Below are 110,380 nucleotides of genomic sequence, written 5' to 3'. Positions count from 1 at the left end.
AAGCTGTAGTCTGGTTGTCAAACTGAACTGGCACATTGTTTCACTTCCATATTTGAATCTCTAAACAAATCACAGATGTAGATGTGATTTATGGTTCTTCTTTTGAGTGCTTGAACCTTAATATGCAGTGTTTTATGAAATAACTTCCATGGTGCTGTTGTTTTTCTTCATTCCTCTTTCATTTCTATGTCTCAAACTCGAACTTGGACATGATAACAAAGTCTGCATGCTCTTACTAACTTGGTGTCTAGTTAGTGACAAGGCTTTGGATCAAGATAAAGTTCTCCTTGCAAAAACAGCTGATTCTTGAAAGGTAAAGGTCATTGCCAATGTTTACGACACAGCACATAAATGTCCATTAGTGATTGTGGCTATAAGCAGGAAGACCTAATACAAACTGTCTTTTTATGACAGTGTAAGAGAAACTCACTGGAATCGCAAAGAGAACTATTTAATTTCTTTAATTAAAAAAAAATTATACTTACACAAACACATTTACATACACATAAAGAAAGCTTTAATTTGCACTTTTTGAGACAAACTCCAAAAAAAAAAATGAATTATGTCTTTTCATTCCCACTTCCCACATACTTTTATGATATAACAATTGATGACTGAGTCAAAAACAACATTACACTCCAAAGTTGACCAGCTGTGTGATTACCAGAGTAAAAAAAAAAAATCCATATCCCTCCAAAAGCAAACAAAACATATTACAAAGGTCAGATTCCTCCTGGGAAAAGCACACACACATTTCATCGTGTTTTACCTTCATTGTTAAAATGACACATACTTTTCCTTAAATTTTAAATTATTTTAAATTAAATCATTATTCTCTTCTCAAGAACCTACTGATACATTTACAATATGTCATGGTGTACGTCTTTTTTAAAATTTAAATATAAAATCTTTTCCCATCATAACGATAGGAAAAGGGCTTTTCCTATGATGCCTTAAACACCAAACATACCATTAAAATGTATGTTGTAAATAGATTAGATAGAAATAGATAGACAAATTTTAAATCCTTTCCTTCCTATGGGGATCATGTGTATTAATTCCTTAATTCCAAAACACTTAATGCAGGTTGTAGTGAATAAAAAAACATCTAAATTGTAGGCTTGTTTATAATGTTGCTTATATCCGTCACAGTAAACAAGATTTGTCTTATATTGCAATTTAAGGAGAGACAGAGAGAAAAAGGGGAATCAGTTTGCATAACTGATACTCTATTTTAAAAAATGCAACTATATCACACTGTAAAACTGTCAAAACACGCAAAATCCCTTTTAAATGTGTTAGTAATGTCACAGTCAAACCATCCTGAGGTATAAAAAATTAGAATGCTCGCACACCATTTTTAATTGAAGACCTTTTAGATATGATGCCTCGTCCTGTATTGTTTACCTACAAATCCCTGTTGCATCTTCATAATATATAGGTTCAACAGCATAGACAAACATGGCAACAAAGGAGATGACTCTGTAACCTGCATTAATAGCTTATGAAACTGAGAACAAGAGTCATTGAGCTACTTTTGGAAAAAGTGTCTTAGAATAAATGACCATAGAAAAAGTGGCTGTGGCTCAGGGGAAGGGCCAGCGTCTTGTTATCGGAAGGTCACTGGTTCGATTCCCCTGGTCTGCATGTCGAATTGTCCTTGGGCAAGATACTGAACCTCAAAACTGCTCCTGATGTGCTGGTCGGCACCTTGCATGGCAGCCACCGCCATCAGTGTATGAATTACTGTAAGTCGCTTTGGACAAAAGCGTCTGCTAAATGTAAAAAGAAATGAACAAAGTGCTGGTGAGGTTTGGCAGTCCCTGACGTGGCTTAAATAAGAAGAGGGCTGTTGTCGTTCTGATCTTCAACAGGTTCCTCTTCTCCTGAGAGGACAGGCTCTGGCCTATCTTCCTCTTTGGCAACATCCACTCCTATCACGCCCACCACCCTGAAACGTGGAAAAACAGGTTAAAGATTCCATCGAAAATAGGGAACCGTCTTTCCCAGTTGTTTTTCGACTTCTCTCTACACACCTGCATCAGCTTGACTCAATGAGAGACATGGCGCATACACAAACACTAAATGGGGTTACAGGTTATTAAAGTGAGAAAATCTAGTTTACTGGTAGCCAGGCTTGACAATAATACACGACACCTGGAAAACATAGGGATTTTTTTGTGGAGCCTGTGCTGGCTCTCTGTTAGACTGAGAGTGCTGAACCAGTGGCTTTGTTATTTTATAACTACACACTGTGTAACAGAAGAAGCAGTGCATGTGACAGAGGTGGATTCACTCTAAGGTTTTATGTTTCACGCTACACCTCCCAGACTGACTCAGCTGCACTACTCTGACAACTCAGTGTAACAAAATAAATGTAAGAACACAGCGTACTCAGTGTCTTTCTATGGCCTTTCTTCCTCGTCTATCTAACAGAGGATCTGTGTTGATGGTAAACACATGAGGAGGGAAACAGTCTGGTGAAGGAAGTTAGAGTGGTGAAAGCAGGAATGAGGAACTGGGTTTTCTTGTTTTCTGAAGTCCCCGATAAAGCAAAGCATTTCTCTCTCTTCTAGTCAGGCTAAGCTGGCATGCAGTGACTCAGCAGAAAGAAGAGGTGTTTGTAATGAAACGCTATCCACAGAGTACAGCCCTATACCTGAAGCATATCTACAAAGGCATAAACTGCTCTGATTTAACTGTATAATGAACTGGTAACTTTACGGAGAATACTCTCTAAACACCTTGTCCATGTCAAATAACAGATTGTGAAAATTACAGACAGCTTACATGAAAAAGTTCTCTCTCTACAAGTGCACAGCACCATGACAAACCATAGGTTTCACTGGATTTTTATGTTTCGGAGAAACGAATGAACCTATCTCGAGACTATTTGAAGCTGCTACACGTTGATATTTGATGACATAAGAAAAATGACTGGCAACACTAGGACATGAGTTTGGAAATTCATGATTGCATCCTGTGATTATGCAAACTATTTGCACTTTGTAGTGTACACTCTGTGATGTCACCTATTGGTTTGTCGACTACTGGTTTAAAGTCTTAAGTTTGTTTTTGTTTTTTTAGGCAAAAGTGAGTATATTTGAACGAGAGTCTGGAGCTAGGGAGGATATACTTAATGGGTCTGACTGAGGGCAAACACATGCTGTGGTAGTGACTTATCAATCACAAGGCAGCCACAGCCTAAATAATACCCTGCTTTATAGTCTATTTTAATCTAAATGGGGCCATAATTTACAAATGAACATCATGCTGTAATGAAGACGACTTGAAATTAGTGATTGAGACCATAAACGCATTAGGAAACTGTTTACTGAGGTTATAAATTAAGTTAGACGCAAGGTCATTTTCTCATACGCTTACATAAATCAGACTTCTTTTTTAAACCTGTGGATTCGCCCTCTGCTGGCCATTACAGATAATGCAGATTTAAGGCACTCCTGCATGGGATTCACTTTTCAGACCCCAATGTTACGTTTATATATCATAATATAAGAATATAATCAGTGAGTAAAACATGCAAGAGCGCTGCATGAACTTACCCTAGGACAACTAGAGGGATGACACAGAGTCCTGCAGACAACAGGAAAATGAAGCCAGGGTACCATGCCACGGTGACAGCATACACACTGTTGAAGACTGCGTTCGCTACATTGTTGGTTAAACTGTCCAAGAAGGAGAGACAGGCAAAGAGGGCTCCTGCAAAAACACACACACACAAAGTAGAAAGAAAAATCTATTTTTTCAGAAGTGATGGGGCCTAAAATCACTTTTTGCTCGACTGAACAGAAACTTGGAGTGCTTTGCTTGCAAGTGCATTGAGAAGTTGCTGGAGCAGGCAGCTCTTCCATGGACTCTGACTCTATAAACACACAGACACGGTTCTATGGCTCCTGTAAATCCCTGAACCCACTCACCCTGTTCAGACTTTGAGATGATCTTTGACATCATGGAGCGCAGCACAGGGAAAGGCATGATAGCGAAGAGCATTGGCACCCTCACTGTGGTAAACAAATAACAGAAGACAGACATTTTATAATACATAATAGACAGTGACTATAATGTAATCAAAGTCATATTTCATGGGTTTTTCAGGTTATGTTTGCTTAACATAGACAAACATAATAAAAAATGTCTGATTTAATTCCTCTGATTAGGGTAATGGCTATATGACAATCATAATTAAAATATTAAATTAAATTAAATTAAATTACATTACATTACATTAAAATAACAATACAGTGATATCATAATTATATTTTCTTATCAGCTTAGAATAACATAATTGAATAAAACATACATGATACTGTAACAGGAGAAACTTTTATATACCTTGTAAAAGTAGTAGGAAATGAAGGCTCTGTTAATCAGTAACCTGCGTAACAAGCCTGTCAAGTTTAATTATGTAATTTTCTTTTGATTACTCTTTAGTGTGCCTATTTGTTTTTTCCCTGCAGCCATAATGCGTCTTATTTATAACATGACATGTCCTGTCTTTTAACAAACATTAATTATTTTAATAAAGCACCTTCACCCTCATGGAAAAGGGCATAATTAACAGAGATATCAACCTGTTATTACATATGTCATGGTTAGCAACACAAACACGGCTTCCAGACCGCAAAACAGGACATCAAAAACTATTATTCATTATTGGTTTGCAGCACAGTTGTTATGAACAAGTCTCTCACCTATAAACATCAGTAAAGTGGTCTTAGTAAATGCCAACAGGAGCATGCCTGACATGACGGACAGGATCCCCATCAGGACAATGAGCAGCTGTGGCACGCCACAGTACGTGAACACAGACACTCCAACAAAACTGGTCAGGAACACAGTTGTGGAAAGAGCTGCGCCGTAGCCAATCAAAATCTCAGTCCAGCATAGTGGTTCTTTAAGCTCATATAGTGTAATCAAGGAGACCCCACCCATATAGGCGAAGGAGAAGCTGGTGAAGATGAGCATCAGGAGGGCCAAGACAGTTTGACACCTGCGGCTGGCTCCTGCAAACATCTGGTAGACCCCATAGATCATCTGTTTCAAGGCTGAACGTTGAGGAGACCCGTTTATGTTAAGGGCATCAGCGGGAGCCTTCTTCACAGTCTCCTCTAGGATGAAAATTGCATAGAGTAGGATCAAACACTGGCACATGGCAGAGGTGAAGAAAGGCCAGTTAAAGCCCGCAGCTCTCAGAAAGTAGCCCGTCGATATAGCGGCCACCCCAGACAACAGGCCGATCATCATGTCCAATCCGGCCATGCGCAGCGTCTTCTGACGATGATCCTCACACAAGTCCGCTATGTAGGCGAAACAGCCACCCAGGAACGTGCCAATGCCGCCAAACAGAGAGCTGAGAAGCGAAGAGCCGATGAGCAAATAGATGTTGAGCTCAAAGTAGGACACTGCCAGGAAGGTCGAGCTGTAGATCAACGTGCCGATGAGAGGCATGATGATCGTGATCTTACGTCCTCCCCGGTCACTGTAGGCCACAAGCATCAGGGTGACGATCAGAGAGGGGATTGTGGAGAAGAGATCTGTGTAAAGGGAGAAGAGAGATGCCTGCCTCTGTACCTCCTGGGAACAGAGAAAGAGAGAGCATGGTCAGGTCTAAAAATCATGTATGGACTGACACGAATAGCAGCTACGGCCAGGTGACAAGTTAAAGGGAAAACCAATATAAAGTGTCTTATCATTCGCCTTGGTATCGATTCTACAATTCTCTGGAACTGTACTGGAGGGACGAAACTCAATTCTTTCAAAAGATATTTCCTCATTTGGTGGTTTTATGATGGCAGCGAGAGCGCTGGACAACTTTGGATTGAGCTGCAGTGACCTTTTCCTCTGAGGGGACAAGCTGACTCAAACCATGCCAGCAAAAAGCCCCAGACAACATAACAAAGCAACCGTTTGTTTCTTCACTCATTTATTCAGATATTTCCTTTAATTTGTCACCAGTCTATATCTATTAACTTTCTGGCAAACAGCACAAGCTGATGTCATGAAATCAAACAAAATGAAAGCATTTTGGAGAGAACAAATCATGTGAGGTTTTCTCATTCAGGGCCTAAAGGAACAAGGCGTTCGTTGTACAGCGCAACAGGTGCAGGAGTGGCTATTTTCAGACAAATGATCTGTGTTTTTGCTCTCACTTCCTTGTCGTGTTTCATGTTTCTTATACAAATGCATGATAAAAATAAAACGTCACCAGAGGAATATTTTTAATTCTTCTTATAACTCATAATGTGGTATATTTTGGTGTACTGCAGGTGCTGTGTAGCCATAAGTGATTATGTGCTCTGAAATTCTGAGTTGTTTGATAAGATAATCACTCTTAAGCAAAATTATTGCTACAACAGCATGTTCAAAACAGTAAACTTTTTTACGGGTCATCCTTGCATATCACCTTATGGTGCAGAAGCTGAATCAGTTCTTTTTACCTAAGTTGTGTTGCAAGAGGGGATCTGAGAGGGCTACAAGAAGATTTATGCTGACTCATGACAGTAAATATTGAACATATTGGACACAGACAGCTGCTGAGATACAAACAGCAGTTGTGGAAGAATACAGTAATAACGCATAAAGCATTATTGTTTGTCTAGCTGAAAGTTCATTAAGGAATCCTGACTCTTTTTACTGCCAGTAAGACATTTCTTTTATTGACACACGAGACACATGAGACACATGAGTCAGCATCACATGCGTCACAAAAATAGCAGGCAGAAAGCACAAAGAAGAGTAGGGATATTTTTATCCTCTCTTAAAAGTTTGTTTATAAAGAAGTTCTCAAATAATATTCACAGTATTAATATAACTGCAAAGTTTCAGTGCTTGTTCTTCTGTAAGACAGATTGATACTAGAAAAGTTAACTATTCACTTGTGGAAGATAATAATCAAACACATGTTACGAATACTTGCTCTCGTACATCCAGTGATTTTGTGACTAACCTCATGGTAGCTCGAGTGGTTGCTGCTGCTGTTGGTGGCTGCACATCTGGAGGTGTTGTCAGAGATGGGATAGGTGGTGTTTGTCAGCTGCTGCCAGAGCCTCCTGTACACATACTGCTGCACGAGAGGATAGATGAGGAAACTGGAGAAGGCGTAAAGAGCGACCACAGGCTCCACGAGGTAAAGACCCTTCATCCTGAGGGGCTGCAAAATTCCCTGGAAAAAGAGATGAAGAGAGTACATTTAGTACATCAACATGAATGCAGAAAATGGGATAACAATTTAACTGATATTAGATGGATCAAAACTAAATATGAAAGTGTATATATAAGACTTTTGTGCCAGATCTACAGTGAAAAATACAACTAACTCAGATTATTCTGTTGCTGCAAGTCTCAGCCTTCAACATGTCACATCAACATGCAGGCACAGTGTGCAGGGTAAACACATGACATCCACTGTATTCCACTTTAAACGACACAAAACAGACTCAAGTCATATGACGTGGAGGTACAGATGATGTCTTGTTTGAACCTTTTGAGGGTCACCGAGGTTACATTCTGCACCACGTTATCGATCCGACATTTCCAGACAAACATAGAGTGAAATACGAGATAATAACCCTGGGATCATTTGTTTGTAAGCTGCAGGGTGAGCAGGGCTAGTCCAATATTTGACGCACATTAGCAACATTAGCTTAGCCTTTACATTATTTCCTTACAGGATGTTGACAATGACAGGCATTATAACACCTACCTTTTAGATAATCGCTTGGCTCATGTTTTAGTCAGTAAAGTGACGCCGGCACAGCATTTCTGTTTACGAGGTCTGTTGGAGGAGTTGTTTTATACACAAGTGGTACGGCGTTATTATGAAACGCCGAGGTCCCGCCCCTCGCCGTCTGCAATTGGACAGCGGTCTGTCATGGCTGCGTTTATTGGACGAAGGAATTGTCAGTCATGAGTAAAGGCGGATGGGATTCATGGGAACAGTTTGTTACTTTCCGCAACAGGCGCTTTATTGCACATTAGCGTGTATTTGAAATACCTTTAAGGAAAGTACATTTAATTTAGGTTGAAACGTATTTTATTTACGTACTCCGTTGTTTCCCTTCCGTTTCCCTTGTACGGAAGCGCACGCAAACACTTGTCTAGGTATTACGGTAACGTGCGGTAGGCGTGCTTTGAGTTGGAATGTACCATTCTGCCGACACACCGGGAAGGATTTTGTTGTGACAGCGGAGTATCAACCCGGCGGGGGGAGACGGTAAGGTGAAATCTGTAGCCCTTCCTCTGTGTAATTTAAATAGAACCTACAATTGTGAGATAAAGCCGAAATGTAAATGTTTCCGCACATTTACATGTTTTACATGGTCGAGTCCCTCGAATTTATATTTTAGTACAACACATTTTATCATCCCGGACTTGCAGGTAGAACCACCATCAAAATATCGCCAGCTAGCGAATCATAGCTATCCCTGTGATTAATTTAGCTAACTTAGCTAACGTTACCAGCTAGCGTTAGATTGGCGAAAGACAGGAAGCTGTTTTAGCTCTATCATTATATCCCTCTGGGTTTCTTAATTTGTTTTCCATCACACAAATCCTAGCGTTAAAGCTAGCAAGCAGGTAAACGTTAGCGTTAGCTTCGGCTGCTGCAGTTGCACTCAAGTCGTGACTGTCCGTGTCAGGATGGATGATATTACAGTCTCTCGGCCTAACGTTATCGCTCACAGTGCTCCTGCTGCTCATAATCTCCAGCCACCTGCGATATTCAGTTTGAAATCAGATTAATTATATGTGTAGGCCTTATCTTTGTCCGTTATTGATTGTGCGTTAGGCTTCTGATTTCGCAATGAAAGTTTCCTCGTCAAGCTGAATCACGGAATGTGTAATGTTATTGGCCAATAACATGACATATCCTTAATGAAGAGGGCATAAAATCAACCTAAATAGTGCTTCACCCGCAGCCAGAGTGGTTTGCGATTATCTACATTTAGTTTTTGTAACATCTTGATATTTCAGCTAGCTGTACAAAATCTAATAGCTCAATTTCTGATCCAGACATCCTGAAAAGCAAGCTCTGTATGGTCAGATCATACGTCACATCTCCATCAATAATAAATAGAGCATCCTACTCCCTTGTTGCCTTCAAATTACAGATGTTGTGTCTGACTGGGAATGTGTCTTGTCTGATCTGCTGTCATCCATTCTTTTTGTTTTTCAGGTCAGAACATAGGTTGTTTTTTATCTTGGATCAACAATGGCCTTCAGCAAGGGATATCGCATCTACCACAAGCTGGATCCACCCCCCTACAGTGTCATAGTGGAAACTAGGACCAGGGAAGAATGCCTCATGTTTGAATCAGGGGCTGTTGCCGTTCTGTGTAAGGCATCTTGTTTAATTATACTGTAATGAGAGATTATTGAAATACTCTTGCCTCAAATAAGAATGCTACAAGGGAAATACAGCTGCATTAAGTAGCTGCAGGGATGGATGTGATTCTGTTTTATGATCAAGTCATAGGCTACATTTATTTTAGGGTTTAAGAAGGCGTACTACAGATACTGTCCTTACATTATGTTGCTTCTGTTTGTATCCAGCGGCAGCAGAGAAGGAGGCCATCAAAAACACATACTCAAAGATTGTTGATGCTTATGGAATCCTGGGCGTCCTCCGCCTCAACCTGGGTAAGCTACAGAAACATCTTCTCCATTCATTGCTCCCTGTTGCAGAAGTTACCAGGGTCCAGTCCAGATTTTGACCCCCCGGGTTCTTGTGTCACTGTGGTTTGTATTCCTGCTGCTGCTTACTCATAAGCTGCTTTCTCCTGTCCTCTATATGACCTTGAAGGCTCTTGTTATCACAACAAGGAAAACGTCGTGTGAAAGATTAAAGCTCAGGCTTATAGATGGCTGAGATTTGACTGTTCGGTGATATCCTATAAAGGAGTGGCACCAAAGCTGAATTAACCATTTCCTACCCAGCCTCTTAATGCTTTATTGTATCTTTTCTTAATGCAGTGCTTTATAACTATTAACACGATGCCTTCTTTTTTCTTTACAATGGACCATATGTTTTCATACCTTACTTCTGCAGGTGACTCCATGCTCCACAGTCTGGTGGTTGTGACAGGATGCAGCTCTGTGGGGAAGGTGCAGGATTCTGAGGTTTTCAGAGTCACGCAGACAGACTTCATATCACTGAAGAATGATCCAGGAGACGAGGACCGGATTTCTGAGGTGCGAAAGGTCCTAAACTCAGGACACTTCTACTTTGCCTGGTCTTCCACTGGAGTCAGCATGGACTTGAGTCTCAATGCACATCGCAGGATACTAGAAGACACTACAGATAACCGTTTCTTTTGGTAAGAGTGTGAAATGATCACTGTTCCAAGGTTATAAGGAGACTAGTGGGCAGGTATTTGGCTTCTCTGAAGTAGTAGATATCAACTAATTACATGTTCTCCAATCTGCACGTTCTTTGTGCTGTGATATTTTCTACTGAATGTGTGATATGGGGGCTGTGTGATTTGCAACTAAGCTGTGAAAATTCACCACTCACACAATTCTTTCTTGTGTGTTTGCTGTTGTGTCTGTCTTGATATCATTAATCAATAGGAACCAGTCTCTGCACCTGCACCTAAAACACTACGGAGTAAACTGTGATGACTGGCTGTTGAGGCTGATGTGTGGTGGTGTGGAGATCAGGACTATCTATGCAGGGCACAAACAGGCTAAGGCCTGCATCTTCTCTCGCCTCAGCTCAGAGCGAGCAGGAACACGATTCAACGTCCGAGGAACAAACGACGATGGACAGGTGGCCAACTTTGTGGAGACTGAACAGGTGACTCAGCTATTTGACAGTTTCTTTCTCGTTTGAGAGGTGTTAAGAGCTGGTGTTTAGAAATCAATTTGCATCAGTTTCAGGTGCCAGTAAGCGCATGGCAAACAGGACACAGAGCAGGAGGCAGTGACAAACTTATTCTACCACGCACTGAAGAGCTTTAGCCTGTTTATAGAATTCTTTATGGGTGCAATATAACAAGAAAAATGACAAAAGACAGAGTTAAACAAGACCGGGCAGAGTTTATGACATCAGTCAAGAACGTAGTTATAGATGGGATGGGAGTGCAGTCCCAGGTAGAAGAAGGCATCAGGAGTGTTTTGTGTGCAGTTAGAGAAGAGTGTACCAACAAGTTTTGCACAGTGAGGTGCACTCTGTGGATTACCTTGTATGAGCTGCGTGTGCGTTTGTTCAGATTGGGGTCCAGAAGTCTGCATTGGTATTGATTGATAGAGCTTGTTGCCAATTAACTGATGATATGGATGTAGTTGCATTTTTCAATCCAAGAGAGAAAGAGGAAGGTTATTCCAGATTTGGGCGATGGAAATGGTAACAGTGTTCAATTTGGGATCTTTTGGAATGTCCATCAAGTTGTCAGAGGCGTTACTATTGTACAAGTTTTGAAACAAAGATGCCTTTTGATGTGTTGGCTAAAGAATGGTAGGTCTGTAATTTAAATGTCATTGCACAAGGTTTGTTTGATGTCTTGTGTGTCAGATGTGTTGTCTGACTGTTTGGGATGGGTTCCTTTTAAATATACACTGTCATATACACAAAAATATGGGAAAATTGCAGCACTTCTACGCCTCCTTGGGATTTGGGATTTGTACAGCTGCTCTGATCGAGTAGAATTTGGAAAATGATTGAATCTAGTGGGAGTGGGCATCCTTGCCTGTTGCCCCTGTGCAGTGTGTGTGAAGCTTTGTGTGATATTAGTCTGTATACTCTGTACACTGTTAATAAATAATGAGTAGAATAGTCCACATGGTGCTGACCTTTTTTAACATGCATCATATGTGCATTTGTTAATAGAGTCACATGACCTTGGTTAATACAGTCTGTTTAAACACTGGTTATCTATTGACTGTTCAAGAGCAAACCTGCTGCAACCTTGTCGTGAAACACTACTGCTCTAGCGTTTTGTGCTGTCACTGTAGAATGACATCGTAACACTGATAATTATAGATGCATAATTAACCTATAGGAAAACCAGCAGGATGATGATGATGATGATGATATATCAATACACTGATTTATTGGTCAAGTTCCAGTCTGATGCCTTTTACTTTGCAGTCATTTATAAGTTCCTTATTGAGTAAAATTCAGTTCAGTCAGTATTTCCGTTTTTACTGAGTCATCACATTCTCAGAGGATGGAATGTTACTTTTCATCTCTCCGTTGTGGAAAAAAAACTCAATTTGCATTTTCCCTTTTTATAGTTCCTGTTTCAGGAAACAAACAGGAAGCTGTAGGTTAGGCAGAACAACAAGAACAACTGGAACAACTGTAGCTACAACACAGTGTAATACAGCTTGACCACAAAGTCTGAATAGAAATTAAACATTAGAAGCCTCATACGTGTAGTGGTGTATGCAGGGATTTTGTGTTGCAGTATATTGTTTTGTTAGGTGTGCTGATTATTTTGTCCAGCGCCTGTGGTGTTAACAGCTTATGGTCATGTTGAGTAGTGATCTTGGCGTCAACCATATGTCATCAGTGCAGCACAGAAAAGTGTAGCCTCTCTACATGTGACACACTGCCTGTCTTTTTTTATTTATGTTTGCCTTGTGTCCTGACAAAGCAGCCTCAGACACATGCTGGTATTGTGAAGTCATTTCCCTCTCTGCATTATACAGTCACAGAGGAATTAACATCCATCAGTCTCACCTATAGTTTATAGTTGGTTATTTTTTGGGGGGTTATTTGGTTGGCTCGTTATCTTAGATGTTTTTATATTTATGTTCTTTGAATGTGTTTTTAATCATGTTTCTACAACTACATTACATGTGTGTTTTGTCATATTGCGACTAAAGTTAACCAAACTTTCCTCTTCCTTTTAAACAGGTTATTTTCCTGGATGACAGAGTCTCATCCTTCATACAGATCCGTGGGTCCATTCCTCTTTTCTGGGAACAGCCAGGAATCCAGGTAATGGACACTGAAACTTTCCTGTAAAGCCAGCCTTGAGTCTGCCTTGAATTTTCATATATTATATGAAAATCATAACACATCCCTTGTTTTTATGTAGAAGTCCTGACCAATTTGTTGTAGATTTGGCTCACACAGTCTCAGTTGATTACACAGTGTAAGTGTAAATGCTGAGCTCTGATGAAGTCAACAGGAAGCAGGATGAAACGTCTCCTTTTACAATTACATCCTAGTTTTAACGCATTTTGTCCATGCTATGTTCAGAAAAACTCCATTAAGGGGGTTTTGTCGCAACTGAATGAGAATCGGCACCCTAAACAGCTGGATGAGAACCCCCACCTGGTATAACCATTTCTTTGTTTTTTTGGCTCTTGCTGGTGTTGGCGCTTTCATACTGCAGATGGGGGTTTCTCTGTGCAATGCCAAAGGGCAGGGGTGAAAAGCAATCCCATTAAGGATATTTATCCAGGTCGCTATAGCTGGAAATACAATTTTTAAGATTTAAAGCAGGAACTAGCATCACCCATTAAATGCACACTATAAACAACATCAGTGGGATTCTCCTGCCCTTGTCCTGACATTGCACAGACAGGTGGATAAATTTGATCAGACGTGGGGGAGGTTAATGATAGATACAGTGGTTGGTAAAGGGCATTTCTCTGTTTTCCCCAGCTCCCAGACATCTTTGGTCAGGTGAGAGCCTGGTCTGAAAACATCCTCTAACCACTTCTCTTTCACTCAGTCAGCTGATATTCCCCAGGCAGCTGCTGGGTAGGTATTAATTGACAATATGAAAAAATTAGCTGTCAAATCTATATCAAGAAAGGCCAAGACCATATTAGACACGTATTCAGCCCACAAGGTCTATGGTTTGGTCAAAAAACAGAGGGTTGTGGGCTCGGGGTTGTTTTCAGACATAACTGTAGTCCTCCTGCTTTTTAAAGGCCTTGTTTTAGCTCATAGTCCCCTCTACCGATTGTGGCTTTGTAGGCTTATTTTCTCCTCCCCATATTCTCTAATTCAGTCTCTGAGCAGGATGGATAGCTTTGGTTTTATCCAGAAGAAGAGTCATTGATCTTTCTACAGTTAGTTTAACTTAGAATAGTTTTAGTATTATAAAACCCTGCTGGGAAAGATGTAAATCAGTCATTGGACTTCCCCCTCTTAAACGATTAGTTGTTAGATTCCTGGTTGATCCCAAAATCTTAGTTAATGGGTTTTATGGTTGTTTAGGGGAAAGAGCCAGTAGTGGAATAATGATCACATGTGGCATCATATTACTCAAGAAATCCTTCTATTAGTTATGAAAATTATTGACAGTTTCTGTAGTCAAGGACAAACTTATTAAGATGTAACCTTGAAATATAATGTGGATGATAAATAATTTCAGTATTATAAAACAATTAAAAGGGTGATTTGACCAGCGCCACTCCAGGTGCTATCTGCTATCCATTGAGTTGGAGTAACATGTGAAGGGTTTTGGCCTGAGGTGTACAGTTGTAACCCGAGTCCCTTTTAGATGCCATCTCAGGAAGTTATTAAATATGCATAGCATAGACCTGCACAACAGTGGAGACAGGAAGGAGTGACAAAATGGCAGCAGCATGGAGCAAAATGTCTAGCCCTGCCAAACACAGGCTGAGCCAAAATAGGCACATACAAACATTCGAGCAGATGAATACAAAGCAGAGGAAGAGATTAGCAGACGGTGCAAAAGAAAGGCAAAGACTGGCACTGTGGGAACACTGAGAGTCGAAGTGTGCTCAGGAGATCCCACTAATGTCCTTGATTGAGCAATGAGATTGAAGGAAGAGGAGGCAGAAAGTGACAGGTACAGGAGGAGTGATAATGGCATTTGATTTTCTTCTTGTCAGACGATGACAAGCTATTAAGAGACAGGAAGAGAGGAGATTTGAGAAGCACATGAATTTGTGCACAGATGTGTAGGGGGCAACAAGGGAACAAGTAAGGACCTGCAGTGCAGAGTGAGCAGAGTTACATCTAAGAGCCACTGTGCAAGGGTCCTGCAGAGTCTGTAAGGGTGTGGTCATGCCTGCCTTTACTTCTCCATGAGTGTTTCTCGTGATTCAGTCAGCACCAGGAGAATATAAGTGAGACCAAATACAAGAAGAGGGGCAAAAGGAAATTTGAACATTTCTGATAATGGTGTTGGAGAGATGACAGGCTTCAAGTTTTCTCTGCTGCTCAGTGTCTTTGTCGTCTTATGAACAAATCTCCCTATGCTGCCCCTGTGTTGCTGTCGTCCTTTGCCATTCTTTTATTTGTTGCCACTTTAAAAGTTTCCACTGTTCATATGTTATGCAACATTTCTATCCCAACTTCGTTCTTCACCACCAGGATTTCTGGTCATCTGCGACGTGTGTGTGTGCGCAGCTTTCCTTTTTAAAGGATTTGAGTTAAAGTAAAGGAGGACACTGTGACTCGTGTCTTTCTTGTCTTTTCTCACTGTCTCTGCCCTGCAGGTTGGCTCTCATCGTGTCAAACTCTCAAGGGGATTTGAGGCAAATGCGCCGGCATTCGAAAGGTAATTAAAAAGTTCTGTGTAGTGTGTGTGCGTGCGCGCACATGTGTATGTGTGCTTGGCAGTTTTCAGCTGCTTTGTCTGGCCTCCAAGAGATTAACAGTCCTCTGAGGAGCAGAGGAAACACCATAATGCTATGTCTCCTGCAGTTACTGCCCACAATAGAGAGAAGCTCTCCAGACTCTTGAAGGAGAAGATGTTAAGTGTGTCCTCAGAGGTCAATTTAGAAAGGACACATTGGTAGCCCTTGATTAGCTGTCGACCCCTGTATTTTATAATGATTGCAGACACTTTCTTTGCAAAAGCCCCTCCTTTTCTTTTTGTACAAGTAAAATTATCATACAGTGCATTTAATTAAATTTGTGCACTTGTGCCTTAAAGCTTCTTGTAACTCGAAAATTAAATTTAAAAAAGTATTGAAAATCTTCACTTATGCGTGCAATTCAGATCCAGTGACTATTTTGTCATTGTATTCAGATTATGTCCTCTCAGTAATTGTATCCTTCCAAATTCTTCTCAGAAAGTTGCAAAAATAGCTATGCTGATTACTCATCTTGTCTCAACTGGCAATAAACTGTGGAGACCAGGTGGGCAGTGACAAATATGAGCCTCCTGGGAATCACCCACATTTTTTATCTGAAACAACTTTTGTCTTGTTTCTTTACAAGGCAAAGACGAGCCTCAGAAAGTGGCTTAATAAAAGTAACACAACATAATTTTAAGTGTAAATGCTCATGATTTAAGCTGACATTCACACGTTTTTTTGGCATCATAAACATGCAGTTTGTAAAAAAAATGTGTTCCAAATAATTCCAAATTCAACATTAACATTAAATTTGCGGACAAATTGTTTTAAATCATAATTTGCAGTCTTGCTTTCCATGTCTACAGACACATTACAGATGCAGGGTCAGCAACAGAGCAGTACCTCGTAGAGTTTCTAGTTTATTTAAAGTGGAAATAGACAACTTTTCATCCCATCTAGCATCTCCCTGTGGTTTTGCAACATATTGCAGGAAAGCTATGGAAGATCTTTAATTTCTAGACATGTTGGACTCCATGAAGTGGACTCAGTGAGCTCAGTACTCCCTCTGCTTATTGATATTTTGAGCATGTCAAGACAAGCATGTCAGATGGTACACGATTTGTAGTTCACAACAAATTAGTCATTTTTTCACAATAAGCAGTTGGTGATGAAAGCACTGTTTCTCAATATATGCACAAATTAGGACTTATGAGTCATCCTTTGTAATATCTAGTCTGTTTTCTGCAGTGACAGCCTAAAATGTCTCTGTTGAAATTCCTGAGATAGTACAAAGCCAACAATAACATCTTTTATAAACATGGTAACAGTAGCAGAGTGATGCCTCCGTTCCATCCATACCTACAATATATTAAACCAATTTGATAGAGGCCTGAGGTCATTTAAGTGTCTCTTCTTGGCATTATCCCCTCCTTTGCCCTTTCAGTCTCGACAGCTTAGCAAAACAAATACCCAACTGTCTTAGTAGGTACGTCCTAGGATTAAGTCCCATCATTTACATAATGTATTCCTTCAGACATTCAGATGCAAGTGTCACAGCCAAAAAATGAAACAAATAAGCATTAGGACTTGCACGGCTTTTGAACAAGTACAAGTAACTACTTGTTGAAAAAAAAACATACAGGCCAGTCAGTGGGCTTATAGTCCAGGATAATAAAAACAGTGTATTGTATTTCTGTGTTGTAGAGGCGTGAACCCAGCAGCTGTTAATATCTGATGTTGTTGTGCTGCTGATAGATGAACTGAGAGATCTTGTGTGTATTTATCAAGCTTAAGCATTGATAACAAGCTCAAGGAGCTTAATATGTTATGATAAATGCTGGTATTGGCGCGTCATCAGTCTGTGATCTTATTTTAGACATTTACATTGTGTGTGTGTGTGTGTGTGTGTGTGTGTGTGTGTGTGTGTGTGTGTGTGTGTGTGTGTGTGTGTGTGTGTGTGTGTGTGTGTGTGTGTGTGTGTGTGTGTGTGTGTTTTCCAGACACTTCACTGCACTGCGGAGGTTGTATGGTAAACAGGTGATCATCAACCTGCTTGGGAGTAAGGAAGGAGAACACATGCTCAGCAAAGCGTTTCAGGTGAGAAGAACCATTTTCTGCCCCTGAACACTGAGGCATGCTTTGGAGCAATTCTGTTTTGTCCATCTGATGTCCCTAACAAAACAGAATTGCTCCAAAGCATGCGATCCAGAATGCTGCCTTTCCTGTTCTTTTAAACCTTCACAGGAATTCTTTCTTATCACAATTACTGCACCATGAACTTTTGCCAGGTCACGTTTTCTTCTTTGGTCACAAAACTACAGTTGAAACTTGCTCAAATATAAAACCAGAAATCTACACTTCTTTGATTAACATTTATTAACAACTGATTAGATATAGCTGGTAATGTTGCCTCTTACCTGTATGACTACAATGAAAGATTAGGAACAAGTCCTCTTCTTCTCTCTGTCACTCTCAGAGTCACCTGAAGGCATCGGAGCACGTGTCAGCAGTGAAAATGGTGAACTTTGACTACCATCAAAATGTGAAGGGAGGCAAGACAGACAAACTCCACAGTGTCCTCAAACCCTACCTCAGCAAGTTCATAGAGGAGTGTGGGTTCTTCTACTACTCTGGAGAGATGGGCATCACAAGGTGACAGTTCAATACAAACATGTTTTATTAATCAGTATCACATTTTTGCTATTGCCTCTTAACATTTTAACATGCTTTTTTTTAGGACTCAGGGTGGAACCATTAGGACCAACTGCCTGGACTGTCTGGATAGAACCAACAGTGTCCAGGCCTTTTTTGCCCTTGAGGTAAAGGCTTTGTTTTGTTAAAATAAATAAATAAATAAATAGTAACATCCATTTTTTTTTTTTTTTTTTTTAGTCACAATTCTTTTAGTCTAACCCCCGTTTCCTCACCTCACCAGATGTTGCCAAAGCAGCTGGAGGAAATGGGTCTTACAGAGAAACCCCAGCTGGTGGCCAGATTCCAGGAGGTTTTTAGGACCATGTGGTCTGCCAACGGAGACTCCGTCAGTAAGATCTATGCGGGCACTGGTGCCCTGGATGGCAAGGCCAAGGTACACAATAGGGACACTGAATACACACAAGTTCAGCGAATACTGTTCTAAAAGTTACTAATGGTATAGCTTAGCCTGTTGTAACAACATCCTCCCAACTGTTGACAGTGGCTGGTGACATGAAACACTGATTGGCAGCATCTTTTGAAGCAGACTCAACAAAACTCAGTATTAAATGTGTTAATGTTTTGACAAGTTGTTTTATATTTTTGTTCTCATGAAGCAAAATGGACTTAAATGTGCACTTTGTAGTGTTGGGGTAGAAAAACATAAATCAGAAGAGAAAGATCTTCATTGAGTGATTTTCTTTTTTGTCTAAAAAAACTAAATAAACAAATTCTTTGTCTTCATGACAGAATAAACCAACTGACCCACAATTTCAGTGTTCTGGGGACATTATTTTCCTCTGAGAACAGCTTGTTTATTCAGTTATGGAAACATTTAATATTTCAGAGTTTGTATTATTACCTCATTAACATTGTAAATATTAAAATTCTGAGTTTAAATGTCTTCTCTAAAACTACATAGTGCCCATTTAAATATCGAATTATTGTTTGATCTTTAAAATTTGAATGGTGGACATTTAATTGGCACTTCTGGAACTGAAAATCCTGATAAACAGTTCTTCTGTGTACATGCTTGTTGAGACTGAGATGTCTACATGACTATGAGTCGAATGCCTTCACAAAGTGCTGTGTTTGTATTGTAATACCTGTTCTTAACATCTTAAATCTTGCCCATGACAAATAACCAGTATTTTATATATATATAAAAAAAAAAGTTATTCTGAAAGTAATGTAAATGAAGCTAAAACTAAACATCTTTACACAATATAAACAGTACTGAAACAAGCAACGACACTCTGGTAACTAACTGAAACTAAACTGAATTGAAAAGAAATATTAAAAATGAAGCAAAAATAAAAACTAATGAAAAAATACAAAAATATAATAACTTAGATGCAACCACTGTACAATAAATGCAGAAGGTTGAAATTTAAATGAAATGATAATGGCTAGTTGTGCATTGTGCATGCAATGTTCGATCCCCTTGCATGTAGAACTGTGTGCTTCTGTTTCTTAACTCTCGTGTGCTGTCTCTTTCTGCTGTCCTCTGGACCTCTCTACCTGTGTGGTAAGTTAACAAGCCAGTCGATGTTGTTTTTGAGCTGTGGGTCTTTTTCTGGTGCATTATTGGTTTCAGTGTCTGTGGATAAAGTGATGATGATGATGAGGGATGATGATGGATGATGGGATAGGTGGGACTTATTTATTTATTTTGAATAAGACTTGATTTTATTCCCCTTGGGGTATCTTGGTGATGCATACTGTCTTGACCTGGCAACTCTTGAAAGATCAGTGAAGATCTCTGATGTACAGAAATCTATCTTTAAATTTCTCTTTAAGAAAAAACAAAGGAAAAACAGCTTGCTTGTTGAGTGATCATTTTGTTGATGCTGTATCATTTATCATTTCTGGCAACATCTGCCATTTTGACTGGATGACCCTGAAGGAGTCAGTCAAAATTATCACCACTTCACACATCAATCAGTGAAATCTTAAAGTTGCACCTGTTGAGGCAGTTTTGATCCTTCCCGGTCAGTTCAAAAATCTATATTACCTGGATCTCTGTGATGTGTTCCTCCTGTTTTTCTCTTCCATGGTTTGAGTGGGAAGTACAGACTTTTTTTCCAAATGAGAATATAATTAATTTATTATCAAGTAGTTATTATTTTTGTGTGTGTGTTTTGTTCTGTCTGTTTGTAGGCTGGGAAGCTAAAAGATGGAGCTCGCTCTGTGACAAGGACCATCCAGAATAACTTCTTTGACAGCTCCAAGCAGGAGGCTATAGACATCCTGAGGCTGGGCTCCACGCTTAACAGTGATTTGGCTGACAAAGCTCGGGCCTTGCTCACCACTTCCAGTCTTTACGGTAATTCTTTACGAAATGGGTAATATGACATGTTAGTTCATTGAGCCGACAGATTGCATCTTGCCTAAAATGTACTCAGTGAAAGTTTATCCTAGATATAACATGTTGCAGCTTTTGTGTTTTGTCATATTAAGAATTTACTTGCCCTTCTGCTGGAAAGGAGATGGGGAATTATTTGAATATTTTAACAAGTTTTGACCCGTATCTGTTGTAGCCCTGTAAAAACCAGAAGCTACTCATCACAATAGAAGGGTTTGCCTGCTCTGAGTCAAGCAGGAAGTGTAATCTCTGTGTGTCAGCTATCTGTCCCAGTTAGATTAAAGCTGACCAACTGCTCTGCTAGCATTATCTGTTGCAGCACTGGTTAACCCGCCCTTCTCTCCCTTCTCTCCCCTCCCCTGCTCTTGCGCACAATCTTAGTCACTGAGCCGGTCTTACAATCAGGTATAGTAACTGACAGACTGCCCCCAGTGGATGGATGTTTTCATCCCATCACACAGTTGTCCTATCATTTGTGTTTCCTACTCATTCATTTATAATACAGTGTTGGTAGTGGTTTAACCCTCTGTTGCTGTTGCATATAATCAGGCTTTTGCCATGGTGATTAAAAGAAAGGATGCAGAATTTTTAAATGAAATTTTGAGTAAATATTTACAGACAGAAATGAACCATTACCAATGTTGATTATTTGAATGTTATCTGTATTTCAGCGAAAGTCTTGTTTGTATTTCCTTTCTCCCACGCCCATGTTTTAGAACATCGTTTCAGCCTTCCTCCGTTGTATTTGGATGTTCTCCCTTAGGTTCTGTTTGTTTTCATTAGCGTTTTCCCATTTTTGTTTTGTTTCCCTGTATGCTGCCCTTCCTGCACACACACACACACATAGTCAAACCAGTTCACACTCTAATCCCACTCTCCTCCACTCTACAGCCTCCCCAAGAGTATTGCTGGGAATGTGTCAGAACTACCAGAAATACACGAGGCCCAAGCAGATTCGGGTGTGTGTGGGCACCTGGAATGTCAACGGGGGTAAACAGTTTCGCAGCATTGCTTTCCGCAACCAGACACTTAACGACTGGCTGTTGGATGCTCCAAAGAAGGCAGGGCATCCTGAGTTCCAGGGTATGTCTGTGTTTATTTATCTGCTCTTCCTGGTCGTAAATGTCATCTCTGGAGACTGTGAGGGCTGCAGCTCTTATCAATCTTTGAGGTTAAAGGAATAGTTTGATGTTTTGTGAAAAATGCTTAATCACTATATTGCAAGGAATAAGATTAGAGATTAATACTGCTCTTATGTGTGTATGCTGAATATGAAGCTAAAGCCAGCAGATTGTTAACTTAAAACTGGAAAATGGGGAAAACAGCAAGCCTGGTCTCTGGCTTAAGGTAACAAACTCTGCCTATACTGTATGATAGGAAAGTAACACACACCAACTGTTGTAGTGTGATGCAGATCAATGGAAGTAGACTGGAAAGTTGGGCAAAAAATGTCTCACACCCTTTCACGATATGCATTTCTCTTATATTCAGATGACGTTTCAGCTCTGAGGCCTTATTCAAGATCAGCATAAAAGAGAAATGCATTTGAAGCCAGAGCATGCAACACTTTTTTCCTGCTCTCAAACAAATTCTACCTACCAGCACCTCCAAAGCTCACTATTTAACACGTTACACAGTATCTCATTTGTTTAACACGTAAATAAAACAAAAAAAACAATAACTCATCCTGATATAGAGGGAGGTTATGTGCCAGACTATTTCTTGGTTGGTTACAATAACTTTGTAGATTGTCTGCAAGTTGCATCACAGTAATGTGAAAACATCAGGAAGTCACTGATATATTGTGTATATATAATGGTATGAAAGTGGTATCCAACTTTTCATCCAACTCTTGCCAAAAGGCAGGTAGGCTTATTTCCAAAAACGTCAAACTGTTGCTTTTAAAATACTGTAGGTCTTGCACTTTTGAAATTTCAAGCTGACTGAGAAAATCTGGACAAGTAAAAGGTGATTAGAAGCACCTCAGCCTCCTTGAGCAGCTGCTCTTCAAGTACAGTTCCAGGGAGCTGAGCATTTGCTAAATGAATTCATTTACAGGACATAAACAAGATGAGTCATAAGAAAGACCCCTGAAACATAAAGGTTAAATGAAGGATTGTTTTGTATTTTATAACCTGGGTCTTACTAACATAATTTTTTACTAGTTTCCCTAAAGGTTAGCAGAACATTACTATCAATATAGAGTAGACAGCTTTCAGTAAAGCATTTGTCTGTTGTCTTTACAGTAATGGTGATTAGTACAATATTCACTACACTACTCACAAAATCTTTTGATGTCATTTTACGTATGTTTAACATTGTGTAATCTTTCTCTTCACAGACAGCAAAGCCAACCCCATAGATATCTTTGCCATCGGTTTTGAGGAAATGGTTGAACTAAATGCTGGCAACATTGTCAGTGCCAGGTATGTGTGCAAGACTCCCATCCGAGGTAACTGATCTGTCGTTGTCATCCACGAGAAAGTTGAGCTCCAAGATGGCCCTGAATTATTTTAAATACTTAATTCGCTCTTGAGATAATAAGATCAATAAGTACAGGAGCCAGGCTGCTTAGGCCTGATCCAACAAAGCTAATATGACTTAGTCAGATGTAATTCTTTTGATATATCTTGAAGAAGAACAAAGAGGATTTTGGAACATCTCATCTCAGTCTGACTTACATTTGTTTCTTTCTTTTTCGTTTCCTGCTCTATAACACTTTTTTCTTATCTTGTCTCAGCACTACCAACCAGAAGCTTTGGGCAGCTGAGCTACAAAAAAACATATCACGGGACCACAAATATGTGCTGCTGGCTTCAGAGCAGCTGGTGGGAGTGTGTCTGTTTGTTTTCATCCGCCCACAGCACGCACCCTTCATCAGGTACAGGTGCAACTGTTCACATTCTCATTAGCTGTTCATTAAACTGTACATCACAGGTACGGTAACAGATGGGAATTCAATGCATTTTTCCAGGGATGTTGCTGTCGATACGGTAAAAACCGGAATGGGCGGGGCTACAGGCAATAAAGGAGGCGTGGCCATACGGCTGCTGTTCCATACCACCAGCATCTGCTTCGTCTGCTCCCATTTCGCTGCTGGCCAATCACAGGTCAAGGAGAGGAACGACGACTACAGCGAGATCACGCGCAGACTCACCTTCCCCATGGTGATCACTGTGACATTAACAAGTGAATTTTAAAACACCTTTCTTGCATAACTTATGCATAACCACATCCATGTTGTCCTTGCCAGGGCCGTCTGCTGTACTCACACGACTACGTTTTCTGGTGTGGAGACTTCAACTATCGAATCAGCATGCCCAACGAGGAAGTAAAGGATCTAATCAAACAGCAGAACTGGGATGCCTTGACAGCAGGGGACCAGTTGTTGGACCAGAAGACTGCTGGTTTGGTATGACAGCACTTATGACTTTCACTTCCTCTCAACAGAAAATAGTGAACCATAACACTGATCCTGAGTTTTATAGCCCATACTAATGCATGCAGATCTTCAACAGGTTTTCCGAGGTTTTATCGAGGGGAAGTTGGACTTTGCCCCCACCTATAAGTATGACCTCTTCTCAGAGGATTATGACACCAGTGAGAAGTGCCGCACGCCGGCCTGGACTGACCGCATACTCTGGAAGAGGAGGAAGTGGAACTTTGACAAAACGGGTAAGAAGAAGACGTATCACAACATGGGTGAAAAATATGTTAGTTATCTTCTTACGTTATGTACTTATGTACGACTTCTGAACTCCTGAAACACAAGAATATACGTGCATCTATATATGTTTTGCAGCTGAGGAGATGAATGTAGTAGGCGCAGCTTCTACATCTGGGGAGAACGAGGACGATCCAGATAACCCCTGGAGCCCTGGGTCTCTGAAATACTACGGCAGGGCTGAGCTTAAGACCTCAGACCACAGGTAGGAAACAAGAGATATGTGTAATTTAGCTGCATTTCCTTCCTTCTAGATCTGTGTACTAAGTAATCACATAGACTCTGAAACAAATATATGGTGTGTCTCTTTCAAACAGCATCACAATCCTACATGTCTCCTGTCTTTCTCTAGGCCTGTGGTGGCGATAATGGACGTGGACATCCTGGAGGTGGACCCGGAGGCTCGGCACCAGGTCTACAAAGAGGTCATCGCCCTGCAAGGGCCTCCAGATGGCACTATCCTGGTGTCGCTGTGCTCCTCCGGCCCTGAAGACTATTTTGATGATGCACTCATAGATGAACTGCTGGACAAGTTTGCTCAGTTTGGAGAGGTCATACTCATCAGGTGAGGCTGATATCCCCATCACAGAAGGACGAACAGACGTGTAATCACCTTCAGACAGTTCGACTGCATTGACGGTGTCCTTGTTTATGCAGGTTTGTTGAGGAGAAGATGTGGGTGACCTTCTTGGAAGGGTACTCTGCTCTTGCTGCTCTGTCCCTCAGCGCTTCCACTGTAAGTCATCACTGATTATGTTAAATGCTTCTGAGCTATTGAAATGTTTCCTCCGTTACAATTATGTGACTTGAGTTTAAATGAAATTCACCTCAGTGCTTTGAAGATGTGACACAGAGGTTGTTTTTTATTCATGTATATCTGCTTAAACATGTCCATTTCTTACTTGTCTGTGTCTCTTGGTTACATTGTAGGTCCTTGGCAAGGTGATTGACATCCGTCTGAAAAGTCCAGGCTGGATCAAGAGTCTTGAGGAGGAGATGAGTGTGGAGAGGATCTGTGGGAGCATCCCCACCTCGGCCAGCTCCACCCTGCTCGCTGAGGACACTGACATGGGCGACGATGATTACGACATGGAAGGTAAAGAGTGTCAAACGATCCTGATCCTTCATTCATTATGAATGACAATTTCTGTTCATATTCGTCACCACTTGTCTTCTGTATCAGGTGACGTGGATGAAGAGGTTGAGGAGATCCTTCCCCAGCACCTGCAGCCTGGAGCAGGCTCTGGCCCCGGATCTTCCCCTCTTCCCTCCCCCCGCAGCAGTCCTTGTCCCTCCCCCACCCATGGAGAACCTTCGGCCCCAAGCAGGCCCAGTCGTGGACAACCCGCCCGACCTTCACAAGGTAACTGCAGCGTGACACGCCTGGAATCAGGTCACTAAAAGTACAGTCCAATCATCTGCTTCGGCTCTAGTTTCTTCCTACTGGAATATAAACCTTAATTTTGTTTTGTTTGTAATGCATGGAAGCAGATTTAAGTCCATCATCAATGAGGAGAGGAAGTACAGGTAAAATTTGCTGCGTGTTGAACTAAACTCTGTTTAGTGTTAGAAGGCTTGTGGTGTGTCATTCAGTAAAATACTTGTTTCCTTTTGATACATGTTTTCTGGTGCAGTGTTAAAATGTGTGCAGTGTTTGCGTCATCTTGTTTTTGGTCTGAATAGACTGTGCCGTCGCAATTTTTTCTGGAAACGGTTCCAAATGGTGTAAAGTTGTACCTCAGTTAAATCACTCCATTTTAACCTCTTATATTTTTTCCTTCCAGGGCCTCCTGTTGACTTCCAGCCTGGTGCCCCACAAGGCATTGAGCCCAAACGGCCACCACCGCCTCGTCCCGGAGCCCCTCCAGCAAGACCGGCACCCCCTCAACGCCCTCCACCACCTTCAGGTAAAGAATCATTCTGAACCCTCTGGTATACAGTTGATTAAAGCCTCATTTTCAGACTTTTGAATCAAAGAAATGTAGCCTGCAAAAATCTGAACATTGGAAGTGTGGATATTTCATTTCTCAGTATGGTATGGTATCAGATTCTTTAGGCAGGTGTTAACATTTCTACCTTTATTCCACTGCTTCGCCTCTTTTCTGAAGGAGGCATGAGCCCTCTGCCAGTTAGAAAGGACTCTGGAGGTAAAGTGATTGCTGTGGCAATGTGTGGTTATGTGCTTACATTGCTGAAGCATTTAATGTAGCTGCTGCTTTTTTCCCCATCTGATGCTACACACAGAGACACATTGCATTAGCGCTGATTGAGTAAGCTTTCATCACTGATAATCCAGTAAAAAAGCTCCTGAGCATGTAAAACCTGACTTTGGGTTTCATATATGACCACAGACAGTTTTACTGCAGTATTTAAGACCATGCTTTATTGTCTACTGGCTCGTCCTTGTGAATTTGCACAGTCTGCCCATGAATTTGATTAAGCTCATTGTTGTCCATTCAGCACGATAGGCATTCGCTTTGGACAGTTGGCATCGTACAAAGGTAGTTTGCAATTGAAAGTATGATACTTTTAAAGAAAAAATTGTGTTTATTTACTGAAACATCAACTTGACATGTACACATCACTGGGCTGTCCTTGGGTTTAGAAGAGGAAATCGGACATGTGGTTGCTGAGTCATGCTTGGTTTTATTTGAACTACTCCTAGATTAAGTGTGTGCTCGTGAGGTTTTTCAGTTGAGAGTGGTGAATGGTCACCAAAATGCAGAGCTTCTTCTACATCATTGAATCACTCCACCTAATAAATGATTTTGCAGTAATATTTCCAACTATCCCTCCCTTGTGGTGTATATATGTTAGTACTGTAAAAGTGTTGTTAATTAGTGTGCCAGACATTGTTGCTCTTATTTAGATTTAGTTAATGTGGAAGCAGCAGGTTATAATGTTTTTTTCATATTGTGTCACCAACACTGCAAGTAAGAGGCTGTTCACGTTTGGTTTTACCATCTGTCCTGAGCCATCCAATCACAAGTGGACAGCTTTGAGCCCGTCAAGAAAGAATCTTCTTGTATAATGTTTGCAGAATTAACAAGAAGCCCAAAAAAGTTGAGAGTGTGTTGCTGACAGCGTTTCACACGGTTTATTAAGTCTCAAAATGTAGCATTTTTTAGGGGAGTCTGGGAACATTCTCCTCAAGCGTCAAAGAAGTAGCCTTTATTAATTACTGTTTATTGTATTTGTAAAATTTGACATGTTTAACTTCAATATGTTTAATTTCTTTAATAAACTTAGTGTAGATGGTGAAATCCATTGAAACAGTGTGTTCAAACCACTGTTGGGAGGTAAGAAGATGCAATTCAGACACGGACACAGACAGGATGCAATTTAGACATGAAAACAGACAGGCTGGTACAGCGATGCCATGATAAACTGACACTTTTTGCAAGAAAAGAAACAATTTAATGTATTGTATATAATGCTGAAATTACCAGAAGGCACAAATGATTTAGAATTTGGTCCTCATGCAACAACATGTCTGTATTTACTGCTACTGCTAATTTACTGTCCCAGACCACCTCTGAATGTGGTCTGAGTGATCAGATCTCAAATTACTTCTCAATGCATCTTGGGAAGTGTTCACACCTGTACTTAAAGCTGTCCACTCGTAATCGGATCACTCAGGACTGATGTTGATCTGTCTGAACAGCCTCTAAAATCTATTTTTTTGTCATGTTTGCTGCTGTACTTTATGTTGAAACTACTCTTTCCCCTTTTTTGACTTTAAGACTGTGGCATATGTCCCAGCCCACTGCTTGGTAGGAGAGGCAGTGAAGGTAACTGGCAGCGTTTCATTAAATGTCATCTGATCCCTGTAGCCTTACACCCAGTCATCAATGTTATTGATGCTTTGTTGACATTGATGGGTAACTGTAGGACCAGTTCAGCATCATTGTGAGCCATCTTAGTCTTGTATGTGTGTGTGGGAGAGATGTGTTTGGTAGAAAAATATTTTGCTTAATTTAATGCAAATTAAGCAGGAAAACCAAAGAGGTTTAAAGGGCTATAGGGACCAAATACACTCTCTTACTTACTGTGCTACTGGAGGCAATTTCAGACTTTTCTTCCCATCTAATATTTAGGTTATGCAAGTGTAATGCATCCCAACCGATTAGTGTCAAGCATTAAAGATTAATAAAAACAACAAAACAAGAGGGGCAGGCATTTTGTTTTACAAATGAGACTCTCATTTTCTTTTGCAAACACTTGTATTGGGGTCTGAAAGTAAATATTAACCTGTGCAAGAGGGAGGATATGCATCAAAACAAGGCTATATATTGCAGAAGACCATCTGAGTCAAATCGATGCACATAATGAGTAATAGGATACCTCATAAATGTGCACTCTTTCAATATAGACTAAACAAGTATTGATTTGGTGATTACAGTCTTCACTAAACTGGGTAGACAAGGTGAGTTAAAGGAAATCCCCTTGGTCCAGAATTCAAATTGTCTTAAGTCAGCTCATCTTCACTCATCCAAGATGATTAGTGGATAAAATCCTCCTCAGTCAGGTAGATATTCAGACTCGCAGCATCTCAGGCTTCACTGCTCCGCTACATTGTTACCACCACACGCTATTTCCCAGTGCTTCTTGTAAAGTGTTGTCATTGGGAGCACCTGCTTCATGTGTGTAACAGTAATGTGGTTTGGTTTCCTTTGTGCTGCAAAGGACCAAAAAGCCCCGCTCTGCCTCGGCCAGATGCTGCTGCAGGTGAGTGCCACAAAGCATGACGTAGCCTCACTTAGCATTAATGTGCCAATGAAGACAGACGATTGTTCCTCAGTAATATACAGTAGGCACAATTTTTTCCCACGAAAGCCTGTCTTTGTGTGGAGTTTCCTTGGAGTTGCTGGGAGTGATTATCCCTGCCCGTCTACCACTATAATCCTGTGTTATGTGTTTATGCACCGACACAAATTAAACCGGTCCCAGGCTGGAGGATAGGGTTGGGTTGCTTAGCCTTTTGGTGAATTGGCCTGTCTTCACCTGACCCATTTATATGGTGTGTGTGCATGTGTGTGACTGTGTCTCTGTGCGTGCGTGTGTGCGTGCAGTTAGCTGAATCCCTCGGTCACAGTAAGGGTGTGTGTGGTTAGCAGGCTTGACTTACTTTTGGTGACTGTACAGTGAAGTATTACAGAGAAGCAGACATCTAAGTCGCGTGGGAACATGTTCACGGGCTCTGAGGGGGTTCAGCAGGAGAATAGTGAAAGAAGAGGTGTGTGGTAAGCAGTTGGCTCACAGAACAAGGCCTGCCTCTCCTCCAGACCTCCTGCAGCTCAGGAATGACTTGAGTCATCATTAATAATGAAGTCAGCCGGAGGGAAATTGGTCTGTCATAGGTTGGGGTGGGTTTGCTGCATATGATTTAGAATAGTAATGGTAATAGTTGAACTCTCCTTTCAGTAAACACTCCTACAATTCCTTACATCTCCCCATTGTAAACAATGAAATATTTATTGTTGCTAATGTAGCTGGTGTGTCTATCTTAACTCTTTCAGGTCGAGGCCAGGTAGCAGTGGGAGCTCCTGGACCTGGAGGTGTTCCAAGACCAGTGAGTTTACAACTCTTGACTAGTCATGTTATTTCTCAATTTTGACTATTCTTTTACTGATTTTTACAAGGAATGTTCCCAAAGACTAATTTACCTGATGTTTAAGCAGAAGTTTAAACTAAAGTTTAAATAAAAGTAAGAAAACATTTCAGACAGTCAAAGTGAAAACAATGTAATCTGTAAGGTCTAAAAAATATTGCCTATATTATAAGAGACACACTTTCCTTATTTTTACCCAAAATGTAAATTTCTCAAAATTCTCTATTTCTTCTTCGTTATCCAGAATATTCCTCCTCGAGTTGGGGTAATCAGTGTGCCTCCTCAGTCTCGTCCACCACCTCCAGCTCACCCTGGCGCACCCAGACCCATCCCAGAGGTGCATCCCGGGGCCCCTCGGCCCATCCCAGACACTCACCCTGGAGCCCCAAGACCTGTTCCCAGTGCACAGCCCAAAGCGACTGATCTGCCTCCAGGTAAGGAAATATTTTTTCACAGAGGGACATAAAGTAGGCTGTCAAGATTGGAAAGTTATTGATGTTTAAGCCTTAATTCCGTTCAGGTCCACCTTCAGGAATGCCTCCTACAGAGCCCCCTACAGTGAGACCCCAGGTTCCATCACCCATGCAGCCACCCATGCAGCCCCAAGCAGCTGCCCCTTCAGTTCAGTCCCAGCTCCCAGCACCAATGCAGCCCACACTTCCAACTCCACTCCAGCCGCAGCAGGCTGCTGCCGCCCCTGCTGGGCCTCCACAGGGCCTCTCCTCTCCTAAACCCCCACCACGTTCCCGCTCCTCTCACGCTCTGCCACCTGATGCTGCCAAGCCTGAGACAGCCCCAGCTGCACAGGTTGGTGCCAACTTCCTTTTTCACTGAATTTTTAGAATTTCAGCTGAACACTGACATATTTATCTACTGAGATGTTTCAGCTTACATACAGTTAAATCATGTTCTTGCTCTCAAATTCTGCTTATCACACAAGATGTTTTCTGATAAATTAGTGTAAAAGGTGGAGACTGCGAGAATAAGAAGTTAGCCTCTTTCTGCTTCTTTGTCACACATCAGATGAACTTAGTCGTCTGTGTCATTCTTCCTGCTTTTGTCTCTCTGATACATTTGTCTCTCTCTCACAAGCCGGAGAAGCCCTCAGGGTGACAGGTACTTGATATTAAACCACCTCTTTGTCTCATCCTCCATAGCACAACAGTCCTCTGCTCTGATGTTACCACCTCTCATACCCAGTAACCTCCTCCTCCTGTCTCATTTCTCTTCTCCCATGTTGTTTTAACCTCTAGTCCACTGTAAGGCCATGCATTGTTTTGTGCTAGGCTCACAAAATGGAGCATTATTTGTTTTTCTTTTCGTGGGTCAACATATCAAACCATAAATGACATGAAAAACACAGATGAAGATGTGACGTTTGTCGTTGGCCATTTTCCCCTCATTTGTCCTTTCATGTGTGCTCACTGTGGTTCAGGTGCTGAGAGTGAGCACATATGCAATGACCTCATAATTTGACTTGACAGTTTTGTTTAATTTGTATTATTTCTGTCATTTGTATTAGAGTTGATGATTGTATGTGGACTGTGGTACATACATGAGTTGTCAGCAGTAGTCAGTGTAAAAAAAATAAACACTGTACGTGTTTGTGAATGTTTTAAGTTGGCCTTTTTAAAGGTACCCTGTGGAGTTTTTGACCACTAGTGATGTTATGTATCAGTGGTTTGATGGTTTCTTTTGTGTGCGCGCGCCTCAATACATATTCCTGCCAACTGCAGTGGGCCGTGATGCAAATGTTTAGTGCATTCAAGCCATAAAACACGAAGAAAAAGATAAAACACATGTAAAGGGCTGGATTAATAGCTGTGCAACACCTGAAATCAGCTCCATGTTGTTTCGGCCATTAATGATAGAAAATAAACAGAGTAATTCACCAAGAACTATAGCAATGTGGAAGGGGAATATGACTGCTCATTGATGCAAACAGTCAACATAGTCAATAATCAGCTCTGCAAATTCATTCAGTAGGTTTGTTACAGACACACACACTGGGTTAAAGAAAAAAACACTGAATATAAACATGTAACTGTTGTTTACAAGATAACTCCAAAGGGTATCTTTAAACTTTTTTCTGAGCTAAGGAAAAAACATCATATAAAACAACATATGTACCATTATTTTGTAAAATACGTGAGTATTATGAGCTCATGAATCATATTTTCACAGCATTTTTGTGACAGCTGAATGCCATTTTTTTTTTTTTGTTCTTCCTTAGACCAATGGACTGAATGGAATCCAAAGAGAAGCACAATGGAAGCCCGACCCCTTCGACACACTTGCATCTGACTTCCTCTCCCCTTCCTCCACCCCCTGGCACACCACGCAGTCACTGAACAGAGGCTCCTCTCTGCGCACACCTCCATCCATTCCTGCGTCTAGGTCATCTTCCAACACCCTCCCTACATCCTTCTCCCTCCAGTCCTCCGCTCTGTCAGACCTGCAGGCACTCGATTCGTCCTCCTCTTCCTCTCTCTCCACCCCATCACCGTTCGCCTCCTCCCTGCTCCCGCCTCCCCCGGTCCCGTCTCGCAGTCGCTCACAGGAGACGCTGCGCGCCTCCCCAGGGCCCTTCCCGGTTGACCCGCTTCCTGCCCGACCCAGCAGCACCAATCCCTTCACGGGCCCGCTGGCGCAGCAGCAGCACCGCTCGCTCACCCCAGACTTCAGCATCCAGCGTACAGCCCAGACACTTAACCTTCAGAGGACCATGTCTGCTATTACGCAGCCGCTCATCCCCACACCTGCTCCAACAGCAGCTGCACCTACCGCCCAGCTCCAAAAGACCATGTCCCTGTTCGGACCGTCATCTATTCTCAATCCTACTCCTCTACTCCCTCTCACCCCTGAACATTCTACTACCCCCACTTTGCCTCTGGTGCCACCCTCCTCCATTCCACCTGCCCTCGCAGCTTGTCGCCAGCCACCTCCCCGAGGAGGGAAGCAAACCCAGCAGTGGGTCACTTTCGATGACGATTTTCCACCTTCAAGCAAAACACCACAGGCCCCCATCTTCCCTTCCAGTTCCCTAGTGTCCCAAACTCGGACTCTGCCTTCCAACTCCGTGTTTGACTCAGAGCCTGACTGGTTATCCTCAACGCCTTCAGTATTCCCAACCCTCCCTCCTCCCATCCCAACTAGAACCGGTAACCCAAAGCTCCCAGAGGGACCCAACGACGACTGCTTCTTCTCCAGGGAGTCAACAGAAAGATAGAAATCACTCTCAGTATGTAAAGGGCATATTCAGATATGTATAGATCTATGATAAATGTGTATATGTGTGTGTGTATTGTACAAAAGAGACAGTATTTAAGAAGTATAGACCAACCCCCTTCTGAAGCATAGGAAAGGATTTATATCTCGAGCAGAAACGGTGTACGAGTCTCAGTGTGTGTTCTAACTTCCCCACAGAGATGTTTGCTTATTCCCTGATACTAACATTTATTTTAATATGAATCGTTCTGACGTTTATTTTTATTCATGGCAGCAAACATGTGCCTGTGTCTACAGTTTATCGCTATATAAAGTACATCTATACGCACAAATCATGTGTGTAACCACCTGTGCAATATCAAGACACGTCTGTGTGACTGCATTCACCAGAATCAGTGTTACCTTTGGCTGACACGCTGCGGCTCATATCCATCGTTTTGACTGATCGGGATTCCTCAGAGTCGAGGGTAATCTTCTGTTTACTCGGTTTTATCAGTTTACATGACGTAGAAGGCTATGCACTGCAGGTTTGACATCCCCTCTCAAAATGAACACAGTCCGCAGCAATCAGAGAATTGCTTTGACTTCTGTCTGGGGTGCAAATTTAAAAAGTCACATCACGGGCTTTCTTTTTTATCATGAATGTACTTTATGTTGCACTGGGTTTTGTCATCGCCTCCTTGCCGACGCACACAGTGTGAACAAGAACAGCAGTCAGTGTCACAGTCAAACTGTTCACTGCAGCAGGACTGAAACTCTGTAACATCATCATTTTGTTCTCTCTCTACTCTCATGGGCTGGTACGCTTAGCTAAATATATTTTGTAGCTCTATATCAAAACCTATACATAGTGATTATGTATAAACGTATGTTTTCAATATGGAAACAACTCGCTTAAATGTGCGTACGTGTGTTTGTGATGACCGTATCAGTGGTTTGCACAATGATATGCACTGAAATGCTGTGCGTGCTCTCTCGGTTGTATTCTTGTTGACGGCAAAGATGAGAGCCTGTGGACTGAACGGATCAGAGGGCTTTTTGACCTTTCCACTCCTGCAGTGTTTTGATCCTTCTTGATTTTAATCCAAAGCATTTAGCATACTATTGTAAATTCAGAGAATGTGGTGTGTGCGTGTGTAAACTTCTAAGTACGAAGGCGAGGACATGCCACACATAATAATAAGAGGGCACTTTTTTTTTTTACTTACACTTTTGTGTTTGGCAAAAGTTATGTTTTTCATTTCTAAGAACATTTACTCTAAATAATCTATTGTTGATACTGTGGTGAGAAGTAACGTGTTGTGTTTGAGGTGTGTATCGTCTGTCGTGGTGTTTGTGTTTGGATGTGAGTGCGTGTACAGAGTTAAGAGTGGAATATCAAGAGCTTTTTCCCCCCAGGAGGTCTTCACACAATCACGCAGTGTATTTGCTTACAGGTTCTGAACTAACAGCTACTGTATTCACTCGCTCATGGCTGTAACTCTGTATTTCCGCTCTCTGTGGAGTGGCAGCACTGTATGTGAAAATGTTCATATAAGACAAAGTACTTTTTATTTTCCCCACCTGAGTGAGAATTCTCTGGTAGCAAAGCTGTTTGGACCCAAGTACATCACCAGATGATTATTCCCAGTTGTTTGTCACATCCTTTCAGGGTTATTTCAGACAGTAGTGTTATTTGATTGTCAAACTCTTCTCTTATCCGTTTCCTCCAGTTGAGAGTAATTGTTACTGAACCTCGCTGATTTCATTCATGAGGTGTGTGTGGTGTTGACGTGAGAGGTGACGTGTCAGTATTCTTCCCCTGTACTACCTACTTTACTTCACTTCTGTTGAGTTGTAGTGGCCGGCGTCAATGTTGAAAACGATGACAAGCAATAGGATCAGTGAGAGTACAATCCTCCCTAATATGCCAGCTGTGTCTACTCAGATGTTGTTTCCCCCAACCTTCAGAGATTATATAACCGGCTGAAATGTGCTCAAAGATATTGGATGTCTCATGGAGGATAAAACATCTGACCCAAGAAAGTACCAGCTAACTAACGCTTTGCAGCGCTTTGTTTAATCACCGTGTAAAATACAATTAATCTCCATTCACTGCACTGAAAGCAGGAGCTATCTATGTAAGCAAGTGTATCGGGTTGCCTTTGCTTACATGTCGCTGTCATCTCTAAAATGCATTTATTGTGTTATCCAAATGTGTGCAGTAGATGCCGTATCTGCATTATAAGTAGGTGACTAGCCAGCGCTTTGTGTCATGTCATGTTCCAGACGAGGTTTTATAGGAAAACAAAATTGCTCCTTTTGTGAGGTTGGTGTCCCTTTTTATGGCTGTAATCCATAGTAAATAAGAGTCTGTGTCGTTGAACATATTCTGTATGTATTAAAGAGTAAACATGAAGCTGCGATTCATGTTAATATCCAGCGTTCCATATTTTAAGTGCACAGCTGATTGCACATTTATGTATGACGCAGTTTGTGTTGTATGTATGCAAAAATAAATGTAAGTTTACCTGAATGTTGATGTTTGTCTTCTTTTGGAATGTAAACTGAAACTTTGTTATTCATGAAGTACCTCTACTCAAAATTCAGTTGTGCAGACATTTTACCATCTGTTTGTTGACGGGAATGGCTCCATTTCAGTGTTTCTACAACAAAACTTTGTGTATTCTATATGCTCTTTAATTTAGATAGCCTTTTCATGTCCTTGATATTGTTTGCAAACGGCTAAATAGCCTCTCAAAGCACCCAGGCAGTTATTTTTTATAGTTATATATATATAGTTATATTTTGATTTGCACCCATAGCAAAACCATCTTAACTACTGTGTAATTGTTTAAATTATATTTTGCAATCAACATGTTCTTGTTTTATTTCACACTCTTTTAATTTACAACATAAATATTTACCACGTGTGTTTATATAGATGTGTTTTTGTCCCTTTCTATCCCATCATCTTTTAGTCACTTATTATAACATAATTCTCAAACATATTATTAAGATACTAGACAGGCTGACCTTTCTTCCCTCCTTTTTGTAAAACCAGATATATCAGCCCCAATCAGGAGTAAAATAAACTTCATGAGGACTATAATTTCTGTACAAATCACTGTATTACCATCACTCGCCGTTAGAGGGCAGTGATGCTGTTGTAACCTGCCGTAATTAGTTCACAAGAAGAAGAAGTATGTACACCGCTGAATCCTAGTGTATCCACAGTGTAGCTTGTCATGTCACCGATTGTAAACGAAGTGTGAGCCAAGTCTTAACAGGTGCATAGGTGAGTGGTACCATTGTCAGTCACTGTAGAGAAATTAACTCTTAAAATATTGAGCGAGTGAATGTATACAGCTAGCTAAATCCGCTAGCTTGTTTAAAGCTAACGTTAGCTTGGTGTTTTCTGGAAGCGTCCACACACACTGCTGTTGCTATGGTTACGCTGTTTTCCTGGGGGAAACCGGGCGCTGCTTCTACACTCAGGCACATCTTCGTGTTGTTGCAGGTTCATTCAACCTAAAAGACGCATTAAACTCCCCAAACGTCTCTCTTAGCAGGTAAACGGGTGGTGAACTAGCTAGCTGGCGAGATGGTGCAGCTGCATGTGAAGCGTGGAGATGAGAGCCAGTTTCTTTACGCCACGACTGTGGACGCGCCTCTGGAGACGGTGATCCAGCAAGTCACAGCCATTTACAACGGGAGACTCAAAGTGGACAGATTATGTTCAGGTGAGAAAGACATACCCAGTCCTTCTTTCTGAACACACTGTCTGTGTAGGGATGAGAGGCTTCAGTAGGCTGCACTCACACCTCATGCTTCACTGCTATTTAAATTGGATAACTGCTTGCTAGCAAAACACAGCTAGGCTTGTTAAGTTAGTACAAATCAGAGATAAAGAAGTAACTCTTTACATGTATAAGGGTGTTTCCAGTCTTAAGTAACACTCTCAGTGTTGTACCTGTGTCATGTCTCTGAGCTCTTGTAGCAATAATATCTTTCAGTCTAGGAGAATACACTGACACAGACTTTCTTGTTCATGCTTTCACCCTCAGAGATCCCAGAGCTGGCAGACCATGGCGTCACACTGCCACCCAACATGCAGGGGCTGACAGAGGAGCAGATTGTGGATCTGAGACTTCAGGATGAATGGGAAGACAAGTGCGTACCCAGCGGAGGGCCAGTACTTAGGAAGGATGAGATTGGGAGGAGGAACGGACATGGTGAGACTAAAATTTAAGATTTGCATTTTCTTAAACTTTAGGGAAATTATCCTAAATACATGTCTAACGTTATCACAAAGAAGTTGACAGTTCATATTCCTACTAGACTGTCCTTTTGTGGGGGTTCCTTTGCATGTTGTTGTAGCTTTGAACTGCAAACTGGGACACACGCTCCTATCCATTTGATATTAAATGAATCTTGTGACTTGCAAGTTCTGCAATTAAGTTAAATTGCAAGTATGTAATTTCCTTGCCCCAGTTGATTGTGCATCCCTGTTCTGGTTAACTTATAAATATGTTACTGTAAATGGTGTTGTTAAGAGGTTAATTTGCCAAGCATTTCTTTTAATTTGTATGAAAATATGTTGATTAAAGGAGCTTTGTTTTTGAGCAAGCAGGAAAAAATTAAAGGATTTTGGTAATCTTACAATCCGTCTCTTTACCTTCTGCCAGCTCCAAATGATAAAATGAAAGAGGTGTTGATGAGGACAGTGGAAGAGGCAAAGGCACTGATCTCCAAAGTGAGTAACACTGAATCTTAAATTGTCTTATTGACAAAGGCTCATTGTTTTTGATTCATTCTGTCTTTCTCTTTGTCTTTCAGAAACAGGCTCAAGCTAACGTTTGTGTCACCATGGAGATGGTAAAGGAAGCCCTGGATCAGCTCAGGGGTGCGGTCATGATCGTATATCCAATGGGGCTGCCTCCTCATGACCCTATCAGGATGGAGTTTGAGGACCAGGAAGACCTCTCAGGAACACAGGTGAACAGCTGAACCTGTCTCAAGTATCAGCTCTCAGTTATTTGTTACTTTTGAAGGTGAAGCTGTCTTCACTGTCTCCTTGACGATCTGTCTTTCTCCCTCCTTTCCTCTCCATCTGTCTCCGTACCTCAGGCATCTCTGCAGGTGATTACAGAGGACGAGTGCCAGCTATGGTGGGCTGCCAAAGAAATGCAGAGAGGGAAAAAACTACAGGATTACATTGGCAAAAATGAAAAGACGAAGCTTGTGGTCAAAATCCAAAAAGTGAGAGCGATTTCAGCAAATCTAAAGCGAGTATTTTTGTGGCATAAGTTTTCGGTAGACTGTAAACCATTTGTTGTCATTCCCTTCAGAAAGGGCAGGGGGCACCAGCGAGAGAGCCTGTGATCACTGAGGAGCAACAGAAACAGATGATGATGCATTACCACAGGAGGCAGGAGGAGCTGAAGGTGAGGAAAGGCTGATTAAAGAACATGTTGCTGTTAGTAATGAACGTGCCTCTCTGACCTTCTCCCGGTAACTCTTTTCAGAAACTGGAGGAGGCAGATGATGATAGCCACCTGGACTCAGAGTGGTCAGACAGACAGGCCCTGAGAAAGCAGTTTCAAGGCCTCACCAACATCAAATGGGGACCGAGATGAGGAACACTAACACTCAGATCCCCACCTTGAAGCTGCTGCTCTGACCTTTACAGCTCTATATGCAACTGACTACGATGCCTTATCACAAACCTGAAATCACTTCAGTGTCTTCGTTATTTGAGGTTTGCCTTGCAGTAGGTGTATTTCTGAAATGGAAATGTGAAGAAGACGTCTGGACTTATTGTATGACAGAACAGGAAAAGATGTCACATGGAAGCTGATGTTGTGATAAACCTGATTTATTTGAACTTAAATGTGTTCCTTTACCAATTGTTTTAACCCTGTTGAAAAATTACATTTTTATTGAAGCGAAAAAAATAAATTTTAAGTTAATTTGCTGTACATTTTTATTGTGTGTATAGAAAAATCTAACAGGATGTTTACCAGTGTAGCTTGTATGTGTACACAATGTTCATACAATTTATATTAACGATTTGTCAACATTCAACAGAGTCTCAGAGGTAGTGATTCAGCTGGAACATAGTTTTATACAAGGATGCTACACCTTTCCTCTCTTTGTCTCCCATCCCATCTGAAAGTTGGTGCTGCTGTGAAGCAGGAAGTTGCCACATAGTAGATGGTCGTTCCAGCTCTTGTCCCGGCAGGGATGTGGAAACTGTTCAGAACAAGAAGGTTGAACTGACTAATGTGAGACGGAGCAGGACATAATGTGTAGATTCAATTCAGATGGATCTTTAAAGAGACAGTAAATAGGTGTGGCAGGTGAAATTGGGTCTATTTTTACCACCACCTATGTAGTACTATAGGGAAAACAGTGTAATGTGCATATTTCTGTCAATCATAATAAATTAGTGCTTCATTCTGGAGTTAAAATTCCAGAGGGAGTTAGGAGATAACTGGAGGATTTATGACAGATCATGTTCCCTGACTCATCATCTGGTTCATAATTATTTATGCGTTTCACTGATACAGCTGTTATGCCATGTTATGAGCTCTTTTAATATCATCAATACATCATCAACTGGCAGCTCCACAGATTGACCTGTTACTGAAAGCTGCAGTGCCAACAAGACCCTCAAATTAGTTTTTTACATATCAGATCGCTGCCACCAAAGCTTTACTGCTAAATCCAAAATCTGATATAAAATTCAACTCATTTTGGGACATCTCCAACAACCATCTTTCCATGAACCTACTTGCCACAGTGGTAACACCCTTGACTTGATTTTATCTCGCTGGATGGAGGTTTCTGCTCTGATTGTTTCCCATCACGTCAGATCACTTTGTCATTACATTTGAAGCAACACTTGCCCGTCCTTTTGATGTTGGTGCTGGTGTATTTACAACGTGCCATGTTGGCTCATCAACTTTAAGTGCACTTGGTGAGCAACTGAACTTTCCAAGATCACCAGCCATTTGTTGGACCGACAGTACAACTCTTGACAACTGTGTGATTTTTCAAAGTTTAAAAGTCAAGAACTCGGTTGGGTTAGACGGGATTTTAGCTGTCTCAACTCATCTTAACCAACAACTAACTTTCAGTTAGTTGTTGGTTTATTCTGGACTCACAAGCCATGTCTGTCCACCCTGGAAGAGAGATCTTCTGTTGCTCTTCCTTAGGTTTCTTCCATTTTTCCCAGATAAAGGTATTTTTTGGGGGGTGTTTCCCTTATCTGAAACAAAGGTCTGAGTATAAAGGGTGTTGTATGTTGTATGGATTGTAAACCCCTTGAGTCAAATTTATGAAATTGGGCTATATAAAAACATTGACTTGATGTGAATGAATGTGGCAGCTATGTGACTTCTGTTAAAACCAGTGACTTTACCTTTTTTATGGCAGTAAACAGTATTACAACCTGAAATCCTAGCTTCATTTGGTGAAGAATGTGAATAAATACATTTAAACAATTACAGAATTTACGAGACTACCTATTTTATACCTTTAAACCCTGTTGAATCTTTTAAGAACTGACTAGTACTGCAGTATCACCCAAAAATTACATTCTTCATAAACTGAGTGCTCCTTAAAAAATGGCAAAACACACAAAAGACTGCTTTACAATGTAAAAAAAAAACAAATAGAACATCTTGTTTTGTTAATAATTCAAGGCTGGGAGCAGCTGCTGATAATCCTGAACACACTCCTGAAGGCGCTGAACAGCAGCCAGCAGCCACAGTTTAGTTAACATGAGCTGCCATTCAGGTAGGCGTTCATCCAAATCTCCTGTATGATCATCTCTCTGCGCTCGATCCTCTCGGCCCGCTCGGCAGCCTCGCTCACATAAGTCACTTCCTCCCAGCCGTGTATCGCCTTCCTCTCTGCGGCTGAGATTAAAGAGCTTTCTGTCTCCTCTCCGTCATCTTCATCCTCGTCATCCTCATCTTCCTCCTCCTCCTCCTGGTGGTGGTTCACGGTCTGGCTACCGGACTTGGGTGCACGTCTGTTATCTCTGACCCGGCTCCATCTGCAGGTCACCCGGACCGAGACGGCCAGCAGCGTGAGCAGAAGACCGACACACACGCTGGAGGTGAACAGCAGCGCCGCCATTTCTGGATGCTCTGTGTGGGAAGTGAAGGGAGGAGATGTTTTAACACAGAGTAGATTCATGGGTGCAGGCATGCATGTGAAAAGTGTTTACCTTTGATGTAGGCGTAGGTCAGCAGAGAGTTGCTCATCATAGCTCCTGAGTTGACTGGCCTTTTTGACCCTTTGGAGAGAGGCTCCTCCACATCTGCAGGAGGAGCTGCTGTGTAAATTAGAATAACGATGTGAGATAAAATGCCACAGATGAAAACTATTACGATAGCTTGTTTAGAGTTTGTATTATTACCTCATTAATATTGTAAATATTACAATTCTGAGTTTGAATTTCTTCTCCAAAACTACACAGTGCCCCTTTAAATCAGGTTTGTTGTTTTTGGGGGGAATTTGTTTCTTAAAAACATAAATAAATGGTAAAATGTCTGGCAGCAAAAGTTGCCAAACATTTCCCATAAAATACTGTGCAAAATTCAAGAATGAATATTGAAAATTACATCTTTCCCCTGTATACATTCTTTGTAATTTAATGGTCAAATTTTTGTAGAAACACTCATTTTCATTGCATAAAAAGACTTGAAGTCTGCAATTTTAAAGGTTGCTATCTTATAATTATGTTATTTATACAACATATAATTATTCAATCTGCAACACTCGCCTGTCAAAATACAGATTTTTTTGAGTAAAATAGAAAAAAGGTTATCTAAAATAACAGTCACTTAACTGTCTTTTAATACATATTAAAAAGTTGTCGATAGAGGTAATCTGTCAGTGATTGTTTTGATCCTATACATTTACAGTGGATTACAGTTAAATACTGGCTGATACTGTATATCTTCAATTATTACAATATATTGTGTATTCACAAGACATTTTACTTTTCCAGCACTGGATTCTACCATAAACACAGCCCCTGTTGCACCGACCAGAGGTAGCTTTCAACAATGCGAAACCTGTCGTGGCATTCAACACAGGGGTCATGAGCCCAGCGTCATGACTGTCAACATACAGCTGGTCCCCAAGAAATGAACACCCACCATGACAACTAAAAATATAAGCCAGGATGTTGTGAACAGACATATTACAAATACTACAGTGATATGTCTCTATTCCATGAGATTTATGTGTAAAAAATATATAAAAGAATTTGCAGATGTTAATTTACTAAATCATGGAAAATGCCACAGAAAAGCTGTAATTGCAACAGATCACGATGCAGTTACCTTTTTCTGTGTCCACAGTAGGAGATGAGGTGGAGCTGAATATGTGAGGGTCTGCCTCTTTCAATAAAGTCTGTGGTACTATAGGAAGAAAGAGAGTCTTTATACTGTTGTGGAAACACTGATTCAGACTCTATGGTACATCGTGCCACTTCCCACATACAAACTGGGCCCACAATGGAATGACATTCTCAAATTATGAATGCTTTTTTCTTCTAGTTTTTTAATAACCGGTCTACAAGGTTAACACACATTGTTTCGTGTGAGATGGAGCCGACGGACACCAACGCCAGGCTGAAGTCAACGCTCCAAATTTTGATACGTGAACAATGTCGCTGCATGACCTCACTGGCATTTGTGCCAATCGTAGGAAGTTTACCAGGATGTCAGCCTCAACCAAGCACATCTGAGCTCACAGTCTATTATTCCCAGCTACTGTGTTGTTGTTGGGTGTGATAATGATAAGAACAGCTGATGGCTGAGATCTGCAGATAACAATCCACAGGGGGAAACTACAAAAGTTCACTGTCACATAATGAATAAAGCGAAAACAAAAACAGACATGACGTGAGCTGTAGCTCTGTTCCTATTTTGAACCCCACCCCCCCTTTCTTTAATTTATCACCAGGCGTGTAATTGCATCTTGTGAATGAGGAAGCAGAGAGAGTCGCACCACAAGAATAGACCACGCTGAGGTACTTCCTGGTTCCTGGAAAGCAGGGGTCCCTAAAGGTCTGGTTGCTGACAGCAACAGCACACTTCTGTTTGCCGTAGCAGGACTTGGACACGAGGTGCACAGCCTCGTGGTTCAGACACTCTGTGGGGAACAGCAAAGAGAGCCAGTCAGTGAATAAGAAACAGTTTGTGTGTGTGTGTGTGTGTGTGTGTGTGTGTGTGTGTGTGTGTGTGTGTGTGTGTGTGTGTGTGTGTATGTGTGTGTAATGGTCTCTCAACTTTGAACAAGGCTCACTTCATATGTTTGTTACTTCAGCTGCAATACCCAAACCACTGATTCAATATTTTGCAGGACTTTGGTTATTGTTTAACTACAATGAAATCACTTTTTGGCAGCCATCTGATGTTTTTTTTTTTTTTGTACAGATGAAGGAAATAGTTAACTCAGTGCATCAATAGTTAATAGTACAAGGTCCAAATAAATAAAGAATTGTGTAGAGTTAGTATAATTTGGAAGAATCCATAATAAACCTCTCTCCTACAGGCCTTTTTCAGAGCAGACATTTTTGGCTCGTCACACCAGGAAAAGCACAGGTGCACTCAATAACACTACCGACAGCAGAATGGAATGCAGCCATTACTCACATTATTAGTTACACCTGTGCATTTTCTGCTATTGCATTTCAAAACGCCTACTGCATTGTTTTGCTTTGTTTCTCTTTAATTAAGACCAGATTGCCCATAAAATCCCCATTGCTGTGTGTTGTAAAGCAACTTTCTGGTTTTAATGAGCACATTCGAGCTGATATCTCCATGGGACCCTTCACTTATGTCACCGTCTGCCACAGGCCTTTTGGATAGAAGACATATTGAGTCATGTCTCAGGAGGAAAACAGCTGTATACAATAAAATGAATGATGAATTCCATTGATCTGCTTTGGCATTGTTCACACTCTCACTGCTTATTGGGACACTTGGCATCATTCATGTTATTAGTAACACCTGTGTTTGTCCTGCTGTTACAAGTTCAAATGTCTGCTGAGAAAAAAAAAGGTTTCAGACACTAATCATTGTCATTTGCATCGTTACTGACAGATGTGGAGTCGCACAATGGTAACATCTATTTTAAAAGGGCTCTGTGGAACTGTTGCTCTCTGTTAGTGAAGCAGAGAGAGGCACTGGGAAGAGGCACTCGAGAACGTGCATCAAGTCACATGCTTTGGGCTGCAGTGGAAAATCTGACCCGGGTCCTTCACATAGACATCCACAGTCCAGCAGCATTGAACAACTTAAACAAATCATCCACAGGCTTGCGTAGGCAACCGAGAGAGACAGGGGTCATTTATATATTTTATCTATTTATACTGTTTATCATAGCCAATTATAACATATTGCGGTATTATTCAGTATTATCTACTCTGTAGTTAAAGTGTAGTACAATTTACATCTCTATTTATATTTCTATGTATATAGAAAGTTGTCACATATAATAGTTTTATTGTACTTTTTTAAAAATTATCTTGATATTTTAGTATTTTATATATTTTTTCTTACTTACTCTTACGTCTTATTATCTTTCTCTATTCATATCTTGTTTATATTTACAGTGTATATATAAAACATAATTAAAAATATCAACAGATGCTGCTAATTGAAATAGAGATGGTCTTGCTTGTTTATAGTGGTTATCTAAAGGTTTCAAGTGTAATGTAAAAACCATTAAATGATATTAAATATTTTCTATATTGCCAGTTTAATCTCTAAAAGCAGTGAAATCTGTTACTTTCTGCAACATTATGTAGAAATTGGCATTCTGTGCGAGTTGGCACCCTCCACATTGTCTGATTGCAACACCACTGTCGTAAACACAAATCCCAGGTCTGTAACAAATTGTTAGGTGCTGACTACAAACAAACTCATTACATAATGTTGCTCTGAAGCTGATTATCTGTTTAGCATGCTGTAACTTCTTTCACCTAAAACTTTCCTCTTTCACTAAGACATTATATAACTCTCTCTCCCTCTTTTTTGGCCTGTGTAAAAAACAATCATCTGTTAGAGTACTGAGTATCCAGTTGACTCACCAAACGGGGGTGGTCTTGTCAGGTGTGAGGGGCAGGTGTTGCTCTGGCCCAGGCTTCTCCCGTAGACAGCTGCATAGATGTTCAGAACCCTGGGGGTCTTACAGCGCAAGATCATCGTCCCCCCCTCACACACCACATGTCTTTTGTGTTCAGCTGAGTGAGGGGGAAAAACACAAAGGATCAAGAGGTAATAGGGACGATGGCAGTGGGAAACTGAGGGGTTGTGAACAGGTCAGGAGGAACGAGAACTGAGCTGCTGAACTCACTTGGTTTACACTTGTAGTCCACATGGAGGTATTTGGTAGTGCCAGGGCAGGGGTCCTTCCCAAACAGCAGGTGGTTGACAGGCAGCTGGCAATCTCTGTAGCTCTGACACTCTGACAGGAGTTTCTGCACAGCAAACACCAGTGACAGTCAGCACTCAGGATTTGATGTTACTATCCACAGCGAGCACAATGTAGATCAGAAGTAAACTGTCATCATCTAAGAGTGTGTTCGCTACAAAACTAAAACACATATGGGGAGAAAATGCCTCCAATAAATCAGCTGAAACTGGCGAACACCCACCAACACATAACTGACACAGGGAGAGTAAAAAGTGCTGCATGTAACATCTATAAAATGCACCTGTAGAGCAGTTAAAGCTGAGCAGCTGTGGTTGTTGTGGGCTCTGAGTGGAGGGTCCGCCCCGCACAGCCTCGCCTCGCCCGTCCCGTAGAAGGCAGACTGGATTGAGATGGTGGAGTGACGTGGACAGTGGAGTCGCAGAGGATGCCCGTCACACGCCTGAGCAGAGTGACTGGTGATGATCCTGGACAGGTAGTCTGTTAGACAACACAGATAAAGGTGAATTAAAGGGACACTCCACCAATTTTACTCATTGAGTTCAGTCTACTTGTCAAGACGAGTACAACTCAGCCTGTGAAAACAGTAGTTTAATATGCTTTAATGTGGCTCTGGGCAGAGCTCTCCAGTGTTTAGGGGGAAAAAAAACTATGATGTCATCAGGGCCATCTCAGTTTGGTCGTGAGACTCACATTTTTTAACAAAAAGTCTGCATTGAATGAATTGTAGTTGTGGAGTTTGATAGAAGGGGGAATTTACCAGACATTTTTGGATCTCAGCCCATATTGGAAACTAAAAGTCAGGCCTTGGTCATCTCAGTTTTCACCATTATGTCTTTAATTCTGTCTCTCATGAGTCCCTGAATTTATGAAAGTGCAATACAAAATCACTAGAATGCCTCTTAAATCCACTTAAATATGCTGCATAAGCAGAGTGACCTTCTAAGGGAGGGTGTGCCTCCAGGTAGCCCACTATTACAGAGGGAGAAATAGACACACCAACTAAAAAACTTGCAGAAAAGGATTCTTAGCTTTGACTTATAGAATTGAAAAACTATTTTGAGGGGTTTCATTTTTCAATCTTCTTCTTCTGTGGTTTCGGAGTAGTGTGTATGGCCTCTTTTGAGCTCTGTTAGTTGCCTCATGTTGCTTACCAAGTGCTGACTGCCAGTTTTCTTTCCTGGGTGGCAAACTCGCCAACTGTTTTTTTTTTCTCACTTGGTGTGCAGATGTGATTAAGTTACATCTGAGTCAAAGTCCTTTATCTTGAGATGTTTGCATGATTTGTCTTAAACAGCCCAGGACTGATCGATGTAGAGAGAATGGCAGGTGTCTGACTCCACTGGTTTTAGAGCTGCAACAATGAATCGATTAGTTAGTCAACTTTTAAAGGTGCATTATGTTAGAATTGGCCACCTGTCGAAATTCATACTCCAAACCAATAGGGGGCAGCATATCACCAGAATAACCCGGTGCCATTCAGTAGTTAGTTCAGTTAGGTGTGCAGCTAGGGGTCCAGACTGGGAGTGTTGGTGTGTCACACTGGCTAGCACAGGAGTTTTGAACCGCGACAGGCCGGAGCTAGCTGGTTAGCGTGCAATCTTCAGTAGATATCTCAACAACAATACATAGATGTCATAACAAAAAAAAAAAGATATTTCTCCACATTCTGTTGATAATTGTGAAATGTGAATGCTTCCTGGTTTCTTCGCTCCTCTGTGACAATAAACTGAATAGCTTCAACACACTTGAGGACATCATCTTGGGTTTCTGGAAACACTGATGACAGTTTAACCATTTTCTGACATTTTATAAACCAGTCAATGAATCAAAAAATAATTGACGGATTGATCGACAATACATAATCATTAGTTGCAGAATGGTGCCTATCTCTGACTCCAGTATGAAAATTACATTGACATAAGATAAGCCACCACACTGTGTCTTTTACACGACCCTTTCTGAGACAGGTGCGCAGCTTCATGCCAGATCTGAAGTGGGAACTTTGGGGCAAATGGCTGGTGTTTTAGGAACACATACACCACATGTCATCTGAACACAGTTATTAATACACTCCTTATGACAACAACAAACGTGATCATTAACCATGCTGATGCATCCCCTCCATCCTGCATCACCACCACCATCACCATCTTACTTGAGAAATCAGCCAGCCCATTCATGCGTCTGGTCCACAGGAGTAGAGTCAGGTAGAAGAGGCTGTGGCTCCAGTCTAGACGGCTGATGACCCGCATCCCCTGTCTCTGAGATCATATTAAAGACACTCGGAAATTCACTGTGGGCTGCAGGACTCCATAAAAACCCATACAAACAGGTCGGCGGGAGAAAGTCCCCCCTCGGCTTCATCCATCTGTCTTGTTTTAAACAGAAAATACCACCGATGGAGCAGAAGACAGCGCCTATCCGCAGCTAAGAGGAGGTTAGAAATAGCAGCTGCGCAACAAGTTGTTCAAAAGTGACGGACGAGCAGATCAGCCCGGCGCGTGGACTCAGTGGACTCAGTGGACTCAGTGCGACTTCCCCGCTGTCCAACAGCACAGATCTGCGAATCAATGCAATGTGGAGGCTAAAGGCGTCCTACTGTAACAGCTGAGTGGGAATTATGGTGTGGGCGTGGCAGATAAAACTATTTTAAAGGGAAGAGGGGCGACGCACACTCATTGGTATGACGCACGGGCGGGCAGGAGGGAGCTTCTTGTTTTCTCCCCCCACATGAGGCGCATGTTTACTTTTTGGATTACTGCAAAATACTTTCATTCTGTGGAGTTCCTCCTCTTCTTTTCTCTCCTCCCTCATCCTTCCTCTCCACTCGCACAAACTCACAGGTGCACGGTTTTAATGTGTTGATTTTTTAAAATGTCAGACCATTTCTTACAGTGTGAACTTATTTCTTATTATTTAAGATGGGTGTTTTCTTCCCCCTCTCTGCTCATTAACTTTCATTATGATTTCCAGGTCATTTGCTAGAAAAATCTCACTCAAAACATTTTAAGTGTTTCCATATTTGTTGTTTATTATGTGACATATCTGATATTTTTGGTCCCCAAAACAAATGCAGCACATTTCATTTGACTTGTATTGCATATCCATGCACACACATCCCAATGCTAAAAATAATAATGCAAATAGGTGTCATTTAGACACCTGGGGTGCTTTTTTAAATAGTTGCCCCCATTCATTTTTTTTTTTTAAAGGTGCACTATGCAACATTTCATTGTTTACAGTTTTGGGTGCAAAGTCTTATATTCTTGAACCGTAGGCCCGTTTTGCTTTGAGATTTACAAATACAAATGTAAACATCTGGCTTTAAAGTCATGTTAGCTTTTGCAAACTGCTATTCCGTATATCAAGAGCTCTGTCTCTGTTTATAGGCCTGTAAAATGAAGTTGCATAGTGCACCTTTAAAAGCGTGATTTGTTAAATATGCCCCGGCATATAGCTTGCATGAAGAAATGTTATTTTACAACTAAGATGGAATGATTCATATAACATTATGCATTTTACGACTCCGGCGTCTTCTCATCCCCTCATTACATTGCTGAACAGTGCACATGTTGAAGACCATTTAAAAATGTTTTATATCATCCAACCCTTATGTCCCCACCACTTTTTAACACAAAGTGACACCCTTGAAATAACGAACCCCATTAAAATCCTTGAAACCTTCTCCTTCTCACTCATTAAAAAATCCAGATTATAGGAATCTGCAAATATTTTCCATTTCACAAGTTTAACTGCTGGACACATGATGTCTCCATTCTCAGTGTGCGTGCACTCGAGGCTTCACGTTTCCACATCACACTTGTGTATTGGACCAGGACTGGCTCTCAAACTATTTGTTGGTGGGAATCACTTGCAGTTGTGACTGAGGAAAGAAAATTGTATTTTAAATAAAAAGTAAGCAGCCACCTCTCATCCATACTATTTTCCACTGAGAAAGAGAGGGACTTTGACACACACCCGGAAGATAAAGGACAATATTACCACAGCACATTGTCATAATTTTGAACAAGAAAGCAACCAATAAATTAGCAGGCAAATATAAAATATAGTGCAGGATCCAAAATAATAGACAAAACACTTGATGTGTTTGATGCTTTGTGTGTGTCCCAAATTCACTTCAGAGGTTTTTTTTTTTAAAAGGTTTCAAGCAAGCAATAATATGATTCTGTTTCTTTTCATAAACTGTCGATGCCCTAACCGTGGGGCCTTTGAATGAAGCAGGGGGCCTACTGGGTAAATTGCTCCGTGGCCCACATCCATGACCCACTCCATGGTAACCGGTCAATATATGTGTCAGACTGCAGAGCAGACCTACAACAGTCAAACTGACAGAGACGTTGGAGACTCCACGCTCGACTCCATGGGGGGAGGAACTGCGGGGTGATATTTTGCATACAAACTGGACAACAGGCCCCCTAGTCGGTTCTATTCTCTGTACTTTAGCTTTAGGCACCCAGGGAGTGGCTCCAAAACCCCCTTTCATGTGCTGTTATCCCTCCAAAGCCTATGGAATTTTGTTGTCAAACTCAAGATGCTTCCTGCACTTTGTTTTTAAGACAAGATTCAGACATGTGGGTCGAAAAATGAAGTAAAAAATGCACCCGAGTCAATGTACACATGTATACTGTATGTGTAGGCAGAGGATATTGTCTTATTTTGTAAATGCATAAATATAACACAGTGGAAAGTTAAGACAGAACCAGTTAACCTCTTGAATTTTAATTTTACCGTTACAGCTAGAAAAAATGATGTTAAGATTACATGTTTATTTTGTATTTGCCTTTTCCAACTATTCATTGTAGATACACGATGCTATCTTACATTTCATGATTTAATTAAAATTTAAGTTGTCTTTTGCATCATTTCACACAAGTTCAACCTGCCATGTTTTAAATGAAAATGTTGAGAACTCGTTTAGAATTTGAAATGATTTTCTGTGGGTCTGCACGTTTGTTCACACAACCTGTAGCTCTAATGATGGACCAATCACAGGATTCAGCAGGGTTTCTAATGTCTTTACACTTAAGAAGGTATAATATAATATGTATAATGTAATACAACCAATAAAATAAGGTGGAATTATGTAAATGTAAAGGTTTTCTTTCAACTAGTCTTCCAAAATTGCCAGACAGATAGATTAAAACATGAACCACCTCTTTCTGCTTGTTTCATCAGACAGAGGGATAATCAATATGCATCTGGCAGACAAATGTGTTCAAAGAAATAATTCTCACGACATGTTATTAAAACGAAAGCCCTCCATTAGATAACGGAGACTGGATTAAAAAGACAAAACATTTAATTAGTGTTAATGATGTTTGTATCAAACAGGAAGAGGCGGAGACAAACCAACCAAACATCATGATTTACACTGCCTCCTCCAATCTGACATGAGTTGATCATAAATCAACAATCAGGTGTTTCTTTATTTTTTATATTTTAAGCAGTTTTTTTAAAGAAATCAGAAAGTCTAGCAAGGTTTTTTTTATTGACTCAGAGCATTCAAAATAGTTTTTGTGGTGGTTACAATGAAAGAAACTGCATCACAATACAAAAGGACAGATCTAACCAGAGTGAGCCATTATAAAACATTTTCCTTATCTTAGGCAACTTCATCTGAAAGTTAAATATAATAGCAGAGATTTGCTTGAACACTTTAGAGCTTTAAAGCAACATTAGAAAGTAGAAAAAAGTAGAAATTGGCATTTTGTGTGATTTGGCGCCCCCCACAGTCTGAGTGCAACACCATTGTCGTAAATACAAATCTCAGGTCTGTAACAAGATGTCAGATGTAATGTAGGTGCTAACTACAAACAAAACTCATGACATCATAGCAATGTTGTGTTGTTGTATGTTGAAGTAAACATATATGTAACACTGTGATCCTACCCTCTCACTGAAGTTACATAGTGCAGAAACAAGTGATAGAGACACCATTCACCCTATCACAAGACACTGTACCATCAAAATGTTTTAGAAGCTGTAAGGTAAAAAGAAAAATTACATAATGTTTTCTTTTGTTTCGTTGATAACAGGAGGTAAAAAAGGTCCCCAGACATGGAAACGTACTTTATTATTTTTCAGATTCACAACATTTACAGCTCAAAACAGGAAACATTTTAACATTACAGACATCTTCACTTGAAATCCATATTCATCTCCAGTTGGGAATCGATTGCAGCCTGTAATTGAGGAAAGAAAAAAATATGGCATTAAAATAAAAAAATGCAACCACCAATGATCCATCACTGAATAACTTATTAAGATACTCACCAGTTCCCTTTTTGCTTCTTCTATTTTCACTTGAACAAGAGAGGGACTCTGTTGTGGTTTTAAAAATAAAAAACGTTTCATGAAGTCAAATACAGAAACTTTTATCTAAATGTGATTCACAAATGAACATAAATTGAAATTTTCATTTATGATTAAATATTTAGGATAATGTGAAAGCACTTTTGGTTGTTGGACTGTTATGTGACAAACTGAAAACAAATGTACCGGGCTCAGGTCCATGTAAGGCTCCAGTTTCTTTTTCAAAGGGATTATTTCTTGTTTCAGCACAGTGACTTCCTGCAGAGAGAAAAATAAGATCACACATTTCAAACCCTGAAAGCAGACATGTTACATTTTCATTACCAGTGGTACTTGACTGCTGAAATTACCTCAGAGCGCTGCACAATAGCCTCGTGGGTGATGGACTTGTCCATGTTCCTGGATACAAGTTGAGTCTGCAGGATTGATAGAAAAGGATAAAACAGCCAACCAAGCTCCAGGACAGACAGTGATATGAAGGGCGTTATCTGTTGGACCTGCCTCAACCAGAGGCAGGAACCTGATGCCCACATTATCCCCGGGTCAAACTACATCCTGGATTTCTTAATAAATAAAACGGATAACTCTGTTGCAAGAGGTTATTTTGTCAGAGAGCAATTTCTGCACCTTTTGCGACATTTTTTGAAGCATTTTGTTCTGTGGCAACATTATTGAGCTATGAATTCATAAACCTGCACAGCATAGTAGCTATCACACACTTCATGTTTAGATGCTTTTCTAGAAGACTCTTCCAATCCTCTTCATGTTCTGCCTTCAAACTGAGTATTTTATGGCCCCGGTAGTTTGATTTTTGTCTGCACTTCCCAGTGGCTGAGGACAACAATAATGTATGCCTCTTCAGGCTCATAGCAAGCTGTCAGTAGTGCAATTTGGATTAATCTTTTGAAGCAGAACAAACCTCTCACTAAGATATGAATATTAAAACACCGGGATGAAATAGAAAGTAGCACACTTGAATATCATCTGGGCATTGTTACGCTTATGAACACCTTAATGCGCAACTTAACGTGCACTGTGCAGCTATTACAGATGCAGATACAACACACCTCTGCCCTCTCCCGTCTGTTTCCCAGCTCTTTGGCCTTTGCCGTCACAAAATCCATGTTGAGCAGTCTCTCCTCCGCTTTAGCGCTCTCCACTGCCTGAGATTTGACTGTTTTGTTGACATCCCTGAAGACAATTAACAGCATTGATTAGAGATGAAGCACAGTGTGTATGTGATAGCCAAACATATGAACATGCCAAAGTCATCCTCTGAATCTTACTCTTGTAAGCTGCTCCGCAGCACCAGAGATGCTCCAAGCCTCTTTCTGAGGGCCCGCAGCTCCCTCTCAAGCCTCCTGTTTGACTTCTCTGCCTCCAGAAGTTCGCTGGTGAGGTTGTTCACTGCAGGCATAAAGCTAGACAAGACATGTTCATCAGGAAAACTACTGACAAGAAAAACAGTCACAGAAAATAGATTTCAGCAGTGGGATGACAGTGTACCTGCCCAGTGATGTGTCTCTGACTCCGAGCACCATGGCGGTGTCCACTAAAGCAGACAAGTAATCAGAGGCGGGTTTTGACAAGCTCGCATAGGAGAGGCCAACACCTTGTAGAAGAACTTCCTGGAGATGAGCGCCTAGACGGATGAGAAATTAGTGAAAATGCTGTGAGTGCTAAATGAAAATAATAGACAGCAATGTTGTCTGACACAAGAATAAACTGTATACATTACAGCGAAGCATTTTATTGCAGCAACGTCACTCTGTTTCCAGATCTCAGTGAGGACAACTGAAAGAACCTCACTAACTTTGCATCAAAAGCACTGTCAGTCCATACTTCTTTGTATTTAGCTGTTATTTGTTGGTTGCTCACCCTCTGCCTGGTACTCTGATGCTTTCTGTTTGAGGTCCTCTATGAGCAGAGATGTGTCACTGCACCGGGCCTCACTGGACTGTGCCAGCTGGTACAGGATGTCCACGGTCCTTGTGTTGACCTCAAAGTGTGGCACCGGCTGGTCTCCAAACACGGTGCTGAGCCAGCTGTTCACCTGAGGAGCGACATGAAACTGCATGATGAACGAAAGCCAACGGCAGCCTGTGCATCAACTCATGAAGTCATTTAACCGTGAACATTACCTTTTCGATCTTTTCACCCATGGCGAAAGAAACGGCAGTCGAAACCACATCAACTAGCTTCTTAAAACGTTTCTGTAGTCGAGCAGCCTTGAAGAAAAACTACAACAGTTCCTGATTTCGCGCTCCCAAAATCATCCCAATAACTTCCTGGTTACCAGCCAATGAGAGGACGGAGCAATGTCCACGCGACAGCAAGCCTTTCCTTTTTTCTTTTTTTTTCTTAAATAAAAAAGAAGAAAACTGGCGACGAATTATCTAAATACAAACAAAAAATGCATCACATTACATAAATACAAGATAAAGCTTTTGGTATTATTAATAAAATATATCCGGTTCACGTTTGCACCAGGCTCCCAAAGATGAAGATTAGGCCAAGATGGTTCATGTCGAAAAGCTTGGAATGGGGATTCTGACAATTATGATAAACTTATAGAATAATGAATGACTTATCAGTGGGGATATTTTTTGTTTGCAATATGTCATTTTATTTGACATGGCAGAGAAAAAGAGCAAAACATCTGCTCATCTAGGCTATAAGATCAATAGGCTATTCATGTGCAGTGCTCATAAAACACCTATCATGGATAAATATAAATAAATATCCTCAGAAGTAATAGCTCACTGGGAAATTTAGAGATGTAAAGAAAGAAATGAGGATAAAGCGGGAGAAGGAAACACCATGGTTATTAACTATAATACCAAAAGAATATATCATTGTACTTCCTATTGATCCCCGGAGTCAGTTCAAATCGATCCAGTCCAGTGACTTGTACTAGCTATTTTATCATGTATGGTAATTGTAATTGTTTGTATACAGAATTTAATTATAAATGTCTTTGAAAAAAGAAATCATGTTCTAGTTGTTCATATTAAGTTCTAAATATGCATGTATGAAAATAACAAGTATTATTTGAGATGGTCACAAAATAATGGGATTGTTTTTTTTTGTTTTTTTTACGTTCTAAGCCTACTGTATGTGCTTTCGAACAAAAGTATTAAAGTACATAGGCCTAGTTGACTGAGAATTGGCCTTGCTTGCCATTCAGTATGTAGCTATTATTCAGCATCCAACAATAAACATAACAGGCTATAGACTGACTTGTAAATGCGGGTTTAAATACCCCTCACATCTACTACCAAAAAATTGGTCATCTATAAAAGCCACTAGAAAAATCAAAAAAGCATCTTGGGCTCCTCTGACATACGAAGCCGGAAGTACACAACAATGAGCATCTCGCGTCGTCTCGGTTTAAGAGCTCTCTACCTCGCTGTCAGCCCAACCGCGAAAGTTCGAAGGAGTTTGTTTTGTAGACGCTGGTAGAAATGGCGGCGAGAGCAAAGCCTCCAAAACACCGACAGAAAAGTGACAATAGCACGTTTGAAACGTCCAGTCTAAACTCCACCGTCGTCGAAGGAAAGTTGTTTGGCAAAGAGGTGGAGGACGAGGACGAGGACGAGGACGTTGACGACGGCCCTGTTGTCTTCATCTGTGGGAAGTGCAAGCTGCCTGTCGGGGATTCAATGTCCTGGGATGGAGGCGAAGACGGCCAAAACCAAATAAGACTGAAGCGTAAGTTCTGAATACTGGGGGTGAAGAAAGCAACTTCAATAAAAAAACGTTTAAACGTGTGTGATTTTACGTAAAACGTCACAGTTAACTTATACATCTCGGCTCAGTGCAGATTGACTGGGAAGTCTGATAGAATGGTGCATTCAAATGCAGTTGTAGAGACTGGAAATGTACACATTTTGAAGTTACCTCATGAATACAATGCTCAATTATATTGTTGACGTGTGTGATGTTTTGGTCTCAGGGGTCACCCACAACGTCTTGATTGGAAAGGAAAATCGCCTGTATGAAGTGAACAAACGATCCGTCTGGTAAGACAGTCCTGCCCATTAGTGAATGACCAACACAATCATGTTAAAGTAGCCTACTCCATTACATTAAAAAAAGTATGCAGAAATCTACTCTCATGTAGTGGATATCTCAAAATGACAACAGTGCCCATTACATTGGAGTAATAATGATATGTTTTTGTTTTTTTTGGATTATTGTAACTGATGGTTGATCTTCTGAGAAGCCTTTTATATTATAGAAGAGGCAGGTCTAATATGTTTGTACTGTTTATTAAATGTCTGTAGCAGTTTTGTAAGACAAGCATATGTTTTGTATGCATTACGGATGGAAAGTCAGGTGAAATGTCCACTGAACATTTGTGGAGCTTCACAGCAAAACAGCATCCCAACATTCTCCTAAACAGCTGAAGTATATGCGGACTTGAAATGCTGTAAAGAGAATAGCTTGTCAGCTGTAATCCAAGTCTGTGGAAATGCTGAGATCCCAAGGTGATTTGAAAAGATGTTAATTACACCTTATTTTCAAGCCGAAATCTTCACTGTAGCTGGTAAGCTACAAGCGTTAGCTTCCAGCACATCTGAAGTGGTGAGCTAACACGATAAAGGTTGTCCATAATGTCTTTTCAAGTCAGTTAGAGATCTCAGGGGTTCTTGAGACGAGCTGTATGTAGCAATTTTGTTTTTTTCCCCGTTGTTTTACATTTTAAAGCAAGTCCCCATCTACTTTAGTTGTTAAGGAGGATGCTGCAACACTTTTTTACTGTGAAGTTACAGAAATTTTCGTGTACTACAAAACTTCCCCCGACTTTCCATCAGCGTGGGGATGAGTAGGTAATAGCTGCATTTTTCTATTTTTGGGTGAATTTATCCCTTAAGCTGCAAAGTAACTAGTAACAGAGATCCACTATATCTACTGTATATTCTTTTTAGTTCAGCACTTGAATAAATGCACTTGGGCTCCCTCATCCACTGGTCATGCCCTATACACCTGTGCTTCAGGTAACCAAAAGATAACATTTAAATTTGTCAACCTTAATTTTCTTTCCCCCTCTTTAAATTAAGTGAGACTTCTCAAAAAAAACAACAGCAAAAAACAATAGCAGTGCTCATTCGTTTGAGTAACTTAGCTTGTTGGATCAAATCTGTCTCACTGTCAGCTTTGGGCTTAACTGTTCTCTTTTGTTCTCTTAATTTTCCCTTTGCAGTCTGGTTGTGGATCTGATCTGTCGAGGCTGCCACACCGTGCTTGGTATGGTTTTTACATCCACACCTAAAAACCTGGACCACAAGAGATTTATATTCTGTCTTAATGTCGGGGACATCGACAGGTATGTTCACAGCTTGGGTTAGTAGTAGGAATGTTTAAATACGCGAGTCAACATTTGTTTAAAGGTAATAATATGTAACATTTCTGAATCAATATGTGTACAATCAACTAGATCTTTCCTCCTGAGTTATATTATTGGACCCACATGTTTCCAACAATGTTCAAACCCGGAGAAATCAGTGTACGTGACTAAGTGTAATGTGAATGAAACTTTAGAACTTGTTTAGATTTGATCGAGAAGCACGCAGCGGCAGCAATTACATACTATGTGTTTAATGTGATTTTGATCAATTACTGAAGAAAGTGTGATGATGAAAACAGGACTGTATGCTGTTCTTACATGACATTTAAAGCATACAGGTGTACTTTGACTAGAGTCTGTACAGTATCAGAGAAGATAATCACTGAAATTGTCTCCTTATTTAGAGAAATGTGAGTTTGCATGTCACATTTTGTAGCTATACGGGAGGTACATTTGCTGCTGGTTGTGTTTGTTGGAATACACACCATCAACTTAATGCACAAGAACTCAAAAGCCAATCTGAAATCGAAAAAACAGTTATTTTTAAAACCAGCAGTTCAGTGCCCCACACATCTGAATGTGATTGACTTCAAACGGATACTATTTATGCTTTGAATTGCATTGAATTTCATCACTGGTGCGGGTGTTGATAGAACGTATGCTGCCTGTTCCTGCATTTTGCACCCTGATATTCTACTGTGGATCTTTTCCAGCTATGTTCTTGGCTCTGCAAGCCAGATGTTGGCAGCAGAGGGCCCCAAAGAGCAGCCAGTTACACTGGAGTACAGGGGCATTGTTGAACAAGAGCTGACAGAGGTAATTTATTGCTGCTGCTGTTCTTTGTCTGTTTTCTCTGATATTGTATTGCTGTGAGATAAAATGTTTCACCCTCTGAGAAGAATATCTGCTCTAAAACACATTTCAATGTGTAACTATGATGTTTTTCTCCAAACATTGGTTAAGTTTAGTCCTTTTTAAATTAGTATTTTTGATGTGGAAAATTATTTTAAAAAACGACAGATCTGACCTGCACATTCCTAGTTATAGCATTTTCTTGCTGGCAGTGCTCTCATTTTGCTCTCCAGCAGCCCTCTCTCTCATTGATTACCAATGCAAAGGTTCTACTAAAGATGACATCAGCTTAGTTCTGGGAAGTCCTCTCTCCTCTGGCCGGCAGACGTTTGTATCAGACATTACCTCATCTCTCCAAGTCATGTCATCCACTGAAAATAGATTTATTTTTCATGCCACTTGAGATTACATTAAAATAAAGAAGTATAAGTTCCAGTCTTAATATCTAAATCTATTCATGATAATACGTTTCTGTATAATTCAACCCTATGTTCCTTTTCTGTTTGTCACATTAATGTTATTTAGAAAATTAAGAGGGAACATAAATTTTTCAGCGGTATACAGTGATTAAAGTTATTCTTTAATCATCCTTTGTTTGGAAAATATCCATTAAAAACCACAGATTGGCCACTAGGTGGTGATAGTGCTCATGAGTATCTGCCAGCCCTCCCACACTCTTGCACCAAGGACAATAGATGTGCTGGAGAGCATGTTGAGGAATCTTTGTTAGTGGAAAAACATGTTTTGATCAAGTGTCTTTGTCACTATAGCTTCATGTACGTATGGTATTTTGTTTTTCTTGGGACAGGTTAATTTCCTGCAGGTGACAGTTGATCCATTGTGTTATGAGATGTTGTTTATGCGAATGTATATTTAAAGTGGTTATACTGCTTATAAGACAAGAAAGGAAGAAAACAGTTCACATGAGCAACCAACTTTTCATGCGTTATGTGTCATTATCTGTATGTCAGCGCACCAATTAACTTGTCATTACTCTTTCTGTAGCTTGGATAGTTTCCAAGATAATTATTTCTTACTCTTCTGCTGAGTGTTTGAGACTTAGCCTGAACAAAAACACTTCATACTGTATTAAATCTTGTGCATCTCACGTGATGAAGCCCATGTCACCGCTGTAATTATGTTGCCACACCATACATCCCTCAAACAAAGTGATGATAAGGTCATCGTGTAATGAAATGAACAGGCTTACTTCATGTTCCCTTAAGTAAATATGTAGGTTACCACTAAAATCCCCCTCGTCATTGACTGTGTTTAGTCCCTGTGTGAGAACGCTGAAGATTAATCTGAGTACAGCTCCATACTGATTGTATTAGTTTTAGGTGCTCATCTATTGGTGCGCTGTAACAAGATTATACCATATGTAAAGAATTAAAATCAGTGATTTTGCTCATCACATCTGTCAGAATAAATCGTAAAGGGTTTTTAGTCAACAAGTTCTTGTTCAGCATTGTGTTAGTCGTTTTCATTTTACACAATCAACTTATTAGACAAAATTTAAAGTGTCATCATTGCTGTGAAGCGCTATACAACCACTTTTCAGTCCATTACTCATGTTGGTATCGAAATTCAATACTTTATGGTGTAGCAACAATCATCAATGATCAAGTGTCTTTGTCACTGTAGCTTCATGCACATGTGGTATTTTGTTTTTCTTGGCTGGGACAGGTTAACTTCCTGCAGGTGACAGTTGATCCATTGTCTTATGAGATGTTGTATATGCAAATGTATATCTAAAGTGGTTATACTGCTTATAAGACAAGAAAGGACGAAAACAGTTCACGTGAGCAACCAACTTTAAACGTGCTATTAAATACTTGGTGTCATTATCTGTATGTCAGCGCACCAATTAACTTGTCATTACTCTTTCTGTAGCTTGGATAGTTTCCGAGATAATTATTTCTTACTCTTCTGCTGAGTGTTTGAGACTTAGCCTGAACAAAAACATTTCATACTGTATTAAATCTTGTGCATCTCACGTGATGAAGCCCATGTCACCACTGTAATTATGTTGCCACACCATACATCCCTCAAACAAAGTGATGATAAGGTCATCGTGTAATGAAATGAACAGGCTTACTTCATGTTCCCTTAAGTAAATATGTAGGTTACCACTAAAATCCCCCTCGTCATTGACTGTGTTTAGTCTCTGTGTGAGAACGCTGAAGATTAATCTGAGTACAGCTCCATACTGATTGTATTAGTTTTAGGTGCTCATCTATTGGTGCGCTGTAACAAGATTATACCATATGTAAAGAATTAAAATCAGTGATTTTGTTTATCACATCTGTCAGAATAAATCGAAAAGGGTTTTTAATCAACAAGTTCTTGTTCAGCATTGTGTTAGTCGTTTTCATTTTAAACAATCAACTTATTAGACAAAATTTTAAGTGTCATCATTGCTGTGAAGCGCTATACAACCGCTTTTTCGTCCATTACTCATGTTGGTATTGAAATTCAATACTTAAAGGTGTAGCAACAAGCACGGAAAGCAGTTGATCAGTCAGTTTCTGATTAAAATCAAGATACAGTGAAAAATGCCTTTTAAACCCTTTTCGTTCACACCCCTGATCACAACAATATGGCAAAAAAAAAAAAAAATGGATTTTTGTATTCTATAGAAATCCAGAATTTCTCCCTGTTAAAAAAAATATGACGTGTGCTTCATCCAGTAAGATCATGACATCCTCTCATCAATCTTTAACTTTTTCCGACACAGAGCTAATATTGATTAGTTAGCTACCTAGCATAAGCCTGCTTTGGTAATAGGGGTGATAAAGGCTACCATCCAACTCTGAATCAGTGTAATTCTCCAACTTTTCATTGTTCAAATCAATTCCTACCAGAGTGATGTCCAGCCTGCCTATCCTTTATGTCATTATACAGAAGCTAGATATTGAAATGCCAATTCATCTCGACTTTAAAAAGTGCAAAATGTCAAATTTAGTAAAAACCATGAAAAACTGCCTTAAGTTATCAACAGATTGTGAAGAAATAATAGTTTTAACCTTATGATGTCTGTGTGTTGTAGTGCAGAGACATCTACTTAAGTTAGCATGCTAATCAGATAGCCCCGTCCAGTCCCGGTCCAAAGCCCCTGTGCTGTCAGTGTAAACACCAACACTCCCCTGGTCCCCGAGCTCCATGTCTGGACCAGAAGCTGAATAGCTAATTGAGCTAACTGGCTAACAGTAGCTACAGTTAGCACCTACAGTGAGTAGCTACAGTTAGCAGCTGTTAGCGGAAGTGCTGCCCCCTATTTGTTTTGAATATGAATTAGACAGCGGGCCAATTCTTACATATTGCACCCCAAAAATATGGGCCAATTTTGAAGGTTTTAGACTGTATTTCATTTAGACAAAGGTTTTGTGGCACTGCTTGTGTTTTAGACCATTTAACACAGAGTACATATGTTCAACGCAACAATAATTTTTGTAATTGTTGAAGTCATTTAATAAGCAAATGTGCCAAATAGTCAATGGCTCCAGCCTTTCAACTATAAAGATTTTCTGTTTTACCCCACTTTAAATCATTGTGAATTGAATATCTTTTGGATTACTGGTTAAAGAAAGCAAGCAATGACAAGGCTACAGTAGGCACTTATGACTGTTTTCTGACATGTTATAGACTGAACAATTAAGCAGAAAAGAACTGTCGGATTGTGAAATGTTAAGGAATAATCATAGTTGTAGCATCACATCTTTTGTCAAATGAAAATAATTTCTATTTTTCAGATTAAGGTACTGAAAAAAGTTGTTTTGATATTGGTACAACATGTCCCAGACTCAGCCAGACACTCAAGGGTTCTTTGCCCTCGGGTATACTGTATCTGATGAAGGTGCCCGTCGCCAATGCCGCCATTCTTAATGTATTCTGTCTGTCTGTCTGACTGGTAGACACTTGTTTGGGTGCTTCATCTTATACACTCACTGACCTGTCTCTCCCTCCCCACCCCCCCACCCCACCCCACTCCCCCACCCCCCCACCCCCTCACACCCATCCATCCCTGACCGCTTCCCCTCTGGGTTTCGTCATTCTCCCTCGCTCTCCCCCTTTTCCAATTATCTTTCCTCCGCCCTCTTTCTTCCTCACTGCTTCCTGCTGCTCCCTTCATTTCCCACCTGTCCATTTTCCCCCCTTTGTTTCTTCGCTCTTCTCACTACTTCATATTCACACTTTCCATCCTCACTCTTTGCTCATTTTTCTTCTCCTGCTGTTCATCTTCATTTCCTCAATCCTTCACCTTTCAAATCCTTCCCCATCTCTCCTTGTCTGACCCTCCTATCCCTCCCAGATGAAAATGCTGGTCATGTCCATGGCACACAAGCTGGAAGAGATCGAAACTGGCCTTCAGTAGGGAAGTGATGCGGCATGACACTGATGGACGTCAACTTGTCTTCGGTGGGTGCTCCATCCAGGTGTTGAACGTGAGGATTTATTGTCCTCTCTCCTTGCATCTACCTTTATATTAACGCCTTCTCCTCTAAGTTTCATCTGAACCACATTCCTTCAGTAACACGTTTTGTCCTAGCCTCACCTCGTGCTCAGACACCTCCACACACATGCGGTTTCCAGTCCGCTTTGTCCTGATTACCGACGGTGAAACAAAGACTGCCTGCACTTGTAATCAATCATGTTGTCAGCGCGGCTCCCGTGGCTCATGGCACCATCTTCTCTGTACGTCTCGGTGCAGAGCGAGCAAGTATACGCCGTGGGCAGAATGTTTATTTGTGCAGGATTTCATCAGGCAGGCTGCAGACTCAGCACAATGCCATATTGATCGGGCCACTCGAGGCCACACACACACACTTTCTTTGTTCTCTTCCTCCAGCATGGAACCTTGGAAGGACTGCTGGATATGCTTTTCAATACCTTATTGTGGCCGCAAGTGAACAACAGCTGAGGAATTTGTGCTCAGACGAGTTTTTAACCATTGTTCAGAGTTATCTAAAGACTGTTCTGTCTTTTTCTCAGATATTACCAGATTTTTGCAATGATTTGCATCTGTGAATTGTTGTTTATTCCATTAACTCATTATTTGTTAATTTTTGCCTTGTCTGTTCCTATTTGTACCAACTTGTTTTGTCTGCCTTTTTGTGTAATAAAGTATTCAGCTATTTCCTAAAAATGCAGAAATGATTGAACAATAGAAATGCATTTCATGGTTGTCAATTAAACATAAAGGATTAAACCAAACAAGACAACTTTCAGGATAATCTTTTTAAATGTTTCTTTTTCTTTCACCCTGTTCAGTGAGATTGCTGGGGATCAGTGGCTCATCCTGCTTTGTCTCTAATTAGAAGTGTCGCTTGGATTTAAGAGTTAAACAGCAAGTTTAAGGTCTTTGGGGTTGAGGAGGGTGGGGTTGATTATATATTAGTGTTTGTTTACCAACTGACCCCTAATGTGCCTGGCAACACTTTCTACCAAGGCGGGAAAGCGGCTGCATGCTGCACCGCTTGCCCTCCCTCATCCACGAGGTTTCATCAGCCTCACCACAGAACAACAACAGTTAGAAACGGCCAACCAGCACGCTGTATCCAAGGGCAGGTTGCGATGGCAACTGAGAGCACGTGCTATGCTGAGTGCCTGTTGCCATCTCGTCATCGTGCTCGGCGCCGGAGGAACAGCCAGCCAGCTCGTTGGCCGGCTTGCCTGTCAACAGACGTTATCCCCCACCCCCACCCCCACCCCCACCCCCACCCCCCACCCCCGCGCTCATGCTCAGACGCATACACGGGGGAGGAGTCCTGAATGAACCCCCCCACACACACACACCCTAATCCATGTGTGATGTTTTTCTCTCCGCTAACCCCACCCTTGCCCCTCTTTCTCCCTCCCCCTCCCTCTAATTCTCCCCTCCCTTAAATGCTGGGAAAAAAAGTCAAAACAACAACAAACAAGCCGCGTGGTGTTTGTTGTTTCTGGTGGGTGTTGTTGATGTTGTTGTCTTCGTTCAGTCCTCGCTTTAGGATGAGAATGCCCACATGCATCCAGAGAGTGGATGATGCAAGCTGGCCGGTTGGTCCGCTGTCCAGATGTGTGCTGTTACTCCCTGTAACACTGGTTTTGTAAAATTCGCCTCTGTTGTTCCATTCAGAATAGTACATCTTAAAGGCTATTTTGAAGTGAGCATCACTGTGAATGTTTCACTTAATGGCCTCTGAACTCATTTAGCTGTTTTATATATAGACGCAGTGTTGCCGGATGCATTGCACTGCTGAGTGCAATTATTGCACCGGTTTCACCCTGTTCACCCCTTAAGTCTCAACCAATGGCTTTCACCCAAACCAACTTGGAAACACACACAAACACACAGGCATCAGTCAGTACATCTACACACACTCTACAAGCACTCGGGGACAAGGGATGAATAATGCAGAGGTAGCGTCTGAGTGAAAGTCGCCTCCCCTCTTTCCCTCCTTTTCACCTTCCCTAAGCAATAAGGAAGCAATGTTGCCATGGAGGCAATGAAGCCTCGGCACGCTCTCAGCCAATTACAGCCTTCCCTGCGTGAAAGATCGCACCAATGGCTGCTCGAGCTGATGCTGCTGTTGCCACAGACACTGAAATCCGATTGGCTGAGCTCTGCTCTTTGATTGAATTTCTGATCTTGTTTTTGAGAGGAAAAATATCTCAAGGAGTGCCACCTGTGTGCCAACTTACAAAATATGTTTGTTTTTCTCCATGAAATGAAAAGCATTAGTTTGTTAGAGGGGAAATGTTTCTGTTTTAGGGGTTTTAGAGACCAAAATCCAGTGGCAGTTTTTGTTCTGTATTAAAGTGAGCAAGGAGGGGAGTGATTTTCTCTCCGGGAGCTGATGCATTTTGAGGTGTGTGTGTCAGGGGTTCTGCCAATTAAAACATAATTTCAATAATTACAATTTTATTCTCACTAGATTGTTTCCTCTTTTTTTTTTGCAGTTTTCTGCCTTCCCATCATAATATTCGGTTTTCCCCTGACAAAAGAACCACACCCCACCAGTTGCTAGTGGCTGTTTATGACCAGTTCCTGGTTTAACTCTTGATTTTCCACAGAGCTGTTTAAGCCCGAGGTCCATTGTGTTCCATAACAGACACAAACACACGTGTCATGCGATCTCTCTCTTTTCCTCCTCCTCCGTTGTTGTTGTTGAGAGAGATTCTTTATTGATATATTATAAATATTTAGTGTTACCTCATTACAAACGTTAACCCTCCTTATTTATAATTGAAAATGACAACGAATAATGTAAATGAAACATTTACTTAAAAAAATTAAAAAAAAGATGATGTCATAGTGAACCCAACTGAACTTTTGACTTCGTTGATCACCACTACTTTTCCTCACATGATTGATGGCATTCACAAAAGTCATTAAGACTGTCTGTTCTCATCTTTGCCTTTGTGTCTGCAGGTTAATTAATGAACCGCTTCATCTGGGAGCTTAAAATCACCAAATTAATCACACGAATCAGTGGGTGCAAGATGAATTTGGTGTTAAGAAGAGCGTTTTGGAAACCCAGCCCTTGTTGTTTTGGGACAACACCTCTACGGCGAAAGCGCAAACTCTCCGATAAGCCACAGCCTTCTCGTTTCATTAATCACCTTCATCTGTGTCTGTGATCAAACTAGATAGCTGGCAAGTCAGTGGCTCGTCTGTCGGAATAACCCAAATCCCCCCTGAGTGCTCAAAGCCTCGTACTTCATTAGAAACATCTGCTTGTTTGTTTCCCCCCGTATCTTTGTGTAGCGCCGGTGTCTGCCAGGTTGTCTGGTCGTCTCTCACACTCTCTCCTCCTCGTCCTCTGCATGTATGAGAGCTGCTGAGGAAGGCAATACCGGTCTGTGAGCTGGATGCTCTGGTTGGTTGTGTATTTGTGTGTGTGTGTGTGTGTGTGTGTGTGGTGGACAGGCAGGCAAGTCCCTGGTGTTCGTCACTGTGTAGCAGGTTAATCGCCTGTTTTTCTCAGACACAAAGCCTCGTCCCGTTCCCAGTGACACCCTGGTGTGATTGTGTGTGTGCGTATATGTGACGAGAAGGGGGCTGAAAACAGGATTAGTGTCATCAGGATCTAAGCCTGAACAGATTGACAGAATAAAGTCCCGCTGTACAGTAAGTGGTCAGTTTGGCATCACATTAAAAGTGATTTAAATATTAAGATGTGATTTTTTTTTCAATGGTCAAAAACAGTCAATGAACAAGTCTCCATTGAAAACTTATGAATGCCATCACTCAGGTTATCAGTGTTTTGTCAGAATTTGGGAGGAAAGCCTACATGTCTCCAAGGTGTGGCATACGTCGGCTCTCTAGACAAATTCTCTCCCTTGTTGTTTCAGTCTGAACTTGAGGTGAGTGCGTGCCAAGATGTATGGTTTCAACATAAGACCTCAAAATTTGTCATTCCTGGAGAAATCTGTCACACCAACTGATTTGTTATGTTTTAGACAACACCATGGATTATCTTGAATCTCCATATTAATATTCCCCTAAATATGATTATGATTAAAAATATCTACTTATTGCCCACCCCTGCTGCTGCAGTCGGGTGGATGTTTGTTTATCACAGACTCGTCATTGTAGTTTTGACCTGTTTACACAGATTAACGTTGAAATAATCTGTGTGTCAAGGAAAATTAATTTTTTTTGCCTTTATCCCATCAGTGTGGATTTCTTCCTTAATGCTTCCTGAGATTATTTTTAGATTAACAACTTGCTTCCACATTCAGAATCCTCCAAAAAACATTTTAATTATTTATTAATCTGTCTGTTGCTATTTTCATTAATTATTTAATCTATAAAAATGTGCACATGTAGCAAAAATGTAACAAATTTTGCAGTCTATAATATGACCCCTCAAAAGTAATTATTTAAAGGAGAAATGCGTAATAATTTTATTTTAAATAGCGATAATGAGTTACTGTAGTGTCCAGCCCTCAACAACACCAAGGTGGTTTTCTTGGTCAGATTTGGCTCCTGGCACTCAGGGGTTGACCCCGCCCTAACACCCGCTGACTGACGACCGACCTCCCTCTCACTTCTGTCCCGCTCCACGTCTCTCCTGTTCCCATCTGAACCCGCCGTATCTTTATCATACCTGAAGTCAGAGTCTTCTTTGGAGCTGCTGTTAATCACTTTTGCACTGTATTCCCTGTCGTCAAACTGGCCTTCTGATTCAGTTACCCATTTGCCCACCTCAGGTTATCGTGCCCATACCGGCCAGCATTCCCCGCTTGGTCTCCCGTGCCCCATGCCTGAAAACCTTCTCATCCTGCAGTTAGCAGCAGTTAGTTGTCCTTTTGTAAAGTCCTTTGTAACCTAGGTTTTGAAAGGTGCTTTACGAATAAAGTTTTGCTCACTTACTCACCTGATTGTTATCCTTTTTTGACTTCTCACAAGTTGCTTGCTTTCAGTGAGCTGCACTCTGTCAGCAATTATTTTGTGAGTACACATACCTACTACATGTGTCACCAGAGCAGCACTCAACAATTAGGCACAGGTATTACCTGTACTTGCCCTGCGGTGTACAGTACCCTTTCCCTCAGCGCTGTAGTTAAGCCACAGTATTTATGGCCTCTGTGTTTGTCTCAACAGACCGCCCGGGGATTTTTGACTAACCGTCCGCCTGTCTTTGATAAACAAAAGGCTCCGGCTCTAATGCATTTTTGAGCCACTCTTGCCCCTCGGCTTTTATCAGCTTAGCCACGCCGATTTAATCGGACGGCCCTGTTTGTGTTGTCCTGTGTGTGTTTGTCTCAGAGCTCTGGTGATCCCCCTTCTTTGTCTCGTCAGGGCAGTGTCACCCAAAGAGGTTTATGATGGGGGGACGCGGGAGCCACAGCTGAGTAGATTAGTGTCTACAGTATGTGTGTGTGTGTGTGTGTGTGAGATTGAGTAGGGAGGGGTCGTAATATATGTGTCAGTCCTAAGGATCCTTCAGCTGTTGCAAGGGTGTGTTTTTCTTTTTTTACCCACCACAGGTGTCCCGTGGGAAATGTATATGCGAGACAAGTGGCACATTGAGGTTATAAAGCAACAGAGGCCCTTCCATGGCAGAGAAGCAGATCTTCATTAGTTCCTCCAGAGCTGAGAGCTCCAGGAATAAATTGTACGCCTCTGGCTCTGTGTAAATTCTCCATAAATTAAATAGGAATTTCTGGATTCTGTGGATTATTGTTCGATTACTTACTTAATTATAATATTTTAAGTTAATTAATTCTATATTTTTTCAGCTTAAAAGTAAGTTGTGTACTGGCATGCGTAAAGATGTGCGTAAATCAAACCAGACAGTGAGCAGGTGCGCTTGAAAGACCAGACAGACACATAATGGATTCAGTATAAATATTTAAAATACTTTATACAGCATAGAAATCTCTTGACACTCGAACAAAACCATCCATTACAAAATCTTACAAAAGACCCCCCGAGTCTGTATCAATCTCAGTATCAACCAGAAAAAAGGTACAAAGACGTAATTTTCAAATGCTGACAGTACAGTTCAACTCGTGAGACATTGCATGCAACTTTTTCATCTGGACAGAAAGAGATTCTACCGTATCTTAACAGTGAGAAGCCCCGTGTGCCTGTGGAAGCCTTTTCATCGAGTCGAATAGTTTCATGAAGCCACTAACATGTGAAAATGCCGGTTCGACAAACATTTTAGAATCCCTTCGTACAGAAGTGACAGGAACACAGTAGTCTTACTGTTATTTACAAGCACAATTTTTCACATCACGCTCTGAGAGCTCTTGGCAAATACTCGTCATTGCAGTTAACACTTAAGACTATTGCACAGACTACAGCATTAAGACAAAAGGAAGTGAATTATTTTCATGGATGTTACGTGATCCTAGTAGCAGTTCTTCCCACTTTCTTACCCTCAGCCTTTGGCGAGGTCTATTAGTTTCATAAGGCTTTTAATGCTTTATTTTTTTCTTTTATTTATTTTTATTTTTTTTCCCAAAACTCACTATAAACAGGCAAATCCTCCCGTGAGAGAGTCATATGTAAGACAGCTTTATAGTTTCCCTGTGGGTAGTAGAGGTTAGGTAACACTTTTATATAAAAAAAGTTAGAGCTGTGAGTTATTATCAGTGTAGAGTGATTTATGTCTATTGGCAATAAAGTGAGAGTATGACTCCACCCCTTGGCACCTACTTCTAATTCAGTGTGTACTGTATCGGGACTAATGCTCAGACACTGCAACACCGTGGCAAAATCCACACAAGCATGTCACAATCGACTGCTGCTATACGTTAATGTATGAATAATGCAGTGAGGTAAGAGATGCTAAACAGTGTTGTTACTACAGGTTTTGGTTTTTAAGAATAGTGCAGTGAGCTTCTTTATCCAGTCAGCGTTGAGGATACAGCGCTAGCTGGCTGGAAGTCAGTGGGTATCTTAAGAGAGTTTTCACACGGACAAAACATTAATACATGTAATCAGGGTTAGGGTCGGGGTCTGTTAGCTGGTGTGAATCAGTCTGCGGCTCAATTAGTAACCAGTTACAGCAATATTACAGAAGAGAGTACCTCTTAACTCAGTGTATAATACAGTGTTATGTGTGTGCGTGCGTGTGCGTGTGTGTGTGTGTGTACACCTTGTTAGCAAGGCTCATATTACATGATGTCCCATGTCCACTCTGTATCTAGGACACAGTGAGGTTTAGTCATCCCTCAGGGATCCGTTTTTAAATCTCATCTTCTCTGTGTCACCACCTCTTATTACATAATGAGAGCGGCGACAAGAGCTACAACATTATCAAACCCCTTCTTTTTTCTTCTATAATTGATCAAGTCCGTGATTAAAAGTGGCTCAGTAGCAATAAAGGGACAGTTCACAGTTCAAAAGGCCGCTCTGGAAGACCTCTCCAACATAAAAATGTTGAGAGGGGCCTTGAGTTCAGTCTGTCTTTCGTTCGTTTTCTTTCTGCTAGTGTCCCTCAGCAGAGGGTTTTGAGTGCACCTGAAGCACAGAGGAGAGTCTGCATGGGGTAGGGAGGGGGGGACACCACTTCCTCAACGACCTGCTCCGGCCGGAAGGAGAATGGCTGCAGCTGGACCTTCTTCTTCAGGATCTGTCCGATTCCCATATAAGGGAACTTGCCGCGATGCGTAGGGCTTTCGGGATCACTGCTGCTGCTGTTGGAAGGAGGACTGAATGCTGAGGTGGGATTGAGTGGACTAAAGGCTGACTTTGGAGGGCTGAAGGCTGAGCTGCCTGGGGGGCTTCCTACGGTGCTCGGGGGGCTGCCGCTGGTGTCGGATGAACCGCCCCAATCTGACGAGATGCTCTTCTTGGGCTGCGGGTTGACAATGAGGACAGGAGGACTGGGGATCGTCGCCTTCTTCAGGTAAGAGGAGTCGGGTTGGAAGGCAGAGACGTGGCGAGGTGGGGACAGTGTCCCATTGGTCAGCTTGTACCAGGGTGAAGCCGGGGTGTCCTCAATTTGCTCAGCTTTGGAGAGGGAGCCGAAAGAATGCATGCCTATCGGTGACGGTGCTGGTGGAGCGGGTATATTGTGTTCTGGGCTCGTGTTGACTTGTGGGAGGGTGGCCAAGCGCCTCCGTTGCTGAGGGGTGTTGTTGAAGAGAGGCTGGATCTCTAGATACTCCATGGAGGAAGAAGCGACGGTGCCGGGGGGCGCCAGAGGTGAATTACGATGGCCACCAGTTATGGCACGCAAAAGACCTGAGGAGGAAATAAAAATAATTGTTAGACTTCGGAAAGTTTTATTGAGATGTATGTTAAAGAAACATTTGTAATGTGAGTTATTGCTTAACTTGCTGCAGACACAACTGAATGAAAGGCTGAAAACTGGAGCTTCTCTGTTTACTTTTGGCTAAGTGCCCAATGTGCCTGGAGTCTATTGTATATGTCATGTCAGTGAGAACATGCTGTACCTCATCAGCATGTAACAAGTAGGTGTAATTGTACAAGAGCATTCTGTGCTGAGTTTGCTTTGTTAAGAACAGCCCGTCCTGACATGCTGGGTCTGAAACAGCCAATGGGCTCTCGCTATACCTCTTATAGGCAAATTGAGGAGCGGGAAAGGAGCTAAGTGCTTCAGCTGAGCCTCAGGCTCCTTAATATTGACCTAAAATTACTCTTAAAAAACACAGAGCTAGTTTGAAAGAACTACATTTGATAACTGCCTCTGTTGATTTATTTCAGGTTAATTTCATATTATTTTATTACTTCTGCACTATACTTTCTCTGTCATATCATCTGGCTGTCAACAGGTAAATTCAACTTCTAAAGTTCGCCTGTGATTGACTGGCAACTTGTCCAGGATGTTTCCTCTCAGATGGATGGATGGGTGGGTAGATGGATGGACAGACAAACAATGGACGGATGGTAGGAAGGGTAGATGGATCGACGGGTAACTACGAATGTGTGAATCAGGAACATGCATGTTCAGTCAACCTACCCTGTATGAATAAAAATAAATGAAATGAATAAATTGCTACTTTTTAATAAACAAATCTACTGTATTGTATTGTCATTTTTTTATGACGTGCACCACATGATTCCTCACCTGTTCTGTGTTTCTTCTTGCTCGGCTCCTTGCTGACAGCCAGGTAGACGGGCGTCTGCTTGGGGGGGATGGTCAGCTTGTCGACGTGCTTCCTCCACTGGGTCTGGAAGTATTCACTCTTCTGCTTCTCTCCTTTCTTCTTCTCCTGGAACTGCATCTCCTAAAGGCACAAACAGCAAACCATTCATTACAGTAGCTCTTATCGTTTGACAAACCTGTTGTCGAGTCACCTTTTTACGATCATTCTTGCACTCTTGTAACCTTTTCTAGATGCACGCAACTGCTTTGTGGTGCCATTTAGAAACAATAGAATTCCAGAGTAGAGATTTGCATATGAGTTCAGATTATGTAATTTACCCTCTGTTACTGAGAGTGACATGGGACAGGTGTAAGCTTGGATTCCCTTACCCTGTACTCCTTTGAGAGTCTCTTCATTTTCTTGTTGAGGAGGAAATAGACAGCCAGAGTGTGGCAGGCGCGATTGGTGAGGACGGCGCTCAGCACCTCGCTGTGCTTGTAGCTCATCTTCTCCGTCATGTGCAGCAACACCGTGTGGTTGATTTCCTCGATGTGGATCCTTCACACAAATGTAAAACAAATTAATGCTTTAAATCGTATTTAAAATAATAATAATTTTTAAAAAAAGCTAAAGTTGTGGTGAAATAGACAAAATACCTGTCTATTAAACCTGCAGTTAAACACAAACTCAAAGCATTTGAAATGTGTCTGTGGGTCTACCTGTTGAGGTACGGTGCCCCTGTGTTCTTGTTGGCCAGCTGCAGCCATGAATCGGCCATCACCTGATGGATATTAGGGCGCTTGTTGGGATCTGGCTCGAGAAGCTTCTTCAGAAGACAGATGGCAGCTGAGAAAGAGAGACAGAGAGGAAATATTTATACGCTGTCACCAACACCAAAGTCGGCGCATAAAGAGGAACGTTTCCACTACTCAGACACGAACCTATGTTAAATATTTCCTTTATGAACGTGACTGTGCCTTTGATTGTCAACTATGGGAGAAAACATTAAATATAGCCAAATTACTCTGTCCCCTGACTTCGCACGTCACATTTGAGAGTAAAACTGTGTTACATAACAAGACGACGTATCTGAGATAGGTGTGTCACGTATTTATCTTCTTCTCAGGAAATCCGAATCTTACTCTGAGGTGAATCATGTTGATGCAGTGCCAGTGACTAAACATGAAAGGTTACGTAAATTCAGTTGGTAATTGTTGTACACAAACAATGGCAGTTAGGTTTGCTGGAGCTCTGCTGACACATTTATGACAGGGTTTTTTTGGTCTTTTTATGGCTTTATTTAAAAGGACAGCTTGTGATATGACAGGAGGCAGGATGAGAGGGGGGGATGACATGCAGTGAAGGGCCGCAGGTGGGACTCGAGCCCTGGGCCGTTGTGTCGAGGGCTCTATCAGCAAAGAATTAAATGTGTGGTAGGTGATTCCGGAGAAAGATAGTGAATAATTTAGTCTCATTCCAAGGTTATGAAATACTGACGCTTTGGCCCAAAGCAAAGGAATAAAACACGTAATTTAAAAATCTTTCCTCAGAATTGGCTACTGCACCTTTAAGTTTTGTTTGTTCTGTTTAAATTATTAAGTTCTTTAGTTATTTGCTTCTAATTAAGTCCCCTTTTATATATATATATATATATATATATATATATGTATATATATATATATATATATATATGAGAGAGATAGATATGTATATATCATTTGCAATTTTCATTTCATTTATAAATGTTGGCAGCCTCACTTTGTTCTTTCTCTTACCACAAAGAAAACTACTTGTCATCTATGATTTATCTGTGCACAGGTGCCTTTTTTGTGCATTTTTGTTTACCTGTGGAGAGCGAGGGAGGTAGAGGGTTCATCTCCTTGTCCACCATCTTCTGGTGCAGGGCTCGGAGACTGAATGGCTCCACAGTGAACGGGAGAGTACCAGTCAGCATCGCGTACATGTTCACACCACTGGAAGACCAAAACACACACTTCAGCTCTGCGTGCACTCATGAAATTAACAAATATATTAAAATAAGTTTATATTTGACAACATTTTGGAAAAAAAGGGGAATACTCACATGGACCAGACATCCACCTTCGGCCCGTACTTCTTCCTGGAGAGCAGCTCTGGGGCGGCGTACGCCGGACTTCCACACTGGGTGCTGAATGGGTCTGAGTATCCCAAGATGCCGGCGCAGTTACTGAGGCCAAAATCTGAGGGACAGAACAAGCGGGGGGTGAGTGTTTCTGGTTTTTTTTTACTGCCTTTTCAGCTCAGCCGTAAAACGAGTCGCCTCATCACAGCGTCACACACACAAACAGAGGCAGATTAGCACTATGGTGAGAGCTTGTAACAGTTTTAACGGGATATTTAATTGCTCTTAACGCTTCACCACATGTGGGACACTTTGACACCACATGTCGCAATCCAACTGAGAAAATCTTTTGCATCAAAGACCTTTTATTATATACTTTGTGAATGTTATTCTTGTTCTTAGCTAGGGGAATATTGGTATTTATGAATTAATGTATTGTTCTGAACAAGGAAAAGAAACAGGAAGAGAAACTCTAGTTAGATGCTATAAATGTCGGAGCTCTTGAGTTACCTATGAGCTTTATGTTGTCCTGCTCGTCCAACAGGAGGTTTTCTATCTTCAGATCCCTGTTTGACAAAGAGAGAAAAAGACGTCAGTATTTACAGTAGATAACTTATCTGAGCCATGATCACCACATAATGCACAAACAGGAGGGGTCAGCCCTCCACAAGCCCCAACACATACACAATTGCCCCTCCCAATGTGGGTCACGCTGGGTGATTTTCAGGGTCTATTGTGTTGTCTCCAGATCCCTCCTCAGCCTTGGAAATCCTGTTATACAGCTATCTACATAGACCATCTCACCATGATAGAAATTTAGTTCCCAGGCTCTGAGCGACAAAGAATTGAATGTTCCCGGGAAGAGCTTTGTGTCATCTAAGATTTGATTTCAAGATGCCATCTATGTGCTTTCCCCTAAATCAAATCAACACATTTTATCTTAACGTTGTGCTATTTGTAGGAGAAATACTCTGCTGTATTCTGTATTGCAATGCAATGCTATGCAACATAAAAATTCCAGCTGTTCTTTAAATGGTTTTTATTTTCTTAGCAGCTCTCTTGGAAACCTCTTAAAGCGTGGCAGTGCAGTGACTGAGCAAACAGATATGGTTTGTGGATTAAGAGTAATGTGCACAATAAGGACTTAGCCCACACTTAAAGAAAGAGGATCATGTCTGACTCAGAGATCTCAAAATCAGCTTTAAGCCATTAACAGCACAACGCTCTCTAAGCTACGGATGGCAAACAATCAATATTTTTGAAGGCATTCATAAAAATCTTGCTTAGTGTGTTTGTTTGTTTTTTTGTTTTTTTACCTGTGCACCACACCTGCCCTGTGCAGGTGCTCGACGGCCAGCACTAGCTGCCGGATGTATTTCTGAGTCTCCCTCTCGTCCAGGCGTTTCTTGTCGTAGATGCGGTTCATGAGGTTGCCGCCGGGGCAGAGCTCCATCACCAGGTAGTAGCTGTTTTCCGTCTCCAGGATGTCCAGCAGTTGCGTGATGTTGGGGTGGCGGATCATCTGCTGGATGTGGCCCTCCCTCCGCAGGTTCTTGGTCACGTACGAGTCCTTCTTGGCCTTGCGCTTGTCGATCACCTTTACCGCCACCTGGAGAAATTGACACAGACGATGAGAATGTTAGAAAAAAGCACTGATTTTTCAGCTGAAGTTTGGCTCTTAAAGTTTGCACCACGTGAGACTGTGAGTAACATGCATGGAGTGCTGCGTTTGGGGGCTGCAGTGTAACAGGTGACAAGCTTCTCAGCCTCTATGGCGGGGTATATTACTCGACGCTGACCTCTCCCTCACAGCTGCTCCCAATGTGGGGCGACCCAGGCGCTATAGGGCCCTGAGGCTGCAGGGGGGGAGTGTGTGTGTGTGTGTGTGTGTGTGTGTGTGTGTGTGTGTGTGTGTGTGTGTGTGTGTGTGTTGGAGGGGTTACTGAACCATCATAAAGTAGGGGAAAAGCAAATGTTACCCTATCTGTTGGGAAGGAGCCGAAGCCAAATGGACACCTAATATTCCCCCATTTGCCACAGAGTTCAGCTGCAGCTAAACACACACGAGGAGGGGCGACAAATGTGGAGACCGAGGAGAACACATTCCCAGTCACATGTGTTCCGTTTTTTTTTTTCTCTCTGTGTCCCTCTGTCCTTGCTGTCTCATTGGAGAAGACATCTCCTCATAAAAAGCCTCAAGACGTGTCCTGCACCTTTACGACAAACACTTAACTTCCCTCTGAAGCTAATTACATTCAATAACGTACCCCATGTACTCTATTTCATGCGTCGCCCGTGTCTCCTTGTACCCGCGTCTAGACTGGGTTCAAGAGCATGGCTAACATACACTGCAAATCATCTCAAGGAGAGCACACAGACATGGAAAGGCACGACCAGTGAAACTAATCACCATGTCCATTAATGAAATGGCGAGGGCCAGAGTGTCGTCTCTTTCTTTCGTCCTTCAGCTTGTCTTTTTATTTTACTTTCGTCCTTTCATCTCTGATAATTGATTCACCTTTTTTTATTTTATGGCTGCTAATTAAACCTGGCTGCATGTGAGAGTGTGTGTGCGTGTGTGTGTGTGTTGAGCTGTCACAATACAGTAATAGATGGCCCTTGTTTACGCCAGGCTGAGTGGATGAGAGAAGGGGGAGCAGGGTATGTATGGGGGGGGGATGGGGCACTGTATTTACAGTAGTCTATATGAGGAGAGGGAGGGAGGGGGTGGGGGTCTAAAGAGGGGGAGGGGTGCGCCCCAGCCAGGGGGCTTCTGGGGATTCTGTTGTTTATCAGGCACCCCTCAGACAGAAACGGGGGGGAGTATGGAGGGGGAAAGTGGGTTACAGACATCAAAAACACATGCATATGACCTCCCCAGCCCCCTGACCATGACAGCACCCATCCCTCACCTCTCCTCACTTTCATACCCCCTGCCTTCACACACACTCACCCTCTCCTCCCTGACTTTCTAGTGATGCTAAAAAAAGGGATCTTCCTGTGTTTCCTTTCCCCCTCACTACCCTTTTGCTTGAATAAACTCACTGCCCTCCACTCCCCTCCAGCGCCTCTTGGATCCCTGTATTCCACTGAATGAAAGAGAGAGAGCGCAAAGAGAGAGGGGGGACCATGTGATGTTCTTCGTAGTGAGATTGCCAGTGTTTGCATCATCCTCAACAAAGAGAGTGAGGGGAGAGGAGAGGAGCGCTTTCTTCTCCCCTCGCAGCAACAGAATGGGAGGAGGAGAGGTGTAGAGGATGAGATAATGTTTAATATGCAAATTCTTAAATCCAGCGGCCCTCTTGTTTTTTAAACATGTGCAAACAGAGGTAGGAATACATGTTGGAGCACATAAGGAAAGAGGAGGTACTTGTTTGGTAATATGCAAATGTCTTGGCAGCTCCACAGAAAAAAGCCTGGAGAGACAAAGGCAACCAGTGGCCAATGGTGGTTCATATCAAAGCCCTGCGCTGGCGGAATCATAATGAGGCTGGAGCCCATTTATCAACCACATGATTTCATATGCAAGTAGCAGCTCTGCCCTCTCATAGGCCGGACAATTTCCCTCTCCGTCCCTATCACAGGCTTGCGCGCCCAGCAGCGGTGAGCTCACCACCTCTATCCTCAGCAGTACCAGCAGACAAAGCAGGAGGTTCAGAAGAAAAAAACACATGTGCGCACAACTAGTTAATACCTGTTAAGGGAGGGAAAAAGAAGAAAACTGGCAGTTCTTTCTTCTGTCTCAAAAACATTATCACGAGAGCTTGGCAAGAAAACAAGCCATGCTGAGAGTGGAGCCGAGTTCACCAGCTGGTGGTGGCGCATTGAGCTCATTAACAAAGCTTCTCTTTGCAAACAGAGCTGATCACTTTCCCTGAGAAGGCTATGGACTGATGAGTTTGGCATCTCGTGGTATCGTAATGTATGGCCAAACTGTCAATATAAATAGATGAGGAGTTTGGTGCACACGCAGGGGAGTGACAGCTGAGAGATGAAATTTAAAACCATATCAGACCCCCTTGAATGCATGCCACTCTGTATTTTTAGATGTTAAAACTATAACAGTGAGACAAACTTAGATACTTTCCCCCTAAATATTATAAAAGTGTCATGTTTCCCTCCAAAAAGTTGGTGTCGGGTTTAAAAATGCATGCGCAAAAACGCACATGGACTGCCTTAATATTTTTTTCTGATCACATTTAAACCAGCATTTAAATCGTGCTTAGAAAAACAAAGTATGTAACACACAAATACACAAAACGCTGTTGCATTTCCCACTTTGTGTCTTACCTTCTCCCCAGTCAACGCGTGGAGACCCTCTCTAACTTTGGCGAACGATCCCTCTCCGAGCTTCCTCCCGATCAGATAGTTCCCGACCCGTTTGGTGTGGTAAAAGTTCTTGAGGATGTCCGCTGCGGGACTGCATAGTGAAGCCGGGAGGATGTTCTCGTTCCCGGCGCTATTCGGGGTTTTCCCCTCGTACAACGCGTGGCTGTTGTCCACTACCATGTCGCTGTCGGCAACTGGCATCTCAGCTCCCTTGTCAAACCGGGAGTAAAAAAGATACGCGGCTCGGCCCCCTCGCCCAGCTTTAAGCCAGGTATTAAATGCTTAGCGTCCGGTAAAGTGCGTTAACTCCGCTCTGCCTGCGTCTCGCCCCTAATAGCAAATTAAGGGAACCGGAGCTTGCGCCACCTGTTCACCCAAAACATCCAGTGCGCGCACTCAGCAGGTTCCGAGTCTTGATTAGTGTATCAGCTTATAGATTTGAATGACACATGAATGAAAAATGTCAAACCCAATCATGGGAACTTATTAACTGACGCAACCTGCCTTAATACTTGTGAGGGTTTAAAAAAAAATACTCAATCAGAGGTAGGCTGTCTATCACTCTGCGTCCCTGCTCCATGCATGAGTGTCTCCTGAATGTGTGCAGGCTGGCAGCGTGTTTTTCAGTTTGAACTGACTTTACCGGCTCCTCTGGGTGGGCGTTTCTTAGTGTAAGGGTGTTAAAAAAAACACAGAGCCCCTCACACTGTGGTGGTAGCAGGGGTGATTTTCAATCCAATCAGCGCAGGCAGGCGGAGCACATGTGAGAACAAGGGGGACGACTCCACCCGGCACCGTTTTCGCATGTTGCGCTCAGAATTGTACACGACCACGAACAAAGAATATATTTGTAGCCTGAAGAGCGAGACAGCAACACTGTCACTATAAATAATTAGATTTTTTAATTCCTGCGACATTATTTATTGGTGTCTGCGCTGTGTTGTCATTTGGGTAGAATTGTGCGTAAAGGACCCACATTTCCATGCCATGCGTAATTCCTTAATTACATTAGTATAGAGGTGTACATTTTCTCGTGGCATTAAATCATAAATAAATATCTGTCTTTGAGGAACTGTCAGTTGAACACAAGCCTCACCATCATCTAGCCCCTGCCATCTTTACAGTGTTTTTGGTTGTTGCTGAACTTGGACTTCTGCCAGCAACATAAAGTTGTGCTCACAGTGTAACCTACAAATGGCAGACAAAGGAGCATTTACCCCTCAGCTCACTGAGGTGTTCACTGACCTAATTAATAATACTCATCACTCAAAGGAGGACACCTGCGGGGAGAGGCAACAGTTTGAGACACGTTTATTTCCTGTATGAGCTTCCTGACAGGTCAATCTGACCTAAATATGATCGTTTGATTTCCTCTACAGGTAACTTGGGATGACCTAAATAACAGAAACACCTGATGATATAGAAAAAATCTGGAAGAAGAAAAGCCTGGCAGTTAATGCTTCCCACGTGAGTAATTGTTTTGTGTCTGTGCCAAGGAGGTGTTGATACAACTCTAAGGGTGTTTTATAAGGCTGTTGTTTTATCAGATTTAATTACATAGTTTATATACAGGTGTGCTCTGCTCTGTTTTGTTCACCCCGTGTATGGATTCCTAGAGGGGAGAGGGGAGAATACATCCACACATACCTAACAGGTTGCCCACTGGACCACGCTTTCTAGACAGCAGACCAGACAGCCAGACATGTACCCAAAAATATAAGTATAACACCATCTATTGGGGTTAGTTTGTACTGCACGGACATGCAGTCAGTCCTACGTGTTAAGACGTGTGTGCCTGGAGTCTTGCTGAACTAGAACTTTTAGCTTTGTCAATATGCCAGGCATGTATTTTTCTACCAAAAGCACAACTGAAAGTCTGTGGGTTCATCCTTGGACTTTGACAGTAGCCCGTATAATAAGGACAACTGAGGGAGTTATTTAAAGATGTGGAGATAAAGAATTTCTAATGAAAGGACTTTATACATAGTTGGAAGAGGTGCTCAGATCTTGTACCTAAAGTAAAAATACTTGTTATGTTGATATGTTTTCAACTGTGTACGATTGTTTGTTTGTTTGTTTGTTCGAGGGTTGGTTGGTTTGTCAGCAGAATTACACAAAAATTACTGACAAATTTTCCATGAAACTTGGATGGAGGAAGGGTCACAGCCCAGAATAGACCCCTTTCATTTTTTGTGCAGGTCCGGATAAAGGAACAGATCCAGAAAATGTTCTCACTTTCTTTAACATTGAGAGATGAAGGGTTTTGCGACATTTTCAGTCATTTCTCAGGGAATGTACAAAATCAGGCGTATTTAGGCGGCTGAGTGAGGACAATTTGATGTGGATCCTTGATCTGGTGAGCTTAGATTTTTGTTGAGCAGTTATAGGTGGTTTAAGATTTAGAGTGATACTGGGCTACTGAGTTTGATATTGGATTATGCTTGAATTAAAGGGGACTGTTGGGCCTTGGCAGAGGTATGCTACTTTTTGAACAGGTTTGATAAAAGACTGATAAAGAACAGATACCGCAGGTAAGGCTGAAGTTTCTTGGGTGGGAAATAGTGAGTTGATTTGGGACTTGAACTGCCTTAACTAAGGACTCAACTCCACTTGACTTGACTTGCCCAAGAGAAAAGTGATTGATGATTGAGAATTGGACTAATTGACCCGATTCACACGTCTGGACAGGAATTATCACTTTGAATTTAAGAAAAGTGCACTATGTTGTTTTGTGGAAGAAATTTTAATCTGAAGGGAAAGACCCTAACCCTTCATTGACTTTTTTTTATGCCTAAATAAACAAACTCTCTTTGTTTTCATGACTGAATAAACAAAAGAAATAACTGAACTTAAAGGACAACACAGCTTAAGACTGTTTTACTTTGTTCACATTTGGCGGACCCTGCCAACTTTCTAGCTTCAAACAGTGTTCTGGGACCTTATTTTCCTCTGAGAACAGCTTGTTTATTCTGTTATGGAAAATATATAAACAAATATTAGTTTGTATTATTACCTCATTAAAATTGTAAATATTACAATTCTTTGAGTTTCTTCTCCAAAACTTCACAGTGCCCCTTTAAGACTAATTGACGTGAGTCAGCAAGGGTTGATATCTGATGTAAAAATAGGCTAAATATAAGATTGTACGTGTAGCCTGCTGTGTGTACAGTACCTGACCAGCTCTTGAAGTAGACTGTCAGGCACACAGGGCACAGAAAATGGAAGGAACCAGAACCAGCGGGGGCCCAAAGCTAACATCTGTTTAGGGGTTAAGTCGCCATATCTGAGGACACTCCATGGACCCCACTGTGCCATGCCTCGTCCTCATACTGTCAACTCCTGCAGCACCCCGCCACCTAGTGGACAAAACATAGCACAACAACATCGAATCCCATCATGCTTTGCCGTGCCCGCCGACCCAAGAGCTACCGATGCTAGGCTAACTGTCGTTAGCTACCGGGAGCGGACATGTTGTACCGACCCTTCCTTCAATAAACGTCGCTGTAAGCGGGGAAACGGGAGTTGAGGGGGAGGCTCGGAGCGCTGGGCAATCATGGATGCCGTTAACGCCTTCAACCACGAGGTAAGCCGCCTACAGGGCTCGCTGAGACCCTGAAGTCACCGAGTGTGGCGGTGCTGGTCATGGTGCTGTGATGCACTGAAGCTAGCCGAGCAGGACCGACCAGCGGGCCTAGTTAGCTGGACCTGTCCATCTTAACCTGGCCGAGGGCTAACTGAGTTAGCGTTTGTGGTATAATTTAGCTAACTACACCTGCAGCGCGAGTAATGTTGCTGGAACAAATACTAGGATATTATGCTAGTTAGCAAGCTAAAATAACGACACCCAGTCCACATTGGATTAAAGTAACCTTGCATAAAGTTCGTAGAGTAACGTTAATATTAGCTTGTGGGAGCATGGGCAGTGGTGTTTGCAACACTGCTACTTGCAAACACAGCGAGCAAACACACTGCCCTATTGTTGTTGTCAAGCGCACAAACAAAACGTCCACTTCGGATTCAATGATGTGCTCAGCCTGTTTGTTAAAGATGTCAAGCCAAGTTACTGTAAGGCCTGAGGACTGATGCTTGGTACTGTAGAAGTCCGGTAAAACACAGGTCAAGTCATTCACCGGTGGTTTTGGTTCTTCTCGTTTCTGCTAATGGTCCTTTTAACCCTTGAAAGTCATAGTTGCCAGGGCTGAGCTCGCTGTGGCAAACACAAACCTGTAATATCATCATGATCAGACAGTCCTGAGACTTGTTTATTGCTCCAAAACATTTCCAGCCCAAGATAGTTTCTGATGGTTAGTGGAAAAATACCTCACCGTTTCAGTAGCAGTTTCTGTCTGACATAGAAACAGAGAAAGTAGCTGTTGTTTATGAATGCAAATCCTTGTTAGACATGACAAATATGTCAGTGCATGCTGTTTGTATATCCCTGTAAAAAGAGCAAACATGCACTGATGTATAAGTTAGTTTTTCTCAGAGAATGGGCCATTTTATACACCTCTAAATAAGCAAAGCAATGATTTATTCTAGTTTATTTTTGATTTCTTTGCTGTAACAAGGTTTGTCATTTTGTTTCACATGAGTAATGCTGCTGTGTGGTGACCTCTTGGATCCTCACCTCAAAACAGTTCAAATGTATTATTGTCCTCAGACGAGAGGAGGGACTTCTGCACGTGTGAAGGCATTTATAACAAATGGAAACTGAAAGAGATAATCAATAGAAACAGAAGATTTCATGCATTCATTGTTTTAACAGGACAGTGCATTGTAATACTAAAGCTTTCGGCATCATGTCTCTGTCAGAGGATGATGAGCTATCACACATGATACAGAGGCAGTGAAAAGTTCACAGACCCACTCCAACAATCACAGCGTCACAATTCAGATCATCATTAGTAGCAACCAATCAAAAATCAGTAATCCAATTAACAAATCACATGCTATCATGATAAGCCTATTAAGACTGGAGTATTTATTGCTTAAAGCTTCAGATATCAGGTTTTATTCTGCTGCTTGTTTCTACTAAAACTAAGAATTTGTCCTGTACAGGTGTCTTTGTCGTGTGGGAAGACATGAGGCTTTTAAAATCAAAAACAGTGCTATAGAAGTCTGAATCTGAAACTCCTCAAACACTATTCTTTCTCATTTTATCTTCTTCCTCTCTGATGAATCTCCACATCTCACTCCTCTGTTATCTACTCTGTCTCTAGCTGTTCTCATTGATGGACTCCAAGCCCCCAATATCTCGGGCGAAGATGATCTCCATCACCAAATCGGCCATCAAAGCTATGAAAGTAAGAATGAGTTTGAGAGATACTTGTATATCTATTTGAGCAACATTCTCTGTATTTTTCAATGATAAACCTTATTTTATTAACTTATATCTAAATGAAAACATGCTCACTTGCCTCTCTCTTCCTCAGCTCTACAAACATGTTGTCCAGATTGTGGAAAAGTTTATCAAAAAGGTGAGACAAACCTGTCGGAATTCATTCATCACATAGTTTCTCTTCTGCAAACAAGAACAAACTCAAATCTGTTTTCTCCTTCTGCGTTCCCCTTCTCTCCTTTCTACAGTGTAAGCCTGAGTACAAGGTAGCAGGCCTGTATGTGGTGGATTCCATCGTCAGGCAGTCCAGACACCAGTTTGGAGCGGACAAGGATGTGTTTGGCCCAAGGTTCACCAAAAACATCACAGGAACTTTTGAAAACCTCTGCCTTTGCCCAGTAGAGGACAGGGTAAGAACGTAAAGTTCACTGTGAGGAATTTTAGTTGGAAAACTCTTGATTCTATTGTTGTAGTTACAAATAGTACAAAACTGGGGGTTGAAGGACTTTGACAACTTCTGCTTCACCAGTTTCCTTGCTTTCTTATATTCCTTTGTAGAGTAAGATTGTGCGGGTGTTGAACCTGTGGCAGAAGAATGGGGTGTTTAAGATTGAGGTTATTCAGCCTCTCCTGGACATGGCAGCTGGCTCTAGCAGTGCTGCTGCACCCTACACAGGCGCAGATGAGCCAGGTAATTTGTCAAAATGTTTTTGTGTGTGTTTTTTTTTTTAAACAAGTTCATTCAATCTTGAAAACAATGTGCATTTGCTTGGTGGAGAAATTTGTAATATTACTGCTTGACTTATTCTGAGTGATGCTGACATTCGAAGGCATGTGTGTGCTGCTTAGGCCTGTCACGTGAGCTACTTTTTGGTAGTGATGATATATTGTCCATAAATAATTGCAATAAACAAGATTATTGTCATTAAGACCATTTTATGCCATTGATATAAGGATAGCATATCAGCATAATAATGCAAGTATCGCCTTTTAAAAGTGCAATTAAACAAACATGCATGTTAACACAACAATGTGTACAAGAAGTCAATAATGTGATTATCCTGACTGGTCTAAACCTGATCACACACCTGTTCACGCTCTGTCTCTCCTCTCAGGTTCTTCCCCACCTCCAGCCAAAGAGCCAGTTACTGCGGTAACGGTAAACTCTGCCACCACAACAACCGCTGCTCAGCTGCAAAACTCTGATGCCTTTGCTGCTGTGGCACAGCTCTTCCAGTCCTCGCAGGGTCAGCAGGTGAGTGTGTGTGTGTGCTAGTGCAGGCTTGCATTAGCTTTGTTGTATTAGTTCAATTATCATTGCTTTCACATCTCTGACCTTCACAAAAAACTCTTCTTGTACTCACTGTCACTGCCATTTTTAGCTTCAACAGATGCTCCAGAACTTTCAGCAGCAGCCCGTGAAGCCCGACACCAACACTCAGCCTCCTGTCCATAACATTCAAACACAGGGCCAAAACATCACAACTGGACTGGGCATGGTCGCCCCGCAACCTCCCCTACCCACCCAGCAGATGACAGCCTTTGATAAGGTGGCAATGTGTTTTTGTGTTTTAATAAGCCATCTGCAGCTAAATGTACTCTTAATAACACTTTTTAGCGCAGTGCTTTGAGTACAAGTAAAATAAGGCTGTACAAGTTCTTCTTTGTTTGTCTGTGCTTTGTGAACTTTTTTATTTGAATTACCTTCCTCTTTCTTAGAAATTGCTGGATCGCTTTGACTATGACGACGAACCGGAAACCGGAGAAGAAGCAAAGAAGGATGACATCTCATCACACCCGTCCTTGTAAGCCCTATATTTTTTACAAACTACAGGAGATCTGCAATGCCAAGAAGTAGAAAGCTCTAATTGATTTTTAAAAATGAACTTAAAGCTGTGAAGCTGATGGTGTATTTTGTTGTTATCGTCACAGTATGCAGCAGCCTCCAGCCTTCCCACAGCACATGGAGCACTTTAAACCGCAGATGATTAACATGTTGCAAGACCCCTCACAACAGGTAATAAGTACAAACGTTTTTAATTGAAAGATGACTTGTCTTTCCTGACATTTCAAACTCTCTAATTCTTGGTCTTTGTTTTTTTTCCCGCCATTTTTACTTTAAAATATTAAACTATCAAATATAAGCTAACACTTAAACTGTGTTATAAATACAGGGGTACGTAATGCATGTAGCACTATTTTATACACTACAGTATTCCCTTTTTATTGCAGCCAACCCCCCTTTTTAATATTTGTGAAAAACCCTGTTGTACATGCACAATATTTATCCCAGCATTCTTTCTCAGGTTCCTCTCCCTCCTAATGGCCAGCCCCAGGTCTATGGTTTTCCACCAGGACAAAGCTTCCCAGTTATGATGCCTCCTATGGGGCATGTTTTACCAGGACAGCCCCTCCCTGGTTCTACTGGGCCTCCAGGCTTTCCAGGGGTACATCCTCCCCACATTGCCGCCCAGCAGCAACAGGTAGACTGAGGAATAGTGCACAGGATATTTAAAAACTAAGAAGCTAATTTCAGCTTTTAAATTTAAATCTCAAGCCAGAAATTCGGAAAAACAGCTTATAGGCTTAAAGTTTTATGTTTAGTTAAAGTGGTAGATTAAGAAGTAGTTCATCAGATTATAATCATGTCTTGTCCATTCCATATCAGGATTTGTCAGTGGATATGGACCATTCAGCTACAAGGGATGGCAGACATGGTCAACGATCAAACTCAGGCTCCAGGTAAACATCTGAAATAGGATGCGATGTGTCACATCGTCTCAGCAGTGTAAATTTGTTCTTTAACATGCATTTAATTTTATGCTAATAAACTCCTCCGTGTTTAATTATGAACATATCATGACTTGCAATATTTTTTATTTTTCTTCAGATCTCCAAAGCGGAGGAGGTCACGGTCTAATTCCCGTACACGGCGATCCAGGCACAGGCGATCCCGCTCGCGCTCCAGAGACCGACGTCACCATTCCCCACGCTCTCGCTCGCTGGAGCGCAGGGAGAGGGAGAAAGAGCGAGAGCGACGGCAGAAAGGCCTTCCGCCACCCAAGAGCGAGACACTAAGCAGTGAGTCATAATCTATTTTTGTCAATATTTATTCAGGCAGATAGACATGACCCTGAAATGTTGGATGAGGTGCGTTGTGTTTAATAGTTTCAAAAAAATCTTTGGATGACAGCACTGTGTTTTCTGACAATAATTTCCCTCACTTTGATTCCAAGTATTGGATATATTTTTTGCATGTCTAAGTTCTTGTTCACAACACCTTTTATTTCTCCTTTTCAGTTTGCAGTACAACTCTCTGGGTGGGTCAGCTGGACAAGAGAACACAGCAGCAAGATGTTGCCTGTTTACTGGAGGAGTTTGGCCAGATAGAGTCAATCAATGTAAGTGCACTCAAATAGATCAGTTACATTGATCAACATCTTGTGTTTGTAATTTTTCATTTATTCATCTAAAAATTGAAAAAACAATTTTTTTGTGTGTGTTTTGATTACCTTTTAATGCAAGTTATTGTAAAGCCTCTGCTTTTTGTCGAGTTCTGATATTTAGGTTAACTAAATACTGATTAACCCCTACTGCTGTAGTGCAATCATCACCTGACTAAATGAAAATCGCAATCTTTTTTTGCTCACCTCTGTTTGTCCTCCTCTCTTGTTAAGATGATCCCTCCACGTGGCTGTGCCTACATTGTCATGATACATAGGCAAGATGCCTTCAGGGCTCTACAGAAGCTTAGTAGAGGATCTCACAAAGTTAACCAGAAAGCCATCAAGGTGAGCAAAGCATTACTAAACAAAAAATGCAAATCAAATCAGAGAGAAACTGAGAATTTTATAATTAGTGTATAAATATTATTTTCTTGCCAGATTGCTTGGGCTTTGAATAAGGGCATAAAGGCTGAGTTTAAACAGTACTGGGATGTGGAGCTGGGTGTCACCTACATACCTTGGTCTAAAATCAGAGAGGCTCAGTTGGAGGAGCTAAAAGAAGGAGGAATACTGGATGTAGACACCTTATCACCAGGTAAAAACTCTGACACATTAGGAAATAATACAAACACATAACAAAATGCTGTGTGTATTATAGTATGCGGACCAGTCTGAATCATGTCCGTCTTTCCAGAGTGGAGTGGAGTGAGGAATACTCTTGACCTCCCGGAAGAGCTCACCCATAACGGCCGTTCAGAGCCACAGCAGCCTGAGGAGACACAGGTATTACCTGTGGCTGCTGCAGCTGCTCCACTTGCACAGGTAAGCAACAGCACAATGTTCATCTATTGCAGGTAAATTAATGTTGAGGTACCATTTAAAATAATATGACATGCTGGTGTGTCACCTGGTGACATAAGATGATTTTGTTTGATGAAGTTACTTAACTATTGTGTTTCTCCAGTGCGTCACTGGGAAGAATAACAAATAACCTTCTCATTTGAGATCTCCAGTAAATCCCTGTAAATGTTCTCAGGTTCCTCAAATGCAGCAGCCCATGGTTGGTGTGGGCTCTCTCCAGCCTCCTGTCTTTCCTGGTCCCATAGGCATGCCTCCGCCTTCCTTCCCCCCAGGCGTCCCCCCTCCTCCTTTCATCAGACCTGGCTTCAATCCCATGCAGATGCCTCCAGGTAGCACCTCCTACAGCTGCCATCAAACCACCTCTCATTGGCTTTCATTCAGTTTCTCGCTCTGACACTGTGTCCATTGAACAATGTTTATCAGTAATGTACACACAAATTAAGGACGATTTCAGGTCTGTAGATCAGTTTATTTGGTTGAAATGATGATACATTTCCATTTAGTAACTTAATCATTGCGCAGTTATAGTGACTGTCATCCTACATCATCAGGTTTTCATGGACCCTCATCTGGAAAACAAATTCCTGCGACACTATTCTGCTCCTCCTCCTGTTTATCTGTGTTCTCTGCTGTCAAAGAGCTCCTGAAGAAATGATTGTCAAGAGTAGTGATGAAAAGTCAGAATACGGAAAATAGAGCTGTCATGTTTTGCTAACTTTTTAAGTAAGAAACTGAGAAAAATCATAGGCTAGAACGCAAGCACAACAGCTTTTCACTCTCTGATTGATTGTAGAGAATCCCCTCAACTTAGGTTGTCCTATGCTTGGTCGTCTTTGCTGTTAGACCTCAACAAACCGCATCAGTGACCTTCCAGTTGTCAACAGAATTGGCTTTAACTGAATCAAACTGGCGTGAAAGCACACTCATTCTCACCCCTCTTCTCCCAGGTTTTCCTCCTCCAGGTGCCATGCCTTTAGGTCCCCCACCTCCTGCCAAAGGTGGAGTGGACGACCCGCCTCTGGACCCAGCAGGTCTGGGCAACAGGACAAATGATGAGGTCATGGAGGGTCACAACATCTTCAACAACCAGATGGGACCTATGGGTCAGTCTGTCTTTTTTTCTACAGACCTTTCACCAGGTGTTTCTCTTTCTGCCCTACCCATTGTGTTTATGTTGGGGGTTTGTTGAGTTTGGCCATTACAACTGGTTGCAATTTTACAATTAAATACAGTATAGTGCTTTAACAGTGACTCGATTGGTTGATGGGCAGAAATGTAATTGATGACTAGTTTGATTATGATGAATTTGTATTAATATGGTACCAGGCATTTGTTAGTTAGTGTCTCTCAAATGGTAGGATTTGTTGTAAATTGAATATTTTGGTTCTTCTAGAAAGTTGAATTAAAATAAAAACTTTATTTTGTATTTGTTTCCCCAACAGGTAACCAGGTAGGTGTACCTCCAGGTTCCCTCCCAGGTGGACCTCCAGGAAACCTCCAACCCCCTTCCGGTGGTCTACTTGGTGCACGGCCTGGTTTAATCCCACTTCAGCGTCCCCCGGTTCCCCCACCACACATGCAGCGTTTCCCTCCACCCCACGGGCCACGACCCCCTCACCCCAACATGCCTCCCATGCCCCCTCAGATGATGCCCAGAGGGCCACACCCTCAAATGATGCACCATGACCCTCCTCCACCCAAAGGAGGCTTTGGGATGCTCCCTCCCCACAATATGAGGGCTCCTTTCCCTCCGCATGGACATGGCCCCCCTCCTCAAGGTCCTCCTCCTCCTTTTATCAGACCAGGGGGTCCTCCTCGTGGCCTGGAGGGGCCAGAAGAAATGGATGGCAGATCTTTCAGAGGAGACCGGCCTGGATTCAGGGACCGAGAGCCAGAGAGGGACAGAGACTGGGATCGAGACAGGGATAGAGAGAGGGACCGAGGCTTTGGAGGCGGAAGGCGTCCATTTGGTGAGGGAGGGAGGGGTGGGAGTGGTGATAAAATAGATGGGAGGGACAGGCTCGGAGGCTGGCACGAAGATGGAGGCGAACACCGGGGAGGAGGATGGGAGAGAGACAGAGATCGGGATCGTGATCGGGATAGAGACCGTGATCGGGACAGAGACCGCGATCGGGACAGAGATAGACGCGACTGGAGGGACAGGCGAAGTGGCCAGGACAGCGACAGGGAACGAGGGAGGGGTGACGACGGGGACCGGGAACGAGGGAGGGGTGACGACGGCGAGAGGGAACGAGGGAGGGGTGACGACGGTGAGAGGGAGCGAGGGCGGGGGGAGGGAGGAGAAAGAGGAAGGGGAGAAGGAGGGAGTCGAGAAAGAGGAAGAGGAGCTGAAGGAAAAGAAGGGGACAGGCCAAGGCGGTCAGAACGGCGAGAGAGGACCACACGGTGGGACAGAGATGATCGACTGGCTGAGCTGGAAAACATGGACAGATTTCGGACCTCTGACAGCACAGAAAAACCTTGTGTGACTCCTGCGGCCACTGCAGAAAGCAGTGAAGAACCAGTTGTGGAAACTTCTCAAAAGAAGGCAGAATCAGAACCTTTAGCTCCGCCCTCAGAGGTAACTACTGCTGCAGTGGAGGCAATGCCGCCCTCTGAGCCCTTACCTTCAGCTCAAAGTGAGCCCACAGAAACAAAAGAGGAAGCAGCGTCGTAGACTGGCTCACTTCTCTTGCAGCCAGAAACTGCTGCGAACCACTGAAAGATTTTTTAAAAAGGTTGTTAACCAGGCTCAATTCCTGGCAGATGAATAAGTAACTCGTCACAGTTTGTCAGCTGATAATTCACAGTTTCTGGGCAGTAACACATTTCTTGAAAACAAATATCTCCCACACATGTGAAAATGGTTGTTTTCAGACTTCATGTTCAAATTTGGCTTTACTTCAGTCTCTCAAAACACATCACCACTTTAAAATCTGTTTGGGAAAATGGTTTCAGTTAAGTATTGACTGTCTACTCACTGTGAGTTGCAAGAATGAAAGGAGTGTTTGCATGTTGACTAAGCTCTGTTCATCTGAGGTTAATTTGAGTTAGTTTTTTGCTTTTAATCAAGGTGGTCTCCGGATATAGAAAAAAAAGAATTTTCTTCATTACACAAACCAGTTTTTTACTTCATGGCCATGTGATAACAGGCACTCCTCAACCAAGTAAATGTGTTCATTTTAAAACATTGGTTTTAATTTGCCAAAATGTCATGTCAAACACTGAATAATAGAGGCGCCATTTATTTTTCTTTGTGTTTTCATCTCATTTTGTGTTTCATGTTGTCTCCTCATTGCAATATTGCAGCCAGTAAGGCACAGCTCTGAAAGGACTATGGTGGCCTTATAATCCAATCAAGTTACTTGCAGGTGTTTGAATTAAAAAGGGCATGTTATTTTTGTTTTGTTTTTTATTTTTTTAAAAAGTACAAATTAGTTAAGGCATCCTTCTGGATGTTGGGGTAACTTAGACTAAGAATTAGGCCTGGTACTTTGCTCACACAGACGGCCAAGCTTTCTTTTTACTTATGACCTCACTTCTTAGCTTTTGAACCACAGTTAATTTCAGGCAGAATACAGATGAGTCCTCATTCTACCAGCCACTCGCTGCAGTAACTGATGGATCTGTGACATGCACATGTACTGGTTAATACCCTAAATTCACTCTCAATACAAGGTTTAAGTTTTTAAAAAATGTATACCAGTATTACCAAGACTCTTACATTGGACTGGACATGGGACTGAGTCTTACTTGGTGTTGTTACTGACAGCTGGAACTGAACCCAATTCCTTGTGAAAAAAGTAACACTCCTCAATCCACTCATTCTAATATTATTTAGCTAATCAAGAAGGCTTCATTTGTTTAATCATACTGTACTTATTCAGATGTCACTTTATAGAAAAGTTGTTAAGAAAAGAAGAAAATCTTTTCTCTGTGTGTGCATAATCATTTTGTTAAGTTACAAAAATATTGGACAAACAATTGTAGGGGCTCAAAACCAAGGACTTAAGCTATAACTGTGGCATTATCACATTTCTTTTGTTTCATTAGCATTGTGAATGATGTGCCAAGAGGCATTTTGCATAAGAAACTTCCACATCATGTGCATAAAAATTCACAAAAGAAAGGGTACGTCTCCGTGTATCATGGTATGTCTCCCTAGGAATATTTAGGACATTAATGAATTTGGTGTTAAATAAGTTGGCTTTGTTTCTGAAGTTTGAGTGATATATACAGAGATAGTGGTAAGCCAACATACGGATGAGTATATCCATTAGCAAAGACATGACCAACAGCTGTTGAAAAACTGCTGGAAAAAAATGATATTTTTCTTGGCAAAATGGATTTTTATCTTGGTTTCTGTTAAATCTTTCGACAGTCAGTTTTTCAAAACTAACATCTATGTCATGAAAATTAATTGACATCCTTGCCTAAATACATATTTTTTTAGTTAAATAAATAAAATGGAAACTTAAGTAGATCCAAGAGAGGAATATCCATCACAAGTTTATTTCAAAACTATTGTACTGCAAAGAAAGAATTCAGGCGCCGGCTTGGATTTTTGAGAATTTTGTAAACAAGTCGATGGGTAGACTCGATCAGATTTATGTTTACGTTGGGGGTTTCTTTTTGCTGCGTGTATGGTAGGAAGAGGGCAATCTCTGGGATCGGGCAAATGAGTTTGCCTCACGCAAGTCAGTCAAGCTCTGATTTATATTAGTTTTGGCCACATGAAAACGCAAAACATAACCCTGTAACTGAATTCATTTTTGTTTTTGTCTATGATAAACTCAGCTTTCAAACTTAGTGTCTTTTTCACTGACGACGTACTGTATCTGACTTTTTAACAATTGCAGCCCAGATTCTGCAAGTCCACTTCACAGAGAGGCACTGAGGGCAAAACTAAAGTGATGAAATGAAGAGTGTTGCTTGGGACACACTGCTGTAAATATGCTTGTATCACTGACGATTCAAAGATGTAATGGTAATTGTTGTTTATGATCTGTGATTCGTTTATCTGAGAGAAACAAATTGACTTGGAAGGAACAACAAAGGCCCTTTGCTTTAACGTTTTTTTAACTCCTCATGGTTTGAAAGTTGACAGATGTTTCTATGATTTGTTAAAAATACAAAAGACATGGACATAAAATCTTCAATATTTCAGCCAGAGGAAATTGTTTTTAATAAACTATTTTTGTACCAAATCATTTTCCTTGTTCAACTGATATTAAATGCTTAACCCATGCTGCTAACTGGTAGTCAGATGTTAAACGATAAAGATATTCAAAATCATCTGGCACACATTGCATGTAATGATGTAGTGGTCTGTTTAAATGCCACAGTGGTAACAGTGATTTCCGAGTAATTTAACTAATGCTCAAAGGCCCTTTACCTTCTATGGTGAATAGTAAAACAAGTAAGATGTTTAATTATTTGTCAAGTGTCGACAACAAAGAGCCAGTGGAACAGCAGACTTAGCAGCGCACAGTTTTTCCCTCAAATGTTCTTTATATGAAAGACCAGTCATTCAAATTAACTCTGTCCTAGTGCTATAGTAATCAGCATATAGTTTTCTTCATGCTGCTTAACCACTGACTGAAAGAGGCCTATTGACAGCACTGTCTCTCCAGCTTAGTAACTTTATATGCAACATGGATGAATATAGGTTAAATCATGGGTCGTGCAGGGACATGTAACATCGTGATAAAGGAATTCTAGATTTGTTTTTTCTTTTTATTGCAAATTAGGATACTGATTGATAGTACTGATGTAAACAAGGCAAGCAAAATAAAGCAATACATTTCATAATAATTTTCTATTACAACTTAAGGCCTTCTTTCTTATTTATAGAAATATTCTAATCGTGGTGAATATCAGCTTTTATGGGGGCTCAAACTGTTTTATTTGACATATCGATCGGAGTTGGTCACCTGCTTAATGGGCTGCTTTCCAACGTAACGGTCCGTGACCAATCAGATTGTGTCCGTTTGGTTGTATTTGACTCTGATTGGCTGCCTGTATTATACGCCCGCCCACCATGCACTGACGTAGGTTGGTTTTCTAACAAGAGCAAGGACGTCAGAAACTTGAGCGGTTTTGAAACCACAGCAAAGAAGATGGTGCAGAAAGCAGTGTGTGTGCTGAAAGGAGCCGGGGAGACCACCGGGGTCGTGCATTTTGAGCAGGAGGTAAGGCGTGCTACTTTGCTTTTACAGAAAGAAATATCTATTCAAACGAAACTACCCGGAGGTTTGACATGCTTCCTCATGGGAGTCTTAGCGCTCAGATGCTAAGCAGGCTAGCTAAGTTCTCCGTGCCTGAGCCAGTGACTGTAAGACAAGTTAGATCGGTTTGCAAGCAGCGACTTAGCCAGCTAGCTAGCTAACGCTACATATCACAGTTGAATGACAATGCTTCGAACAGATTTGAAAACCCCTGCTGATTTTTTTTACATAGGTTACCTGACGGGGGGGGGCACATTTATTCAATGCTAATTGTTTGCACGTTGCAAAACACCTATTAACGTGAAGTGCGCACATAGTCAGTAACCACTAATTGTCGCTTTTCATTCAAAGTAGGCTGCTCGAGTGACTTGTCTAGTTAGCTAACTTATCTAATACTACAGACAACAAACAGTGGCCTGTCATTAAACTCATAACCTTTGTACGTTCATGGCCATTTGTTAATGATCTCGTGTGTGTGTGTGTGTGTGTGTGTGTGTGTGTGTGTGTGTGTGTGTGTGTGTGTGGTAGAAACGCCTGTTGCATAAGTTCTGTGTTTGTATTGTCTGTTTCTATCAATGCAAAAATTTCCACACTAATGTGGTTAGCTGATCCTCACCACGTCAGGGAGCACTTCTGCTTGTAGCTGTCTTACTGAACACCAAGTTGCAGTCTAAAGCTGCATCATTAATGGTAGCATTTAAAACGAGCAAACCCATATATTTTTGCTGAGTCACTGCTCCCCTCCTTCTTGTTGCCTTTCTCTCCAAATATTTAGCCTTGTTGACAAGGGCGTAGCAATATTGAGCAATCACGTGTCATAGAGGATGAGAATAAGCACCATTTGACCACCTAAAGACAATGGCAGGTATATTTTGTCCAGTAACATGGGATATAGAGTTAGTGGTTATCCTAATTGATGGACATGTATGTGTTTACAGTCCAAGATATCAGTCTTACAGGCATGATGCTGCAGTTTTGGGCCAAATATCATGAAACTATACTACCCTTTAAAGCAGAAACTTTGTATATTATGTGACTGTTGCCCAGCTGTCACCTTTTAAACCTCAACAATTCACAGTAAAAAAGTCCAACATGAAATTAAACTGCATTTCTCTGTCTTCTACAGCCCGTGTTCTCCTTTCAGGAAAGAAAAACAAACAAACCAAAGGAAGTGTATGTTTTACATTACAGTAATTGACAAAGTAGAGTTCCTGTATAGGTCTACGCAGATGGAGATCTTAATTTGATACAGCTAATTAAATCTTGCAGAAGCATTATTTTCGATCACAGAGCAGCCTGATACACAACACAAGACTAACAACAACCAACAACAACCTGCCTTTCAGATAAAGTCCCCATCTTATCTAACTTAAACATGAACACACGCTTTGTCCTCCACCTTAGCTTGTTGAACAAGCGCCCAGTGCTAATGTCAGTTTGCAGGCTAGATAGCTAATTAGCTGCTCAGCTGCTACACATTAAACAGCATGTAACAATATGTGTTTTCGGTTGCACTTAAAGGAGAGTAACATTTTCAAAGAAGTGGCTTTGATTTGTCAAAATGTAATGAGGTTACAAAATAGATAAAGAATTCATTTTGTCATGATGTGAAATGTTCCTCTAGGGAGACCGTTCTTTCTTTTTCAAAAGGAGGTCAGTGACAGCACCCAGTGCATGACTGGGACTGTTGTGTTGCCTAGCAGGTTGAAGCAAAGGTGGATGTTGTTGATATAATAACCTAATCCAGGTCTTCTCAAGGATTTAAAAGTAGCCTTTCAATGTTTTGGATTTGTTAAATTTATTCTGCGAGTGAAATCTATAGGAGATCAACGAGAGGAAGTCAAATTATTAAATACCTAAAGTCATAATTCGTCATATTTATTTTTGCATTTTAATACCATTTGTAGTAGACATGTCTTTATAATTTTAGTTATTTTCATCAAGTACAAATGTCCTTCAAATTTTTGATTTATATTTTGTTTGGGGTAATTAACAAGATTGCCCAGGGAGGAAATGGTCCCTGTTTTGTTTATTTTAGCTTCATGTCCTTGTATCCAGCTGGTTTTGACAGCTCTTTAGTGTCCTGATAAATCGTGTTCTCTTGATCTTTTAGAGTGAGTCAGCCCCTGTGACGCTCAAAGGAGAAATCTCGGGACTTACTCCTGGTGAGCATGGTTTCCATGTCCATGCATTTGGAGACAATACAAATGGTGAGTTTCTATCAGGTTTCTGATACTGGATGACTTGCAAATTAATGCATTGCCTGGTTTCAGCTTCCCGACAACCAGACTGAATCTGAAATGTTTCATGATATAAATGCTTTGCTTTTTAAATTATTTTGTATTTCTTTTTCCCAGGGTGCATCAGTGCAGGCCCTCACTTCAATCCCCACAATAAGAATCATGCCGGTCCTACTGATGCAGAGAGGTGAGTACGGTCTGAGTGAAGAGTATGTATGAGCCATTTCAAGTTTGAGCAAATTATTGTCTGTTAATCCTCATTTTAACAGTTGATGTAAACGGTTAACATTTATCAGAATACATAGCCTCATTGATTCAGTGATCAGCTCTTATTTGATCAATAACTTAATGAAATAAGAAGTCCTGTTCTTGTGTAAGTGTTTGTATAGTAGGGAGAGACCAAAGGAAATTGGCATTCATTGTATGTGAAGTTGCAACGATTTATGTTTGTTTGAATAGATAAGTCATATTTACTGCGGTTCAGAAACAACTCACCAAAGTTTGCATAGTTTTGCATGTGGTAAGTAGTTAGATCATGTGTCTGATAACACATTTTAAGTCACAGATAAATTGTTGGAAGGGAAAACTAGCATCGATTTGCTTTCTGTTGGTGCAAAATGTGTTTTTTATTCTTTGGAGGGGAGCAAATGAAGCTTCATGCAACGCTTTTTTCCCTTTTTATTAGATAGCAACCGTTGAGAGACAGGGACGCAACATCCAGCAAAGGTCCATGACAAGAATAACCCGGTTATAAATTGTTGTTGAAACACTGATTGTGAATAATTATTGCCACTCTGTGATAAGAGAGTTTAATAAATCACCATCTGTAATAAAAAACTTCAGTGGTGAGTTCAGAGACGATACTTAATTTCCTAACAACTTAACTATGACCTGAAAATAGATTAATACACAAAGAATATTGGATATCAGTTTGAAGTATGTTTAAAAAAGAAATGTAAAAAAAGGAAGCACAGGTGGAAGTAATGATGGCAGTATATCATGCAGATGTGACAATAAGCCAGTGTGCTAACATCCTGACCCTGCTTCTGGAACAATGAAATGATTTTTAGCTGCAACAAAGGGCTTTATTATGTTGATTGCACCTTTTTAGAAAGTATTTATTGGATTGGAAATAATGATTGGGTCTTACGCAGGAAGGTTTTCTGATCTAATACTTAGATCAGAGCTATCAGTTGAGAACTCATTAGTGTATGTTAAAATATCAGCCTTGTTCAATGTGACTAACGTGATAATAGGAGCAAGTCAAAAGTATATTGCCAGTTGTCTGTTTTTAATATGGGTTCAATGCAAGTAAATGTTGTTGTTTTTTTAATTCATGTAATTAGGCATGTTGGAGACCTGGGGAACGTGACTGCAGGAGCAGATAATGTTGCCAAGATAGACATCACGGACAAGATGCTCACTCTCAATGGGCCCTTCTCCATCATTGGCAGAACCATGGTGGTAAGGAAAAGTCATTTTCCATTTAATTTCCTATGAGCACAGTTTGTGAGACTAGCCTCAAGGTAACTTGTTCATGTTGGCTTTATGAGAGAGATCCCAGTTGGGGCTCATATTGGACGAACAAAAACCTGCAGGATATTGTGCCGCACTGACTGGAATTGAGCATAGGCTATAAACAGATAATCTTTCTGACAGTGCTCTCTGTCCTGTGTTTTAGATCCACGAGAAGGCAGACGACCTGGGAAAAGGAGGCAACGAGGAGAGTCTAAAGACAGGCAATGCTGGTGGACGTCTGGCCTGTGGAGTCATTGGCATCTGCCAATAAAGATAACATGGAGCACTGAAAACGTCTTTTCCCCTGAGCACTTAATAAGACCAACCTAGCTACTTGATGTGTCAGTTTGTCCTTTTCACTTCTCTGGCATTTTACTGACTAGTCAAGAGAGTAGATGAGCCATGTCTGACCCTGTCCGTTCTTCATGACAATTGTATGTATGGGTTTATATGTCTGCTGTTTAGTTTTGGTCCCAAAGAATTGGTAACGCACAATTAAAATAAACGGATGTATACAATTTGAAAAGCTAACCAATAAATTGTAAGTTCATCTGATCATGTGTGAGTATTCTGACTTATTTTGACATGTTTATTAACACAGGTGTAACCAATAACATTAACAGATGTTTAGTATAGTCTAGGGTTGCTAGTTCCAGGGTCCTGCTGTACTCCTTCAATGACATGGCTTATTTATGCACCTTAAATTGGTAGAGCCATCGTTAGTATTACTAGTTACACCTGTAGGCTTATTGGTTTGGTTGTCTCTGCAAAAGGTAGGTTGCTGACTACATTATGCAACATGTCATTAGTAACTGTATTGGAATATGTTATTAAAGTAATCCTCCCAACCCTCCCCAGGATATAATTAGAAGAATGTTCTACTCATAATATAAAGTCAGTGGGTCTCATTCATGAAACGTGAGCAGAACGAATTTGTGTGTAAACTGTTCGCAGACGGAAATTTACGTGCATCTCGCATTCATCAATATTTTAGTAGCTCCGATCTTTTCGTAGCTACTAACAAAATCTACACATGCTGCTGACCACGCGTAGTGCTTGTGTAAATTTAAGAATGCACATAAATAATGCTTGTCACTATTGGAAATTACAATTTAAATTCATATTGCGCTCTGTTATGTACACAATACGCAGATGCCTTTGAAACACGTGATATAGCCTAAACATATGATAAAAATATAACACATTTAGTTAAAGTAGTTGGCAATTGGCAGGTTTAAGATCCAGATTAGGTTCATGATTGTGAATTATCCATATAAATCGACTCAATAGATTACACGTTCTTTCTACATGTTGAATGATGATAATAAAAATATAGGCTCCAGTGGAGGCATGTCGCTGTCTCCACAGGTCTAATTCCTGACAGAGAGGTCTCCCCAGTTATCCCCGCGATGCGCTCGTCTGCAGGTGATAGCTGCGACTGTGAGCCTCCTCCTCCTGTGGCTGATATATTTCTTTTGTGTGAGGTTATGCGTTTCTTTGCCTCCAGTTTCATGTCAAACCATTTACGCTTCACCTCGGACATGGTTCTTTGGACTACAGAGACAATATTGACGGCATCTGTCACCTCCCTCCAGGCCTTCGCTTTGCCTGTCCCTGTCACACCACTGCTAACAGATGAAAATACTTTTTTTTTTCTTAATTCCACTTCACCCAAAAGTATTTCTATCTCCGCTTCCGCAAAGTTCTTTTTTCTTTCTCTCCCTTTCTTCGTTTGCGCCATGACTGACAGGTCGACTGGATGCATCTACACCTCCTTATATGGTGGTCATTGGCAATTCATGGGCGGGGATGTATGCTAATAGCTGATTACCGGGAGCGCGCTGTCACTTTACGATGGATTGGCATTCACGATCATACACACGTGTTTACGATCAGATCTGAGTTTCCCGCGGTGTTCATGAATCCGGAGTAGGTTTTTAGTAGCGTAGGCTTTTATGTGCAAATCTACGCACAAATTTACTAACGTTTCATGAATGAGACCCAGTGTGTCTACATATTATAAAAAGTAAGTGATGAAATAGAATAAAATCTAAAAAAAATTCAGATATCAATAATCTGGTATAGGTGCCCCACCAGCTTGAATCGACATGACACCTCTGCAGTTTCTGCTCGAATAAATTTACGGTGATAAGGTGATCTAAAGTCCAAGTGTGATCTCTGTTGATTAGTTGTGAAAAAACATTGACTGTATATAATATGGGTGGAGCTTTAGGGTCTTAAAAAAATAAAGCCAATGCACAAGTGTCTTAAACCTGTATTCTTTCTAATGGCCAGCAGGAGGTGATTGATGGTGAGTTTATGGCCTCAATAGCTGGTTTTGTGTCTTCTTCAATACAGCATGATGTTCATTGTGTAAATTTTAGTCCCATTTAAAACGATAGCGTCAGACAAGTCACTATCACAGCATGTCCTAAGGTTCTCAGTCAGATCCAATCAGGATGGCCTCTCTAGCTCCACCCTCTAGTCCAAATAAGATCACTCCAAAAACCAATATGACAACAGCCATGGTGCCAAAAGGCTTCAAAACAGTAGTCCACAAACCAGTGGGTGATGTGTATATATATTTGTAGACAAAAAATAAAAATAATCAAATTCTATCAATTCTACAGGTTCATTGATTCACATTCATCCACAACTTTAACAGCAGAAGCATCTGATCTGGTTCATTCGTATCCTTCTGGATTCACATTTAACTGATAACTTGTTTGATGACATTCGTTTCAACACTTTTTTCTTCAGCACAATATGAAGCTTGAAATGCTGGTTTAGCTCAGGATGATATTCTAAAATTGAGAATTGTTCAATTCAGTGCACAACACTTGTAGTCAAGATCAGAGCTCATACTAGTTTCAGCATTCAGGAAGTGAAAGTCAGACAGCCGTTGCCACTGAGGCGAAATGGCGCAGACAGGAGTTCAGCCGGGCCGAGAAACAATTTCTTGTTCGATCTGTTTGGATCTACTGAAGGATCCGGTGACTACTCCGTGTGGACACAGCTACTGCATGTATTAAAGCCCACTGGGACACAGAGGATGAGAAGAGAGTCTACAGCTCCCCAGTTTAGGCAGACCTTCACATCGAGGCCTGTACTTCTCAAAAGCACCATGTTAGCAGTTTTAGTGGAGGAGCTGAAGAAGACTGGACTCCAAACTGCTCCTGCTGATCACTGCTACGCTGGACCTGAAGATGTGGCCTGTGATGTCTGCACGGGGAGAAAACTGAGAGCCCTCAAGTCCTGTTTAGTCTGTATGATCTCTTTCTGTGAGAAACACCTCCAGCCTCACTTTGAATCCCCTGCCTATGAACAACACCAGCTGGTGGAGCCCTCTGACAAACTTAGAGGCAGAAGCAGAGAGAGCTCGAGGTGATTTGACAAAACATCCAGCAGAGGATCCAGGACAGAGAGAAAGATGTGAAGGTGATTCAACAGGAGGTGAAGGCCATCAATCGCTCTGCTGATAAAGCAGTAGAGGACAGTGAGAAGATGTTCAGTGAGCTGATCCGTCTCATCCAGAGGAGAACCTTTGATGTGAAGCAGCAGGTCAGATCCCGGCAGGACACTGAAGTGAGTCGAGTCAAAGAGCTTCAGGAGAGGCTGGAGCAGGAGATCACTGAGCTGAAGAGGAAAGACGCTGAGCTGAAGAAGCTCTCACACACAGAGGATCACCCAGTTTCTACACAACTACCCCTCACCGTCAGCACTCAGAGGATCAACGCACTCACCCAGCATCAATATCTGTTCTCTGAGATACTTTGAGAATGTGACAGCGGCTGTGTCAGACAGCCGTGAGATCACACTGGATCCAAACACAGCAAACATAGAGCTGTTATCATCTGAGGGGAACAGAAAAGCAACAAGAATGAGTGAACCGCAGTCTTATTCTAGTCACCCAGACAGATTCACTAACAGGTGGCAGGTCCTAAGCAGAGAGCGCCTGACTGGTCGTTGCTACTGGGAGGTGGAGTGGAGAGGGAAAGGAGTTGGTGTCGCTGTCACATACAGGAATGTCATCAGAGCAGGAAGCTCACGTGAATGTGTGTTCGGATTCAATGACAAATGTTTGATGTTATATTGTGGCACAAGAAGTTATAACTTTTGGTGCGACAATGTCCAGACTCTCGTCTCAGGTCTTCAGTCCTCCAGAGTTGGAGTGTACCTGGATCATAGTGCAGGTATTCTGTCCTTCTACAGCATTTCTGAAGCCATGACTCTCCTCCACAGAGTCCAGACCACATTCACTCAGCCTCTCTATGCTGGACTTTGGTTTCCTTTCATTGGAGACTCTGCTGAGTTCTGTAAACTCAAATAGGCAGAAGTCATTAAAGGGAAAGTGGGTTAAATTTTGTTTCATTTCTTAAAAGAGAGCTGATTGTTGTGACATTTCCTCCCTGCACAGAGATCACCTATCAATCAAACATTGTGGGTGGTGCTTTGACGTCTTCTTGTTGTTCTGTACAAACGGATTGTGGGTCATTGAACCAGTCATTTAACAGAAGTTACTGATGGCATGTATGAACTAAAGGTTAAAATCATGAATAAACAAACATGAACAAAGTCTTTTTTTTCTTGTCTTCATCCCAGGGTATCAGACAGAGTTGATGGAGAGCATACAAAACTAATATGAGAGTATAACTGAGGCAGTTTTGCTCCTGAAACACCAAAATGTTCAGTGTTCATGTTTAGAGTAGAGTTGTCAGTCTGTCTTTTAAACTTTCCTCCCCTTTTCACAGAGAAATTAGCAGATTTTTTATCTTTGTACAACTAACATTTAGTTTATTCACTCAATAAAGAGGATTTATAACACAAATAAAAAAAAAATGGAGTCCTGACACACATGAGACAACAGATATTGTATAGTTGTGGACTTGAGGTCATTTCATGTATTGTTCTGTTGACTTCAGTGAAGATAAACGATGGTGTAAGAGAGGACTGACTGTCACTCTTGTTGCACAGAAACATTCACAGCATGTCAGCACATCTGATATACAATAATCAGCTGATGACCACAGGGCTGCCTACTCTCCATCACATGTGTAATTTACATTTGAGCTCTTATGTCCCCACCACTTTCCAACACAAAGTAACACCCTTGGATGAGTTTGTTGTCTACAGTGAGCTGTGTGCACTGTACCTGGTGGAAACTTGGAGGCAGCAGGGGGAGGGGGCAACGGGGTATTTTTGCCCAGGGCCCCCAAACAGGTTAATCCGGCCGTGGCTAGAGCAGCCCACCTGTCACAGAATCTGGCGGGTCACAGATTTCATCTTAACACCGGTCCAAGACACGTCAGCTCGAGGCGGGGCTAGCATCCGCCGAAACAGGTAAATTATACATTTTAATTCACAAGTTATGCTTTCTTAGCTGCTACCTTGTCATCAGTATACCCTAAATACCACTTAGTTTTTGACTGGAGTTAAGACATCGTGGGTATGGGCCCTGAGCTAGCATTGTTGACGGTCAGTAACTTAGGCTAAATGACAGTTAGCTAGCTCCTATCTGTGGTCTGGTTTCTGGCTAAACTGAAACTGGGTTATGTTTTCGTTTCTGTTGTGTGGCACATTTGTGTCATGGAAAGTAATTAAACAAATTCAATTCAACAAAGTGTCTTGTTTATATAAATAGATGATATAATTATTTTCCTACTTATACATGCAACTTTAACACTTTAAAGGAGTTGCACGAATGTAAACTAGGTCAGACAAGGGAGAGAAACAAAGGTAAAGTTTCAGATAGATGAATAAGGAAAAAAGACAGCAGGTTATGATGGTATTGTATTCAATTTTGGTGCCCACTTGTTAATGTACAATTTTACAACAGGACCCTGGATGATTATCAAATGTGGGAGACATCTGGGTTCATGTGTGTGGTGGTCTTTCAGTCATGATGCTGCCCAGTCCACCTGACAGACATGCCAGGCAGCAGGTATGAAAAATCCATTTTTAAGGTATGTTGAAAGAGACTCATAAAAACAAGAAAGATCTCATTTTGGTTTGCTGTTGACATTACCAAAAACCAGTGGTGGAAGTATCATTGTAAGAATATTTATAAGCAATAAGCCAAATCAGTAGTATCATTACATCATCAAAATACCCCATTACAAGTAAGACTCAAAAATCTGACTTAAAATAGTACAATTGAGTATATCTAATGACAAACTTTCTGTTCTGACAAACTACAGTACAGCATTAAATTATTATCACGTATGTATTCATATTTAAGCAACATTTTATTCTTGTTGGTTGAGGTGAAGAAATTTTGCAATTATTTGTATTGGGCTGCTGTTGTTTTTATTACGGATTCATCTGCTGAATTTCTCGATCAATCAATGCATTGTTTGGTTTGAAAAACATAGAAAATAATTAGAAATGCCACCACAGTTAGTGACACCTTCAACTGTCTTTTACCCGACCAACAGCCTAGCAGACAGTTTAGAATAGGCCTTTTTTTTTTAAAGGAAAGCCAACAAACATTTTGGTATGCAAAATCTTAATTTGTAAACAAATCAGCTATCAAATTAGTTGGTGGAGTAAGAAGTACAATCATTGCCTCCGAGAGGTTGTTACATAGAAGTATAAAGTTTATGAATTGGAAATACTCAAATACAGATATACCTTCAATTTATACTTAAGAAGGAGGTGCTGACAGCACAACTGTATAATTAGCTCTTATCTGGACTGTGTATTAAACTGTATTATCCACTAGAGGGCATTGCTACTCTTCATGACTCAAATTGTAACAAGTACAGGTCTGATACTCCACAGATGGATCGGATATCATTTTGTCCTCCTCATCACAATTAGATAAAGACTCTCTTTTTACACTATATGAATGTATCCGTGCATATTAGAACTTCTCAGTTCAGTTTAGTTTCTCATCAGTATAGGACACACAGGGAGTATTATTCTGCACTGTCTGGAAAAAAATACTTGATTTCAATTATTAATTGCTGTTGCACACGTATAACAACATCACATTTCATGAACATGTCAGACAGGCCTACTAAAATATAAATAACAGCTTATGATTGGATATTTTGGATTGAAATTGGAATCTCTGTGTTTGCTCTTCATCCATGATATTAATCTGAACAGCTGTGCCCTGTACTGGCCAACGCACACACACACACACACACACACACACACAGTAACACACATGGACACCCTCTCATACAGTATACACATCCTTGCCTACAGATAGCTTATACATGGCTCCAGAAATTACATGCTCTAAAAGCTTTTTTCTTTTCATGGGAATGGCAGCTGCTCCCATGTGAAGTGACTTGGCACTCTCTACTCTTCTCGAGGGGAAATGAGATATTGGAGAGCCTTCAATGGAGTTAATACCTTATGGAGCTATCCAGAGGCAAGGTGCAGAGTGTGCATAGTTTAAATTCATACATGAAATGTTTAGCTGTGAATTTGCAGTGGAATAATAATATACGTAGCAATACGTGGAAAACTGGCACATGAAATGTTACCCTCTCTTGGCTTTCTACTCAATAGTAGATACCGCTCGTAAATTTCAACTTTGAAAGTTGTCAGGCAGCAGAATTGGTGCCAATGCGAAAGAAAACAGGGAACCTTAAGCACTTGATTTTTTAAAATAAAATTAATTTCTGCCGTTTCTTCAGTAAGGCTGCAACCCTGCAAAATGACAACAAATTGTGAAAAATGCTCATCCCAATTACCCAGAGCCCAACGTGTCAAATTCAGATTGCTTCTTTTGTCTACAAACAGTCAAAAGCCCAAAGACTATTCATTTACTATCATAAATAACAAAAAAGTTGAAACCAGCAAATGTTTGACATGTTTGCACAAAAAAGTACTGAAATGATTAATCAGTCATCAGAATAGTTAAAAAATTATTTGCTTTCAATCGTTTAATTGACTAATCGTTGCAGCTCTATTTATCAGTAAAATGCACCAGTTTTGTTTTTGTGTTCATCAGGTGCATTAGTGGTGACAAGGGTTACTGTAATATCATTTTGGCTCATTTTTATAAAGAAAAGTATAGGCTATTTTATTTAATTTTTTTAGGTAGCAGGATGAATTAGCCTTTATGCATGGAAGTCAGTGTGTGCATATGTTTTCCCACTGTGTTTGTGTATCTGTAGTGATACAGTTTCAGGCCAAGAACTCAGAGGTGGTCCAAAACTGCATATACAGGTTGAAATATCTGTATTAGTGTAGACAGATGCAGCCAGTAGAGCAGAAAGGCAGGCTGACTGTAAAAGCTGGTATAAATAGCCTGGGAGTGGAGGTGATGAATAATAGAGACTACCAGTGCTGCTGACAGTGAGGGAGAGAGGCCGTGACAGCAGTCAGAGACAGAGTCCAACAAAGCTTAGTATAAAAGAGTAGAATAGGATGGGAAAGAGTGAGAGCTATCTGTCCAGCGGCTGACAGTAGATCATGTAAAAGGTCATATGTCAGTATAATATTGGACTTTTATGACTAATCAGCATATCCCTAATTTCTGTCTCAGATTTGATGTCTAGGATGGACTTTGTTGGATTAGATCTTTAATTTGTACATGGTCCACAGTGCACATGGTCACATAGGGAAACTGTTCCATACAAGGTTTAAGTGCAGCCCAGTCGCCTAGATAAAATGTTATCGGCAGTTGATGTTTCTGCAAACCGTGGATATGTTACAGCTACATAGTATATTGACATTTCTTCAAAACATGTCATATCATGTTCACAATTCTTGTTTATGGCCTGAGTTTCATAACATGAGATGGAGGGTTTGTGGGTGGAGTTACGGGCGAGAAGGCTGCCAAGCCAGTCACATGTTTTAACATTCATAAGCCTGACACCACAGGATATTTTAAAAGGACACCTCGGGGCAATTTCCAGCCCTGTTTGTGACAACAAACACTGAAGAGTTTTGACGGAAAGTCGTGACTTCTCCAACCGTGTTTGTGACAACCAAAATAGGTTTGTTAAGCCAAAACATGATGTTTTCCCAACCTTAACCAAGTGGTTTTTGTGCCTAGACCTAACCGGAGCATAAGCACAGTGTTGTCACAGGATAAAATTGAAAATTGAACCTAAAGAAACCTTGAGTTGAAACAGAGAAGAGAAAAGAAGATGTACTTGCGTTTAACAACATGTTTGGGTATGCATGAGGGCTAGCTCGCATCCGTTTGGCGTGCCGTTTGTGCACTTCTCACTACCCTTACGCAAGATGAATGGTAGGAGCAATGCAACGCTAATATGTGTGACAGGGTCAGCACTCAGTAAGGAAGTCAGTGGCGGCAGGGATAGCAATGGGACAACAAGCTAACGTGTGCCATCTAATGGTATCCTCTGGCAACATGCGTAGTATATAGGCAAGTATGTGAACAACTATATTCACCTCACAGCCGGTTGTCTATGTGAACGTGTGGTTCAACTGCAAGTATATAAAGTTTCAACATAATGGTGGTTGCAGAAGTGTAAATGGTTAACATTTACTCAGGCGATTGGGTTGGTAACTGATAACTCTGGTATCAGTGCCTCATATCTATGTGGTGATTCATAGAACTTCCAGGAGAACACAAATGTTAACAAAAGCCTACCAACAAAAAACGTCAGAGTCAGTCTTCACTTTCACAGCCTTCAATTTCAATCAAACCCCAATGAGCCAAAACAAAACATCATCATAAGCTATATTTATGTCAGCCTTGGAGCGTAACTGTCACTTCATGTCAACAACAACTTTCAGGTGAAAGATAATGCTTAAGGTGTATTCAGCTGTACGTGTTCTTTACAAAGTATCGGTGAACCAGTCTTACAGGGTTCACTCCTTTTGTTGTTGACCTGTAGTTGCAGTGAGTGCATGTGTGTGCGTGTTCGTATTAAAAAGAAAGGGAAATATGTGCTGCTATTAAATGATATCCAACACCCACATGCACACAGTCACATTGGAGGTGGTAAAGCTGTCCCTCTTGTGAAGGATGACTCAGAGGTGGAGGTTCTTCTTTTCAACCAAGTTACGTAAACTGTGAGAAGTGCACTTTACTGGCATGTGTGTTTGGGCTTCTGTTAGTATGCGTACTTGGTCTGTGAGCAATTACAGGGTTGTGTTCTTTGTTTTTCTCCATACACATCCAGCTTTGCGCCCCAAAGCACTGCTGACAAGAACCAGTGCGGTCACATTTCTGGAGGTGGCTCTCGCTTATCGTTTCCCCGTAGGGTTGCAGCAGTATATGTATGGCCCAGCACTCCAGCTGAACTCCCTGGACAGGCTGTTACTTGTTTAATAGCTGCACGCTATACAGTGCTTACTACGCTTCCACCCATCTTCAATCTGTGTAGAAGATTTCTCTGAGGTGGAATATTTTTGCATTTTCCTGGGTATCAATCATTTGGAAAATGAAAAGCACTCATGGAGGTGTGTGGGTTCCTAATAGATGTGACTGAGGCTAAATGGCTGTCAGTTCGCTTTTGAAATTGAATTGTAACTATTGAGCTCTGTCTCAGCCAGGAGAATTGTACTTACAGTTGCAACTAACAGTATATATACATATTTTTTATCGATTAATGAGCACTCCAAAGTTTGATAATTGAATTCAGGTCATCTCACTTTAGGTTTTCCACACATATTTTAACAGAAAGTTTTCATTGCAAATTGGAGATGTGGAGTTTGAAAGACATGCTCTTTCTGTATGAATTAACCAACGGGTCATTTGTAACCAAGGTTAATGTTTAAAGGTGCAATCTGTAAGAATTGTTACCTTTCAAAGGTACCTCCAAAAAATGGGGGGCAGCATATCACCACTGTAACTGCTAACTCCTGCTAATTGAAGCTGACGTTAGCTAGTTAGCTCACTTGGCCATGCAGCCAAGTGGGGGCTCGGAGTGGTATTACGTGACAGGACAGGCCGGGGCTAGTAATGCCATATTTACCCAAAGGTTTTACCATTTTATTTGTAACATTAACCTACAACTTAACTCGAACAGATTAGCTAAATATGTATGTCTGCTTGTCCAATGTAATGTTAGCTTTATAACAATGTAATGCATGTGTTTAATTATTTTGGTTTATTCACCCATCAGTTCACAGTTGCTACATTAGGCTAGGACTTCTATTTTAACTGGTAATGAAATGCTCTGCTGCTCCATCTCCTCAGAGTGTCACGAGTGTGCTTTGCCGCTCTGGGAATGTGGTGCTCTGAATAACCAGCAGCATATTCCAGCGGTGCTCCAAATGTGGGAACAGTGTAGTTTGTTCCCAGAGTGCGCTTTGGCGCTCGGAGTGACTATGTACAAATGCACCCCAAGCGTTCAGTTATTACTCTTACAAGAGACAGCTTATAGTCGGGTAACCACATGCACACAGATGCATGTTTTGAGACAAACACATAAACCTAAAATGACCACTATGGTGAATGATCCCCTTTAGGTATATTGGTGCTCACGCCCCTGTGACCCTCTTCTATTCTCTTGGGTGAGAGTTCACCTTCCGGTACACCATCTACCACTGACATTAGGGGATATTTTAGTGACTAGGAGCCATAGGTCAGGGGTGAGATACCATAAATGGTGCCTTTCCTATGAGACATGGTTGGTTGGTAGACAGACTAATTACAAGGCCCCCGTGACCTAACCTCTGCCCCCTGAGCTCTGTGTCATGTGACCATGAGAAAGGTGCCCCTGAACGCCCCATTGCTCATACATTTGACAGCTAATTTTGCTTTTCTGGTGTTCATTTTATTCTCTGTTACATTTACACTGCTGAAATCATTTTTCGCTCTCAATCTCTTGCCCAATTGTCATCATTTGGGCAAGGAAGTGGAAAAGGGAAGTGTTTGGATTCTCTAGCAAATGTATGAAAATGGTAGGATGGGGCTACATGTGTGCAGGCTGTGTAGAGATGACTCCAGAGGGATTCAAAGGCCTATTTAACACATTACTACCTTCCTCTCATCCATGGTCAAACAGCAGTCTAGGGGTCTGACCTTTGAACTTAGTGACCTGCCAACACTGTGCGACCATAACTCTCACTTTTACTCAAGAAGGTGCTTATTATTCTTCCTAGGATTGTTGCCTGTAGGGTTGCTGTTTTGTAGATTGCTGCATGAAGGAAGTAGGGTTGCAATGGCATGAGATTTTCACAAAACAATAACCGTCTCAGAAAATATGACTGTTTCAGGGTATCATGTTAAATGGTATATCACAATTATTATTATAATCAGTTGACATCCTTAAATCCTTAAAGGAATGAAAACAGAAGGGTTTTTTAGTTGAACTTTATTATCCTGACTGACATGAAATTTGATGTTAACTTGATATATTATTTTTGTAATAACACTTATATGGTAGAATTCATTACCATGGATATGTAAATGTACATGGTATGATAACTGTCAGTTTTCTAACTAGGTTATACCTGACACCAGCATATCACTGCAACCCTACAAGGAAGGCAGAAAGACAGACATAACTGGCTATTTGGCAACTGAGTCGCTAGCCAGACGCTGACCTTGTGTGACATTCCAGAAATGACTCTGTGTCTAACTCTTGAATGGTCAATGGCATATATGTCACATGTGTTGATCACAAACAGATGACAGCATGATATCCCATGTGGTACTTGGTGCATATAAGCACACTGTATTTGTGTATTTTGTCTT

The 110,380-nt window shown here is 41.4% G+C and overlaps 9 protein-coding genes across 11 annotated transcripts; 5 read left to right on the top strand and 4 right to left on the bottom strand.

The window, feature by feature from the left end:
• Window positions 1–445: 445 nt before the first annotated feature.
• On the bottom strand, window positions 446–7,804 carry LOC141006907 (lysosomal proton-coupled steroid conjugate and bile acid symporter SLC46A3). Of its 2 annotated transcripts, none has more exons than XM_073479204.1 (6): window positions 7,724–7,804; window positions 6,968–7,183; window positions 4,713–5,595; window positions 3,939–4,022; window positions 3,564–3,720; window positions 446–1,951 (listed from the first exon to the last, which is right to left on the bottom strand). In XM_073479204.1, exons 2-6 carry the CDS (start codon window positions 7,160–7,162, stop codon window positions 1,834–1,836), a joined length of 1,437 nt encoding a protein of 478 aa, XP_073335305.1. In that variant the 5' UTR covers window positions 7,163–7,183; window positions 7,724–7,804; the 3' UTR covers window positions 446–1,833. The 2 variants fall into 2 exon arrangements, with proteins under 2 accessions (XP_073335305.1, XP_073335306.1); XM_073479205.1 differs by lacking the exon at window positions 7,724–7,804 and adding an exon at window positions 7,338–7,355.
• Window positions 7,805–8,215: 411 nt separating this feature from the next.
• synj1 (synaptojanin 1) lies at window positions 8,216–35,665 on the top strand. Its single transcript, XM_073478735.1, has 30 exons — window positions 8,216–8,233; window positions 9,194–9,353; window positions 9,571–9,657; window positions 10,067–10,334; window positions 10,588–10,813; window positions 12,878–12,961; window positions 15,445–15,506; window positions 17,529–17,625; window positions 18,005–18,180; window positions 18,266–18,347; window positions 18,464–18,616; window positions 20,383–20,548; window positions 21,479–21,670; window positions 22,929–23,013; window positions 23,328–23,468; window positions 23,562–23,754; window positions 23,841–23,999; window positions 24,106–24,262; window positions 24,390–24,516; window positions 24,664–24,876; window positions 24,969–25,047; window positions 25,242–25,407; window positions 25,495–25,674; window positions 26,096–26,218; window positions 26,420–26,480; window positions 28,966–29,039; window positions 29,831–29,883; window positions 30,167–30,356; window positions 30,443–30,729; window positions 32,156–35,665. The coding sequence occupies exons 2-30, from the start codon at window positions 9,230–9,232 to the stop codon at window positions 33,149–33,151; spliced, it is 5,001 nt and encodes a 1,666-aa protein (XP_073334836.1). The 5' UTR covers window positions 8,216–8,233; window positions 9,194–9,229; the 3' UTR covers window positions 33,152–35,665.
• A 679-nt stretch (window positions 35,666–36,344) lies between these two features.
• Window positions 36,345–39,108, top strand: cfap298 (cilia and flagella associated protein 298). 2 transcript variants are annotated; one of them, XM_073479924.1, is made up of 8 exons: window positions 36,345–36,427; window positions 36,699–36,872; window positions 37,197–37,364; window positions 37,818–37,885; window positions 37,969–38,127; window positions 38,260–38,391; window positions 38,481–38,576; window positions 38,658–39,108. In XM_073479924.1, exons 2-8 carry the CDS (start codon window positions 36,734–36,736, stop codon window positions 38,766–38,768), a joined length of 873 nt encoding a protein of 290 aa, XP_073336025.1. In that variant the 5' UTR covers window positions 36,345–36,427; window positions 36,699–36,733; the 3' UTR covers window positions 38,769–39,108. The 2 variants fall into 2 exon arrangements, with proteins under 2 accessions (XP_073336025.1, XP_073336026.1); XM_073479925.1 differs by having other exon boundaries at window positions 36,367–36,427; window positions 36,702–36,872; window positions 38,658–39,091.
• eva1c (eva-1 homolog C (C. elegans)) lies at window positions 39,099–48,137 on the bottom strand. Its single transcript, XM_073479923.1, has 8 exons — window positions 47,750–48,137; window positions 45,875–46,071; window positions 45,514–45,637; window positions 45,248–45,400; window positions 43,162–43,305; window positions 42,492–42,569; window positions 41,369–41,476; window positions 39,099–41,288 (listed from the first exon to the last, which is right to left on the bottom strand). The coding sequence occupies exons 1-8, from the start codon at window positions 47,844–47,846 to the stop codon at window positions 40,912–40,914; spliced, it is 1,278 nt and encodes a 425-aa protein (XP_073336024.1). The 5' UTR covers window positions 47,847–48,137; the 3' UTR covers window positions 39,099–40,911.
• A 3,532-nt stretch (window positions 48,138–51,669) lies between these two features.
• Window positions 51,670–54,182, bottom strand: haus1 (HAUS augmin-like complex, subunit 1). Its single transcript, XM_073479926.1, has 9 exons — window positions 54,069–54,182; window positions 53,806–53,980; window positions 53,434–53,569; window positions 53,214–53,348; window positions 52,995–53,118; window positions 52,278–52,343; window positions 52,114–52,185; window positions 51,889–51,936; window positions 51,670–51,797 (listed from the first exon to the last, which is right to left on the bottom strand). Exons 1-9 carry the CDS (start codon window positions 54,087–54,089, stop codon window positions 51,753–51,755), a joined length of 822 nt encoding a protein of 273 aa, XP_073336027.1. The 5' UTR covers window positions 54,090–54,182; the 3' UTR covers window positions 51,670–51,752.
• A 1,180-nt stretch (window positions 54,183–55,362) lies between these two features.
• mis18a (MIS18 kinetochore protein A) lies at window positions 55,363–63,337 on the top strand. The gene is made up of 5 exons (XM_073479877.1): window positions 55,363–55,638; window positions 55,883–55,949; window positions 57,134–57,256; window positions 57,991–58,093; window positions 62,442–63,337. The coding sequence occupies exons 1-5, from the start codon at window positions 55,392–55,394 to the stop codon at window positions 62,502–62,504; spliced, it is 603 nt and encodes a 200-aa protein (XP_073335978.1). The 5' UTR covers window positions 55,363–55,391; the 3' UTR covers window positions 62,505–63,337.
• A 6,715-nt stretch (window positions 63,338–70,052) lies between these two features.
• On the bottom strand, window positions 70,053–78,314 carry hunk (hormonally up-regulated Neu-associated kinase). The gene is made up of 9 exons (XM_073480072.1): window positions 78,075–78,314; window positions 75,101–75,393; window positions 74,295–74,350; window positions 73,767–73,902; window positions 73,529–73,656; window positions 72,403–72,529; window positions 72,073–72,241; window positions 71,665–71,824; window positions 70,053–70,817 (listed from the first exon to the last, which is right to left on the bottom strand). Exons 1-9 carry the CDS (start codon window positions 78,312–78,314, stop codon window positions 70,069–70,071), a joined length of 2,058 nt encoding a protein of 685 aa, XP_073336173.1. The 3' UTR covers window positions 70,053–70,068.
• A 3,232-nt stretch (window positions 78,315–81,546) lies between these two features.
• On the top strand, window positions 81,547–92,968 carry scaf4a (SR-related CTD-associated factor 4a). Its single transcript, XM_073478837.1, has 19 exons — window positions 81,547–81,696; window positions 83,333–83,416; window positions 83,546–83,590; window positions 83,700–83,861; window positions 84,010–84,142; window positions 84,567–84,706; window positions 84,834–85,001; window positions 85,171–85,256; window positions 85,384–85,468; window positions 85,758–85,934; window positions 86,120–86,193; window positions 86,342–86,532; window positions 86,752–86,852; window positions 87,129–87,242; window positions 87,336–87,492; window positions 87,592–87,719; window positions 87,934–88,087; window positions 88,706–88,861; window positions 89,201–92,968. The coding sequence occupies exons 1-19, from the start codon at window positions 81,667–81,669 to the stop codon at window positions 90,433–90,435; spliced, it is 3,420 nt and encodes a 1,139-aa protein (XP_073334938.1). The 5' UTR covers window positions 81,547–81,666; the 3' UTR covers window positions 90,436–92,968.
• Window positions 92,969–93,839: 871 nt separating this feature from the next.
• Window positions 93,840–98,298, top strand: sod1 (superoxide dismutase 1, soluble). Its single transcript, XM_073478852.1, has 5 exons — window positions 93,840–93,949; window positions 96,099–96,195; window positions 96,343–96,412; window positions 97,572–97,689; window positions 97,907–98,298. The coding sequence occupies exons 1-5, from the start codon at window positions 93,878–93,880 to the stop codon at window positions 98,012–98,014; spliced, it is 465 nt and encodes a 154-aa protein (XP_073334953.1). The 5' UTR covers window positions 93,840–93,877; the 3' UTR covers window positions 98,015–98,298.
• Window positions 98,299–110,380: the final 12,082 nt, after the last annotated feature.

This window comes from Pagrus major, chromosome 13, assembly GCF_040436345.1.
Source record: "Pagrus major chromosome 13, Pma_NU_1.0".
Taxonomy (NCBI): Eukaryota; Metazoa; Chordata; class Actinopteri; order Spariformes; family Sparidae; genus Pagrus; species Pagrus major.
This window is presented reverse-complemented; position numbering and strand designations above follow the sequence as displayed.

Coding starts and splice junctions, on each gene's coding strand:
- LOC141006907 (XM_073479204.1), bottom strand. CDS start 7,162: ATGAAGGGTCTTTACCTCGTGGAGCCTGTGGTCGCTCTTTACGCCTTC. Junction 5,596..6,967: donor ACCACTCGAGCTACCATGAG/GTTAGTCACAAA, acceptor CTCTGTTCCCAG/GAGGTACAGAGGCAGGCATC. Junction 4,023..4,712: donor CACTTTACTGATGTTTATAG/GTGAGAGACTTG, acceptor TGTTTACCACAG/TGAGGGTGCCAATGCTCTTC.
- synj1 (XM_073478735.1), top strand. CDS start 9,230: ATGGCCTTCAGCAAGGGATATCGCATCTACCACAAGCTGGATCCACCC. Junction 9,658..10,066: donor CGTCCTCCGCCTCAACCTGG/GTAAGCTACAGA, acceptor TTACTTCTGCAG/GTGACTCCATGCTCCACAGT. Junction 26,219..26,419: donor ACGCCCTCCACCACCTTCAG/GTAAAGAATCAT, acceptor TCTTTTCTGAAG/GAGGCATGAGCCCTCTGCCA.
- cfap298 (XM_073479924.1), top strand. CDS start 36,734: ATGGTGCAGCTGCATGTGAAGCGTGGAGATGAGAGCCAGTTTCTTTAC. Junction 37,365..37,817: donor TGGGAGGAGGAACGGACATG/GTGAGACTAAAA, acceptor ACCTTCTGCCAG/CTCCAAATGATAAAATGAAA. Junction 37,886..37,968: donor CAAAGGCACTGATCTCCAAA/GTGAGTAACACT, acceptor TTTGTCTTTCAG/AAACAGGCTCAAGCTAACGT.
- eva1c (XM_073479923.1), bottom strand. CDS start 47,846: ATGCGGGTCATCAGCCGTCTAGACTGGAGCCACAGCCTCTTCTACCTG. Junction 43,306..45,247: donor GACAAGACCACCCCCGTTTG/GTGAGTCAACTG, acceptor TGTTCCCCACAG/AGTGTCTGAACCACGAGGCT. Junction 41,477..42,491: donor TACTGTGGACACAGAAAAAG/GTAACTGCATCG, acceptor TAATTTACACAG/CAGCTCCTCCTGCAGATGTG.
- haus1 (XM_073479926.1), bottom strand. CDS start 54,089: ATGGGTGAAAAGATCGAAAAG. Junction 53,981..54,068: donor TGGGTGAAAAGATCGAAAAG/GTAATGTTCACG, acceptor GTCGCTCCTCAG/GTGAACAGCTGGCTCAGCAC. Junction 52,344..52,994: donor ACAGACGGGAGAGGGCAGAG/GTGTGTTGTATC, acceptor TCAATCCTGCAG/ACTCAACTTGTATCCAGGAA.
- mis18a (XM_073479877.1), top strand. CDS start 55,392: ATGGCGGCGAGAGCAAAGCCTCCAAAACACCGACAGAAAAGTGACAAT. Junction 55,639..55,882: donor AAACCAAATAAGACTGAAGC/GTAAGTTCTGAA, acceptor TTTTGGTCTCAG/GGGTCACCCACAACGTCTTG. Junction 55,950..57,133: donor GTGAACAAACGATCCGTCTG/GTAAGACAGTCC, acceptor TTCCCTTTGCAG/TCTGGTTGTGGATCTGATCT.
- hunk (XM_073480072.1), bottom strand. CDS start 78,314: ATGCCAGTTGCCGACAGCGACATGGTAGTGGACAACAGCCACGCGTTG. Junction 75,394..78,074: donor ACGCGTTGACTGGGGAGAAG/GTAAGACACAAA, acceptor CAATTTCTCCAG/GTGGCGGTAAAGGTGATCGA. Junction 73,657..73,766: donor AAGGTGGATGTCTGGTCCAT/GTGAGTATTCCC, acceptor TTGGTCTTCCAG/TGGTGTGAACATGTACGCGA.
- scaf4a (XM_073478837.1), top strand. CDS start 81,667: ATGGATGCCGTTAACGCCTTCAACCACGAG. Junction 81,697..83,332: donor TTAACGCCTTCAACCACGAG/GTAAGCCGCCTA, acceptor CTCTGTCTCTAG/CTGTTCTCATTGATGGACTC. Junction 88,088..88,705: donor TCCCATGCAGATGCCTCCAG/GTAGCACCTCCT, acceptor CTCTTCTCCCAG/GTTTTCCTCCTCCAGGTGCC.
- sod1 (XM_073478852.1), top strand. CDS start 93,878: ATGGTGCAGAAAGCAGTGTGTGTGCTGAAAGGAGCCGGGGAGACCACC. Junction 93,950..96,098: donor TCGTGCATTTTGAGCAGGAG/GTAAGGCGTGCT, acceptor TTGATCTTTTAG/AGTGAGTCAGCCCCTGTGAC. Junction 96,413..97,571: donor GGTCCTACTGATGCAGAGAG/GTGAGTACGGTC, acceptor TCATGTAATTAG/GCATGTTGGAGACCTGGGGA.